At 45.6% G+C, this 144,179-nt stretch overlaps 1 protein-coding gene across 1 annotated transcript; it reads right to left on the bottom strand.

Moving 5' to 3' along the window:
* Positions 1-4,274: 4,274 nt before the first annotated feature.
* LOC144132361 (uncharacterized) lies at positions 4,275-70,774 on the bottom strand. The gene is made up of 4 exons (XM_077664702.1): positions 70,657-70,774; positions 39,977-41,480; positions 11,090-11,320; positions 4,275-4,466 (listed from the first exon to the last, which is right to left on the bottom strand). Exons 2-4 carry the CDS (start codon positions 40,853-40,855, stop codon positions 4,416-4,418), a joined length of 1,161 nt encoding a protein of 386 aa, XP_077520828.1. The 5' UTR covers positions 40,856-41,480; positions 70,657-70,774; the 3' UTR covers positions 4,275-4,415.
* Positions 70,775-144,179: the final 73,405 nt, after the last annotated feature.

Consider the following 144,179-nt stretch of genomic DNA (forward strand, 5'->3'; position numbering starts at 1 on the left):
GAACTGGATCCATCGCAACGACCATATATTATATTAGGAAGAGGAGGGGACCAAGAACGGAACCTTGTGGCGCACCGGAGGTGACTGGGGAAATAGGAGACGAGTGGTTCTTTGTGAAAACAAACTGAAGACGGCCAGTTAGGAAGTTACATAACCAAGCATAAACTAAGGCATGAAGACTCAAGCGTGAAAGTTTCAAGAAGAGTCTTTTGTGGGGGACCCTGTCAATTGCTTTTTCGAAATCTAAGAGCACAGTATGTTCAGATCTAATTGACTGCTTTTATCATTAATAAAAAGAGCAAGTTGTGTGTCGCATGATAAATTCTTAAGAAAACCGTGTTGGCTGGAATGCAAGAACTTATGCATCTTTCGGCGCCAGATAAGCAGCAACGAAGCCACGAAATGACGAACTATCGGACAGACTAGCCAAAAAAAACTTTATCAGTGCCCCTTTAAAGAGGAGTCATTTAAATCCAACTTGATCGAAACGCTTACGTTCAAAGCCAAACGGAGACAGGAGCTAATAGGTTGATAACTTGTTTGCCGCCTCGACGTTGGTACTAGTCGCTACAGGGGTATTGTCAAACTTTACTGCCGCTTGCCGATATGTGCCCATATAATGTAAAGCTCTACCAAACCTTCAATCTGCATTTACACTGCGGTTCCCGAGGTGATTGCAACGTAGCTGTTATAGTCATGGAGAAAGGTTAAGAGAGACGCGTAACAGTGAACAGCATCCCATCTGTGTTCGAGGAAAACATGTGTCGGCACGTCTTATTGTTGCTTTATCACTAGGCAAGGCATAATCAGCGCTGCATAAGCATTGCTGACTAGGAGATGGAGGTCATTTTTACGACAGTAAGCAGCAGTCAGCAATGTAATCCTTTGCAACATTTAGGTTCTTTTTGTTCTACTTACTAGATGTTCTTTTATCGAAATTCATGACACCTGAACTACCGTATTGAAGGCATGCCTAGGAATAGCGCGGATGTGAGGACCTTCTGTCACTCTGTTTCTTGAATGTAGTGTTTCTGACAGGAGTCGATAATGTGGGCTGGGTGGATTCTTTTTTAGAGGTACAAAACCAGCCTACGAGGGAAGTTCGGGGTTATCGAAATAAGCTGCAAGGACGGATACATCGCACTAAAAGCGAGTCACAGCTTACTTTGAGGTTGGTGCGGTCGTGCCGTCGTGAGTATTTTAGAACAACATCTGTTGCGGGACTTCTTTTTATTTAGTGGGGCCAGTCTCCAGAAGTCGCGTTCTTTCGCCACGTGCATAACGGTCTACGCGAAAAGTCTTTCACACGCGAACTCAACTCGTGGCTTTTTGCATTGAATAAACTAGGCAGCAGGCAGGCAGAGCCTGGCAATGATGATGATGATCCCACTTGATTATCCTGAATGCCAGTCTGCGCAAAGTGCACCATAGCGAAAGTGTTTGTAGGAGCTCCTAATTAAAAGAGAAATTCCGAGAGGACAGAAATTCAGCCTCCCGCCAGCCAACATAAGCATACAAGTGCAAGGAAAAGTAATTAGACAAGTGAGTTCCATCCGAATCCTTGGAATGATAATCCAAGAGAACCGCCAAAATACCGATATAATCGAAAAATTAAACGCCCCAGTTCACCAAACCGTTAGACTGATCCGACGCATAGCGAAAAGGAGAACAGGAGTTACGGAAAAAGATCTATGTCGGTTGGTGCAAGCCTTTGTCATCAGCAGTATGAATTACGCCCTCCCCTATCTACAGTTATACAACGCTGAAAAACTCAAAATTGAAGGACTCATCAGGCAGCCCTACAAGGCAGCCCTAGGTCTACCAGTCAACACCTCCACTGAGAAGTTACTGCTATTCGGCCTACACAGCACGCTAGACGAATAGACAGGCCCATCGCATAATGCAAGAGCTCCGGCTCACTAGAACCAACGCGGGTAGAGCAATCCTAGAAAGGCTCGGAATAAACGCGGAACAGCTCAACGCGGATACTCGAAAAGTCCCGTCCAACCTCCGAAGGACAATCCCGGTAAAACGATTACCGAAAAATATGCGCCCCGTTTATCACGAAGGAAGATGCAAGGCTAGAGCAAAAGCCCTAGCTAAGAATCTTGAGGGCCAACAGGACGTAGTCTACGTAGACGCGGCAGCTTACCCAACACCAGAGAAAGCATTCACGATAGCCGCGGTGACCAAAGAAGGCCAACTCATAGCAAACGCGACAGTACGCACCAACTCTTCAGAAATAGCCGAAGAAGCGGCAATCGCCTTGGCGTTGACAAACCCGTGAGCAGAAGTGATTGTCAGCGATTCAAAAGCAGCCATTGGCAATTTCACCATGGGCAGAATATCTGCTATCTTTTTGGGAATTCTCAGGAATTACCCGAAAGACAGGACAGACGTGGAATTGGCTTGGGTACTGGCTCACTCGTCAAACCCGGGGAACGAGGCAGCCCACGATAAAGCTCGAGGATCTATCGGCCGAGCTGTGGACGCTGACTCGGACGTCGAAATGACAAGAGACGGCCTTAATACCTACCATGAGATTACTAAGCATTACAGGCTAGAAAGGCTAACCTTCCCTGCTCTGCATAAAAACCTAAACAAAGAACAGGAGGTACTGTGGAGACAACTTCAAACAAAAACTCTAATCCAGCTGTCCTAAGCCATGTGTACCCGGATAGATTTAAGCCGGATTACAGCAAATGCGGCGGCAAAGCCACCGTAGACCACATCTTCTGGGACTGTCCGAGAGATCCCCCACCAATACCGCTCAAGAGGCTCGCGCTCCCGGGCCCGTGGGAGACCTTGTTGCTCAGTTCCGACCTGGAAACCCAAGTACAGGTGGTCACGAGAGCCGAAGAGGTCGCCGCCAGTCTCCACTGACGGCCACCTAACAAGATCAACAAACCCATTTATAACTCAAGCCGATAATAAACGTTTTACAATAAAAAAATGTAGCTTAACACGAGAGAGGATCAGAGATCCATTTCGCCTCAGTGAATTTCGTTATACTATATGCCGGATATTTAAGGGAACATTTTCAAAAATCTTCAAAACTAGGCTTTCTGGGGCCAAAAATATAGCTTTTGCGGAACAGTATTACCGGTGTTGGCGGACACAAGAAAACCGATGATTAGTGTTAAGTAGTACGCTGGTTAATTTTGTTTAATTATTGACATTTTTTACCAGTACAGTTAGACACCTAGTTGCAATCAGAGATTTGTAGGCGGCTGTTAGTAATAGCCATGTCAGTATTTAGAAGTTAGAAAACGCGATTACCCTTGGCGCTGTGGTTCAACAAAAGTTGGCTTTTTCTACTAATTACGAGCACTGGAGAGGTTGCGTTGCTTGGCTGCTTTTTGAAAGCGAATGTATTTTTGAACGAAGCAGCGAAATTTTGTCGAGCCACCGCAGTGAGAGTAATCACGTTCTCGAAATTTTGAAAAACTGATTTGGCTATTACTAACGTGCGGCTACATTTGCCTGTCAACGGTAGCTTAAAATTTAGTTATGATAAATGAGTTCCCCAGCTTACTACTGAAGGTTATTCACCCGCTTTCCGGTGTCCGCCAACACTGGCGGCAATAGCCGCCTGATTTGGCGGAATTTTGGAAAACCCTCTTTTTGAAAATTTTTGAAACGGTTCGCTGAAGCACCCAGTATACTGATATTACTACGGATGAAGTAAAACTCAACGTTTTACTTTGAGCATTAACTGCTAGGGCTCGTTGCAAAATGTGGCTGGTAGCACACGCAACAAAGAATGAGGTGACATTAAACGTTCTCGTACAGGTGGATGTCCACTTTAACACCATTCAGCTAGCCCGTTTGTTTCACAACTATATGAGAATAAATCAGCCCGTTGCCATTGGCCGAAAATTCCAAGTACGACACCAAGGTGTCAAAGCAACTGATGCGCCATCCTGTCCCTCTTTCACTCCCTCCTTTATCCCTTCCTTACGGCGCGGTTTGGGTGTCCACCGATATATGTGATATTTATTGCGCCATTTCCTTTCTTCAATACAATTTTCAATTCACAATTTTTTTCAGGACCGGCTGGCGATTCACCGGATTCTGCGTTGCTCTCTTATGTACCAATCTAATTACGCAACATGAAGAACGTCAGCGTGGACGTATCTCCCACTCCCCTCAAGGTTTTCCTCGCTTACATGCAAAATTCGCTAAGCGTTCATGGCATCCGAAGCCCATCCCAGGTGACGAGCCCTTGAAGTTAGCTCCTGCCTACGACGTGCAGCGGGCCACTAGGCGTCGGCGCAGTGGTCGCGTTCGGTGAAGAGACGCAAGTGGCTGACCAGCAGGTAAGGAACCAGGCTGCCGACCAGAGCACCCAGCTGCGTGCAGGCGCCCAACCAGAAGAGCGCCTTCTCCCCGTGGCTGGCGAGCACCAGCGTGACCTATGTCTTGGCGTAGCTCAGCACCAGGAACGTGGCCACCCAGAACAACACCTGCAGTAACCACCCGCAAGTCCAGCGCATTTAGTTCGGTGATCACTGACGCTCGGGTCTGAAAACAAAATTGGCCAATGTACAAATCGTCGTAGGTATTTTTATTTCTCATCAAAATGGAGCATTCCTTGACGATGGCAGCAGTCGCAATACTGCCTTGTGAATTTAAAGGGAGACGACTATATTTTATAAGTAAAATTCTTGTAGAACGCTTCCTATGATGACAATAACAATGGCAGAGCTGCGCTTTTATCAGGTAAGTCTAATTGATCCGAATGTTTCGGGCTTCATCCCGGTCGCTGAGTCAGTATTTCAATGCCGATTACAAAAAAAAAACGTTGTGCGATGTCTCCAATTAACAAAACCCAGGATGGTCTGAATAATCCGGAGCCCCCTATTCGAGCGTCCTTCAAAACCCGTGTGCCGCTTCGGTAGGAGAAATACCACAAATCGCAATTCATATTTCAAATTTATAAAAAAAAAATATTGGGGGACACATAAGCTTACCTTTAAGGGTGTGATGCGACAGCTGTTCCTCTTGCTCACGCGGACACTGTTTCTTCTTTGACAATCATTGCGTGACAGACAAAACGATATACATATAAACCCCACTTTAACCAAGCCGTACGAACGCGCCTGCGTGGCCTATCGTTAGCGTCACCGACTCGCAACCCGACGGGCCGAGGGTCAGGAATTTCCGATGAGCCGCTGGTGTGGTTGGCGCCATCTACGGCAGCCTCTTGTAATCGACTAGTCCTAAGTTTTCGGCCAAGCCTACAGTGGCTTTTTTATTCGCCACAGGGCCTTTACACTTTCGCTAAAAGTAGTGCTAGGGTCAGTGAAAGCGCCACACTCTGCAAAAGTGCCTGGTGCGGAAGGAAAGAGCCGAGTTGCTCATTAGAAAGGCCTCGTCTCCTGTCCAGGGGACACTGTTTACAAGGTGCCTCTATGGCATAGAAAATTCTACAATGACCAAGTCGGCTGAGATGTAAATGTAATAGGATGTAAATGTTCACTTGAAATAAGATAACAGCCAAGTGCGTGCGATGCAGATGGTCATCAGGCAGTGCACTGATAGGCGTGTGATTGCGAGCCACTTTCAAGAGCACCGTCATTCCTTACAACCACATGGATCAGCTGATCAGAAAGCTGGCCGAAGTTTCCGAGATCGCCCGTGCGGGCACTAAGCGCGTGATGTCGCAGTCAGTAGTTTTATCGGCAAAAGAAATTCGGTGCTGCTTGAAGGTGGCCCGTGGTTGCATTGATAGACGTGTTCCTGTACCTTTCTTCAGTTCTTTTTTTCTTATGCAAAGGTCTCATGTATGTATACTATAAAGCTTCTGTCCATAGCAATAAAGGATTATTTGAAAGCGCTTGTCCTGCGTCATTTCAAGTGCTATGATTTCTTTCGGGAAACGGAAGCTTGTGGTTGTGGGTATCGGATCGATTGCGGTCCTTCGCGAAGACCATGTTCTAGCAACTTCTGCTGCAGAAATTGCCCACTTGTCAATCTTTTACAGGCACTTACGCAAATGTAGGTGTTTTAGCAACGACGGACGCCATTTACAAGAGAGACACGAGAGAACCCACATAGAAGAGAATCACTTGCCTGTGTCGCAACACGAATCATCACCAGCCTGACTGACGTCCACTGCAGGACAAGCGTCTCTCCCATACCTCTTTAAATAACCCTATCCTGTGCCAGCTGCGGCCATCCTATCCCCGCAAACTTTCTGTCGTCCCCTGCTACAACTTTTCTGCACGCTAGTAATGCTTTCGTGAACCGAGGAGAACCCACGAGACAGCTCTGACGTAACTCAGCCGCTGTCGAAACCGAGCCCTCTGCTCTGTTTCTATGGGCCGTCGGCGTTCATTGTGTTCATTGCCGTTGGCGTTTCCAACGTTCTAGACCCGATGATTTTTAGGAAAGGAAAAGCGCATAACTCGCTTCCTGGATCAGTGGACAGCTCTGTCGCACTTCGAGGTACGTGGCGGTGGTGACAGAGAGATGTGGGCTGCACGCATTAGCGCTGACAACGTTGTGGCATTCACGCGGTACTGCAGCAATAGGCTGCAGCGTTCATTGGGTGACCAACCTCTCGCGATCAACAATTAAACTGCCACCTGGAAGGGTGGTCCCATTGCCTATCCAGTGTGCGGAACACACTCAACGTTGCAGACGCCAAGCCGCGTCGACATGCCCCTTACATCACATCGGCCAGAAACCTCTGGTTGAGAGGGGCGGGAATGTGATTGCGAACAATGGGTTCTCCTACTGAACACAACCAGTATTTATGCTCTTAATAAATGATTTTCTCCTGCTCCTTCCTTACACCACAGCTTTCTCTCTCTAACCAGTTTAAGCAGTAGTTAAACCCCAGAATATTGCTTTATGTCGTGCACTCTGAGGTCTTCAAGAGAGCTCTGGAATTCACATCGCATGGCGCTCGTGGCGGCGGCAGAAAAAAGACCGTCTGGATTGTCAGTGGGATAATTGAGCTCCTGTGGGCATTGAATAAACCGCATGAGCAACCAATATAGCACCATTACGAGTGCCGTCGTCAATTACGTGACCACCACCAAGGCGGCTGAGTGGTTATGCTGCTCAGCTGCTGACCCGAAATGCGGGCGTTCGATCCTTCCGCGGCGATGGAATTTCGATGGAGGCGAAATGCTAGAGGTCCGTGTACTGAGCGATGTCAGCGCACGTTAAAGGCCCCAGGTAGTCAGAATTTCCGGAGCCCTTCAGTACGCCATTCCTCATAGCCTGAGTCGCTTTGAGATCTTAAACGCCCGTAAACCGTTACTTATGCGATCAACGCACCGATTTGTCAGTGTAAAAATTGGAGGAAGCTGCAGCTTCGCCTTTCGAGTGGAACACGACAGCGTGTTGCAGCGCTGCCAGGGAGTCCACGGAACGCCATCGCCTTGTCCGTTGGACACTTTGCTTGGAGACTCTAGGAGTTCTCTTAAAACACAGACGCTGCTCCATACTATAGCGCTCATAGATGGCTGCGGTTCCATCACACCAGTTCAGAAACGAACGGCTCGACTCGAACTCGGATGGACGGACGGACGGACGGACGGACGGACGGACGCACGGACGGATGTATGGATAAAGCTGAATCCTTTAAATCGAGCGGTGCCTCAAGCCTCCTAGATATGACTTGTGAAATTTTACTCTTCTCTTGATTTTAGCCACCACTAAGGAAACTTTTGCTTCGTTAGTTCTACCCACTTAAAATGTACTTTTCGTTCACAGTCCTTAAACCCCAATGCTTTGAATAGATCATTCCCGCTGCTTTCCACTGCAGGGTGAAGGCCTTTACAGAAAAGTATCAAGTGTTCAGCAGTTTCCTCCCCCTCTCCACATGCACCGCACAACCAGTCCATCTAGTGGTACCTGACTCTATGTGTCTTGGAAAGGTCGTCTACGTGCGCGCCATCCGCCGGGCTATCGACTTTGTACCCTTATACGGGAGGTTATTACACCAACGTCCTAGCCAACTTTGAGACGCTACGGCGGAGTCTGTCCCTCCGTGTCGTCACCATCAGCTAACGCTTGGGCCTATTTCAATTTTCGACGCGGTGCTTTGTTGTTTCGACCGCCGTGGCCATGGGAATGGCTTCTTGTTCGTTCAGCTAGCTGTCGGCCGGCCTGCTCTTTGTCGCTTGACATTAGTCAAAACCCTGCGCTTGCGGAAGGGTACATCCACTAGGTTGGCAGGGGTGGAGTGGTCGACATAACAGAACAACATGTTCGATCGTATCCTCTTCCTGCCCACATATTGTTCACATGATGACCGCACTGTCCTTGCCGGCAATCTGTGCTTGCCACTTCTTCGTGCACAGCAGCCCCGCCCGAGCCTCGAAGAGTAGGGCACTGCCAAAGGAGTTGTCGTAGAAGGGCTCCTGCAGAATCTCCCTCCTCAGCGCGGTGTACAGTCCGAGAGCTAGCTTGGCCACGACGCTGGTCTTCCACAGATCTGTCTCCGTCGCCACATTCCCTCTTCTGCCACACATTCTCTTTCCTCCAGCAGGTCCCTTCGGTGCTCGTGATCGTGGCATTGGCACACCGTATTTGCTCCCCAAAGCTCGTACCCTTCTCTTGGAACCGTACAGATACCAGAGTGTAGCAGACAACGCTCTACTTTATGAACTCAGCGTTCGTCCCCAACCGTCCATGAGCGCGTCTCGAAAACTAACTTCGCCGTAGTCCCCGTGCCTGGAAGGAGGACCACCCAACGTCTCTCTGCACAGCCTCGTTCGGGGACGTACTATATACCTCGGTGGAAAGAAACGCGAACAACCCGGCGCCAACACGCCCCGCTGTTGGAATCTATTTTCATCGCACTTTTTTGCCTAGGTAGCACGAAAAAGACGTTACAGAAGTCCTAGAATGTATCATGGATGAGTCTAGGGTCTTTTTCTTATCACGGAAGTAAAAGAAATTCAAACAGCGGAGCGTGTTGGCGCCGGGTTCGCGTTTCTTTCCATCGAGGTAGTACGATGGGCACCCAGAGCCGGCCATCCCACCTCTCTCTGTCGCAGCTCCAGAAATTCACGGGTCACAGACGAGATACACAGCACAGCATACGCATAGGTCAGTCCCGGCCCCATCGCCACCTTCCCAATGGTGCGCAGATCTTCCAAATGGTGCGCACTGGGTGCCACACGATGGCGCTACTACTGCACGCCAAGCACTGAAGAAATTTACCGGAAACGCATGGTATTCACCTAATTCTGACATCTGTAATTTACATGCTCATAATCAGTCATGTAAATTTTAATACATATCTCGAAGAAACGTTTATAAGCAACCTGTTGATTCACTAGACGCGCCTTTATTCATGTTGAAATGTCGAGATAAAAAAATAATGGCAGACAAAAAAAAAACAGCCGTCGCGGCAGCGTGGAAGCATCCCATCTCGAACGTCAAATACCCTGGTTCGATTCTCTACATATACCCCGTTTTTCTTTTATTCATTGAGTATGCGTGGATTTTCACGCAGCCCCCCAATATTTCCCACACGCGGTGCACGCAGCTACTACAACGCCCACAGCTTTTCGACCGAATGAGCTGTATACGCGGTCGCGTAATAAATTACCGAACGAGCTGTATATGCTGCTGCGTAATGTATTTGTCGTGAAGCATCAGCACACATTACAAAGGAGTTATAAGGCGGTCATAAATTTGAGCGTGCTGTGCTCCTCCAACCGTTCAGGCGCGATAACGCTTCTCTGCCAGCTGCCGACTTTGTGGCTACTTCGTGTCTAGCACCGTCCATGTCTTATATACCGGATGTTTTAGCGAACACACTCGAAAATATCTAAGGGGGGGGGGGGGGTGATAAGAAAAAGACATCGTTGCAGGAAGGAGCTGTCGGCCGCGGCGGACATGATAAAATTTTAAAACCACGGTAATTATAGATCCTTTAAGTTATTTTTCTTGTTTTAATAATTGATGCAACAGCCGGAGGATTTAACTGACTGTCATGTTCTGTAAGCAAATGAACGCAACATACAAAAATACTTAAGGCGGCTTACGCGCAGTGAACGCGAAAAGCATGCCCGCGCGGTGTTCAGCTGCGGCCACGGCGTATTATACCCCAAAGCACTGGTCAGCGAAGCTGATCTCTACCTGCCGCCCCCATGGAGGTTGATGAAGTCGATGATATCCAAACCCAGCGCGAGAGGCTAGCAGTTTAGCGCATGTGGAGTTGTGCGGAATGATTGTTCATTTGAACAAAGTCTATGCCAAGACAGAGTTCGAACCGGTGCTGGCACTCGCTCTTAACGATATGCTCTTCATTGTTTTTGTTTTCTAGTGCTCGGTTACCTGGAGGGTCGTATTATGCATCGTGCCGATTTTCCACTCTTTTCCTCAATGTTTGTACATAGTTGATACACATAGACCATTGCATCACAGAAATTAATACCACGTTCAAAAAATGTGTTGATGTTTGGGCTCGAATGCAGAGGCCAGCGAAGCTGACCTGTTCGCGCCTGCCTGTGTTCGAAACCCACTTCGGAAGAAGTTTTATTTTTCTTTCTTTCCTGATGATGTAGGCACTGCTGATGACGCCATGAGGTCACGTGGTAGGTTCGGTTCGTTTCTCGCGTACGACCTGTTCCCAATTTTAGGCGCTGGACCTTTGCTCGGATCTCGAAGGTTGCTAGGCCGGCGCGCGGAAGAAGTTCGGTTGATGAATCCGTGTGCTTGCATCAGTTATAGATAAAGCCTACAGCTTTCCTTTGCACTCTTTCACGCGTGTGATTATGGTTTTTGGTACGTGGGAGCCATACGATTTTGGCATATTCCAGCGCCGGTCTGATAAAGCCGACGCAAGCAAGCTGTCTTGTTTGGCTCTTGGAATGCGATAAGGCGCGTTTGATATAAGACAGTTTGTTCCGGGCTTTTTAGGTACGTGTTCTACGTGCGCATTCCATCCGAGATGAAATGATCACGCCTAAGTATTTGTACTCTCTGGCTTACGGAACAACTACTTTCCTAGCGCAGTGAAGCTTTTCGCTTCAATAACGACCGAAAATCGAGTGAGCCTAGCAATTCACTCGCTGCCACACAGCTCCATTGCGCTGACCGTACACTAGGAGGCACTTACCACCAGAAACGCCCCAGCATCTGTGTCCACAAGGGGTGGCGTCGGACTGGTGGCCGCGGTGAGCGTAATGTAGGCGGCGCCCAGCGTCCCCAGCAGCGTCTGCGCGCACAGATGTGGCATCCGGCGCAGCACCACGAACATGGCCAGTGCGCAGGCAGCGGGGTAGGCGATTCTGCACAGCGTCACGGCCAGGTGCAGAGCCCGGGGCCCGTACGGGAGGCATGAATACGACTGAGAAAGACAACGCACACTCATAAAATAGATATTTTGAGGAAAGTACAGACGGAATTACTGCCTTACAATCGAGAACTGAACAAAGCATTGAGGGCAGAAATAAGCCGCTTTGAAGTCGTAATTGGAAAATGAAAATTGTTTTTACGGCAAACCCGCCACGGTGGCTCAGTGGTTAGGGCGCTCGGCTACTGATACGGAGTTCCTCCGCCGCCAACAAGTGTTCTGCTGTGCGGCTACCGCGCCGCCCTCAGCCGCCTGCAATCTAACTGCCACGGTACCCCACTGGTGCGGGAAATTCGCTCGCGCATCGAGCGCCTCGCGCAGAGAGGATGTGCCGTGCGTGCACAGTGGTTGCCCGGTCACTGCGACATCACCGGCAACGAAGAAGTTGACGACCTCGCGACCGCTGCACACCAACTACCTGCCAGCGATCTGCCCCTTGCGCTGGAGGACGTGCGTGCGGCCATCCACGACCATCTCCGAAAGCAGCACCCCGACCCACGCATCGCAGGAGGTGAGCGCATCGACAGTATCACCGGCTGTTGCGCACTTACACGGTCGCAACGTGTAATGATCCCCCGCGCGCGCATTGGCTGCGTGTGGCCCGGGGAACGACGGATGCGTCACGGAATCGCGACGAGTGATGTGTGTGACGGATGCGGTGCAGTGGAAACACTAGAACACCTGCTCCTTCACTGTGCCGCGTTCGCCGATGATCGACGTTTCGGCTCCCATACGGGAACCTTGCTCACAGTCTGGAACATCTTTTGTGTATTATTTTCTATGTTGTGGTCCGTGTAGGGGAGCCTAACTCAGTCTGAAACGTCTTTTGTTTATTGTTTTCTATGCTGCAATGTCACGTTTATGATTCACCCAGACCAGACGAGTTTTCGTCCAACGCTTGATTTCATTAGTTGGTATTAATGGGTGGACTAAGGTAGACGAGAGGGTCGGGTTGATATAATTCCTTAAGGTGATACAATCGAAGGTACTCAATTGTTGTTATCCTCATATTTTCCAATTTCACGGTGCTGATGAAGTCACAAACCTCTCGAGAAGTCAGGGAATTCTGTTATGAAGGAACCTGCTTATATCTGACGGACAACGACCTAAATGCAATCGCACTCAAAGGTCCCCGTTTACTGTGCGATGTCAGTGCCCGTTTAAGATCCCCCAGGTGGTGTACATTATTCCAGAGCACTTAAATGGGCGTCTATTTCTCCCTGCCACGTTTCACTGCCTCCTCCATCCCTTGCCTCAAGGCGCGCTTGAGGCGTCCACACAGAAATGATGCAGTTAGAGCGTCTTTCCCTTCCTAAGAAACAACATTTGAACCTAGGAGCAACTCGCCGCGGTGGCTCACTGGTTAGGGCGCTCGGCTAATGATCCGGAGTTACCTGATTGGAACCCGACCGCGGCCCGCGGCCACGTTTCGATGGAGGCGAAACGTAAAAAGGCACCCGTCTGCTTTGCGATGTCCATGCACGTTAGATTCCCAGGTGAACGAAATTATTCCACAGCCCTCCACTACGGCACCACTTTCTCCTTTCGCTCCGTCATTTATCCCTTCTTTTACGGCAGGTTAGTGTGTTCACCGAGATATGTGAGGCAGTTACTGCATCACTTGCTTTCCTAAAAAACTTCTTTTTGTTTTTTTAATGCAAAAAAAGTTGACGTAGACGTAGTGGATGAGGGTAGAACTCCCAGAGTACCAGGGTCCCCCGATGGAGCTTTTAGACGGCCCAATAACAGAAGCGGAGGTAAGGGCGGAAATAATTAAGCTAAAGTCAAAATCGGCCCCGGGCCCGGACGGCATCACCAACAAAACCCTGAGGAACCTAGATGATGGCTCGATAACAGCAATCACTGCATATATGCAGAAGGTGTGGGAAACCGGAAAGCTTCCCGCGCAATGGAAAGAGGCGAACATCATACTTATTCCAAAGCCGGGAAAAGCGCCGAAGCTCGAAAACTTAAGACCCATATCCCTCACATCTTGCGTAGGGAAGCTAATGGAACACGTAATTCAGACAAGGCTAACCAGATACATGGAAGACAACGAGCTCTGGCCAAGCGAGATGATTGGCTTCCGCCCGGGGCTGAGTACGCAAGACGTGATGCTGAGGCTGCAGCACGACATAATCGAATCAAAATCCAAAGATGCAAAAGTAATCCTAGGTCTCGACCTCAAAAAGGCGTTCGATAACGTCAAACACGAGGCTATACTAGAGGAACTACATAGTCTAGAGGTAGGTCCGAGAACATATAACTATGTCAAGGACTTCCTAACTGGGAGAACAGCGAGGATCAAATATCAGGACATAGAATCAGGGAACATAGAACTGGGCAGCAGGGGCACCCCCCAAGGGTCGGTACTATCCCCACTCCTCTTCAACATAGCAATGAGAGGGTTACCTAAATTACTTCAAGGAATAGAGGGTCTAAAGTTCAGTATGTATGCAGACGACATCAATGTCTGGATGAACAAAGGAGACGACGGGCAAATAGAAAGGAAACTCCAGAAGGCAGCAGACACTGTGGTAGAGTATGCAGCACAAAGAGGACTGGCATGTTCACCAGAGAAATCTGAGCTTCTGGTATACAACCCAAAAAGAAACAGGCTCAAGCAGGGTGAGGACTTTAAAATCACTGTGGAAGGAAAACTGGTGCCTAAGGTAGATATGATCAGGATTCTGGGCCTATTCATACAAAGTAACGGCTACAATGATGAAACCCTAAAAAGATTGGACAAGTTTGCGACGCAAGTCACGGGCATTTTCAGAAGGATATCGCTTAGAGGTAGAGGCCTCAAAGAGAAGAGCCTAATGAAACTAGTACAGGCATATATAATAAGTAGGATCAGCTACGCGACCTCCTTCCTCAAGATAGGGGCAACAGAAAAAAGGCAGCTTGATGCCATAATCAAGAAAAGCTATAAGAAGGCGCTGGGCTTGCCAATAAGCACCTCAAACGAAAGGCTACTAAATATGGGGCTTCACAACAACTGGAGTGAGATAGCTGAAGCGGTAAGATCAGCGCAGCTAGATAGGCTCAGCAGGACGAGCACCGGCAGAGCTATACTAGAAGCGGTCGACAGGCAAACCGACAGGGGGATGCAAAAGAAACAAGACATTCCAAAATGTGCTAGGGAAAAGATCAGAGTAGACCCATTGCCCAAAAATATGCACCGAGAATTCAACAAGGAAAGAAGGGAAAAGAGGGCAGAAGCCATGGCCAGAGGACTGGACAGTCTAGATAAGAAAGCAGTGGCATACACAGATGCAGCAAGTGGGAAGCTAGGAGCAGCCGTGGCCTCAGTGGTCAACGGAAAGGGGGAACCTGAGATAGCAGCATCCATTCGAAGCCGCAACCCGGAAACGGCGGAAGAAGTCGCAATAGCGCTCGCATGCGTAGGAACGCAGGCCAAAATTATAGCTAGTGACAGCAAAACTACAGTCTACAATTATGGCAGAGGGAGGATTGCCTTAGAAGCAGCACAAATTCTAAAAAAGAGGGAAATTGGGAGGGACGTACGCATCGTGTGGGTACCAGCTCACGCATCCATCCCTGGAAACGAGGCGGCAAACACCCTGGCTCGAGACCTCTACTTCCGAGCCAGGGGAGAGCCGCCCGACTGCAAGGACCTGGATGAGAGACTGATCAGCTATGCAGAAATAATAGAGAGCTATAGAAGTCAAAGGAGGATTTTCCCTCCGCCGGACAAAACACTAGGGAATAAAGAAGCTACAACTTGGCGTAGACTACAAGCTGGGAACTTCATAAACCCGGTGTGGGCATCACACGTATTTAGAGAAAAGGAAATAGATGAAAAATGCAAAAAATGTGAGAATAGGGGGACCCTAGATCACATCATTTGGGAATGTACACAATCCCCAGGGATTAAACAAGGAATAAATAGCAAGGAAGCCTGGGAAACCCTTCTGCAAAGCGCGGACCCCGCCGTGCAGAAAAAAGTCATTCACCTGGCACTGGAGGCCGCAAGAGACCAAGAGCTCTATGCCTGCCTTTAGATGCGAGGCTCCCGGCCCCCACCCCTAGGCCTGCGTGCCAGAGATGGGGAGTAGGGGAGCCTCTTCTCTGGTGGAAATAAAGGTTTTTGGAATGGAATGGACTCTATTTTCAACCACTATGGGTTTCGGCGTATTTTGCGTGTCTTCCGTGCGCGACGCGAAGATCTCGCTGTTTTGAACCAGTCAGAGAATAGTCACAGGCCTCCATGTTTACCCACATTGATCAACCTGCAAACGCAATGGGACGCGTAAAGGGAACTGCGAAGTTGTCGGGAGAAATTATTGAAATCTGGAGACCTCACACAAAAATGAGGCACGTGCACACATGTCACTAGAGATCTAAAGGCTAGAAAATTTTTGAGGGCCGAAAAAAAAATTTCCCGATAATATTGGAAACATATTTAGAGCGTTCAAGCACCTACCGTTTGCAGGCATGAAGTATCGGTGGGGGTACGTCTGTCTGCACCCAAAGCCGTACTGAAATAAGGGAAGCTCATGCAGGGAAACGGTTTAAGGTTCGAGAAATGCACACCGGATAGCAGGTCATCTTCACAGTTTGTATGGACCTCCTTCACCCCGCGACGTCACGAAGATGCGGTGGCGCTGATGTTAGCAGCGACTTTCGCATGGTAGGCAAAACAGGTTCCGCTTGCCCGTGCCTACCGCAGCTGCCGCAGTTACCGGCGGCTGCTTCAAGCCTATGCACTGCAGAAGCAGCATGTATTGACCAGCTGCGTCACTGCTGGATCCGCGAAGTAGCATAAAAAATATTAAATTAGCCTCGATAGGTTTCTCGCGCATAAATGCCGCATTCGGAAACTGGCTAACAGGCATTGGCTGTCTGACGCGAAGTCTGGGAGTCGTTAGGCACTGCCACTCAATGCACTTAATAGCATGCAAGTTACTGCGTTCATTCACCTGAACTTCAGGATAGTAGGCTGACAATTGCCCAAGGAAAAAAAAGACATATGCAGCTGCACACGTACTACCTACTTATCACCTTGAGCCGGAGTGCACGCGTGGCGCCGACAGGTTCACTCGCCCCCAAGAAATGCGTTTTTTTGTTAATAGCACACTATGTTTTAATGGCGCGTTTTATGCCATTTAATAATTACTTGAAACTGTTTCTTGATAAGACGACGTAATTATTTCATTCGAGTAGAAAGAAGTCTGGTAAGTTGTGTCAATCTTGCGCGGTCGCGTTGGTGTGCTTAGAATAGCGTACCTTAAGTGTGCTAAACGCCATATGCTTTTTCATTGCATCATTAATGTGTCATGTTTCATGAGGTAGTACATGATCGCGAAGCTTGTTTGGAAAGAAGCAGCCGCAGGAGTGCTACTAACAGACACGTGGCGAGATTGAGAGGGGACGCGGCAATGAAAAGTGTTTTCGTTATTCATGCATGCAATATGTAACTAAACTTGGTGCAAATATGAAATTTCTACGCTAGTTTCAGTAATTCCTTTTATTTTTAGCTATACCTGGTGCAGTTCTGGGTAATTATAATTAACACCGTCAAGTCCCCCCAAGGTCTCAAATAATTGAGTAGATAGTGCGCGGTTTTTTTATGCCAGCATGTACATAAAGCCCTGTTCTGTACGATGACGCGATTAGTTCTTTTTCTATATGATCTGTACTCATGCATGCATAGTTACATGAAAGCGTTTCTTACTAGAAATAACTAACACAGTACTGCACGTGTAGGGAAAAAATCGAGAGATTTATTACGCTCCTCAACGTCTCAGGAATAGTTTGCGACAAATGGAATCACTTGATTTCCATGCGAATTACGAAGGTGAGTGATCCAGTCGCAGAAAATGTGAGAGGTCACAAAACGAACCTTAAAGTTTATTCCCTCGTTTATGGCATCTTCGCTTTCGCTTTGGTCAAAGAAATGAGGCACTGAAATCAAAGAAATTACCTCACAATTTTTGACGACCACACTTCTAAAAAGCGTAATTTATAAATTTCTACTCAATATTTTTGCTATAATTTTTCGTCACGAAACTAGACTTGAGGGCTAGCAAAGAAAATAATTCTAGAAATCAAAAATTTTCACCAAATCGACCAGCTTAACAAGAGGACAAGTCGGCCTGGCTGGTGCGTAGTCATGCGGCTAAAAACAGCGCTAAGCGAGACAGGAGATCAGGGACACGACGCTGTCCCCACTTTCGCACAGCGCGACACGTATACGTATGTCAGCAGAGGATGAGCGCATGTCTGCTTCGACGAAACAAGGCCAGCGCTTCCCCTCACTATTGTCCTAGTGCAGAGTGCAGAGTGCAAAACTAGTGCAGTGACACTAGTGCAGAGTGTCAAAACTTGTTTTATTCAATGCCTAGCGCATAAATAAACGGCAGGAACGCTTTCTACATGTTTACTACTAACCATATATACAATACAGTGGCAAACTATTTCTCTTTATAGGCCGCACGCGGCCAACGCGAGCTCGTGTACTTCAACAAATTACTAAGTTGGAAGTATAGACCATTGCTATGATTCGCAGAAACTGGAAACGCGCCTACAAGCCTTGAAAACCCGCGCTCAACACCTATCCGCGACGCCACTCCCCGACCTTTTGCCTACCACGAGCTCGCTAGCGACTGCAGCGCCACCTCGTTTGTTTACAAACATGCAGGAGGTCTATAAAACGGTGATTCAGAGATTTCTTCTGGTTGCGGTTGCTCTAGGAGCCAAGCGTTTAAAGTTCTGAGATGCACAACTACGGTGACAAAACTGACGGAGCAAAAGTTTAGAAAAAAGCTGACCGAGAAACAGACCACTAAACCTCGAGAGACATGTAGGTTCAGTGAACTGCACCGCAGTGTCAAAACAGTTTGAAGTGGCGCTGCCACAAATTATATACATAAGTGAGGCAGCGTTGTTGCTAATAACAGACACCAGATGGAAGCACACATTCAAGCACCGGGAGGCTTCTATTCGTGCCGTCGACAAGGTACACGCTTCGAAGGCGACTGCTGAAGGCTCAGTATGGCAGGGTGATGAGGCAAGAAGAAAAAAAAAAAGCTTCGGTTTACGCCAGAAACTCACGTGATAACATTTGCCATAAAGGAAGCACCTTTACTCACAGATAATGAGACCGTTAACAGGCAAGAGCTAAACATCAATGGTAAGAGCTAAAGGATTGTCGAAGAAATGATATATTAAATTTTTTTTCATAGCATCATTACTCTAAAACAGGCATCAACCGCGAAAAGTACATCCTGGCTCAAAATTATATATCGAAGTGACTGGACTACGATTTGAATGTTAAGGAATTTTCTTGTAGGTGTGGCGTCTTACGTTAGTCTTTTTTTTTGTTACAACTGTGCATGAATCTGAGCGTGTAAATGTCGAAGGGACAAAAGTGCGTCATTGCTATACTAATCCCGTTTGTAAATAACATTAGTATGAAAAGCTTTATAGAGTACCCAGAGCACAGGCAGTCAAAGCGGGCTGCCCACGCAAGAGACCCGATTCTACTTACTTCGCTGCTACTGTACTACAATGACACAAGCGGCGGAATGTTCTCCGAACCTATGGGAAACATGGCTACACTACGATGGCTGTCTAGGGTTACTTCGCCGAAAAAAATAGCGCTGCTGTCACGCTTGCTCTTCTCTTAACTCGGTTCCTCTGAAGGTGAGGCATGCCTTATGCCGCCATTGTCGCATACGGATGCCAGTGCGCAGTGCAGCACGCACTGCGATGAGCTTTAATTCGCAAATCGCCCTTGCGTGTGCCGTGTTGTGAAAATCTTTGCGCTTTTTCGTAAGCACGCCTATTTCGCAAACATAGTGCGATTGCAGTAATACTGCTTTCATTCGCCTGTTTTCTGCGAGAAGTTTTCGTTTTCGTCCTGCATGAACACTTCGACATCTTTCATGAAAGTCGAGGTGCAGCGTGACTATAATATATGAACTAAAGGCAGGATGTTCAGAAAATTTTAGTATGTCTTTCTAGTAAATTTTGAATTGCGCACAAGCCATCTCTTTCTAGATTTTACGCAGGCGTACGCGCCAACGGTGTTTACTAACTCATTGCTATTTGAGTCATTTGATCACTATTTAAATGTTATAAACCATGATCATGAAGAAGCTATAACAAATCAAATAATTCACCTTTTAATCCCTGTAAGCCTTGTTCAAATAATTTTTTGCGCGCTATAGAAATCTGGAATTCCCTTTCTCGGCCTGTTCCCTCTCTTCCTTTTAAATAATATTCCAAATTTGGTGGTGGTGGTGGTGGAAACTTAGACACAGAAGAGTTTAGGATGCGCAGGTCCGAGGGCCCCCGCACGGCCCCACTGCATCAAACGTTCATGTCCCGCAGGCTCATGACGCTGGCAGCCCGGCCTGTGGCGATGGCTTGCTTGGCCGGGTCCTCAGAGCGCAGTAGGGTCTCCCAAGCCTGCCAAGTGATAAGGTGCTCCAGGCCCTGCGGGGGAGGTTCCGCCGGGCAGAGGAAAAGTATATGATCGAGAGTGGCTTTGGGGTGGTGGCAGAGGGTACAGGAGGGGTTTGTGTGGACTTCGTGAGAGCGCGAGCGCATAAGGGGAGGGTAAGTTGCGTGTTTGGAGCCGCCTCCAAAGTGTCTAGTGATCATTGTAGAGGGAGGGATGGGGTGGGGGTACAGCCGACGCTCGGCTTTGAAGGCCTGCGTCAGTTCACTGAATGAATACTTGCGTTCCCGTGAGAACCCCAGATCGGAGGCCGCCGGTGCAAGGTTGAGAGAACCTCGGTCTAATGCGTTGGCAGCCTCGTTTCCGGGATTCCCGGAGTGGGCAGGCTCCCACATGAGCTCCATTTGGCGGGCATTATGCGAAATGCAGGGACTTGAACTCTCCCGCAGGCGAAGTTTAGTATGGCCGTTTTAGAGTCCGATAGTATATACCGGGCCTCCATGCGCGTGATGGCTAGGGCAATAGCGGCCTCTTCAGCCTCCTCCGAAGTGTCAGTGGGGGATATGTGAAGGGTGGCAATTGGTTGTAGGGAGGGGTTCCTGATGGCTAAAACCGCTTCCTCGCCTGTGCATGTGGCACCCACACACACGACACCCGGTTCCATGCCATAGTGTTTGTGGAGCACCCGTGCGCGACCTCTGCGGCGGGGTTCGTGGTAGGTGGAGGTGCATGTTTTTGGGGAGAGTAGTTCGCGCTGAATGTGGTGAGGGACCTTGAGCTCTGTGGGGTCCGTGGCTGGGATCCTGATACCGAAGGTTTGTAGGATGTGTCTGGGATGTGAAGAATGCTTGAATATAGGTGTAAATACGTTAGCATATGTTCAAGGGGGAGAGTGCCGCCATGATCGCTCGATAGTCTAGGCGATCAAAGGCTTTGGAGAGATCCAAGGCGAGGACAGATTTTGTGTGGCCCGGTATGAGTAGGTCGAAAATATCCTGTGTGAGCTGGAGCAAGGGGTTCTGTGCCGACAGGTGGGGACGGAAGCCTACCATGCTGTGCGGGTAGAGGTCATGCTCCGTCATGTGTAGAGTTAGTCGGGCGAGTGCGCATGATCCAAAAGCTTGCCCAGGCATGATGTTAATGAGATGGGACGAAGATTTGCAGGTGCAAGGGGCTTGTGGGGGTTGGGTATGAATAAGAGTTTGGCGTGACGCCAGGAATGCGGAAGTTTGCCCTCCGGCCAGCATGTGTTGAAATACCCCGTGAGCTGGGCAATCAACTGATCGTCCAAGTGGCGGAGCATGCTATTGGAGATACGTTCAACTCCTGGAATGGAGTTAGAGCGAAGAGTCAGGGGGGCCGCTCTGACTTCTGCTTCCGTAATCTCCGCATCGAGATTGACATTCGGGGTGCCTAAATAGGGGGGCAGGGGGTTTGAGGCACTGGGAGTTGTATGTGTGTTCCTAAGTATGTCGAAGAGTGAGTCGGGAGAAATGTCGGTCCTGTGTATAAGGCGCGTGACGTGGTGTTGTGTGGCTGTTTTGGATTGCGTGATGTCAATTAAGTGACAGAGGAGTTCCCAACTGCGTTTGGAGGACAGATTCCCAGCCATACTGTAGCAAATCTGACCCAACTTGGATCGGCAGAGCTCCTCAGAGTGCTCAGTAATTTGTGTTTGCAGTGCAGCAAGCTGCTTTTTAAGGGTCCGATTGAGCTTTTGCTCTTTCCAGCGCTCTAGGATGCTATGGTGGGCCTCCCATAGGTGGGCAAGGCGAGTGTCGAGGGTGGGCGTATCTGGTGTGGTGTCACGGGTTCGAGTGTGTGCGGAGACATCGTTCATGAGTGACGCCACCCACTGGTCGATATCTGTAATGGAAGCGTCAGAAAGTGCCGCCCGTGCGGCGCGGACCGCGTCCCGGTTGCTGAGTTTGTGTTTTAGGTGAAGGATCGTTATTTGTTTGTACGGTACTGTAACGGAGAGGATGTAATGAACGCTCCCTAATGTCTGATGTGTTCCACGTAATGCCCGCAAGGTTGCGGCTCAGTGTCAAGTCAGGGCTGGTGTCCGCGCTGACACTGTTGCCAATTCTCGTGGGAGAGTTAAAGTTGTTGCGTATTGTGAGGCAGAGCTCTTGTAACAAGGACCAGAGTCGCCTTCCTCGTCCATGATGGTTCGGTAGCCCCAGGCAGTATGCTGACTGTTGAGGGCCCCTCCGATAATCAATGGATGCTTGCCTGCAATACAATGGAGATCGCGCAGTAGCGTTTCCAATGAAGTCATCGGATGAGACGGTGGGTGGTATATATTTGCAATAAAAATAGATGTCGTGGAGTGTGCATCTGGTATGATTTCTGTGATCACGCAGGGCGTCTCGGAGGTGCTCTGGTGCGTTTGGTGTGCAATGGAGCGATGTATGAGTGTGGAGGCCCTGGGTGTATTCGTTGCGTCCGAGTGGGCGGATGTGTTGCTGGGAAGTGTGGCAGGGGCATGTGTGTCCTGAAGGACGAGGATGTGGAGCGTGGGAAGTGTTGGGAGGAGGAGTTGAAGGGGTGCGCACTTGCCCCGGAAGCGGCGGCAGTTCCATTGCAGAATTGATAAGGAATTAGGTGGTCGCCCCGCCATACCGTAGCTTGGGTGGGGTGAGGGTAAGTGGGTTGGGTAGGGGGTTCTGTGGGGCAGGTGGGCGGAATTGATGGGGGGGGGGGAGCTTGGAGGCGGGTGTCGTAACGTGCAGGGCTCATGGTGTGCACAATGCGCGTGAATGCCGCTTCAATTTGTTGCTCGAAGCGTTGGGACAGGTGGTCGATGAGGTGACTGAATTTTGCCCCTAGACACGCGTCCATTTCGGCGAGATTAGCGTTCATGCGGGCCTCAAGGAATTGAAGGCCGGTCTGGGTGACGGGTGGTTGCTCTGTTGAGCGTTTTTTCTTGGGTGGGGGTGAGGTGGGGGTTTGGGAGTCCGATTGTTTCATGTTTTCAGTTGGTGTTTGAGGTAGCAGCGTGGGTTGCGTGCGAGGGAGGATTGGCGGAAGGGGTAGAGGGGTGGAGGGGCTTGATGAGAGAGCTAAGACGACTCACCTCATCTCGCAGGGCCTGGAGAACCCGGTCACGGGGGTTCACCTGTGCGGGCGGGGGGTTGAGGGCTTGCTGGTAGCTTTAAGTCTTTTGCCTGATACTCTCTCCGCCCAGGAAAGTTGTGGAGGTGGTTGGTCCTGGCGGCGACGAGACGATGAGCGAGACTTGCTGGAGCGACCAACGCTGGCACGGTCCGTGTCTCGCTCCGGTGTGCGGGAGATGTGCTTTTGCCGTGAAGCGGGCGGTGAGCGGCGTCCCCTCGCTTTGCAGCCTTTAGTACCCGTCATGTGGGCGCTTCTACCGAGTATGCAGGCTGGGGTGCATGTCGCGGTGCGCTCTCAGGGGTGCGGCATACCCCATCTTGAACAGTTGTGCGTACGCTGAAGGGTACACACATCCGCGCGATGCCCTGCTTTTCTACAGTTGGTGCAAGCATCCAGGTGTCCTCTATATAAAGTGCAGCTGTGGAGTCCGCCTCCGTAGGAGATGGTTCGGAGCACCGGACCCGCCCGGAAGGTGATGAGGATTGAACGGGTCTGTCCCATACGGCGTGCATCAATGATGCGGACGCCAGGGTTGCTCGTCATGAGGTCTTCCAGAATCTGTGCTGGGGTGTCTTGCCAGTCGGCGTTAGTGATTACTCCTCTTACTGCACAATTCGGGGGGGAGGGGGGACTTAGGCGTTGACGGCATAGGCTTGGGTTCGAATGGAGATTTCTTTGATGGCGACCAGGCGTAGCACGTCGGCTTGATGCGGGGTACTCATCGTGCAGGTGTTGTTTAGGGAGTGGATACGCAAGTTTGTGGCGTCTGGGGCTTGAAGGCTCTTAGCTGCAGTTATTAGGGCCAGACAAAGCTGTCGCGGTTAAATGTCGTGCAAGGTAAACCCCTCGTTTGAACGAAACAAATTTGGGACTGAATGCAAATTTGGGATTTGAAGCTATCATGTTTTATGGGAGAGCGGATATACGGTGCACCTTGTGCCATCGCATGGATGAAGGCCATCCAAGGTCATCCAAAATAGCGGACAGGAGCGAGATATAAGGAATGGAGGGGCGGCGTCGGGGAAGAAAGTAAAGAAGTAGGGGATGAAATGAAGGGACACAAAATATTTTGAGATAGCATTATGCTGCCCAGGAGAGAAATGAGAGAGCAACAAGAAAGGCGCCCCAAGGAGAAAGAATACAAGAAGGGTGAAAATGAAAGGTTGCAGGAAGGGAAATGAAATTTTTTTTTGAGCGGGGGGGGGGGGGGATGGCGCAGTATTTGTCTCACATATCGGTGGACACCTGAACCGCGCCGTAAAGGAAGGAATAAATGAGGAAAAAAGAAGAAAGGGACAGGTGCCGTAGTGGAGGGCTCTGGGATATTGTCAACCACCTGGGGATATTTTACGTGCCATGACATCGCACAGCACACAGGCGCCTTCGCATTTTACTGCCATCAAAACGAATACGCTGCCGTCGGGTTCGAACCCAGGAACTCCGGATAAGTAGCCAACGCCCTAACCGCTGAGCCAAGATCCGAATCTCCTGCGCGCACATGGATACCGTCCGCAGCTCCACCTCTAGCAGCCGCGAAGGCCATCGGCCTTATGAGTCGCTATAATGAGTTCTGTGTTTCTCTCTCACCCCTAGCGGCTGCAACTTCGAAGCGAGCTGCCGGTAAGAGGGAGCTCAGTTAAGATTCCCTCTTTGGGCGGCCGGTCAACAAATCAACAAACCGAAAAACCAGCACGCGCGGATGGAGCAGCAGCTACCCTGGCGCATTGCAATTGTTATGAACAGGATACTCACCTGCTGATGAGGATTAAAGCGAAGATTCCATCGGCCGGGATGACCATGTGGTAGCGGCATTTTCGACTGGTCATTTGACCTCACGAAAAAAAAGATGTGCTGGGATCCTGCTTGCGGAATCTATCCCACGCTCCTCAGGAGGGGAGGAGATGACCTTCCCTTTGTCTGGTTCGCCGCGAGATGCGACCGACGAAGGACAAGAAGACGGAGGGGAGGGGGGACGGCGCCTTCCTTTAATTAACCGTGTCTGGCGAGAACGTCCCGTCCGAAAAGAGCCCGCCGAGGTTGTAGCCACGGCGCCGCATTTGTGTTTGAATGGAAACGTGCAGCTTGGGGCGAAGTAGCAGCTAACCTCCGAATCCTCCTCGCCGATTTCGCGGTGCTCCGCGTGATATGTGCTGTGTCACTCTTCCGATCAGTGCCTCGTGTGGTGATAGCGCGGAGCCTAATTGTATTTAACAGGCGGCCTGAGTGAGAACGATGGCTCTGGGCCCTCACAACAAGGCTCATCCAGTCGCTCGACGCTATGAACATTTAATTTGTGACTGTTTTTTCTCCTTTTTAAATTATGTAAATCAGTTTCTTCAAAGTGCCAGTCCACCCGTGTGTCCATCGGTCCCAAATTTCAGCTTCCATCCTTCCTCATTCCTTCTCCGGCCAAATAACGCCTCCCTGCATAGAAAAAAACAACTGGTCACGCTACCCGAGCTGTAACACTATGGATGATGAGGAGGACGAGCGGCGTCATGCTCGCGAGGCTCGCCGTCGACAAGAGCCAGCCGATTGGCAAGTTTAACGGAGAGCGGAACGGAGGGCGACGAAGACCTCGCTGGAGCGAGATCAGGGATGGCGACTACGTGTTGAGGGCGAAACTTGAACCTCCGGAAGGGCCGTCTCGGACTAGGTGCGTGCTGGGAGGACCGCGCTATAGCGAGGGTGCAACAAGCGCTGCGCCAAGCAGCCACCGGCTCACGTAGATAGTTTAACTGGATAGTTTTCTAGGTTAGCCAGTTTTTTACCCTGTTTCCTTGTGCATTCGTAGTATCTCATGCATGTATGCCGCTGGCCGTTATGATTTCTTTCTGCAATTCTTACCCTCTCATGTAATAGCTCGACATGAGGCTGCAGGATGTGAAAATAGGTACATCAAATGAAGGAATACAGCGGCTACTCCCGTCTATCGCCGCATAATGACTGAACTGGCTGCTGAGCAGGTAAATATTTATGCCTCATTTTGTACGGTCACATAGGGTCAAGCACCTGCAAAGCTTGAGTAGTGCGAACAATGGAGTCGCAAATTTTTGTAGTGCGCGCAAAAACTTTAAAGCGTTAAATGCACATTCCACACAGGAATCATTTCCTTAATGTTCCAGGTGCAATGTCTCGGCATTTCGATGGCGCGGCATTTACTAACTCGCGGCATTTCGATGTAGCAATTTTCATCATTTATCACACTGTTCGCAATTTTGCACATCCTTGCAACAAATCAACCTCTGGTATGCTGAGCTCGATAACTAACATTTTATCTTTCTGAAGGGGTGAATATAATAGTTGGGCGAAAAATATTTACGCTGCGTGGAAACACAAAATGACGTATGCAAGGGTAATGCTGTCCTGGCTTCCTTGACAATAAACCATTGGTAGTCAACGCCTGTCGTGCATTTGGCGCTCGTTTGCCGGTATCTTTTTTGCGCTGGTCACTTATGTTTGAATTATTTCTTGTTTAGCCTAACTCAGATCTATTTTTTCACTTCAATGCTACTGATTTTAATCACTGGATGCTTAAACTGACGATCTCTTACCATGGCAGGTATGTTCATTTTCCTTTATTTTCTTAGCGCAGTTTTGGAAATGTTATGAAATGCTCCGCGTGCAGAATTGGAAAAAGATATTTGTTTTGGTTTGGTGTTAAAGGGTTTAACGTCCCAAAACGGCCCAGGCTATGAGAGACTCCGTAATGGGAGAATCCGGATAATTTGGGCCACAGGAGGTCCTTCCGCAGGCGTTGACATCACACTGTACACTGGCCTCTAGCATTTAGCCTCCACTGAACTGCGATCGTTGTGGCGAAATCGCATCTTTCGGATCAGCAGCCAAGCACCAATACCTTTTTGCCACCACGGGGGGTTTGCGAAAGTGGCCAAATTTATTGCCTCCCTTTCAGGACGTCGAACTACACAAAGATAGCAAATTGAGCTAGTTGATGAAACATCATGCTCGACAATCATACAGCCCAATACGGACGCAACACAAAGCAGAAGTCTGACAGAAGCGCGTACACTCAAGCTGCGCGTAACTTGGGCTAACGGGGCGCACAGAAGCCGAAACGTAGCTGTAAATCCTCAGCGTAATGGTGACATTCCACATGTAATTTTATTTAATATACCTCTGCAGAGTGACAAAAATGACAGATAAGATGTCGATTATACAGCCGCACAGAGCTGTTCAAGCAATGAAACTGTGTAAAGCATAAAAGACGAAAATAGTGTTGGTGGTTACACTTTCCAAAGCGACTAAAGCTAGGAGGGACGCTGTAGTGGAGAGAGAGAGAAAGAGGAAGAGTGAAGGAAGAGATGTTAACCAGAACAGTGTTCTGGTTGGGAGGAGGGGGGAATGGAGCACAATCTACGTCTACTGGTGGTGGTGGAAACTTTATTCCCAACGATGATATAAATGGTGGAGGCGAAGCTCCCTACATGGCACTTGGATGCTCCCTCACTGTGAGTAGGCACCCTACAAAGCGAAGGATAGCCCTTGGAAAGGAATCCTCAGAGCACTGGTCATGAGAAGTTGCGGTCATAAGTCTCCCCGTAAGACTCCGCTACGGTCGGTGATGGGGGATGAGGGAAGGTGGGGCATGTGAGCAGTGTGTGTAAAAAGTCCCCTTGTTTCGCCGCAACGTTTGCATGACGAGGGGAATTGGTCTAGGTATCGGGCATGTAGTAGTATGGGGTATGGAGCAGTCCGAGTTTGTAGTCGTCGCCAGTCTGCGGCCTGCGCTATGGTGAGGGATGGGGCTGGGGGTGCGAACTCCCTTCGTTTTTCCCGGTAGTACGAGAGAATATCGCGGAAGGAAAGCAAGCGCTCCTGGGCCCGTACAAGGGGCTCGACTCTCGCCTGGAATATGAGCCCTCGGGCAAAGGAACGAGCCTCCTCGTTGCCAATGAGGCCGGCATGTGCTGGCGTCCAGATGAGGGTTATAGGGCGTCAGGTCTGCCAGAGGCGTAGTAAATCTTGTGCCCAACACAAAACTGGTGGGTACACGTTGGCGCTGGGGATTACACCCAGCGCCTCCCGAACGCAAGGCGGTTGGTCTGCCACAAAGCTGCCGCTTCGTTTAAAAAACAGCCACTCGTTTCTATCGCATGAGGCTGATTTATAGTTGCTTTACGTCGCAACCAATCACTGGCGCGTCAACGCAACGGTTTGGGCAAGGACCCTATTTACAAGTATTTCACCCGGGAAAAGGCCAGCACCAGGCCGGGGTAAATCCTTTACCCACTAGAACTGCTGGGCACCCGGCGGCTCTGGATATTGAACTCAGCACCTGCCGATTGCAAGGCTGATGGTCTGCCACAAAGCTGCCGCTTCGTTTAAAAAACAGCCACTCGTTTCTATCGCATGAGGCTGATTTATGGTTGCTTTACGTCGCAACCAATCACTGGCGCGTCAACGCAATGGTTTGGGCAAGGACCCTATTCCCAAGTATTGCACCCGAGAAACGGCCAGCACCAGGCCGGGGTAAATCCTTTACCCACTAGAACTGCTGGGCACCCAGCGGCTCTGGGGATTGAACTCAGCACCTGCCGATTGCAAGGCGGATGGTCTGCCACAAAGCTGCCGCTTCGTTTAAAAAACAGCCACTGGTTTCTATCGCATGAGGCTGATTTATGGTTGCTTTACTTCGCAACCAATCACTGGCGCGTCAACGCAACGGTTTGGGCAAGGACCCTATTCCCAAGTATTGCACCCGAGAAAAGGCCAGCACCAGGCCGGGGTAAATCCTTTACCCACTAAAACTGCTGGGCACCCGGCGGCTCTGGGGATGGAACTCAGCACCTGCTGATTGCAAGGCGGATGGTCTGCCACAAAGCTGCCGCTTCGTTTAAAAAACAGCCACTCGTTTCTATCGCATGAGGCTGATTTATGGTTGCTTTACGTCGCAACCAATCACTGGCGCGTCAAAGCAACGGTTTGGGCAAGGACCCTATTCCCAAGTATTGCATCCGAGAAAAGGCCAGCACCAGGCCGGGGTAAATCCTTTACCCACTAGAACTGCTGGGCACCCGGCGGCTCTGGGGATTGAACTCAGCACCTGCCGATTGCAAGGCGGATGGTCTGCCACAAAGCTACCGCTTCGGTTAAAAAACGACCACTCGTTTGTACCGCATGAGGCGTATTTAGGATTGTTTGACGGCGGAACGAATATCTGGCCTGTCAACGCAACGGTTTGATCTAAGACCCTTTTCCCAAACATTCCACCCCAGAAAGGGTTAGCACCAGGCCGAGGGAAATCTACCCACTAGAAGACTATTGGGCACCCGGCGGCATTACTGTTGGAATCCAGCACCTCCCGAATGAGAGACGGATGGTACGTCTATCACAAGGCCGCCGCTCCGGTTAAAAAAGGGCCACGAGTGGACCTTCACCGCATGTTCGGGTTTAGGATTCCTTGACGGCGTAACGAATCATTGGCCCGTCAACTCAACATTTTGGTCGACCCTTTTCCCAAGCATTTCATCCCGGTGGGTTCCCGGTATCACTGGGGATCGGACCCAGCACCTTCCGAACGCGAGGTACAGTTATTCTCAAGCGTAGAGCAAAGTTTGGTTTGGTTTAGGGGATTTCAACGTCCCAAAGGGATTCCGACTATTAGGGACGCCGTTGTGAATGGCTCTGGAAATTTGGATCAGCTATTATTGTTTAACGTGCACTGACATCGCCCAGTACACGGGCCTCGAAAATTTCGCCACCATAGAAATTCAAATGCCGCGGCCCGGATAGAACCTGCGTCATTAGGGTTAGCAGCCGAGCGCAAGCATTGGTTAGACTAGATTGAACATGGGATCTTTTTATTCCTTTGGCGAGGAATCAATCAAATGGCAAGGTAGGTTTCCGCACTCTTGGTTGGCACCCACCGCAAACGAAGCACGAAGTGAATTTCTGAGCCTAAAATATCTTAAAACAACTTCTACCGGAAGTTCATGCGTTAAGTCTAATGGATTGAAGGCCTTATAGACAGCAGTGATGTACATTAGTTAGACAATTCATGTTGGTCACAATCTAAAAGCAGCCGAAAAACAAGCCGGAATATGCGTATATGAAACACGTGCGCTGATTATCGCTTGATCCGCCGCTCCGCCCAGTTATGCGACTGACAAGCTGGCAAGCCTCGATGTGTCGAGCGGTACTCTTAAAGAAATGACCGGCCTTTATTGGAACTCTCTTGTGTTTGGTAATCCTTCTATTTTTGCATCAAATGCGGTGGTTCTTCATAAACTTGCGCTCCCTCCTCGCAGTAATACAGACCAGAATCCAGAGCCGTTCTCCGGCGCAGCCATATTCCGGCGCCGCGGTGCAGGCGTTTCCTAGGAACTGAAGGGCTGCGGACACCCCACGACCGCGCGTCATATAGCCGCGATTTACTGCCCTTCGGGCGCTTAATAACCACTACCGAGCATACTTCCGCAGGGGGGTTGTGTTGCAGGAATTCTTTGCGTTATGAAAGAATAAAATTGATGCGCTGGTCATGACATTTAGTTTGAGATTCACGTTAATTGTTCAGGCGCCTAGCACGCGCTAATGCCATCACTACTGTCTCGGTGCTCTGCCAGAAAAGAAACTTTTTAGTGAATATCGAGCAATAGATGTATGGCCAGCATGCAGTTCCAATTGCAATGCGCTTTTAATTCTTTTCTGCTGGCTATAAAGCACTTCCCGGAAATAAGCATTTGTTGTCGCTTGCGTGGTGATACGCCATTACATAAACAAATTATCATTGTGAACTGAACTGAGTCTCCGAGTCCCTGGGCTAACAGAAAAGAAATTTTGTCATGATTTATGCGATCTGCACAGAGAAGCGTATTTTAGCATAATTTATCGAACCTTGAATAAGCATTAGCACAGCATATTCACATATTCTGAGGCCTGAAGTCGCCTTTATGTTATTTGGAAGCTCTTGGCGCGTACGACATCGTCGCGTAGCCGTTTGGCCAAGTGTCATAGAATGTAGTAAAATCGTTCAGGCAGTTATCAAGATTAGAAGGATACTACGCTCAGCTCTTTACACCGCCGATCCCTCTGTCATAAGTGTGAAAAAAGCAATTTTGTAGCGTTTGTGCTTACATTTCCTTACATGAAATGTGTTTAATGGGAACAATGGCAAGCTCAGCGCATAGATGCACAAGACGTATTGGTCATATAGAACGGGCGCTTCGCATGGACAGCCTTCAGTTCGCTTGCAAATCACTACACCATCGAGTCAAATCAGTAAATCTACATCCTGGTGCATAAAAAAAAAATTCAGGGGGCACTTTGTTGAGCTAAATTGTGGTGAGGCGAACCCCATTAGCGCGGTGTTGCGGCTTGTTTCCCTGATGTGTGGTTAAGATGTGATGAAGTACACAAATGTTTGTAAATCTGAAATGCTGGAGACACGGGAAGCATCCGTCTGATTCGACGCCTTTCCGCAAATACTCTCCAGCGTCCTTACGCTGCACATACATTAGTGGGGGCAGAGAAAAAGAAAGAAAAATAATGTTGCCCAGCACCAGGAGAACGTCATAAGCGTTAGCAGGAAGTAGCGCAGTCGTTAGCACTCTCGGCTGCGGAACGGAAGGATGGTGGTTCGAATCGCACTGTGAACAATGATTTTTTTATTATAGAGTACACCTCTTTCGATTGACAGCTAGAGTGTGACAGACTTCGCGGACGGATAGACAACTATAAGCCATCAAAGGCATTCCCCTTAAAATACCATACATGGAAAATATAGCAACATTATACGGAAAATATAGCAATATACGGAAAATATAGCAACAAACGACGCACCACCGCATAAATCTCCTTATGAGTGCCGGCTTCCAATCCGCACCTTACCTGGTCGACTACCCTCGGATGTCACCTTAACGAGCAACAATGACGTCAAGTAACCGCAGCACGGTCTACTCGAAGAAAAATCTGAGTAGTGGTGCACAGCGTACACCCAAATACGGTAGGTGATGGAGTGCATCAACGGCAGAAGCAAATACGCCTTCGACGCGTGGTACTGACGCGACCCGCAGTCCATGGAGCCGCGAGCGCTAACAGATGGCGACTAGTGGAGAACCAGCGCACGTCCTAATGGAGCTTCAGAATGGGTTTCTTCCGGGCAGACGATTAGAAGACGACCTCTCACGAACTGCATAGACATCGCCAGGAAGGACGGCAGGCGACTCATCTGTTGCTTTCTGGATGTTGAAAAGGCATATGATAACGTTCCGCACGAATCTCTCTTCCACCGCCTTGGTACTTTGGGGATGGCACCACCACTCCTTGATGCGATAGAGAGATTCTACCGGGAAAAGGCAGTCACGGCCTTATTTGGCAAGGTGCAATCAGAACGGGTCTATTTCCACAACAGTCTTCGGCAGGGATGCCCACTGTCTTCCCTCTTCTATATGCTGTATGTGTACGGGATGGAAAAGGCACTCCTGCAGGCAAAGCTGGGATTCGGCATTAGGTACAGCACCAGAGGAACTCAGAACTCCCGGCGACTGCCGGGTCTTTCCGTTGCTGACGGCCTGGTAATTATTGAAGAAACCCCACAGGACGTACAAAAAAATGATCGACGTTAGTGCCGCGGTGCTGGGAAGCCTTGGCCTCAAGTTCAAGCAACGAAAATGCATGGTTGTTCAGATGGCAGGCGAGGCGACTCAACAGCTGTCGCTAACGTTCAATGAAGAGCCCCTGCAAGTCGATACATCGTACGAATACCTGTGCATAAATTTCTGCGCTGAGACCGATATGTTCAAGCTGCACGAGGCCAAACTCCGTCAATCTGCACTCCGAGCGCAATGTATCCTCCGATATCTGTGCCTGCGGGTGTGCCACCAGTACATTATGGTCCGCAACCTATGCAAGCTCGCTGACGTCCCAGGGCTCACGTTCGCCAACGCGGTGGTGTGCCTCCCATCAGCCACCAGGAATTGGCTAGAGCGCTAACAGAGGGCGGCCGCACTGTGGTCGGATGTCACGGACGTGTGGCCAATGCAGCCATCCAAGGCGATATTGTAGGGTTTAGCTTGGTTGCAAAAGAGGCATGCAGCAAGCTAGAGTACCGTGGTCGACTCCAGTTCATGAGCCGCGACCTATGGGCAAGACGCGTATTTGAATACCTCGCTGCGAAATGCCTAAGCACTACATGGGTGAAGCGCCTCCACATAATAGAAGGAAACTATGGCCCTTTCTAGGCACCCATAAATACGAAATCAGCAGCGGCGTGGAAACATGAGGCAAGGAGACGGTTCCTGGAACAAGGAAACAAGCAATGCTACAGGCTCTCGCCGAAAAACCGACAATAGTTGTGTACCGCGAGTGCAAGAGCAGCGTCAGATCCGAAAAGATATTTGGAAACGGCATGGGTAGCACATTATTGTGTGAGGCCCGTACCGGAGCGCTGCAAACATTGGTGTACCGCCGTCGCTTCGATACAACACCAAAAGCACGGGGAGCACCATGCCGAGCATGTGGCAATGCGGATACCATCTAGCACCTGGTGATGTGGCAGAGACCTCACCCGATGCCGACAGAGGGCACCACATTCCCACACATGCTCGGGTTTCATGGCCCTGCAGTGTGCGACAATGGAGACAGCTCCAAGGACAAGAGCAAGGGGTGCTGCGAACCAAGCGTCGACTACCTCTTTGGTGGTCCTACCGCGAGAAACCGCAGAGTAGGACGTGAACGAGGTCGATGAGCGACCCCCCCCCCCCCACCCCACACCACCCTCCTTGCTTTAGCCTTTACGTGTTTTTTCTCTTCCGCGCTTTCGTCTTCTCGTTGTTACCCCATTTTTTTGTTTTTGTATCTCCTTTTGATCCAGGCGCCCAAGCTAGTGGTGCCCGACCGTTACAAAGGGTAAGGCCTCATACCTACCTGCCTACCCACCTACCTACCTACATAAAGCTATCATCTATCTACTATCTATCTGCCTGCCTACCTACCCGCCTACCTGTATACCTGTCAGCTATCATCTATCTAGATATCTACCTACCTACCCACCGTCCGTCCGTCCGTCCCCGTCCGTCCGTCTGTCTGTCTACTGCGTGCCCGCAGCCTGTGTTCGCGAGTAAAATGAACCTGTTTTGCCACACTTGTTTGAGCTCATTAGGCATCAGTTCACAAATATGCATCCAAGAAAACAGTTTCTCAACGGAACGAAAAGATTTTACAGCACGTCCATCAATAATAAATTCTCAGTTTTGTGACCGAACCTCTTCAAAACACATTAAGCATGTATATAATTAAAAATCTGACTTTTGCAAGTTCTTCGCATTCAATAACACGACAGAACAGAACAAAGAAATGCAAAGAAAATTGTAGAAACCGCGCAGCTTAAAGGGGCTCTGAAACGCCTTCCGAGGAGAACACATTAACTCACTTAATCACTGCACTGTGTTGCCATGAAAGCCCGAGCCTAACACTCTTCTGCACGCAGCAGACGACCCACAATTGCGCGTCAAAGTTGACGAGCCCTTCCCGACGAGTTTTTCATGCTCGCACCCTCCTCCGTTCCCCGCATTTGCGTAGACAAGGTGAGAGGTGGCCACTGGTTAGATTTTTTCAGATGTCAGGCTGCTATCGTGGCCGCGGCCAATAAGCCGCTTAGCTCCGGCGGTTCAGGAAGCTCCGCTCCCAGAGGGGGGTCGGCAAAGGAGCGCCTACCTTCCAGCATGCAAAAAGGGACGAGAGGAGAGGGAAAGGCGCGAAGACGCTGAAATTCAAATTTTAACTACACATAACTCAGCTTCTACAAAGCGCATTTAAAAAGTCCTTGCTAGACACTATTCGTGAAGCGGCGTGCTTTAATATCACAGATATGCCGCAACTTTATTAGAGCTCCTTTCCCAAGAGCAGCCATTCACCGGCAGTGTGACGGGCCAAAGGCATCTGGGACACAAATTTGGGTACGAGCTAATTGAAGCAACTTACAGCGTGCTCGTCCAGTGAAACAACAGCATTGCGTTACCAAGCACAGAAGTAGTTAGTTTGAAATAATGCAATAATGTGGTGCTGAAGCGGACGTATTTTTAAAGCGAGTTTTTAATGTTGCTTATATTATGACTTCCCAAAGATGCCTCTCATTACAAACTCTAATTCGTTCACTGATGCTTCACTACAATCTTTATGGGCTTTTGCTTCGACTCTGCGCTTCGCTACGAACCTACTGCATCCGAAAACAGGCAGTGGCAGAACTTTTAACATGGCAGCAGTTGCTTCAATGCTGGACTGAATTTAAATTAATGATAACTAGCAGCTCATACGCAGAAGTTGTTTAACTCACATCCGGCATCTGCAGCGCAGCTTTGAACTGCTCGGAAGCAGAACCAAACCAACCAATTTCGCTACATGTTAAACTGCACCAACATTGCCGCGGAGGGTAACCTGAAAATACGCTGCTTTAAACTTATTACAGTACAGAGCACGCGATTACAGGGCGAATAACCCGTTTTTGTTTGCAATAATGAATTCGTTCCTACCGAAAGTTGCAACGCGAATAAAAAATATGAATCAGACGTGTTTGTGAATAGAATCATCCGTTTTCAATATTTTCTCGAGCGAGTTGGACTACGGGGTGGAAGAGGAAAGGGCCTTGCTGGGAGGAAGATATCAGCTGAAAATAAAGTTTCGCTGGACTCCGAATCTCTGCAACGGTTTCCAGCAACTTGCTGTTAGTGGGTAGTAAAAATTGCCTGAAAAAATTGGTGCAGTGATAGCTTTCAAAAGCGTTAACTGCTTTCAATGGATAGAAAGTGGCAGACGTAGCAGTGCAAGCAACGCTTTCTCGAAATGTAACACCACGCTTGCAGTTCTGGCATCGCAGTAATCATTGTACTCACCCACTCGGTCTGGAAAGACCTGCAGTTGTCGAGCAGAACGAAGGCGGCGTAGCTTAAGACCACTAGCACCAGAAGTACACCAAACAAAACTTCTGGCTCAAAGTTGGTGGCCCCAACCTGCAGCGCCATGCTTGTCCTATTGATTGCCAAGGAAGAGTTTAGCGTATCTCCGACGCCAAGGGTGCCTGTCCGGTTTATACATTCTGGTTTATTTTTATTTATTTATACACAGTACCTACAGTGCCCTCATTGGGCCATTATTGTAGGGGGGAAACATCATAAATAAGAACAAACATCTAGTACATAATAAATTAGGCAAATAATGCGGTCTACACAGAAAATACAATAAACCCATGCACACGGAAGCAAAAACAAACAAACAAACAAACAAAATAAAACCATTGTAGAAAGGCAAACATACCCTAAACACACACATACACACACACACACAAAAAAAGATACATTTTAAAATACAGCACTGCTTAAAACATAATACACTCGGACAAGAATTATTGCACTTATATTGACAGGTGGCTTTGCAAATCGGTCAGAAACGATGTAGGAGGAGCGGTAGCGACCCGCGAAGGGAGGCAGTTCCAATCATGCACTGTTCGTGGGAAAAAACTATATTTGAATACGTTTATACGGCAATTGTACTCGCGCACCTTAAGTGGGTGGTCAGTGCAGGCGGAAATGCAGCTGGGTTCACTAATGTATTTCTCATTTGGAATTCCAGTTTTGTTATTAAGCACATTATAAAAGAGAGTCTCAAATATTTGCGCCTGTTTTCAAGTAATGGCCATCCCAACTTCTCGCGCAAACCAGAAGAACTTTTTTGGAAATTGTAATCGGCGGACACAAACCTAGCAGCCCGTTTCTGGACGCGCTCCAGCTCCTCAATATTCAGTTTTGTATGCGGGTCCCAAACCGCGGAAGCATACTCAAGTATCGGACGTACAGTAGACATGTATAATGTCTCCTTCAGCGTAAGGGGAGCGTCCTTAAAGTTACGTCTGAGAAAGTTTAATGTGCGACTGGCTTTAGCAGATATGTAATTTACGTGTGTATTCCATGATAGGTCAGTAGAAAAAAAGACTCCCAAGTACTTATAAGTTGAAACTGCGGATAATTCAGTGCTACCAAGGAAATAGTCTGTTTGGAGGAATTGTTTCTTTTTTGTAAACCGGACCAGATTACATTTGGAGATGTTTAGCGCCATATTCCAGTTGTTGCACCAAGAGAATACAGAGTTGAGGTCATGCTGTAGTGAAATTGCATCCGCTTCAGAAGAAATATTGCGGTAGATACAACAGTCATCAGCATAAAGTCTGACTATACTTGAAATGTTACTAGTGAGGTCATTTATAAAAATGAGAAATAGAAGAGGGCCCAAAACTGACCCCTGCGGAACACCTGAAGTTACACCCACACTTTCCGAGCTGACACCGTCGATAACCATGCACTGTCTCCTTTCCGCAAGATACGCCTCAATCCAGGATAAGAGTGAGGTAGGAATATTTAATTTTGAAAGCTTCTGTAACAATTGGTTCTGAGCAACTAAATCGAACGCTTTTCGAAAATCTAAAATATACAATCTACCTGACCGGCGGAGTTTAAGGAAACAGAAATGTCATGTGTGAATTCCACGAGCTGTGTTTCACATGAGAAGCCGGACCTAAATCCATGTTGTGTCGAACAGAAAAAACTATTGTTTTGTAGATGGCTAATTAACTGAGTATAAATGACATGTTCCAGTGTTTTGCACGACACGCTCGTCAGCGATATGGGCCTATAGTTACATGTTTTAGTTTTATCACCACTCTTATGAATCGGAACGACATTGGCACTTCTCCAGTCAAGGGGCAAAGAAGAATTCTCTAACGATTTCTGAAATAATGCAACGAGATACGGGGCAACTGAAGCTGCACAATTTTTCAAAACGTATTTGGAAATGTTGTCAGGCCCTGGTGCTGATGTAACTTTAATTTTCTGTAATAAAAGCATGATCCCCCGTTCAGAAATTTCTACGTCATTCATTCTGGTCAGGGTGCTGGAAGATTGAAAGTCAGTATGTGTATTAATGGGATCGGAAAACACCGATTGGAAATAAAGATTGAAACTTCTCGCTTTACCTTTTGAATCCCATCCAAAATCAGTTGAGTCTAGTATATCAGGCGCAGAGACCCGGCTGTTTCTCTTATTTTTAACATATTTCCAGACTGCCTTTGGGTTTGTATTTAGTTGTTGGCCTAGTGTGCTGAAGTATGCCCTTTTCGCTTTACGGATTTCTTTCGATAAGTTCTTAGTTTGCTTTTTCATCTCGGAGTACAAAGTTAGTGCGGGCGTATCACAATATCTGCGAAAGAGCCGTTTCCGCCGGTTGATCATTGCCCGCAACTGTCTATTCATCCAATGCATATCGTCACGACGCTTGGCTGAAATCAAGCGGGATGGGATGAAAGTCTGCGTCAGTGACAAAATTTTAGTTTTAAACAAGTTCCAGAAGGAGTCAATATTCAGGGATGGCTGATGTGAAAGAAACTCAGGAAAAAATGCGTCGAGTTCCTGTGATAGCGAAGCATAATCCCCTTTTTCATAAAAAGACACTTTGCGTGGTTGGGTGTGGTGGGTCTTCATAGCATTACAGGATAATTTTGCTAAAACTACATCATGGTCGCTTATGCCTGGCAGCGTTATGACAGACGAGACTAGGCTAGGGTCATTGCAGAAAAACAAGTCTAGCACATTAGCACTGGTAAGGCCGAGTCTGGTAGGGGTTTGAACAAACTGAAATAATGAGTGAGCACCAATTACTTCACGGAAAGCGGCATACAAGAGGGATGCAGTGCGAATTACTGGTTTAAAACAAGACCATTCTACGCTGGGCATATTAAAATCACCGGCAAGGATAATATGTGTTGCGTCTAAGGCTAATAATGTGTTGCTAAATTCAAAAAATGGCTGTGCGCAGGTTGAACCGGGCGTCCTATAAAAAGAGCCATTTGCCAAAGAAGAACCATCGCCCAGCCGTACCCTGCACCAGACAGCTTCAGAGGAATCGTTGTCTAAGTTAACAGACACGCTTCTCAAACTGCTATGAACGAGGATGAACACACCACCACCGCGTACATTGCGATCCTTCCTATACGTGGTATAGGATGGAGGAAATATTTCACCATCACTTATGTTGCTGTCCAGCCATGACTCGGTTCCAATTACCACATGTGCGCTCGTCATTTGTAAGAGTGAGAGGAATTGGTCAGTTTTGTTTTTTAGCCTGCGGCAATTAACAACAATACAGACAGGTTCATTTTTAATAGCAGTTTGTGGGCTAGCTAAAAGCCTCGGTGATGGCTATTGGTTTACACAAGTGATATCGTCTGCTTCAATGTTGTACATATAGGTTTTGTTGTCCAGGTTTAGCTTATTAAACCGCAGTTTCAACTTTGCGCCGCGTGCCTTAGCAAACTGCATGAGCTTTTTTCTTTGTTGCCGTACTTTGGCCGAATAGTCCTCGCTTATCGCCCAGTCAGTATCTTTTAGTTTGGCAGCATTTGAAAGAACACGATTCTTTTCTTCAAAGGACAAAAATTTAACGATCAGGGGTCTGTGCTTGTCGGGCGCATATCTTCCTAGTCTGTGCGCTCTTTCAATGGCAGCGGCGTCAACGGAAAGTTTTAACTTTTCAGCGCAAAAAGAGATAATTTTAGTCTCAGACTGTTCCCACGATTCGGTTTCTTTGTCATGGATGCCGTAGAATATTAAGTTGTTTCTTCGTGATTGGTTCTCCAGGTCATCATGCGATGACTCGAGGGCCGTGCACGCGACAGCAAGTTTCTGGGAACTTTGAGATAATCTTTCTACTTCAGGCTTTAGCGGGAGCACCAGTGACACATTATCTTCAACGCTCTTGACCTTTTCTGCGAGTTTTGTTAGTTTTACTTCGAGATTCTTTTGCTCAAGCCGAATGGAACGTAGTTCGTCCAATATTTCGGTCTGTTGCTGTTGTATCACAGGTATTGTCATGATAGTATCGAACATCTGCTTTTCCTGCTCAGCAGACAGAGGCCCAGGGTTTTGCTCTACGTCTCCCGCAAGCAAAAGCTTTCTTTGAAACAAACCTATGTATCCTGAACAGCTCGCGCACACGTCGTACAGAAGGCGTAAAAACATGCACACAGCAAAGTTGGGATCTGGCATCGACTTCCTAAACGGTTTGCCATTAACAGAAAGGTAAGAGTAACAAACCTGAAGAAGAACAAGATGTAAGCGTCTGGCTGCCATGTCGGCGCCAGATCCCGGAGTGGCTGGGTACAACAGCTGCTTATGTAGGTCATCCTTGTGCGGAAGGTTCCAGGGTTGCCAGTCGATGAAGCGTTCGAGCGCCGGTAGCGCTGTGAGGTCCAACGGCGAAGCGTCACCCAAAAAAGCCAGGTCAGCAGAACAGACTTGCTCGGTAGAAGCGGCTCCGTTCATTGGTAGGCACGTCGACATCGCGGCAGCATCGAAAATCGCCATCATTTGCAGCACGTGAAGAAGAACAAGATGTAAGCGTCTGGCTGCCATGTCGGCGCCAGATCCCGGAGTGGCTGGGTACAACAGCTGCTTATGTAGGTCATGCTTGTGCGGAAGGTTCCAGGGTTGCCAGTCGATGAAGCGTTCGAGCGCCGGTAGCGCTGTGAAGTCCAACGGCGAAGCGTCACCCAAAAAAGCCAGGTCAGCAGAACAGACTTGCTCGGTAGAAGCGGCTCCGTTCATTGGCAGGCACGTCGACATCGCGGCAGCATCGAAAATTGCCATCATTTGCAGCACGTGAAGAACAAGATGTAAGCGTCTGGCTGCCATGTCGGCGCCAGATCCCGGAGTGGCTGGGTACAACAGCTGCTTATGTAGGTCATGCTTGTGCGGAAGGTTCCAGGGTTGCCAGTCGATGAAGCGTTCGAGCGCCGGTAGCGCTGTGAAGTCCAACGGCGAAGCGTCACCCAAAAAAGCCAGGTCAGCAGAACAGACTTGCTCGGTAGAAGCGGCTCCGTTCATTGGCAGGCACGTCGACATCGCGGCAGCATCGAAAATCGCCATCATTTGCAGCACGTGAAGAAGAACAAGATGTAAGCGTCTGGCTGCCATGTCGGCGCCAGATCCCGCCACTCAGTCCCTGCGCAAGAGCTACGAGGCTAGGCACAATGCTCCCCACGCCCTCGCCCACCAGGTACGATGTCATGTACACCTCCCGGAAACGACCCATGAAAGGCAGGTACACGACTGACGAAGTGCAGTCCACGATGGAGAGCGCGAATGAGGCGACCAAGAGCACCAGGCTGGTCTCGTGGCCGAGCACGACGGCGGTCACCTTTTAGGAGCAGATGAGCACCACACAAGCAGCCAGGCCGACACAGAGTTGCAAGTGGTTCGCAGCACTGAGGGCCCGGGGTCCCGTGCAGTAGCGGGCACAGAAGAACCGGCCGAGGCCGTACAAGAGCGGGCCCACGTTGCCGAGTTGGATGGCCAGGCTGAGCGAGGCTGACAGTACCCATCCCTCAGGGAGCGCATGCACTAGCAGGGGCAGCTCCATCCAGAGGCCAGTGATGGCCAGCCACGAGCTCAGGCCGTACAGCAGGCACAGGAGGTCTACCACCGGCCGCCGGTTCCGGGTGAACGACCACCACTCGAATGACATCGCCACACCGCCCGCACTCTACCGAAGCGGAAGACAGCTGCAGCGTAGGTCGTTGCTAGTGCGTGCCACGGCAGCCTGAAAAAGCACAGGAAGTCAATGCAGAGGAAAGCTTTACAGTCCGTTCCCCCCGCAATTTCAGCAACAGGTGCTTCCTTTTGATGAGAAAGAATATTTGCACAATCGTAAAACAATATCAAGTCCACCACTTGTTGTTCACATAATGGCTATGTAATAACATTAACTTGGAAAGTACGCTTAGGGCAAATGGCGTAAATCTATTCGCATACTATAATACATGCGTCTATGTTCGAATATCACTCCAGAACGAAATGGCAAATGGCCCTCAGAGGCGGTGCTAATGCCAGTGGTGTCGACCAACTGTCATGACGTCGTGGCAAACACCCTTGCACCTGCTAGCGTGACATCTAGGAGACCGGTGGCTGCAAGGAAGTTAGACATTGATTAACCGAGATGGCATGATAATAAGTTTGCGCCATTGGCGGGAGGGTTTCGTTTGAGGGGTATTTGCGGCTTCGTTCTTGAATAGTATCCGAATTTCATGAAGCCTCCGGTACCATTCACAGCGCTATATTCCTTAAAAATGGTGTTTCCGGCAAAAAGAGTTAGGAAATATACTTTTCATGCCATTTTCTGGAACGCTCTTTGCACCCACATTTACTGCACAGTGCCGGTGAGTACCGTCCTTCGGCACTGAGCCTTTTTTACAAAGAAGAATTAAATGCCTTACTACTAATACAATGAAAAAGAAGAGCAGGCCGCCAAGAAGCATCAGGTTTATCACGTGCATATGTGGAGTCAGATTTTCAGAGACTGAGAAAAAGATTGTGTTTAGTTAGCACAAAAAGTATTCTTTTTCTATTGTGTTGTGGTGTGTACAGAATCCTTGTTTTATTTATTTTTATTCTCTATTTGTACCAAAAAATTCTCATTAAAAGGGTATTGCTGAGCGGCGCGGTTTTCAGCAAATGATTCGTTTTGATCAATAAGTTGAATAATGATGGGCTGGACTGAACCAGGAAGGAGTCAAACATGTGACTCCAGTTCCTTGCAATGTGAACAAAAAATGAGGACAGATGCGCAGATGTGCAGCAGCGGGAGGGCAGACAGCTATCGCGCGCGACTAGAGATATGGTGGAGATGAGGTGGGCGGGGCTGATAACATATCCATTAAGGACATGATAGTCGAACTTAGGAAAAAGACAGCAGTGATTTTTACGGCGGCTTACTAAGTATGTGAGGTTAGCATTTCCTCTTAGTTCAGTGACACATTAAAGGCAGGTCGAGTAGATGAATTGTGCAGAGATAATTTTATTACTTTTAGTTAAATATAAAAATTTCATTTATGGTGACTCCGGGTGCGTGTGGACATTCTAATTTGGGTGAAATAAATACTAAACAAGCTAGCGACTTCACAAATGGAGGTGCTAGACGCAGGGTTCATAGTCAATAACCTAGAACCCACATAGCTGCACTAGTAAACCAAACTTCGGTGCGTGAAACGACCCATGCACATCTGTCGTTAAATGAATGCCTAAGCATTTAAATGGTGCCTCAGCAGTAATTTTCGAACTGGAGGAAATGCACTTTAAAGTACAGCCGTGAGCAAAAGTGGAGAGACCACGGCTCCGGGCGCGAGATCGGCTGCGGGGCCATACAGCGGCGCTGCTATCTCGCGCCGCACGCTCGCTGCGAGAGTGCCCCGAGTGACGTCAAACTTCACCCTCGCTCTCGCGCGGGTGCTTATCGCGCTTGATAAATTTCTAGTGCGGCGTTCAGCTACTCTGCAGCTGACGGTCGCGACGAAGGAGAGTAAGCATCCCAAAGCTTGGTGTGATAGAACTCCGTGTTCTACAGATGCTCTACCTCCGTTTCCTACGAGCTGCTGATGTAATTAATTGCCGTTAATGGCAACTTTACCAAGTATTAGATGAATGTTACGTACAAATCCTTTATTTCTTACTGCAATAAAGAGCACCTGAGGATATTTAATGCTTATTTAAGGGCGGTGTTCGAAGCGAGGGTCCACAGCGCCTTGCATTTTACGCCTAGTGATTCGGGAGTCGAGGGGAAGCCGCCCGTACCTTCCAACAGCATGCTGATACAGGCACGGCATCGACGCGTAGCCGTCAAGGCGCGCCGAAAACGGAACTGAGGAGCTTTGCGATTCTTGATCTCCTTCGTCGCGACGGTCAGCTGCAGAGTAGCCGAACGCCGCACTAGAAATTTATCTAGCGGGATAAGCACCAGCGAGAGCGAGGGTGAAGTATGTCGTCACTCGGGGCACTCTCGCCACGAACGTGCAGCGCGAGATAGCAGCGCTGCGGTGCGTCCCCGCAGCTGCTCCCGCGCCCGGAGCCGTGGTCTCTCCACTTTTGCTCACGGCTGTACGTTGCGCGTAACCTCGATGGATAAATACTAGAAACGTTTCTTGTTTAAACGCAACAAGCATTTTTTTGCACTAAGTTAATACGATCTGAATGACAAGCTAAAGAAGTAGAAGGTAATTAGTGGTTATTAATATGTGATAACTAACCCAAAGATCGGAAAATATGCAGACGTTAAACATACGTCCGTCGGTAAACATTTGTATAATGAAAGAAAGAAGAGAAGGCCTCACGACGATGTCTCTGCGTACCCCTCTTATTGCAGAGAAACTAGAAGAACATTCATTACCCGGGAGATGTCGGCAAGTTACAAACTTTCGGACTCAGTCAAAAATACACGAACTGAAAGTTTTAGAAAAACTGATTTGTAAAAAACTTTTTCAAAGATCTTTCTGAAATTTAGAAAGAGCGCCACTTCTTAAGTTGAAGTCAAAAATGACCAGCGGTAATTGAATTCGCAAGGTAAACCTTTTTGGAAACCACTGAGATTAGGTTCAAAAACGGAACGAATACTACAACTTTCATCACATGTCATGTTGGAAGATTACGCACTCCAATAACTTCGAAGGAAAACTTGCGTTCGATATTAGTTGGCTTTATGACAAGAAGATGACACTTTTTTGGGGGTACTGGAATGGCTTTGCCACATTTCACTCATGCTGCACACCTCCTGAAAGAGGACATATCAGAGAATACGACGCTAGTATGGACGCTTTCTGTTGTTAGCATATTTGCGTTATTGTCGTTCATATATGCTGATTATGATAGGTTATCACCCGTAGGTTCAAAAGTCATACCAGGCAAAGCAGGAAATTAAAGGGAAATCAGGAAGTTCTCCATCGTGTTCTCGTGCGAAAACCGAAATGGTAGTCTAGTTGAAAATTTCAATGCATGCGTCATGTTCTGCCACTGGATAAGTATATTCGTCGAAAAGTTTTAGCTTTGTGTTCGGATTGGTGCATTTTTAAAACTGACATGGCTTTGTGCGTAGCATATCGGATGCTGTAAGAAAGAAAAGAATGAGGTTCGGAAAATTTGGAATAATAGATCTTTCAGCTTCGTAATATTTCTGCCCAATGGTAGTGTTGTTAGTTCGTGTGGGTGATCAGAAAAACCTTTTCTTCCTCCTATTAAGATGGATAAGTATGTTACTGAACCGCGGTCAGGATAATAGTGTGAATATAGTTTAAATTAGGGCGTGTATTTTGTTTTTGGAATGTGACCAGTTAGTATCAGGAGTGGATTGTTTCAATTTTATAATGCCATGTACAGAATATAATGCAGTAACAGAAGACATGTGACACAGAATAGAAACCAATTACAGGGTATAGTTCAGTTGATTGTCTTGTAATCCCTTTAATGAAGAAGTGCGGTTGTTTAGTTCGCTTTTTACTTTGGATAGGTGACAGAGAAACGTGAGTATGCTATGTGATTGGAGATTGCCTTGTTAGAGAGGGAATACCTTGGGTTAAAGAAAAAGTTCGGCACGTGTTCAAAAATGCACTTCCATGAATTTGGAGACGTGTCTGACTGGTTAGACCAACATATTGCGAGAAGTAAAGATCACCTTGGATAAAGACAAAAGCGTGAGGATATTTCGAGCTGACGTTGCTAAAGGCACTGTGAAATAGGAGGATGCACGAAACCTCGCTATCGGAAGCAGCGTAGCCAATTTTGGGGGAACCGTGGGTGGAAATGTGGCCTTAAAGCAGATAAATAATATTTCAAGAGGACCGTAAATGGCTACGCTACCGCATTTAAGGCTACGGGAAGTGGCGATCAAGGTGCTACCGCCTAGTTCGGCTACTTGACCGCTCCAGAAAATATCGCAGTTGCAAAATATGTCTTGTACTTCGTTATTTTATATAAATTCATTCAAAACAAGTTTCTCTTTGTGCGACTACGTTGCATTCACTGTAGCTATTAGATTAGGGTAATGATACGCCAAATGTCCCAGACGTTGCACTCGACCATCTCTAATTTGTTCACAAAAATTCATGGAAACCTATCCTAATGTGCGTAATCAAAGCCTGAAATATTTTTTCCGAAAAAAAAAATTATTTGTAAGGTGACGGCAGTTTGAATAATTAGAAAAGGCAAGAAACCAGGCACAGCTCATTATTTAATAAAAAATTGAGATTAATAAAAACACTTCACAATTTCTTCATTGACGTTTTCACGGATTTTGGCTTTCGATATAATTCGCAGCACGCAGCTTTATAGATATATTTTTAACGATCGAAAAAGTATGAAACTACCGTTTTTGTCCTTTTCTGTTTTATATATCTACTTGCTCTCGGAAATTCAGAAATAGCCGTTATTTTTTCCTCTAAAAGTCTAGTACCTATAACAAACGTCACAGGTACGTGATGAAACTACGTACATTAAAGTAACAAGAAATACTAAAGTTGCAAAAGCGCGTGTTAAGCCAAGCACGCGTTAATTTCACCCTGAGATGGTCGAAGTAAAAATAAAAACAATAAAAGGTTACGTAGAGCAGTTTCATTTCTGAAATCTTTGTCGAGGTAACTTTTGTTTAAAGCGAGAAAAGAATTTTTGCATTTGGGCTCTCGCGCCGCAAGTTGTGTCGTCTCTTAACGCCTCTTAACCGCAGAACATCGCACCTGGCATGGTAGGACCCTTATGGCCAGATAACAGCTTCGGTTTGCCGTCGTTCGCTGTCGTGCAATTTTAGGGCTGGAGCTAAAGAAGATATCGCGTGACATTCGGCGGATCGTATGCAATAAACGAGATCGTTTTACATTCAAACAGACCCGCTTTGGTGCGAGGCAGCCAAGAGAAGAGAAACGAGGGCATTCAGCGTGCTGTCTAGCATGGACCACGAGGATTGATGACCAGCCGGCATGGCAGGCGTACCAGAAGGGCTTTATTTATGTCTGAATAAGATCGTGGAGAGCGCGGGCCTCGGAGCGCCCGTGAAGGTGCCAAGTTTGGTTTGATTGGTTTATGAGGGTTTAACGTCCCAAAGCGACTCAGGCTATGAGAGACGCCGTAGTGAAGGGCTCCGGAAATTTATACCACCTGGGGTTCTTTAACGTGCACTGACATCGCACAGCCAACAGGCCTCTAGAATTTCGCCTCCATCGAAATTCGAGCGGCGCGGCCGGGATCGAACCCGCGTCTTTCGGGCCAGCGGCCGAGCGCCGTAACCACTCAGCCACAGCGACGGTCGAAGGTGCGAAGTGCAGACCGGCTGGCGGTGAACGCGGCCCGCTGGCGCATAGGTGTGTCTCTCGCATTAAGGTGCACCGGCCCCGGTGGATCGGTGGTTAGGGCGCTTGGCTACTGACCCGGAGTACCCGTGTTCGAACCCGACCGTGGCGGCCGCGTTTCGATGGAGGCGAAACGCAAAGATCGCCAGGTGGTGGAAATTATTCCGGAGCCTTCCACTACGGCACCTTCTTTCTTTCTTTTCTCATTCCCTCCTTGATCCCTTCCCTTACAGCCCATTCAGGTGTCCGCCGAGATGCGAGACAGATACTGCACCATTTCCTTTCCCCAAAAACCAATGCTCATTTTTAATGAAGGTGCTTCGCCAGCACAATGGCTCGTCTACAGTTGTCGCTGGAGTATTAATGCAGAAATTGCATTGATTAAATAAAATACAACCAAGACATCACATCGAAAACAACCGGGCATGAGCCTCTGCCTACCAGACGGGTCTGGTATCACGTGGTGCCCTTGCGTCCCGGATTGTTTCAACACCATATGGTTCTGGTCATTTCCAGATCGGCGTCTCACAAGCTCTTATGCTGGTGCTTACGCCTGTCATGGCGCTGACAAGAATGACGAACTGCGACAGAATAACACAGAACAACTAGCTCACTTGGGCATGTGCCACCCCGGCAGCGTTAATAAAACCTCTTACCACGAATACGTGTTCGACTACTCAATGTTCCTAGGCTTGACTAAAGCGCATGCTTTACTTAAAATTATGAACTCTACATTTCGTCCGGCCACAGTGTCGGCAGTGTCCTGCTGTGCGGCAAAGAGGCATTAAGAGACGACGCAACTTGCGGTGCGAGAGCCCAACTTCAAAAATTCTTTTCTCGCTTTAATCAAAAATTACCTCGACAAAAATTTCAGAAAGGAAACGAAATAAACTGCTCTATGTAACCCTTTATTGTTTGTGTTTTTACTTGGACCAGCTCAGGGTGAAATCAACGCGTATTTCTGGCTCAAAACGCGCTTTTTGCAATTGTAGTATTCTTTTTATTTTTATGAACTCAGTTTCATCACCTGTAACATTCGTTATAGGTACTAGACATCTAGAGAAACAAAACAGCTATTTCAGAATTTTGGCAGCAAGTTGATGTTTAAAACCAGAAATGACAAAAACGGTACATTTTCATACTTTTTACGTTTAAAAAAATATTTACACCTATAATGCTGCATGTTGCGAATTATATCGAAAGCCAAATTCTGAGAAAAATTCAATGAAAAAAATTTTGAAGCGTATTCTAAAAATTTTACATTTTTATTAATTATTCAGGTGTGCCTGGTTTCTCGCCTCTTCTAAATGTTCAAACTGCCCTCATCTCACGAATAGATACTTTTCAGCAAAAACATTTCAGGCTTTTATTACGCACATTAAGAAAGGTTTCCATGAATTTTTTGAACAACTTGGAGATGGTCGAGTGCAACGTCTGGGACGCCTGGCGTGGAATGGCCCATAGGAAGTGAATCGCGTTTGGCAGAGGACTTCTGATGTTACTGTTATTGGTGCGCCCGGTTTAACGTCCCGAAGCGGCACGGGAGCTATGAGAGACGCCAAAGTGGAGGGCTCCGGATTAGTTAGGACTACCTGGGATTCTTTAACGTGCGCTGACATACGCGGCTAGAGGGCCGGCACTCGCTACCCTGATTTTGGGCTCAGTAGTCGAACGCGAAAGCAATTAGGCCACCGCGGAGTATGTTTCTCATGTTATGATGTAATGAAATTATTTGCGTTGTTCTTGACCATTTTAATGATAAACTGTCACGGTAATAAAATACCACACAACTGTGGAGGAACAACAGGCTCTTTGCCGCATCCCTCTTGCGCTAATTACGACCCTCCACAGAGATCACGCAGTCAGACTGCCCGAACATAGGCTTTTGTAGCATTGAAAGTTCTATGGGTGTCGCTGTGCCTGGACAACTGGTTTTGTACACTGATACATTACAAGCATTAGGCCCAACACTGTGCGATTGAATGCGGTTGTTTCGTGTCAACATCATTCTGCACTCTGTCCGCTGGTTTGCCACTATGCCCGTCAGGCTTGTTCCTGGCACTCATACCATTCGGCAGTTGCCCCTCTCAGAATGCTCGTTAGTTAGCTGCGCGCACTAGTTTGCCACTTCTCGTCGATTTACCCGGCTCGCAAAAGAAACCTTGGTTAAGCTAGCTTGCGGTTGTGGCAACTCCGTGCAAGCCAGCTAACTCTCGCTCATTAGGCGGTTGGATACCTAATAAGGTGCATACTCAACCTTATCGCACACACAGGCGTATATGCTACGCGAGATGCAGCGGGAGGCCGCCCTGCCACCTTCGCGTCCCACACAATTAAGCGAGACGTGTGTACCCTTCTTTCCGCCTCGTTGTGGTTTCGTATGGTTGCAGCCGGACTGCCTGGTGTTTATCTTTTCCTCTCATCATCATCATCATCAACCTGCCAAGGTCACTTCAGCACAAAAGCCTCTCCCATATTTCTCGAATCTATCGCTCTCGCTCCACGGCAAGCCCAGCCTTCTGTATGCCTGTTTTAAACCTACGCAGCATATTTTACTTCTGATGCTCTCTTTCTGCGGCCCTGGCGCCCTCCCCGCATTCGTCGCACGGCGTGCGCCTGTCTTCCTCTCACCTTCTCAAGTTGTGCATTCGAGTTACACGCGCACACAGTTGATACGGCCGTTTTCCTATGCAGTAACCGCTCTCGCCGTTAACAAAAAAAAAAGAATGTTCCATGCTCATAAGGAGTGGAGCACTCTTTCTCAGGGAGAAAGCGTCTGTTCAATTTAACCTAGTGACTAAGCGCTCTAAGACGTCCCTTCCTTCATATGTCACAGAGCTGACATTACAGTACGCGATAAGTGCCTCAGAGCAATAGATTCTCATATGTATACCCCTGTAAGTTTCCAACCGCAGTTTAATGTATAATGTGGGAACATCAAACTCTGAGAAGCGAAAGGTTACAGGAGGTCTAAAGTTGGAACTTTTTGTTCAAGGCAAATAAGTTGACCAAAATACAGCGAACTTTTAATAAGGCCAATGTTCTTTCTATAGTTAATAAAAACAAAAATAGAGAATACAGGTGTTAGTAATACGGCACAACGGAGCTGACTGAAGCAGTACAGTGCCCTGAAACCGGGTTTAGCAATTTTACCGAAACAACACACCCTTCGTTAAATATTTAGACCCGGGGTTCTCCCACCTTCTTGCCTCAAGGAACCCTAACAAGCGTTCAATATGTACCAAGTAAATGCCCTTCCCCCCTTGATATGCAAAATCGGTGATTGCGAATGGATCCTATATGTTTTTGTCGTTTTCGGTTGACTTTCTTAAGTATCTGTTTCTTTTCTTGCTTACATCAGGCAGTTTTTATTAAACGCCTATCTCTCTCTCGTGCTCCGACCTCTAACTCCAATGTGAGATGATGCGAAACATTGAAGTCTCTAAAAAAAATGTTCCACCACATTCGAGCGCTCGACAAGCTGTACTGTGGTAGAGAATCACGTTACGCCTAGGCCAGCTTTCATAGCCCGTCTATCGTTGCCGCTCCGGCGGCAGCGTGGCTTCGTTTTTTGCTGTTTCGGTGCACATAGCCGAGCGCCGCTGTTACGTTTTTCGTGAGAACAAAAAAAAAAAAAACGCACCAGCCGGGAAACGTAGCAAATGGGAAACGCGAACAAAACAAAATTTGCCTCGTTCTCGATGACGTTTTGCGTTTTAAATCTAGTATAACTATTTCCTGCAATTTGTGAGGCCTTGTGTCTCTCGCGATCGTTTACATGCGCAGAATGTTTTAAATTCCCTGCGATGGCTCTGCGCCTGACTGAGCAGCTGTTGGTGGAAGGGAGGCAGCCACTACGTGGGCGGTAAAGCGCGGAATGGGAAAAGTTTCGGCACGTGTGCGCGTTTCGGTGCTGTTTTCGCTGCGACCGCTTTTCTCCTATATTATCGTTTATTGGAACCTGGATATCGATTCTTAGAACCGCGCTAAACAGAGGGACGAAAACACAATGGGACACACAGCGTAGTGTGTGTTCGTGCTTGTCCTTTGTCCAAGTGTTTTGCGCTTTTTGGGTCGCCTGCAAAACCAGCAAGCCTGTACTTCAACCCTGGTAAGCTAGATAGTGCATTTTTAAGCTGCTAGTGGTGGTGGTGGTAGCGTTTGTTTTCTCAAAATAATAGTAAAAAGGAGGGAAAATTTTTTGCTAGCCTCGTCATCTGCTATTGATACTGAAGCATCTGGGTTGGGGCAGCGGAAATAAAGGATAGCAAGCAGAATGGAGAAATGAAATGAAAGAGGTGAGGGGACAGGAAGAGAGGGTAGGGGGAGAAGTAGTATATACATAAAAAAGCAAGAACGGATGACATAAACGTATCTTGAAACCAACCAGCGCGATCGCATCTTTTACACCCACAGGTGGGCAGATGCCCTCATTTTCGCCTGTCCTCCCTCCTCACCAATAAATCATCTGCCTTCCCTCGCCCTCACAATCGGCAGTTTCAGCATTCGAGCTGTATTTTATTATATATTATAAATGCTGATACTACTGAGTCACACTAGGTAAAAAAATTATTGTGCATTGCGTCCGGACTAAGCTGTGTCCAGCCGCATGGATATTTCAAGCTGAGTACTCCGAAGTTCTGAATAGCCTGGAATGGTAGTGTTGCAACTTCATGCGTGTTTTCGAAGTGCGTGCACCTTTTATCGCCTTATCTGGCGATCCGTCAGAGCTTCGGACTATCACGACTAACATGTGCTCCTTCCTATCTTCCTGCCACTAGGCTACTTATAAATACCCTCTACACCTGTGAATAAATGTTCATTTTTGGTCCTTCTGACTACGCCGCTGCTTCCCTGGTCTGGCGTTACGGCGAGCACGCAATAGTTATGCTACAGGTCGCAAGAGATAACAGAAGAAATAGCAAGTACTACACTCATACTACACCAATCCCTGGCAAGATGCAAGGGTGGTCAAACGTGCTAGTTGGTAGCTCATATTTGGAAAAAATTTCGCACCTTTAGACACGGACAGAGGCAGATATAACGACACAGCGCTGGCTTCTTTATTGCAGAGTGACACAGTATATATACGAAAAGTGGGCGGAAATACATGGGAAGCAGCTGCTATGTTTGCACGCGACAGAAAGATAACTGAGGTGAAAAGACACGAGGTGATAATGTGCAACTGAGAGTGTATAAAAGGGCTGGTAGAGGATGGCACCGAACGGCAGTAACAGAATGACAAATGACAATGCGATAACAACATGAAAAAATAAGAAAAATATAGTAAAAGCCAAAAGGGCATTACAACCAGAATGAAGATAAAATGCATTAAAATGTTCAAACCAGGCCGTTAAAAACAAAGACAATTAAAATCGACTAAAAGAGCCTAAAAAAGGGATAAAATAGGAGTAAAGTTCGATGCCGAAAGGGCCTATAAGATCAAACGGTTGAATTCAGAACCCATCCAATAAAAAATAACGTCGAGGATAGGATTCAGAACCCACCCAAAAAGACATCGAGTTTAGGAAAAGACTGCCTAATTAGTCCAAGGAAAACTAATTCAAATAATCTAATTCCCGTTTCGGTAGAGCTATCGATGGTGTGCTCACACAGTCTTCTCCTAGCTTTAAAATGTGGGCGGCTTCTATGATTTCACGTGTGAGTTGATGTGCATCCTTCGCGAGAACAGTGCATTCGTGAAAAAAGGGCTCAAAAGAACGGGAGCGGCATTTTAAGCAGTGGACTCCCAGGTTCCTCTTTGCAGTGTTGTAGACATTATTTGAATGCTCCATAAGACGGTCATTGAGGCAGCGCCCGGTTTAGTCTGGTACTTCCCCCGGCAGTGGCTAAGACAAACTGCGCCAAAGAATCGGGGCTGTGACAAGCGCAGAATACTTCCCACACCGCCCTAAGTAGCCAATCAGGAGTGAGTGCCGGGAGAACTGCAGCCTGAATATTCTCACAGCTGTCAGTAGAATGGACATTGTCGTAACTATTCTGGCCAGCCGGCGTATCCCTTACAAAAGTTATCTATAGACAGTATATACACTTCTTATAGACTGTGTGGCCTTCCTATAGGTATTTCTTTTTGTCTATTCATTGTCTATAGACAAAAGTCCACTAAAAGATTACTGTCATAAATCTATAGATTGTCTCTAGAGTGTCTATAGGATTTGTATTGCCTATAGACTGCTCTCAAGGGCTTGTCTGTAGAGAGTTTATAGACTTTATAGACAGAAGTCTTTATGGACAGAAGGAAATTTTTGTAAGGGATGACACTCCATAAGTTTGGAGTGTGCACTAAACAAGACAAACCAAAGAACAAAAGGTCGCGATTGAAGAGAGACTTAAGCGCTCTTGGTCGAAAGACCCTTAAGTCTACAAAATATTTTAGGTCCGTGCCCGATATGTGGACTGCAAAAGCGAGCACTTGTGGCATTGACGAGCATTCCTTGATGACAGAGGTATCGTTCTGAAGTACTAGCTTTGTAGAATTGAAGTGAATGCTAGAGCGCTTACATCTCTGTGTGTGAGTGCTTCAAGATCTTTGTTATTTGCTTTTGCTGAACGTAAAAGCGCAAAAAACAACGACGTAGAATAAGACACCCCCCGAGCGCTCACTTCCAACTGATCTTTATTACATGTAAGAAACAGACTTTTATACTCTCGACAATGCCTGCAAGGCATTACTACAGAGTAGTGAAATATAGATGAGTCATCGAGCATCACACTTGAATGATAAAAGATAGGACATCTCTTTTTGTGAGAGCAGAATTGACGGAGCACTTACACAGTCATCCCCAGCTCGCGCTATCTCCAACGCCTCAATAATTTCGCGCGTAATTTGACATTTGTTCCCGTAAAGGATTTTGCACTTGTGAAAAAGAGGACGACAACCCTCCTTTCCTTCTTTTTCTTTGCTTTTGCATTTTAGGCAATGAATGCTCATGTGCGCCGATTTTTTATTATTCACAACATAGTCATGCTCACCCAATCGCTCATTTATGCATCTTCCCGTTTGCCCTTATAATATTTACCACAGGATAATGGCACTTTGTAGACAACACCTTTCGTGCATGTCGCGAACGGCTTTTGATGCCTGATCGTGCAACCAGTTTTTACTGGGCTTTCTGATGTGCTAAGCTTGCATAGTGAACTCAACTTATTTGGGGCAGAGAACAACATGCTAACGTTTACCGTGTTGCCAGTTTTTTTAAGACTGTGCGAAAGCTTATGATTATAAGGAATGACTGCAAATTTCTTATCGACTTTTGTCTTTTCCGGCTCTTCCTGAGACTGGGCCTCGCATTTTTTCTTTACGGGAACAAATGTCAAATTACGCGCGAAATTATTGAGGCGTTGGAGATAGCGCAAGCTGGGAATGACTGTGTAAGTGCTCCGTCAATTCTGCTCTCACAAAAAGAGATGTCCTATCTTTTATCATTCAAGTGTGACACTCGATGACTCATCTATCTTTCACTGCTCTGTAGTAATGCCTTGCAGGCATTATCGAGAGTATAAAAATCTGTTTCTTGCATGTAATAAAGATCAGCTGGAAGTGAGTGCTCGTGTTATGTGTCTTATTCTACGTCCTTGTTTTTCGCGCTTTTACGTTCAGCATGGTAAACCAACTCGCCCAAACTCGGCCTTTATTTATTTGCTTTTCCTGCGTTTGCTGCAAACAAACTATTTGTTTTTTTCTGTTTACGGTCGTGAGTGCTTTAATAGCGTTGTTATTTACTTTTGCTATGTATACTACAAGTCAGCTTATTTCATGTTTTTTTTGCGCTTGTTTATTCATATCTCTTATGTATATTGTAATGTGCACTGTTTTCTTAACATCCAAGGGGTTTTTGTTCTGTTATTATTGTTACTGTTACTGACGCTTCTTCTTTGTTTTATATGTTGTGCACTGTTTGTGTTTGTTTTATGTTATGGGGAACTGTATATCGTCGGAACAAGTGGTTAGTGTGAATTGGTGAAAAGGAGTAGCCGGAGCCGCTATACAGCACCAAACTCACCTTTACTGTTCATGCAAATAAAAAAGCACCCGGAGAAACTCCACACGAGTGGCACTTCTTCTCAAAGGTCAGCAGCGAAAAACCGTCTTGACGCAAGCACCCTTCGAGAAACATCGAAGGGTGTATGAGTGCAGTGGAGTGAGGCCGCAAACGAGCGCGCGCCACGCAGAGAGCAAACATAGTTGGGAAGCGGAGAAGAGACGGAAGTACAAAAGCCGGGAGAAAACGGGACTACAGCTGCAAATGCGCCTGTGAAGAAAGGTAGGGGGGAGGAGTGAGTTGATGAAGCGGGAAAAATAAAAATAGCTGTGGTTTAGTTCTGGTTAAACCTGGAGTGACACGATAGCTACCTCTGGCCGAGTGGAACTCGCTCAGTCGAATTGCAGTCAGTCTTTCGCCGCTGTGTTTCGCTGGGCGTTCCTTCATCTTCGTCCCTGGACGTGTATTCACTCTCTCTCCCCTCTCCACGCCCCCCTCCACTGGGTTTCGCCGACGCGCCGCGCCGCCTGCAGCTGCTCCGCACCACGTGACCAGCCACGGCGCCGCCACGGAGCTCAAAGGCGGCCACGCAGCTCAAGGTGTGCCACGCTGAAGGCTCGAAATACTAGCGTAGTGTAGCTATCGCTACAAAAAATAAAAATATTAGGAGGGGGAAGAACAACGCCTAAGGAACACAACCCTGGGAAGGCAGGACCTTCGACGTCTGAGATCATAAAACGAAAAAAAAAAAGTGTGCACGAATACGAGGAAACGAGACAGAAAAACCTATGTTCGATGACCACCCCGTTAACGAAAGGTACGGCTTTTCGGTTGCAAATACGTTTATCAAAGGCACGCTCACGCAGTGATCATTGGCGCTGTTTTAATTTTGAAGGCCTTTTATAATTTCCCTAACCAGTCGATTGCCGTTTTTTTTTTATTATGGGGCTCCTTTCGAAGAGCAGCAGGCAGTCGTAATCCATGCAGTGGACACTGAGGTTCCCAGAAATCACTTTCTCCACTTTACAGTGGTGTTGACGTAGACGATCATTGACGCACCTACCGGTTTGGGCAATGTACACCACAACGTAGCCTAAGAGAATGCAGTCAACGCTTGACAGCGCGACACGAACTGCAACACGGTGCACGGTACATGCGCTTTTCTATCTGTTAGGCATGTTGACTGAGTTGCAAAGCGTAGAAAGAATTCTTGGTGGCGGAGAACATCGCGTCCGCGTTGGCACGTTGCCAGATTATTTTTAGACGGCGGGAGGAAATGTGGCATTAAGGAACTGTGTCCACATTCTTTTTTCCTCTCCCTTTCTTCGGACGAGAGGCCTGCAACAAGTCATCTCAATAGACCAGCTTCCTCGATTGCTCTTCTAAGTTCCCTGCCACAGATATTAAGATAATGGGGAGGGATCCTGGCAGCGATGAGTCGCTCAACCTCCTGGATGAAGCTGGGCTGCATGGACTGGATGCAGGATCTGCTAACTAGATTCAGAAATCACACTTTAACAATTTCTCGTTTTCCTAGTTTCGAGTGAGCTATCCTAATAGTTCGAAGGGACAGGTTTCGCCTCTCTCCATCCGTAGGCCAAAAATTATGGCCGGAATCAAAGACCGGGCTCCGGTTAAGAAGTTTGGTAGTCTTTTAATGGGAATTCGTGGGTCAGCTCGAAGGCAATAAGAGTGCCACGGAAAATCCACTTCAACGTCAGATATGCGACTCCGGAAAGGTTCACGGGTATGATCGAAAAGAGCAACATAGTTATTGGCGTACCTGATAGACCTCACAACTGCTTGAGAAGGCTTGTATAGCAGAAAACACAACGACCCTTAGATGCAAGCAGGTCACTCAGAACAGCGTGAATGCCGAGCCCGATACGTATATCATTTTTCTGAACGAATATGCTCCCTTGCTAAACGCAGAATGTAGAACAGAGGTAAATGTTCAGCAACTCACGAAACCAGCTGACCGAAACACCGCAGTTGTTCTTAAAAGGCAGAACACCTTGGGCTTCAGTTCCCTCTTGAACTACAGAAGCTATCTCTGCTGATGGGAAGAGGAAAGCAAGTCTTTGATATCGACCAAAAAGGCAGCCGCTAAGTCTCACACTCAAGAAAATATTCCACCTCCAAAGAGCTCTTGATAAAAAATAGGTTAACCACTTCAACGATACGTAGGTAGTTTTTTGATATTCATCGAAAATGATTGCTGCCAAATTCAATTTTCAGGATCGGTTATGCGAAGCAGGCAATCAAATTAGATTTTGAGCTGTAAATAATATTTCCATCCCATGGAATGCACATTATTTCATGAACTGTGCAAGGCTCCTTTGCCTTTTGCTTGAATTACACGAAAAGAACGGGAAGCCCAAAGTCACAAAGCGCCTCTGCACTCTTGGCGAAGGAACGCGATAGCCCAGGCCATCTCTTATGCACAGCGAATCAGCAGGGTTCCGAGGGGTTGGACACAAAGCTCCCAAGCATCCCTTTGTTTGAAACAGTCGCCACCCCGCACCTCTATGAGTAGCCCTTGTCGACCGCGCGCGTAGAAACACTCGCGGCCGGGTGCCCGTGTGGGGACGGCGTGATTAGGATAGAGCGAGGAAGTTTAAGGGGGGGGGGACACCTCTTAGTAAGCATCGTGCGGCAAAACAAGGATCGTCCGCGGGGTGTGTAGTAGAGAATGGTCGTCCAAATAAGCTGCGGCCCAAACGGGAACCTTAAGCCCACCTCTACCGTTGTTTACCCTCACGCTCACAAATTCTTTCCGCTAATCCGTCCTCACTTTCACCTCGCTGATTGAAGCTCTTGTGAGGTGAGGGTGAGGACGCCCTCGTGGGAGCTCCCAGTCGTGAGGGTACCCGTGTCTGCTTACGGCTAACGTACAGCGCGGCTCCCACTGCATAGTTTCTTTTTCGCGGCTTCGGTCGTTCGCGCTCGCCCTCCAGAGGCCAAAGGAACCGCATCACATAAGCAGAAAGATTCGCACCGACTGTGAGCGCTCGGACGTCGACGTGAATGCGACAGGCTGGAAGACGCCGAACGCCGATGGAGTCAAGACCCGCGCCGGTGCGCCGTCGTCCTTCCGTGCGCGCTAGACATATGCTCTCGAAGTGCCTGCACCGGGTAACGCGCAGTCGAGACGTAACATGCGAGAACATCGTCACAGTTGCGATGTAACAGCCGAGATTTTGCTGCGTGAGAGTTTGCATAGGAGTGGCTCACGAAAACGTAGCAGCCGGGAAAATAAAAGAGCGGTTCTACCGTAGTGGCTTTTCGCCGCAAATAATCTAGCCGGCAGCAAAACTTTGCCTCGGTGCCGTCGATGCCACGCTTAGGGGTTCCAGGGAAGAAACGAGTCTTTTTTTTTATTTAATGCAGTAGAGTTATACAGCTCATAAATCAGAAATCCAGCAGTGACCGACGGTGTACGAGAAACGGACCGAAACCCCTACATTACCAGAGACGTCATTGGTAGTGACTACATCATAAGGAAAGAAAGAAAAATTACATTTCTTCCAAAGTGGGTTTCAAACCCCTGCCGCGAAAATTCAGAGTGACGTCACCATGATCCTGGACGTGCAAGTGACGTCACCAGACGGGAAATGAAACCAGAAGTGACGTCGTGGCTCGGTTAAAGCGACACTTTATATGCACGCGTTTGTCGTGAGGCCTTCTCTTGAACTAAAGGGTTTCACCGTAAAAGTCTTTCCGATCAATAATACATTTACAAACTAGTACTAGCTAGTTAAGAAATATAGTTAACTAGTAGCCTACGATGACACATTAATGGTTTCGCATTAACGGCAGATCAGTACTCTTAAGTGCACTGCAATTTTTTTTGGTCATGCTTTATTTGTGCGGTGTGGCGATGCCTTGTCGCCACGCATGCACTAAGGCCCCTTCGGGGAAAGCAGCGCCGACTTTTGTCCTCCTCTCCCGCCGCCCTCCTTTGTTCTTCAATGCTAGCACGCACGTTCATAAAACCAGCAAAAGAGAAAGACACACAAGCCACTGGGCAGTCCAAGAAGCGGGAAAAAGCGTCGAATAAGATTGTTGCACATAATACGATGACTGCTGGTAACACTAACTACATATTGTAGTTAACTTCCCTTGTGGCCCACTCCGTGGGCGTCGATTCGGTGCTCTTAATTTTTCTTTCTCTGTTCATTTTTTATTCAGTATATATCTTATTTTCTTCTGCTCGATTCATAGTATAGCAGCAGTTGTATATTATTACACAAATCCAGAAAGGAAGGAAAACCTGTTGCCATCACCGGTAATTGCTTTCTGACATCTTAGCACCCGGGCTACGGGAGGCAGAAATAAAGAGAGAGGATAACAAGGAGACGTACAGAGGGGCGCGGTAGCGAGAATGGACATGGGAGAACTTGTGTTACCATCGCATTGAGCCTTGTGCATGCAGTCACGCGAGCAGAGGCAAACAAGTTTCGTTTCCTTATATGCGCTCACCGTAGCATACCCTCCACCAGAACGTAAGCTAGCACACAGCGACGCCTTTGCGCACCGGAGTAGCTCCCACGTGACCTGGGACAAACGCCGTTATAAGAAAATGAAGAAAAATAACACGGACGTTATTCCAATTAAAGTTCACGCGTTCCACACAAACGAGGCGAAAAATCAGAGGTTGGTTTCTGACATAAAACAGGCTGAACGATCAATACGAGCGTGTAGATTGAAATAAAACCAGAGCAAAAAAAGGCTTCAGCTCGAGCTAACCTTGAATCTATCCAGCCTCTGTGGAACCGATATTAAGAGCGCACGAAACCCTTTAACAAGTTTAGAAGTTGGCAGGGCTGTGACGTCCATTATTCCTAAGCGTTTTCTTTCGTTTGGTTGTGGTTCATGGCATTTAATGTCCCAAAGCGTCTCAGGCCATGAGGGATGCCGAAGTGGAAGGCTGAGGAAAATTTCGACCACCTGGGATTCTTATAGGTGCACTGACATCGTACAGTCCACATGTCTCTAGCATTTTGCCTCTATCGAAATTCGACCGCTTCGGCCGGGATCGAATCCGCGTTTTTCGGTTCAGCAGCCGAGCACCGTAACCACCGCGGCGGCCGTTTGCTTTCAGGTGCAACTGAAGATTCCCTCGTCATACGGCTCATGATTTTGCCAGTGACGACGCTCATCTACCGTAGTTGTTTTGTCGTGTCCCTTTCGCCCTTGTTTCCGATGCGCTTCAAAATACAGGTGGGAAAACAGCTGCTTGACACAACCGCACCGCTGGGCAGCTAATTACCCTGCTCGAAACAGTACCGACCGTCGCAGTCCAAGCACCACCGCTGTCAGCGAGCTCTTCGACGGGAAGGTTTACTGCAGCTAGCTGCTATGCAAAGCGGTCGCTGTCTCTTCTGCGGTAGCGGTTTCTCCTCCTTCCGCGCGAGTGCAATAGATTAATGGATGGGCTTTCTCGCACGCTTTCCTGTTTCATTAAAGTGTCTCAGTCTCTCTCTCTCTCTCGCACGGTATGTCTCAGTAGCAATTATTTATCATCTCTGTGACGTTTTAGGGAGGATCTCAACGGGACATTATGCAAATGGACGCCACAAAATGTTGAGGGTTGAGCTCGCCTCTCTCTCTTTCTCTCCAGCTGCTTAGCGCTTCCCTTCTTTGTTTGGTAATTTACTAACGAATGAAATTTCATGAGCATAGATGCATAGTGCTCAGACAATGTACTATCGCACATGGCTCCACATCCAGGTATGTTTTTTCCTGTCACAGTTGACCGTCATAAATCTGGACTCCGTATTATTGTTTTTCACAGCAAGGCACAAATATGCTCGAACATGCAGTTTTACATAACTTTACATGATGCGGACAAAATATGTTTTAAGCCGTTTCGTGCTATGAAGATTTTATATGCATCCAGAGTAAAATCAGTTATTATAAATTTAGTACAATGAGCTTTCATTGCGCTTACAAGTGCAGGTACTCCTATTAAAAGGAAGTGGAACGACCAATTACCAAACAGATTTTCAATTTTGAATATAATACAAAGTGTAGTATAGATGCACGTGCCCTGCTTTTCCAAATATTCTCTCATTGCAATCTTCATTGAACATTATATCTTTTTGCGCAACCTGTTTTTGGCAACCTTTCTTTCTTTTTGTAGTCACCATTTTATAATCTGTTGTCTGAGCGAGCACTTTCTGACCAGAAATCGTGACGAGGAAGCCTGCAGAGAAGGCTTACATTTGTCGTCCGGCCATACCTGGTGCTGCTTTTCTAGCTACATAGAATGCAGAGCTATAAATGCTGCTCAAAGAGTACAAACTAGTATAATTGCGCCATTTCAAGCGATTCGTGCAGGAGTGCCACCAATTAGATACACAGCGTGGTCCTTACTACTCTCACAGCTACACAGTACGTGCGCCCTCCTGACAATTTTTCCCTTATAGCCCTGATGGCCACTGACGTCCAGTCGTTGAGCAAAAAAAAATAAATTCTATTACGAACCTCTGACGGCTCGAATGGTGAGTACAACTATGCGTACAAAGCTGCAGACATATTTTATCTAAAGAACCGTGCTCATTCACACTAAACTATGTGCATGATGTATGGAATGATGTATGTATTTGAGAAATCCTAAAACACTTACTGCAACACAACTCGGCCTTAGAAAACTTCACGCTTAAGGAAAAGAAACAACGCATACTCATGCCAAACCATGGGAGCTCTGTTTGTGAGCGTTAAATAAATATATTTCCGAAGGCTGTGTATTCCCATGAATGTGCACTAAACATTTGTCCAGTTATAATTTTCCCTCTGTCACCGTTCTCCATGCTAGGTATTTCGAATCTTTACCTAAGAAACAAGCAAGAACATCCTTTGACGCATATCTCGTTAAATATTTACGCTGCAGAATTTATACCTATAATAAGTTACAAATCTCCAAGAAGTGAAGCGCAAGAAACTCGCAAGCTATTTGATCGGTTGGAGCAGAATACAGTTATTCGCAAAAAACAAATAATTTAAGTCGCCGCTCAGAGCCCAGAGTTGTTACACAACCCTTGTAAAGTTCCCTGCGTTGTTGCACATTTTGTACTCTGTGACTTCCAAAGATGCTTAGGCTTTAGAACCGATACATTTATTAGAAACGCCGTAAAAGATAGATATGCATTATAATGTGCTCGGTGTCTGGGCAAGATATAGCATCAAAAACACCCTCAGCACTCTGGCTGAGCCTGAATTTGGAGGGTTTTTATTCTGAAACCGCATTTTGGTAACTGCCGGTGTTTTTGGGCCATTGCCTTTACATGTTTTGACACAATATATCGTAAAAGGTCCCGTTCACCAGAAAATCCGGTGCCGGCGTCGTAAGCGCGAAATCACGGGCGTAGCTCTGCCAGCTGGTCCCCAGAGGTAGGAGGGCCAGCTAGGTCACGTGACCTTGGGTGTCACCACAGCCAGCCTACCATGGCAGGTGGCACTTCAATTAATGATTGGTCGCTCGGGAAGGGCAGCCTGGGGTGCATAAGGCCCACCGCTTGGAGCGTATGCCATCACAGGGCGCTGGCGCATCGCTTAACCGCGGCAAACTGCGCCAGGAGGGGTAAGACGAACACAGGGATCTATGAGTGTAAGGTCGGATATGACCTTTTGCATATATAGGAATGAGCCCACTGCGCTATCGAGTCATAACCTTAATGCGGAGCTTAAACGTCCCCTCCAATGAACGTTCCTTACTTGAACGCCTTCGAGACGCTGGCGGCGTTTTCTTTTTTTTTTTTTTTGATGCCATAAGCAACAGCCAAAAAATTAGCAGATAAACGATGAAAGATGAAAAAAGCGGAAATCGATACCGAACGTCCACTGCGCAATGCAAGGTGACGCATCACACGACGCAGAAATACGTCAAGCACGCTACAAGCAAAACTGGAGCGCGGTTAAAGTGCGTGAACTTGCTGTAGTCAGCTGGTACCTCATTACTGAACTCAGAAATGTCTCGTAACAATATTTTCACGTTAAGGAAGTGGTGAGCAACTACACACGAGTGAGCAGCATCGTAACGTCACAAACACATAGTTACCTTTCGAAATCGCCTTAAACATAACCTACGCAAAGTACATTTCAAATCCGTTTCGACTGAAACAGGGCAGCCAAATTGAGCATATTCTGGTGGTACTTGGAACAGTAAACAGTGTTTTCTTCAAATGCGTCTATCTCGAAGGAAACAAAAATTATTTGCCCTATAAGGTTACCAGCTCGTTTGTAGCGCAAAATGTAATGTGCACGTAAAATCAATTATCCCCTATTCCAAGACACGAACAGTGCGCGTATTCTATAATCTTTCGTGTCTTTACGTGCAGCAGCAAGTCCCGACCTCCATGGTTCTATGTAACCTGACCTACCGCTGATGCAATTTTCAAACTGTGCGGATACTAAGAAGCATGGCGGAGGCAACATCAGAAAGACGGGTGGAGCGTTTCTGATACATTCGTTAATGCCCTTTCATTTTTCCGCTTTTGCACAGTTTCAGCTTCAAGCAGCAGTAAAACAAAGCATACGAAAAAGTCTACAGCAAAATCTCGGCTCGTTGTTAGCGCCTGCTGGGAAGACACCGGCGGAGAAACTGTGGAAGGTTTCTAGAGCGCAAAAATAAGTTGATGTTCATTGCGAGGCGATCATTCCTACTCAAGTGCGCCACTGTATGTTGTTCAGGAATAAGCTGAAATTCCCAATAAAATAAAAACTCGTCCTTTTAGTGATTTCTCCCCTGCCATGTTTACTTAAAACAAACAAGGACACAATGTAGAAGAAACCAAGAACTTTCAAAGAGATTGCAAGCTGACGCGGCCACCTACCTGATGCTGGTCCCATTTATTCCTTCTTGTCGCTTAGCAGACAGTGAGCCAGAGCTAGAAAAGCCGCAGCTGGCACGTTTCTGACTCCCACGTTCAAAAACAGCACTAGCCGCTCGCACATTCACCACTAGCGATAGAGTAGCGCACACATGCTCACAGGGACGCGTATGCTATATTGCGCCGGGAATCGACTGCTTTGCACACAGCTCGCGTTTGCGAATGTTCGCGCGTGGCCGTGGCTGCGGCACAAAGATAAAACAAGAGACGAGAAGGATGCTGCGCGTCACTGAAATAAATCGCCTCTATTGCACTCGTCGCATCGCCACTTGTCGCTTTGGGATACGAAGCGCCATTGACACGCCATCTTCGATTAAGTAATCACAGCAGCTTCGGCAGGCGATACTCGAGCTACGGAGGAAGTCCGAGAACCGAACGTAGAGTATGCGGTCTATGTTTCATTCCACCGAAACCACAGCTGATTTTAATCCCACTAGTACGACTGTTTATGCTATTGTGCAGTGTTTTTTTTTATTTCCTTGTAACAATGATGAACCATCATCTGCCTAATTACGCCCACTGCAGGACAAAGGCCTCTCCCATGTCTCTCCAATTACCCCGTCCTTAGTCAGCTGCTGCCACTCTATCCCCGCAAACTTCTTAATCTCATTCGTCCACTCAATTTGCTCCTGCACACTGCTACGCTTTTCTTCTCGTAGAATTGTTTGTTCCCTCATCCACTGTGACCTCTCTTTGTCTCTCAACGGCATACCTATCATTTATCTTCCCACAGCTCACTGCGTTGTTCTAAAGTTGAACTCGTTCCGCTCGTCTCTACGTTTCTGCCCCATAGGTGAGTACCGGTAAGATAGAGCTGTTATATGCTCCCCAGGTATATTGGATATTGTGAACTGCCATTCACGCCCTGAGATAATCTGTGAAATGCTGTCCACCCCAACGTTTTACTATTGCCTATTTCACTTTCGTGATCCAGATGTGCGGTCACTACTTGCCCTAAATACACGTATTCCCTTCCTAGTTCTAGCACTTGGCATCTAATTTTAAACTGCTGTTCTCTTCCGAGACGGTTGACTATTGAACATTACTTTGTTTTTCTGCATGTTCATTCTTAGACCCACCATTCTGCTCTGCGGTCCTAAGTAACTGATTATGCTTTCAGTCCTTTTCCTGGTTGACTCAGCAAGGCAATCTCATCAGAAAATCACAGATAATTGGTGTATTCTTATTAACACTTATCCCCAAATATTCCGAATTCTAGCCTCAGAAAACTTCCTGTAAACAGGCGGTGAATACCACTGGCGAGGTCGTACCTCCATGCCTGGTACCTTTCCTTATTAAAATTTTATTGCAGAAATGATGGAGTTGAGTTGAGGCGTTGAATGCTACACGTGAGGTTAGCCTTGATTATTCAGCCGGCAATTGCTCCACCGTAGAGTCCCTTCTATGTTAATAATGTCCTCAAGCCTGTCCCATCTACCCCGCTATGCGCACAGTCTCTTATAATAGTACACATTCCTCTCCCGCAGTCACCATCTATGCACGCAATCACTCCACACAGCCCACATCACAGTCCACTCCAGAAATCATCTATGCGCATATTCAGTCACAGTAGAACATAGGCCATTGTAGTGCCACTATCCATACACACATTCGCTCACAGTATAACGTAGTTCACTCCAGAAGACACCATCTACGCACATATTCAATCACAGTAGGTCATAGTCCGTTCCTCCTGTCACCATTTAGAAACAAGATCAGTGCCCTGCAGAAATGTTAAAAGAAAGCGTGCAGCCTCCCTTCTGCATGTCTGGTTTCCTCTCGGGTAGACAATGTCCTGAACTATACTGTGACGGGTTCCTGCCTTCTTGAAAGAAGCGAACATCACATACCTTTCCGGGTTGTACTCTGGGCAGTACATAATATAATGTTCGATATCCCCGCGCACACCGCATAAAGAACATAGCGGAGACGATGCTATGTCCGTCTTATGCATCCAGGCAGGAGTGCGAGCAGAAGTCGTGCGAATTCGATGTAGTAGAGTCGCCCGGGATCTTCTCAGTCCCTTGGTTACACATGGCTTGTGGGGCGCACTCCACAGGGTACTGAAATGATCGAGCACCGTTTTCGTGTAGAGATTTTTCCATCTTGGAGTACGTTTTCTGATGGATTCCTTGACAGAGCTTTATGGGCGAGATGGTCTTACACGGATTAGCGATTTCGCAATAATAAGCAGAACACGCTGTTTCGGATCAAGAAAACTCTCTTTTTAACTGAAAAAGGTCCGTGAGCTCCCGACACATCGTTGTCTGGTGCTGAATTATGCGTGAAGGAGTGGTCGGCCTGTTTCTGAGGACACAATCACTGCTGAGTCGTATCTACGCCTTCTGACAATTCCTTCCGGGGCTGGTGGTGTGCCATGCCCACCAACAGATAAGCATTTTTCAGCAAGATGGTGCCCCCGCCCACTAAGCAGCCGAAGTGCGTAAGTAGCTAGATAAAGAATTTTATGGTGGGTGCGTGGGTCCACCAAAACGCAGTGGTTACAACGCTCGCCAGGCTTGTCTCCTTGCAATTTTTTCGTGTGGTGTTTAGTCAATTCAACATATGCAGCGCTGCAAGCCTTCGAAACATTGAGCAACTGGAAGACTGCGGCAAAACCGTGTACCAGAATCAGCCACGCAACGAGAGTTGCCATGTTCGGTGAGTACAAAAGCGGCCAACAGCAGTTCATCAACGCTGCCGGCGGTCACTTCGAGGACTGAGCGTTTTCGATCATGCACAACTTACCGTTAATGGATCCATAAAGTGCGTATTTTTCTCCCTTGACAGTGGCGCATGCCGCCAGTGGCTTATTATTGTCTGTCTTAATTTTAAACAGCTCGTACGTTACCCTTGCGACGACGGAGCTTGCATGCCGAGAAAGGGCCGTCGGGGATACGTAACTGCTCCCGTCCTGACAAACGCCAATGCGTGTAAACTGCTTTGATTGAATGAATTATCTACATCAGCCTGGCCCAGCAGGGGAATCTGCTGCGTGCAGATGTTGGTGAGTGGCGACACCACAGGTTCCTGCGGATCCGCTGGGACATCCCCGCAGGGAGATGACGGTGACCAGTGCATCACCACGGACCCGAGCACCCGCGCTTCGCCGTGCGTGGCATCGCCATGTCCTGGGAAAAGGAGATCCTGGTGGCTGAGCCGATGCTGAGCGCTTGGACCTTTAAGGCCCCTCGGTGGAGGCAACACACAACTTTGGCTCCAGCTTCCTGTAGACGTAACCCCCGGCCTGACCCGACCAGGGGAAATCGGCAGTCGCCTATTCCTATCTTCCTGGCTATCTTTCACTTTCCTACCTTCTTTCTCGCGAGTCTCCTGCCTACTCCTCCTTTCTTTGTTTTTCTTCTTTTCCTGGTGGCGAGGGTAGACATCCTGTGGCCAACTATCCTGACGGCGTCGCATATGGTTATAGCTGTGGTGTACAGCTGGTGTGGACAGGACTTTTGTGTATCGCAGTAATGGCCCTAGGCGTCTTGCGTACGTAGGTGGGAGATTACCGTGGTTGAGATTTACGGTCTTATATGTAGTCTGGATCATCAAGGACTCCAGATATCGACGGGACAGCGAATTATCTTCTCTTCCGATAATCGCTGCTTGTTCCCAGGTGATCCTGCGTGTCGTTGCTTCCACGTGTTCCGTAAGTGCGTTCGAAGCAATCTTCCTTTTTGTCACGTCATTCCTGTGCTCCCTCAAACGTCTATCGAAGCGTCCGCTTTCGCCAATATAACACTAGTCGCAGTCAGTGCAGCAAATTTTGTAGTTTGTAGACTACGTCAGGGAGTGTTTCTTTCCTTAGTTGGTCCTTTGCGGCCACTAGCTTGCACCCTGGAGAGGGAGCGACGTGCATGCCGCAAGTTCGCAGAACATGAGCCAGAGACACGCTCACGCCTTCCACGTATAGGTTGCCAGCTCGGTCACAGCACGGGGGACCATCTGGTGGCGATGAGTGTGATGGCCGTTGTAAAGCGGAATCCATGAAATGTTTAGGGTAGGAAATTGAAAACTGGTTTTTGCGCAAAAGAAATGGTGCGGAGTTCCAAGGTTCGAACCCAACCGCGGCGGCTGCGTTTTTATGGAGGAAAAACGCTAAGGCGCCAGTGTGCTGTGCGATGTCAGTGCACGTTAAAGATCCCCGTTAAAGAGCCCTCCACTACGGCACCTCTTTCTTCCTTTCATCTTTCACTCCCTCCCTTATCCCTTCCCTTACGGCGCTGCTCAGGTGTTCAACGATATATGAGAGATACTGCGCCATTTCCTTTCCCCCAAAACTAAGTATTATTATTAAAGGAAATGGCGCTGTATCTGTCTCACATATCGGTGGACACATGAACCCTGCCGTAAGAGAAGGGATAAAGGAGGGACTGCGAGAAGAAAGGAAGAAACAGGTGCCGTGGAGGAGGGCTCCAGAATAATTTCGACCACCTGGGGATCTTGAACGTGCACTGACATCGCACAGCACAGAGGCGCCTTTGCGTTTCGCAGTCGCACTCGCTGACTTTTCGCTGCACTTGTCGTAGGTCAGAAGCTTGATCATAAGGCTTTGAGCAAATATTTTTGGCACGTCTAGCGAAAGAGGTCACAACAGAACGTTTGTGACACGCCGGATGAAGATAATTAAAATGTAGATATCGGCCTGTGTGCGTATGTTTTCTGTAAACCTTGAACGAAAGGCGGTCGCAGTGTCGCTCAACTAACGTGTCCAGAAAGGGAGACGGCCAGCAACCTCCTGCTGCACAGTGAATTGGATGGGTTCTTCCTTGCTATTTATGTGTTCCGTGAAAGCTGCCAAGGCGTCCTTCTTGATTATGCAGAAGCAGTCGTCGATGTAATGGAGAAAGACCTTTGGGCGTGGTTCGAAAGAAGACTGCGTGTCCTTTTAATGCTTCCATGGTAAGTTTGGCGGTTGTCACAGAGATAGATGTACCCATGGCAGAGCCACGAACCTGTTTTCAGCCTTATTCATCCATACATCCGTCCTCCTCGCAATGTACAGCACTGGCCCAACAGATAGCGCGCGACGGCAGCGCCTCCCGCTCGCCTCGTTCGGGCACAGTGGGGCCGTGCGGGGACGCAGGCATCACGCGTTGAGCGGCGAACAATGCAGCGCACATTCAAGGCGCGTTCACCACGAAGCTTGCGGCTTGCTGCCCGTTCGTTCGGCGCAGAAGCTATGCTGGCGTTAGTGGCATCGGGTTTGTCGAGAACGGTGTGCTGATGAACTACGACTGCAACTTGACTCGCGCGCGTTTCACCAAGGCGCCTGACAGCGCTATACGTTGTCTGCCGCTCCGCGCGTCCGTTACACCGCACGTAGCATCAGCAGCATCAGGTTCACGCGGCGTCGAAGTCATTGCCCATGTTCGCGTTCAATTCGTAAAGGCGAAGTTAAGCGCGCTCCACCATTGCGCCACTGCGCCAGGAGCGGCATGAGGACTCCCAGTGATCTATGAATGTAGAGAATGACCTTCTGCATATATGGAAATTATCCCATTGTGCTATCGCGTCATACCCTAAAGCTGGGCATGAGTGTCCCCTCCATTTTTTCCCTCATGTAATATTCCTATTAGGGCGTTTCAGGTGTACAGGAAATAAATATTGAAATAATTAATCTATAAATAAATTGGAAACTTTGTCAAAATCAGTGAAGCTGTGCAGCCAAAATATCTCATGGAAATCAAAATTTTAGGAAGATTATGCACGACGTTGCACGGTAGAGAACCTTGTTTTTACACGAGGTATTACATCCTACCCGGAACTGCTTCATGGGACAGCATTGAAGAGGAAAAGAAGGTTCTTTTTCGGGATTCCCTCGCACACAACCAAAAGATTGTGATTTTTGAAATAAATTAGCGCTTTTGAATGGGATCATTTTTGTGCTGTGTAAGTCTCCTGATTCTGATTTTAAAAATTTCAGGATGATCATGAAAACACCCTACGCTATTTTCAGGGACATAATTATATTGAACTAAGCAATACAGAAGCATGCGCTGCCCCTCAGACTCTAATTCTGCTGACCGTACTATGAGGAATACCTGTATTTACTGCGGAAAGAACGTATCGATAAAAAATGCGGAGCCCCAAGTAGAGTCTGTTATCAAAGTTCTTATCGCATTTTGCGAATGCGTCACGAGGGCTGGTTATGTCTTCGTTCTCAAATTATTATTGTGTTCGCGAAGTCTTAGCGAACACAATAATAATCTGAGAACATTTACTGGCAGCAATCTGGCTTTACACTGTAAGGAACGTGGGTGTGTGCCATATCTGGACAAGTGCTCGATCGTCGCCAGACACCGGGATCAGTTAACTCGCGAGATTATAGAAGCAGCACGCTTCGCTGCCTTGCAAGACAAATGTGTCAGCAAGCCGTCTATCTACCTGTCGAAAATAGAGCTGGCCTTCTTAAAGATTAACTGAGTCGTGCATGTCCGTTGTTCCTCCTTCACCTGGTTTTCTTTATCTTTCCGAGCGCATGCGCCTGGTTCCCCTCACGGTCCACGTTCGTTTTGGTCGCCTAGGTTTCTTTCAGTCGGAAGTTAGCGCCTGTGTTGTCCGTCTTTCTTAGTCCCTTGTGCCGTTTTTGCGCTCCCCATATACCATGAATCACCGATATCCTATACTGGTAAGCTAACTCTCTCGGCGGAATGCCGGGGAAAAATGCGTACCAACCCTAAGGAAAGTAGAATGAAGCCTGCACTCACGTTGCGGAGACAAGAATTGTCCATTGCACACAGGCATAAAGGCAGCACGAAACTGGGAGAAACTGCAACAGCGTCACATGGCGAAGAAGCTCATTTCGTTTCACCTACCCTTCCGAAGACCGCATTCACGTTTCTGAAGAGAAAGACCAGCATAACCTGCCTTACAGAAGCTCATATGGTATTCGAAGATAAGGCGATAAGGGCACAGCCTTCAGACGATAGAAAAACTCTATCAGCTCCCGATAATAAGAAGGGTACTCAAGGTGCAGTTATCAGCAGGCTATGTTTGCACGGATGTGAGGAGCACAATGATCACCGATCGTCGAAGAGTGCTTCAAAGCTCTTGCCAATTGCAGTCGTCGCTTAGCCTACGACAACACATATGCTAAAGTGAAGTACTCTCCAGCGGGTCAGTGTTGTGTGTTACGGCACACAAGCAGCTAAGGCTATTATGCGGAAAACACGAGATTATAAAAGTCAGTTTTTTCATAATTTATGACATCGATTGTTTTAAAGACACTATCATTCTTTATAAACCTGGAAACACGCGAAATATTATGTGCATTTTCAACAGCACCTTTGCATAAAAAGGGATGTGCTCATTGTCAGATAGAATTTAATACTTTTCTCCAATTTTTTTAGTTTTAGGTGTGAGAATATGCCATGGTTTACTCTGAGCACATATCCAACCTTTTTTGCATCAAGATTTGTTTTTCTTACTCAGTAAGTTTTTGTGAAACGTGTGGATGTCCAGTGTTATGACAGCATAAATTTACTTCGAAAAAACGTCCTTCGAACTTTCATGAATACCATTTTTCCTAGATGGACTTCACCAATAGCGGTTTGTTGTTGACTTCATTATCTCCCGCATTCTCCCATTTGTCGATCAATTTTCTGCGTATTAATTTCATGCAGTCCTTATGAGTCAGGTTGGCAGCTCAAAGACGCTTTATAGATTGCCATCTATCGTGACATGGCTCGGGAACCAGCAGAATCTTATCACGTGTCCAACTGTTGCGACTTTTCCTTTATGATGCGCGATGCTTCCGGAAAAAAGTTAGAGTCATTTTTCGAATCGAGTGCCGTGATTAGGCTGAACCAGTATAGATTAAGCTGTTTTCACTATTTTAATTTATTATCGTGCCTACAGGTTCATATTCGGCATAAAATTCAGCAGTGAAAATTGAGGCACGGTTCGCCAGTTTTATCATTTTCCCCATTTGCCTTTCACTGCATTTCCGACGTGCACTGCTATCTATGGGGCATCTGTGTAAATTTGTGTATAACGCATATTTTTCTCTTAGAACGAAGCATGTGTAAAATACCTTCCTGTGCTGTTTCTTTTTACAAGGGTTTGTTAGTGTGAAGTCACAGAAGAAAGGCTGTACCATGTCGCGTGTGGATCATGTCAATGGGCAGTAGAGGCAACATGATCGAATAGGGATTCTTGAAAAGTTTTATGAAAGTGTGCTTAGCTGCTCGGTATAAACGGGATGTTTCGATGAGGATCTTATTTTTAGTATGCATACACACGCAAGCACTCTTATCCTCCCTGCGAAGGTCAGATGGTTTCTTTTTGTTGAATCGACCGTTGTGTCATAGTGCGGGCTACACACTGCGCGAGCGGGAAGTTTTCTGTCTACCTCGCCATGTCTCCTTTCCATTTCCTCCCTCTTTTGGTTTACTATATAACCACCCTCAGTTGACAATAAAGGCTGGTTTTTACCTGTATAGTTGCCAGGCGTGTACGCTCGTTCCGTTCCTGCCGTGCCCCATCGGCCGCGGCTATGTTACAGTGGCGACGAGACAAAACGACCACCACGCCTTCAAGGCAGACACTGCCGTGCCATGTCGGCCGCGGCTATGTTACAGTGGCGACGAGACAAAACGACACCCACGCCGTCAAGGCAGACAGACACTCCGGCACTGAAAACAGCCCTTCTAGCGACTTCCATGGCCTTCCAGATGCTCCCGAGCCGAGCTTCGACGAAAGCACAGATAAGTGTAAGCCGAACTTGATAAAAGTAGAGGCGTATTTCGAAGCAAATGACATCGCCGAGTCAATTAAAGAGAGAGGACTTCTTGTGGTTGGATTGGGCACGCAGACTATAAAAATCCTTGCCGGAAGGATGGCTCCCCGTGCGCCAAACGCTTATAGTTATGACGAAGTTATCATAGCCATGAATGAATACTATGACCCTAAGCGGAACGAGATTTTGGAGCGCTACAAATTCTTCAGTCGTTGCCAACTGGAAGGAGAATCTATTCAAGCTTTCCTCGTGGAGATCCGCCGTATCGGAGACAACTGCAACTCCGGCAGTTGCCTTGACGGGATAATCCGAGATAGGATTGTCTGCTGTGTATGTTCAAGTGTAGTAAAGAAACAACTCTTGACAAAGAAAGACATGACGCTAGAAAAAGCAGAAGCTATAGCAATAGCTGCTGAAGCCGCGAAAAAAGATGCGCAATATATTTCGTCAAAAGTAACACCACCATTTTAAATGCAAGCGCGACGCCGGCCAACACCGAAAGTTCCGAAAATGCAGCGTGTCGGCAATGCGGCAGATGTGGAAGCTTGAAACATGACGCTAACAGCTGCAGCTGGGCCAAATCACGCTGTTATCACTGTGGTCAACGTGGACATTTCTCAAAAAATGTGTCCCAATCGCCGCGACAAGTAACTCGGGGCTGCTGCACGTGCGCCTCATGGCCAAACTTTAACAGTGCAAGAAACCACATCGGAAGATTGCTATGAAAATTACTCATATCTGGACTTTGCTGACGGCGCGAACAAAGTGTCTCGAGCCGCCAATTGGCCGCACGTTCAATTGGGGTGGTGTATAACTGGCAATGGAAGTAGACACAGTATCACCAGTATGCGTCATAGCGCGACAGGTTTTCGATAAGCATTGCAAACACTGGCAGAATTGAAGCCTTTACATCTGAACTTTCATGCTGCGCTGGAAGGCTGCCTGTGTTAGGCGAGCTTCAGCTAGATGTTGCACACCAAGTGTATCACTTGAATGCGAGCTCACAGTACTAGACTGCACCGGACCAAGCCTGTGCGGTTGAGACTTGTTAACCCTGCTGGATAGAGCTGGACTTCCAGTACTGCAAGTCAGTAAAATAGAAGTGCCGATGGTGGGAGAAGCCATCAGCCACATCACCGCCTTCCGCAGTAACTACGAGGATGCCTTCTCGGAGGAATTGGGCCTAATGAAGGGACCCCCAGCCAGCTTGGTGCTGAGGGACGGTGCGGTTAGCAAGTTATGCAAAGCGAGACCGCTTCCGTACGCGCTCTGCGACAAGGTAAGAAAAGAATTCGACCCGTCAGTGTCGCTAGGCATAATATCGCCCATAAAATATTGACTGGGTGACCCCCATAGTACTAGTGCTTAAAAAGATGGCACAGTCCGGCTGGATGGATGGATGGATGGATGGATACGGCTGAACCCTTTACATCGGGCGGTGGCTCAAGCCACCTAGCCATGTCTTGTGAAATTTTACTCCTGTCTTGCTTTTAGCCACCAATCAGATAACCTTCGCTTGGTTACTTCTAACCTCTTAAAATCCACTTTCCCTTCACTATCCCTAAACCCCAATGCCTTGGGTAAGTCAGCCCCGCTGCCTTCCACTGTAGGGTGAAGCCCTTTACAGAAAAGTATCAAGTGTTCAGCCGTTTCCTCCTCCTCTCCGCACGCAATGCACAAAGTGTCTATCTCCTGGTACCTGACTCTATACGTCTTAGTCCGCAAAACTCCAGTCCTGGCCTCAAACAACAAAGAACTTCCCCTACAATTATCATAGATATTTTCTTTGACAATTTCCTGTTTAAAGGTCCGGTATGTTTCTAGTGCCGATTTCGTCAGCATCCCTGTTTTCCACAAAGCTCTCTCTGTTCCTTTAACCTTTTTCTTAACCGATAATTGCTGATTTGCCCCCTTACTGCTGTCCAGATATTTGCTTGTCAATTTTCTAGTTCACTTTCTCCATTTCGTGTCAACATTCTTTATATACAGGTATCTGAAAACTTTCCTAGCCCACCGCTTTTCCTCCATCCTTCTCAATCGTTCCTCAAATGCTATCTTACTGCTAGCCTCTCTGCTCTCGAAAGACGCCCATCCCATATCACCCTGTACCCCCTGATTTGGTGTATTGCCATGTGCTCCCAAAGCTAACCTCCCTACTCCCCGTTGCCTAATTTCCAGCCTTGCTTGAACATTTGGCCTCATACACAGGACCGCATTCCCGAAGGTCAGGCTAGGGACCATCACCCCTTTCCAGATCCCTCTTACCACCTCATACCTATTGTAATTCCACAGTGCCCTATTTTTCATGACAGCTGCATTCCTACTAGCTTTATTCATTACATATTTTTCATGCTCTGTCAGATACTCAACACTGTTATTTATCCACACCCCAAGATACTTGTACTCATTCACTACCTTTAGCACGAACTCCTGTATTCTATGCTCGCCGCCCTCTTCATTAAATGTCATGACTGCAGATTTTTCCTTACTATACTTGAAGCCTAATCTATCTCCCTCTGTACTGCATATGTCTAACAACTTCTGCAGGTCTTCCTTGTTGTCAGCCATTATCACTTATTTAAGGCCACCTTGTGTCATGCTTGTGCACTTGAGCACTATACCCTTCGGGTTATTGAAGACATGTTCGCGTCATTAAGCGGTGGTGAAGTTTTTAGTACACTCGACCTGAAAGATGCCTACAACCAGGTGCCACTGGACGAAACTTCACGGAAGCTATGCGTGATTAATACACACCACTGGCTCCTTTGTTACAAAAGGCTTCCGTTCGGCATTCCCTCTGCTCCTGATATAGTTCAAAGGTAGATGGTTACCATTCTAGTGGGCCTACCTGGAGTTCAGGCATACTTAGATGACGTGCTTGTGTCTGAAAAGGCGGCAGACAGCGGAGCTCGGCTGGAAACTGTGTTGCGGCGATATCGAGAGCACGGCGTAAAGCTCCGCTAAGACAAATGCAATTTCAGCCAGCTATCTGTTACTTATCCGGGACACCGCATCAATCGTCTCGGTCTTCACCCGACGGAAAAGAACGTGTAAGCTATCATGAAGGCACAGAGCCTTCGTATCGTGAGCGAGCTGCGTTCGTTTGTTTGAATTGTAACTTTTTATTCAAGGTTTCTGCCGAATATGTCAACCGTGTTGTCCCCGTTATACCAGTTACTAGAAAAGAATGCACGATGACAGTAGAACCACCCCCAGGAAACTGTGTTCGTCAAGGCCAAACAGTGTCTCAAGGATGACAAAATGCTTGCCCATTTTGACTAGTTAAAGGAGCTGAAACTAGAATGCGACGCTTCCCCACACGGCATTGGCGCAGTACTGTTTCACACAGTAGGCAGCTTCCAGAGACCGATCGGATTCCGTTCAAGGACTCCAACGAAAGCCAATCGGAATTACTCTCCACTGGAGCGTGCGGCGCTCGCACTAGTTGTTGGGCTCACGAGATTCCGAGACCATCTGTTTGGCCGTAAATTCACCTTGGTTATAGACCACCAGCCACTTCTCGGACTGCTAAAGACCCGACCGCCCGACACCCTCTAATGGCTGCAGCCCGCATTCAGCGTTGGGCACTCTATCTCGGAGGATATCGTTACAAACTTCAGTACACTCAAGGAAGGCAAGTGCTGAGCTCGGACGCCCTCGCCAGGCTTCCCCTGCAATCACCGGGTCGTGGTAGGGAGCCCCAAGAGCCTCAAGAGTACGTGTTTTCTTTGGAAAGCCTGGAGGTAGGCACAGTCCCGACACGAGAGCTGAAGGACCTTACAGCCATCGACTCGACACTAGATCGCGTCAAGCATTACGTACTACATGGTTGGCCTACAAGCTCGAAAGGACTTGATCCGTGCCTGGCGGTATTTTTCGACCATTGACTTGAGTTGTCCCGGACATGTGGGCCAATTTATTGGGGCCATCGAGTCGTTATAACTGCCGGCGCGTGAAAACGGTTGCTGCAGCTGCTGCATGAGACCTACCAAGGGTCTTCGCCGATGAAATCAATTGCGCGATCGTTGGTTTGGTGGCAGGCCTAGACCGAGAGATGGAGATGTCGGGTCAGTGCAAGAGTCGCACTGACAATTTGCCCATATCGCCAGCTGCTGCACCAGCAAGCTGGCCCCAAACGTTTGAGAAGTGGTCGCGCATCCATGTGGATTTTGCCGGACCGATAGAAGGCGAGATGGTGCTTGTGCCAATCGATTCGCGCACCAAGTGACTAGAAGCGCTTCGTCTGAAGCAATCTACCAAGAGAGCTACAATCCACTGTATGCGGGACATATTCAGCCGATTTGGCATGCCCAGAACCATAGGTGCTGTAAGTACGTGACGACAGCCCAATTCTCTTACAAAAAGCTTGAACTCTTCGGAAGTGAACTATGGGCCGTTAGCAGTAACAATGGTTTCTGGGAACCCAAACTGCGCAAACAGCTCTCTCAATTTGTCAACTGTAGCATCCTGCGTAGTCGAGCATATAAACACTTACGGCCACTTGGAGTGCGCGTCCACGACTACAAGAAACACTGCGTGCAAAAGGGGCCAGCAAAATCTATATGTACGCGCTGCCATGGTGCTGTCGGTAATGACGTAAGATGCAGCGGCGCTTCGCACGGCTCACAACGTTGTTCTTGACAACTTACGAAAGCCTTGACACGATGCTCGAAGACCACCTAGATGGACGGCCACCACACGTAACTGCGCGCCAGTTGCTTGCTGCGCACGATGCCTGGCTGCCCTTCGTGGAGTTCGTCCAGCAGCAAGTTCCGCAGCTTTGCCGGCACGATTACTCGCACCCCGAACATGATGCAACCTTGATGAACTGTGAGCTCGTTGTGTCTCTTAAAAAAAGGTTTCAAATCTTTTTCAGTCACAGGCGCCAGCCACCCCACATTTATGAAATCTATCATTTTACAAAGCAAGGGGTGTCGAGCTGTTTTGTTCCAGAAATGTCCTGGCTTGAAACTGGCATTGATTGCAACCACAATGAATAAAAAGTTCTCTCTTTCTTGTGTTTAGTCTTTCACCATTGATAGCGGCAGGCGCGAACAGAATCGGATTCAGCATTCTCGCTTGATTTTCTGAAGAAAAGCGAATAGTGGTAAGTTGACAATGAGACAGCCCAGCGCTGCAAACGCGCTGCTGCGATAGTCGGAATGCCGGTTGTTGGGCCCAAGAATGTTTGAAGCGGTTTATGGTTGGTGACTAATGCGAAAGAACGACCGTAAACGTAGAAATGAGACCTCTTAACACCAAATATTATCTCAAGGGCCTCATTCTCTAGCTCGCTGTATTTCTTTTCGACATCGGTCAAGGTGCGCAATGCGAAAGCGATTGGCCGTGTGCTGCCATCATCCAAAACATGAGAAAGAACCGCGCCTAAACCATAGTGCGATGCGTCGCATGATAGCTGCAACGGTTTGCACGGGTCGTAGTGCGCCAGAGTCGGCAGAGAGGCTAGCAAGCTCTTTATCTTGGTGAACGCTGCCTGGCAACGTTCATCCCAGCACCACGGAACGTTTTTACGTAGCAACCTGCAAATGGTTTGAGCCGCCGTTGCTAGGTTAGGAGGAAACTTGCCGTAGAAATTGATGACTCCCAGGAACGACTGCAGCTGCTGCTTGTCTTTAGGACCTGGAGCCTTGAGGAGTGCATCAAACTTCTCGGTCGTTGCCGAGATGCCTTGCGCTCTGATTCTGTGTCCGTGGTAGCGAAGGTCCTCTTGGAAAAACGAATACTTCTCTTCCTTGACACGAATGCCTCTTTCAAGAAGTCGTTTTAACAAAGCCTCCAGATTGATGAAATGCTCTTCGTCATTTTTACCAGTCACCAGAATGTCGTCCAGGTAGCAGCAAACCCCGTCTAAGCCATTCAGCGTGGTGTCCATTTTTCTTTGGAAAATCCCAGGTGCGAACGAAATTCCAAACGCGAGGCATTGGGGTTTGAGGACAGTGAAGGGAAAGTAGATTTTAAGCGGGTAGAAGTAATCAAGTGACGGTTATCTGATTGGAGGTGGAGGCTAAAATCAAGACGAAAATATAATTTCATAAGGCATGGCTAGGTGGCTTAAGCAACCGCCTGATTTAAAGGGTTCAGCCGTATCCATCCATCCGTTCGTCCAGTCGATTAACAGCAAACAATCCTTTCTGCTTATTCAACTTGAGGTGTTGTTTTGACGAGTCAGACATCACCAATTGCTGATAGGCCTGATTGTGATCAATCTTCGAGAAATGCTTACTTTCCGACAAGGTTGTGAACAGGTCGTCCACCTTCGCTAATGGGTGACGGTCGACATCAAGGCATGGGTTAACGGTCGTGTTGTAGTCGCCGCAAGTCCGTATGCTACCATATTGCTTTATTACGGGCACCGCAGGCGGAGCGTATTTTGACGTCGTAACCGGCGATATAATTCCCAGTTGTTCCATTTTAGCCAATTCAGCGTCGAAAGCTTTTTGCAACGAGAACGGAACATTTCTGACTTTTAGGAATCTCGGCTTCATATCACTTTAAAGAAACCTTTTGGCGAGCTCTTCCGTTATCGTGCCTCACTCGTCTTTGAAAAGGGGTTGGTACTTCGCCAGCAATGCGTCGAGTCTCTCTTTTACGCTTATATGAGTAGGAGTGTCTCACCTTGTAATGTTGTTCAGGTTCCAAATTTTCGCCCACTCCAGCCGAACGGCGTGAAGCCACTCCCGGCCCAGTAGATGTGGTCCCTTGTGGTCTACGACGTAGAGTGGAAGAATTGCAGAATGGTCGCCGTGCTGCACGTTGACCGAAGAGACCCACTGGGGTCGTACCTGTGCTCCTGTGTAGGCACGAAGTTTATTTATTTATTTATTGTACCCTCAGATCCAAAGGCATTACACAGGGGAGTGGGTTTAGGATAAACAACAATGAAATAGAATACAGTGAAAATAGGTATTACAAAATAAATTTCCTCCAGAATAAAACAAATAACATCCAGAAAACGTAAATAGTATAGAAACAATGTATACAATACAGTGGAAGCAGATAAAACACACAATCAACTTTCTTCAGAATAATCAATATTAGCTATAGCGTCATGAAAGATTTTATTATCAGGAATGGCTGCAATACCAGGGGGAAGGCGGTTCCATTCCACAGATGCGCGGGGAAGATAAGACTGTAAAAAAGATTTGGTGTGGCATGTTGGGATGCCAACCTTGTGGCGGTGATCGATGCGACGTGAAATCTATTCAGGGGGTGACATGAAATAGTTGTGAAGCGCAACATGATGATATAGCTTGTGAAATAGCGTTAGGCGACGAATTTTGCGGCGAGATTTTAACGGTGGGAGTCAGACGTTAGATTTCATGGATGTGATGCTTGCCGTACGGTCGTAATTTGAAAGAATGAAGCGAACGGAATTATTTTGGACTAATTCTAAGGAATATGTGAGGTTTTCATGCGTAGGGTCCCATATAAGTGTAGTAGGCGCCAGTACAGCCGAAGGAACGAGCTGACGGAACTGCGTCTTTGACATTACGGAAACAGCCGCTCCCGTGTCTAGCTCCATGTTCACCAAGACGCAATCGATGGTCATCTGTGCGGTGTCAGGGTCGCGCTGAGCTGCCGACACGCCGTTTAGACTGAGGGTTGAAGTTTTCCGCGACACAACCGTCAGCATCTTCACATTCTTTCTCACCTGCTTTTTCTTGAAAAAAATCTTACCACTGCTTCGGCAGGCTCTTTGGATATGCCCTTTTTTGTTGCAACTGAAACAGGCTGCGTCCAAGCGAGGGCGTGCTTCACTCGTGTGTTTTGGCGAACCACAGCGAAAGCAGCTTTTGCATAATTTCTGCGCCTCAGCTTGCACCTTATACAGATCGCCGACTGCGGCATCGGTGCCGCGTGCCTCAGCAGCACACTTCTCAGCCGCATCCATTACAAGAACCCGCTCCACAGCTCTCTGCAACGTAAGCTTGCTATCTTCGGTGAAAAGCACTCGCTGAATGTGTTCTCGTAGTAGGCCGCACACGACGCGGTCCCGAAGGGACTCGTCGAGGGCGCTTCCAAACTCGCACGTTTGCGACAGTTTACGAAGCTCGGCAACTAGATAAGGACTTGCGTTCTCGTTGACACCTCCGGTGAAACTTGGCCCTTTCTCTAATGACGGACGGCTTCGGAGACAGGTGGTTGCTCAAATGTTTCTTGATGTCTTTGAAACTCTTCGTAGAAGGCAGTTCTGGAGCAGTTAGTGACTTCAACATGCCGTAGGTCTTCGGACCGATAATGCTCAAGAAGGCGTGTACCTTGTCGCCGTCGTGTACTCGGTTGACAATCAGGGACGACGTAAGCCGATCTTCGTACGAAGCCCAATCGCTGGCGGACCCGTCAAAAGGTTCCAGCTGGCCCAGTCGTCCAGCGAAGTGCGTCGCTGCTGCCTCGACCCCAGTCATGAGGACAGTCACAGGTTCCCCACACCGCAAAAAGACAGTCTTCTTCACCGAGTGAATTTCGGAAACACTTGACTTCCAAACTGAAGAACGACGTCTTCAATTCCCATCCTCGTCGCCAGTTGTTGTGTTGCGTGGTTCATGCGAAGTAGCAGACAAGCTTCAGGGGCGAAGCGACCTTTATTGCCACATGGTCGTGGGTGTGTGACTGGTCGAGATAAGCCGGCGCGCCGGTTGCGGCGCACGCCTTTGATTCGTTTTGCGCGCCTACGCATTAAAGACTACGGCGATAAGCCGCACACCACAGGGTGTGGCACTATTAATTTTTTCTCAGGTTTGTCCTGACATTCCCAAGATGCATACTAGAGCGTGACTCTTGCTCCGCACCAAGGGCAGTAATTTCGGTATTGTGTAAGTCTGATCTTGTGTAAAACGTGAAGACTTGGATTTGTGTTTGTAATCTGATCCAGTCAATGAAAACTGAGGACAGTTGATGTGGCTGTGCGAAATGTCTTTCTAGCCTTAGATGTTCTAGCCTGTCACTGTAAAGTTTTTAGAGGTGCAGGGTAGAGGTGGGGATCAGCCTGGTTTGTGAGAGCTTGGGCTAAATTAAAGGAGTGTACGATGGGGGCTAGTTGGTAATCCATGAACTAAGAACGAAAACCACGCAAAGGACGATACACAGGGAAGAAGTAGACAGGACGAGTGCGGACTTGCAACTGTTTATTGAAACACATCTTCCTTCCATCACCAACCCTAGGCATGCGCAACAAGCAAACTCTATCTTATCGAGTTCAAGAACTTCAGCTCCTTCTTGTGCAGATAGACCGAAGCCTCGCTTACACACTTCTCGGGCCCATATCTATCAATCTTCCAGGCTTCGATGACCTCACGTGTTTTCTGGTCTTTGGCCCTTCCGATTATCTTAGTCCGATTATCTTAATCGGAAGCCCCAAAACGCTGATCTTCTCTGTTTCCTATATTTTTTGGCTTCCTAGGTAGAGTTCAATCTTTACCGGGGACTTGTAATTTTTCCTGTGTGACCTGATAAGTTCGGATTTCTGCGGGTAGTAATGAAGACCGCTCTCTTCGGCAAATTCTTCAATCATACCTATAGGTGCTTGCAGAACTTCTTCCCTCTGCGCCAAGGATCCCTGTGTAGCCCATAAGGTGATGTCCGCGTAGAAGGTGAAGTCGATATCTTCGCGGGTTAAGTGCTTTTTGGCTGTGTTCAGTAGTCCTATGTTTAACAGCATTATAGAGACTACAGAGCCCTGCAGCGTACCTTTGTTGGGCAGGAGTACCGTGGGTGACCGGATCTCCCCAAATCCTATGGTGGCTGCGCGATTCAAGAGGAATGCCTTCAGATAGGTGAAGATTTTCTTTTCATGGTTAATATTGTTTAATTCTTGTGACATGCTGTGGTGGCCAATATTGTGGAATGCTCCTTTCAAGTCTAGTGTAAGAAGAAGGTTTTCGCCGTGTTTGGGGATGGTATTTATGACTTCTATAATACAGAGGAATGCATCTTCGGTGCAGAGTTTCTTGCTGAAGCCCAGCATGCAGGAAGGAAATAGGTTGTTTTCGTCTAAGTAATTTTGAAGCCTCAGGTGGATTACTCGTTCATAGAGCTTTCCCTGACAAGAAGTGAGGAAGATTGGACGGAGACTTTCTATACCCGGGGGCTTTTCTGCCTTATTTATAGTGATGATGTCCGCGTGTTTGCAAGCCGACGGCAGCTGGCCCTTCTCCCAAAGTTCTTCGTTGATGTACTTGGTTAGGTCTGTGAGGTGGTCGGTGCTCAGGTACCTGACTATATCATTTGTAACCTTGTCACCTCACGGGGCAGCGTTTCTTGCGGACATACAGGCTGCCGCGTAGACTTCTGCCAGTTTTATGGGGGAGTAGACGGTGGAGTTCGGCTGGCCCTCAAATGGCGTTTGGCTTGCAGGGGACGGATACCATATGTATTTTTTGTGGACGGCTTTTATTAACTCTGCCCGGGTATTCATGGACTCTGGAGAGGAGTGTCCTGTTTGAGATTAATTTTATTTTGGACGGTTCTACCAGGCATTGTAAGATCGACCATGTTTTGGCCGTACTTAGGGTACCTTTCAGCGAGTCGCAAAACTATACTCAGTTTTGCTTCCTGAACTTTATACCATACTCCTGGGCTTCTTCCATAACATTCGCCATCTTGAATTGTAGTTTTCTATTTTACCATTGCTTTTTCCACCGTTTTACTTGACCTTTTCAGGCTTCCCATAAATGGAGATGTCTGCCTAGAGGTGTCTCTGTTGTCGTTTGGATAATTTGGGTCGCCTTTCCTTGAGCATCTTTTAATCTTTTAACCCAATCTTAAATTGTTGTGGTGCCGCCTTCTGTCGGTTTAATATTCCTGAATTTATCCCAATCCGTTATTTTCGTAGAGCCAATAGTTCGCCTCGTGCGGGCTGTCGTTAAGGATAAGCTATGAATTTTTTGATCGCTGCCCAGGGTTTCTTCCAAATTGGACCATGTGCAGTGGCTTATGTTTTTCGTGAAAGTAAGGTCAGGGCAGGTGTCTCTGCTAACACCCCAAGCAGCGCATGGAATTGGCCCATTATTAGAAATGTATTGAAAAATGCGGTTCCTACAATGGATCAGAGTAAAACCATCCTGTTCCAATATTGGGCCGATCACCTGTGGTGCTTGGGACTGCTCTCTGATCTAGTGTGGGACATGATGTCGGTAATTAGGCGAAGGTCCAGGTGCTCAGCCGCCTCCAACAGGTTGGTTCCCTTTGGGGTGTCCTTTTGGTAGCCTCATGCCGTGTGTACAACGTTTAAGTCCCCCATAATAATTAGGGGGTTCTTTCTGCCATACGTGTGCATTCGAGTAAATTTGGCTTGAAATCTTCTTGCGTATTGCTTGGAGGACTGTAGAGGTTTAGGATGAACACGCTCTGCTTTTTTCTTTTTTGAGAGACAATCTCGATGAGGACTGGCATACTTACTGGTTAGCATCCTAGTTCTTGTCCGCCATTGTGAGTGAACGCTCTTTCTGTGCAGGCATTTACATACCTCAGCTGCCCGCCTGTTATCGTCCAACCTGTTATCATCCATTTTGCTCAGGCGTTCTTCGTATAGTATTTTACTCTGATCTTCCCGTGCTTCGAATGATGCCCAGAACATATCCCCCTGTACGGTCTCGGTTGTGGTTTTCCCGTCGCCACCTACTTCTAATCTTCCAACAACTCTCTGATTTACTTCTAATCTCGACTGAACTTCTGCCCTTAAGCTCAGAACCGCGTTTCCAAAAGTAAGCCCCGGCACCATTATTCCTTTCCAAATACCTCTGTACGTCATACCTGTTGTACCCACACAGTGCCCTATGTTTCATTATCCTGGCATCTCTTCGCCCTTTTGCTATGAGAGACTGCTCGTGCTTTTCCGTGTACATCTTCCCTTCGTTTACCCATACCCCGAGATAATTGTATTCGGCCACTCGGAGTACTTCGTGTCCTTTTATTGTAAGCTCCTGATCGGTTGTATTGTTGAAAATTATCACATCGGACTTAGCTGCGCTAAAACTGAGACCTAGACTGTCGCCTCCATCTCCACAGAAATTCACCAGAAAATTAACCAGGACTCTTTAAAAAAATACTTCGTCATCTGGTATTGATAATATTAACGCGAAAGTGCTCAAAAATACTAAAGGTGTATGCAGCGCTATTTTCTCACTAATCTTTCAGCAATTGCTTTCATCAGTATCTCTACCACGTGTCTGGCGGAGCGGTAAGGTCATTCCAGTGTTCATGAAAGGTAACCGCTCATCTTCATACAATTACTGCCCGATTTCCCTTACCTGCATGTATATTTATTATATACTGCAATACCTGCAGCGCCCGAAGGCTATATTTCAGGTGGGAACACAACTCCTTCTCGTTTGGCCGAAAGTATACAGGATAGGAAAATTACAATGACACAACAAATAATAGATGAGGAAAAGCATGCACTGAAGGGGGACAACCGCGCTTCAAAAAAACAATGACGCTAATGAAATGAAAACACACGCACAAGAGAACTGCGCGCCACGTCACACATCAGATAAGAATGCGCGGAATTGAACTTCCGTGCAGCACTCAGTGACGCCGGCTGGCAGCCTGTTCCACTCATTGATCGTCCATGGAAAGAAAGAGGTTTTGCGAATATCTGTCCTCTATTTAAACTCTTGGATCTTCCGCTGATGATCAAGTCGTCGAGAAAAACAGTGAGGTTAAAGTTAGGTACCGGTCTTTGTCAGTGCTCAGCTTTCCAAAATAGATGTAATGTCTGATCTGCAACCTCAGATGTTTCCTACAGTTAGGTAAAGATCAAAAACCAAATTGTTTTTTTAGAGACGTGACACTAGTTGACCAGGTGTAATTATTGGACACAAATATCGCAGCATTATTCTGGACGCGCTTGAGCACACCACATAAGTAAGCAAACTGGGGATCCCATACAGGGCAGGCATATTGAAGAATTCGTCGTATGTAAGTGAAATACAGGACTTTTTTGACATAAGACTGTGCTTTATTAAAATTTCACTTTAAAAAATTAAACATTCTGCAGGCTTTGGATGTAACATATTCCACTTGCCTCGTCCACGTTAGCTTAAGTGTAAAATTAACGCCGAAATACTTATATCCAAGTACTTTTTGCAAAAGAATATTATGCAATGAGTAACTTGTTTGTAATGGAAAACGCTTTCGAGTGAAAGAGATAAATTGGCATTTTGTAGCGTTCAAACACATTTGCCATTTTGAGCACCAGCACTGGATGGAATCCAAGTTTCATTGAAGTTTTAACGCAATATCATGGAATACATTTTGTACTTTCATGTAGCGGCCCTTGTAACCTAAGTAATGTTTTTCCATCCTAACCAGCATGGTTTCAGCAAAGGTCGGTCATATGAAACTCAGCTTGTCCTTTTTTAGACGATTCACACACTTATACTGCAATCATCTTTGTGATGCTGTTCCTTGATTTCGAAAAGGCATTCGATAAAGTTCCCAATGGCGGCTTAATGCACAAACTATCATTTCTAAAGCTTCACCCAGCTATCATTAAATGAATCCGTCCGTTTTTAACTGATCGTTAGCAGTTTGTATTTGCTAATGGCCACTCATCCCTTTTAAGCGTGAAGTCCGGAGTCCCTCAAGGTACGGTACCAGGTCCCCTTCTTTCCTTATTTTATATCAATAGACTTCCACGCAATATTTCTTCTAACATTCGGCTCTTTGTTAATGACTGTGTCATATATCGCCCCACAACAAACCCACTAGACGTTACTACCCTCCAAAATTACGTTGCCCAAGTGAAAGAATGGTGTAAAACTTGGCTTATGTTTCGTAATATATCGAAAGCCTCACTTATTTCCTTTTATCTTCGTCCTAATTTTACCGCGCCTATAAACAATAATTTTTAAACATGCAATTTCTTTCGTCGATTTGTACAAGTACTTCGGCGTCTACATTTCTCGGGACCTAACTTGGACCGACCACATTCCCAACATAACCTGGCAAACAGTGTCCTTGACTACATGCGGCGCCACCTCGCTCTAGCACCCAGTACTGTTATATCATTTTATTACATAACCTTCGTCTGACCAAAACTGAAATACGCCAGCTCTGTTTGGGATCCTACCACACTAGCCTGTTCAAAACCATTGAATCGGTTCAGAATCGTGCAGTCATATTCATCTCACCTGACTACTGCTATCATACAAGCATCTCAGGACTAAAATCTCATGAATAACACCATCTGCCGGGCTAGTTGGTTGCGATCCATATGTATCAGCAGCGCGAACATAAAAAAGGAAGAAGGAAAAGATAGTACAGAGCGCTGACTCATCTAGGTTTTCCTGCACTGGTCTCACGTCGTAGAACTGCTCATGTTTATTTCATAAGATTTTCATAGTATTCAGGAAGCAAACGAAATGATACTACGCGAACACCGCGTTTCCAGCCATCACCACCCGAATGCGGTTTACCCTGAATGTGCCCATACCACTACATTGAAGCAATCATTCTTCATGAAAATATCCTGTGACTGGAATGACCTTGCGACCGAAGTGGTGACCATTGTCAACGCTGATCTCCAATTCTGCCATCGAAGAAACACATTCATCGTCTAAAACCATTGTGCATCATTTATCCATGTACAGTGTTGTGCGTTTTTATCGTGAACGCTTAAAAAAATTTCCCCGCCTCAACCGCTAGCTCATTTACCGTGAAACTGCACACAGAGCTTGCGTATTATGGTAACTTTTGTATCGTAGCAAGTTTGACAACGGTATTTACTTAGTTGAGCCGTGCATGATGCGAAAACGCAATCGTCTACGTAGAGATTGGCAACCAAAACCCGCAGACGACGCTTTTTCGCTGAAGGGCGGCAGTGGCACCATCTTTTTTCGGCAGTGGAAAACATCGCGCCAAGGCCGCCGAGGCGAGCGTTGCAAACAATATTCTTTGAAAGGTAAAGCCTCTTTAAATCTGTTGTTCTGATATTTTTTCCGCTCACTTAGCCGAAACTGTTGCAAGCGCTTCAGTTGAAGCAGTCGAAACGGCCGGAACGGCATATTCAAAGGGCCGCGCTTCTAGAAACGCTCGCCTCGGCGGCCTTGTCGGGACGCTTTCGACTGCCAAAAACAGATGGCGCAACTGCCGCAGCTCAGCGAAAAAACGTCGTCTGCGGGGTTTGGTTCGTTGATCTCTACGTAGACGATTGCGTTTTCGCATCATGCACGGCTCGACTAAGTAAGTACCGTTGTCAAACTTCATACGATACAAAAGTAACCATAATACGTAAGCTCTGTGTGCAGTTTCACGGCAAATGAGCCAGCGGTTGAGGCGGGGAAACTTTTTAAATTCTTCACGATAAAGGCGCACAACACTGTATAATGTTTATTGCCATCTTGTACCCCACCCCTCATGTAACGTCACGTGAAGAGACCGTTTATGTATAATAAATAAATAAATAAATACATGCTAGACTCCCGAAGGTGCGTGAATCTGAGCCCATAGATTGCGCCAGCACCGGACGCTTCCCTCATCTGCAGCGACTTTAACTTCGACACTAAGTAATCAGAGTGGTTGCTTTTAGTGGAAGTAGCCGGGCCAATTGTTCATGACACATAAATAAGAGTGCGACAGACGGGACAATAAGGAAGACACAAACACGAGCGCTGACTATCAAGTGAAATAAATTTTTATTGTAGCAACCCAGTTTATGCCCCAAGGTCACGCCCACAGCATAAAAACATAAAAACTTTAAAACCAAGCAGCAAGATTCTCCGCGTTCTTAGAAATCAAGAAAACTATTGTCTTTTCTTTTCAACCTGATAGAAAGTGCGCTCACTAACTTCACTCTTCTTTCATGAAAGACATGCGCTTCAAATAATTTGCGCACAAGCTGTTGCTTGTATCTCCTCAGAACTTCGCTCTTGTCAAGATCTGCAGTGCCCTTGCAGGCGGCCACGTGTTCAGGCAGATTCTTCCTCGTGCTCCCTTCGATATCTCTGCTATGTTCTCGGAACCTATCATTTAAACAACGTGCACTCTTTTCTCTGTAAGATGATACACAGGACAAAGGTAACTACATCTTTGCCCACTTATATTTTACATTCGGGAAGAGGCCTCTCGTGTTTCTTTTCGCACTGTTTTGGCGGCTTTTCTTCTCGATTGATCATTTTGCAAACTTTTTACAGTTTGTTAGGTGCAGTAAAAACCACCCTTACGTCGGACTGCCCGAAATGTTCTTCAAATGACAACTCAAGCCATGCACATACAGGATCACAACAGTTTTTTCACGTTCCTCTTGTTCCTGTATCGTCGTGGCTACAAGGCGGAAATCGTTCCAAATTTTATAACCGACATTATAAAGCACATCATTCTGGAAACCGGTGACGCGTAACCTATGCAGTTGGTTCTTAAAACTTTCTGCGGTACGATGCAGACATAACCTACTGAGGGTTTTCTTCAAGGCGCTTGTTGCTACTGCTCTTCCTAGTTTTGACTGAGCCGAACTGTAAGACATGAGACTTTTCTTTGACCACGGGGAGCAGTGCAACAGATGTGCTCTGGGAGTGCATTAATTGCGTCTCTGCAATAAAAAAAATTTGTTCCAGTTGATAGACAGCGCTCGTGTTTGCGTTTCTTCCCTATTGTCCCATCTGTCGCCCTGTTATTTATGTAGTTGCCAGTTTTGAAGCACAAACTATTCGGGATCACAATTCTTAACCACCCACTTCAGGCCACTACCAGATGTGCACCTTGCATTGATTGCATCTTTGCAAACGTCGATGTAACCAGTTATGTGTCTTATTTCAATTACCGCACACCGTTACTCACTGTCCTAGCAGCGCGACAGCACATAGCACACGCGTGATTAAAGCGTTTCCTCAAAAACTGTACTTTGTTTATGGCAACATAACGCGGGTCAGCACGCGTGTATTCCTTCGGTGGAATAATGCAGGCGAAGCATGGATTAGACCGCTAATGTTTTACGTAAAAGCTAATACAGGGATGTTCTCGATGTGCCTGTTGAGAGACGTAAACACAGGTTTTGTACTGGATACATTCGCTTTATGTGTGATAGTTTCGTTGACACATGCACTACGCACTTATAACGTATAGTGTTAGCAAAAAAATACCTAAAAGGGAGTATAAATGGCACAGGCCACCCTTTAAACTCCATTCATGAAAACATTTACTCCATGAACATGGAGTAAAAACGTGGACAGTCCTCTTTACTGTCATGAGTGAGTACTGGAGTAAAATCAAGTATTGACCTCCGTTTACTCTAGTCTAGAAATGGCGATAATTAATCCAAATACTCCATCAGTCCCGAAATGGAGTAAAAAAGTTGTTTTTTATTTAGCCAGTACAATGTATGGCAAAATTTTCTTTCAGAAGTGATACATTCACACTAACAGGTACTGTGCTACAATTCGCGGATACGTAATGAAATGGCATTCGAAAGTAAAGGGCACAAAAAGAAATTTCATTAATTCCCAATGAGTTCACAAAAGCACGGCATTTTCAAAAATTTCCTCTTAGTTTGACACACATACAATGATATGCACTGAAACATAGCTGCATAATCACCGCTGCGAACAGGATCTCTCGCGGCTCCCAGCTGTCAATGTTTGTGTCAGTTAAAAAAGTATGAGGTCGTTTCATTCACCTTAAGAATGGAGTGCGATAGCATTAGATTTCACATTTGTAGCTGCTTCTGTTGCAACTTCTGTATGTGTTTCGACAGTTTCTCCGCAACTGTCGATCTATCAACTGTCATGTTCGTACCAGCGGCATCAGAAGGTTTTCTTTTGGTGTGAGGGCGCCGATATTTGAATATATTTTGTTTATTTACTTTTAAATTTCGTTTATGTTGCAATTTTTGTTGAACTGAATTACCTAACTGATCTATACCTATTTATTTCGAGTAGTCTTCTTTTGCATCTTCATTCATGCCATCAATTTATTTTCCACCTGCCACGGCGAGTCGGCTGTGAAGACGTCACAAGGCCACATGATTTCGCTCGCTAAATCACTGCGTCTCATCAGGGTACGTTAGGATGACGACACAAGGGCACGTGGCCTCTCTCGACCAATGAGTGAATTTTTTACATCGGACGGCGGATTTGGCTCCTGACGTGACCTGCAATTTTATTACTACAATGTTATTGCCCTTTTAAGTGTATAGACACCAAAGTTTAGGTTGCTCGTGTTCTTGCAGTCATACTTAAGATGCTAGCATGCATGAATCGCCCTGTGATGCTCGCCCACGGCCGCTAAAAAATTTATAGAATATCGTCTCTCACTTGTTTCAGTTTCAACAACCTAGTGATTTCTTTGGCCCCAAAGGTCATCATAGGTCACGCGAGGCATAAAAAAAGTGTGGTGTACTCCTTGCTTCGTTGTTTTAAATATGTGCCGCGTCAAAGGGAGCCTGCATCAAGAACGGGAATCACACCGGGTGAAAATTGGTTTCTTGGAGAGGAGCGCAGTAAATGTCTAATTTCAAAGTGGACACATCAACCTCGCCGGGAGGGAAGGAAGGAAGGTCGGAGTGCAATGTGGAAAGAGAGAAATGGGTGGTGTAGTGTAAGGCTGCGGAATAATTTAGCCCACCTGTCTTTCTAGGAATAATGTAGAAAGAGCAACGGCAATTATGCTGCCGTTGTCCTCATGCCTTACGTGGCCTGCACTAACCTTTAACGCTGTAGCCATTTCTTGGCGGTTGAAACCGAAACAAAAAAGAGGAGAAATTCAATTATAGATTATTCAGCGGTCTACCCTTGAGATTTCGTGCTAGCATACCCAAGGGGATCAGTCAATTAAAGGGGAGATCGGGAGAATCTGTTTACGCCATTGCCTCTAGAAGCTCCTATATGGAGCATTGCCTGGCCTCTAACTTAAACACTGAAAAGCAACGTTTCTAAGTCCTACAGTTGTCAAGGTGGTGCAATAAATACTTTTGCTTCCAATGGCCAATTATAAAACACTTACGTAATGCTCAAACGGTGAGTACCCTTGACATATTGTAATAAAAAACTATTGGGCTAAACCTTGTCGGCATCTCCGTACGGGCAGGTCGTACACATAGAATGGGAACACTGAAGGCCAGGGCTGTCACTGTTTTCACTGCACAGAACATCGGTATTTATTATGGAACGAAATGTTCGAAAACGTCAAGCAGTGACAGAACACATCCAGACTTGCCAGCAACGAGGTGGCGACGCACCCAAAAACATAATGGCACAAAGAATGAAACATTCCCGCAAGAGCAATGAACAGTATCAGACATAGTATCAGTGAACTTATGTCCCAGTAAACACAATCAGTTATTATGCTTTTGCAGAACTATTGCCTTACGTTGCGCTACAAGCATACCCAGACGGTCATTTGTCTGACAGGCTTCTTTAATGAAAGTCAGCTTGCGCTGTCGGAAAAGGTGAAAAGCGGAGCCGTAAAATATGCTTAGGGGAGCATGTTAAATGTAACAAAACATTTATTTTTCTGTCCCGAGTCAGTCTGGTGCTGAATAAATGCAGTCAGCGTTTCAACCCAGGTTATCTGGAGCAATAAATAAGCTAAACAGTAAAATGAATCCACATTTAAACCGTTGTGCTATTGCACATAAGCCCCTTTTTGTACACTAGAGCACATTCAGGTGCAGGAGATAAAACGTGCTTTATAGCGACACATGTAACATTTTGCAACATATTATATAGAACCGCATACGTGTGACAATAAACGGTGCAGTCAAACACTCATGCAGCAAACGCAAAGTACAAAAAAGATGTGAACAGAATGGGAGGTAAGGTTTCAAACAATTGTGTACAAATTGAAAGACGGTGTGCTATGAGCAGCACAAGCTGTTTCACCAGATGCTGATCAACGAATGGATAACACGACGTGACACTAAGGTTTATACGCATGAAGAAACAAAGCAAACAGACTGCTTACAACTGTATTTTGTTCATTGCATGGTACACTCACATACACGTAAAACACGATGAGGTGCATCTCTTACAAACTGCAGAGGATTATTTCTGAAGAGATGTCGCAGACCACCAAAGAAGGAAATAACTTGTCACTGTTGCTGCAAAGGAAGTGCTGCACCAATCGTACCAACCGGTTTCTTTCCTCTATGAATGACCGCGTGAAAATGAGCAAGTAAGCTGTCATGTGGGCTGGCTTACAATTTGCACAGAAAGGGCAATGTGTAGACCCTTGCTTCAAAGCATACGCCTACTTACAATGGGTTGCATGGCACAGAGACTCAGGCACTGAAATGTGCGATTGTGAGTACAATTACCACTTGAAAATGTTTTTGAAGTATCGACAGAAATGTAAATGCAAGAAAACACCCATTTCCATCAACAAAATCTGAAAATTAGTGTACTTATGTACTTTTGGCGCTGAACAAAAGGGCCTACTTTACTACATTTACAAGTAGGAACACAAAGCAGTGTGAACATGGTGCAATTAGGTAAGTAAAGCACTGAACACTCTAATTAAATGCGCTCTGTTCTGCAGTACCAACGGCTCCAAGTGGCCCAGGCATACCCTTAGCGTAAGGTTCATGGAATGAAAGCGAATACCGAAAAATACACCCCACATGCACACATCCAAATCTAATTGGATAATTGGCAGCACGACCTTATTGTAGGCATATTGCTATAAGATATCAGTGATCGCACTTCTGTCATTTACTCACGTTGCCTTTGCTGGATGACTGTTTAAGGAAAACACAACAGTGACAAATTGCAAAAAAAGTATTAGTCTTAGACAATGTCCATGAGGTCCGGCTCCAATTCCTCACAGATAAAAGCATACCGAGGACTAATGTAGTAGCATTCTCCCTGTTTGTGAAAATGCAAGGGCTCAAAGAACGCTCCATTGTGACTGGTATCTTCAATTATAAAATTATGGTCAATGTGGGTTACAACAAATACATGCAAATATTAATCAAAATATTCGGTCTTAAGCAGAGCAGAAAAAATGAATGTGTCCATACCACAGATTGTAATTAACGTTATGGCTGCAAATTGAGGCAAATCATCTTCCAAAACAGTCAAATGAATCACGGAGCCTACAGAGAGCTTCCTTTCCGCTGCTGTTAAAGATGAGACCAAATTAACATACATGCCTACAAGGCCAAGGTCCTGAAGCCTATCTTTCAAAAGGTCAGGTAGAGAGTTGGCATCTGCTTTCCTGCTGCTCACCCTGATGCCGCTAGTTTGGCAGTTCTCGACTGCCAGCTGTGTGTGTGTGCGCGTGGTGTAGCGTGGTGGCACCGGAAAGGCTTCCATTTCGTATGGCGTGGTTTCGGAATCGCCGACGCGCGTTTCGCACAGCGTAAACTACGTTCAGCGCGTGTACTGAAAACGTTTCTTAACGAAATCGCCGCGACATCTTGCAAAGTGGACCTGCACGTACACTTTCGATTTCTGTACGCTCTTGAATGGAGACCAGAGAGATAAAAAATTGGAGGGCGCTAATGCTTCGGCTTAAAGAGTTGGACGCGACAGTGCTTTGCAGCGTTGCCAAGGGGTCCGACGCTCTGTGCCGACAACTGCCACTACTACGTTGCCGACGGCTTTTCACCCGAACGAGCGGCATACGCTGTCGCGTAAACTCAGCTAACCAGCTAATATCCAGTAGACATTTAATAAATATCTGCCACAAGATATTTATTGTCCATGTGATGTCTTTAAAAGTCAATGTTCTGTTGACGTAAGGTCCAAACAGTGTACATTTTGATAAAAGTGGACATCAATAGAAAACTCACAGCATGTCCACAAATAATATTGATGCAATATTCAACAACATTGTATAAGCATTTTGGCAATATTGTTTTTAGATGCTGGGAGTCGCACAGTAGCACGTTTCTTCCACGGGAAAATATTTTTTAGCGCGACACATAAACGGGACACAACAGGCGCTACCGCCTACGGCACAAAGCGAATGCGATCTGGTTGACGACGTGTGAAGATTGAGGGGTCGAAGAAGGATTACATAGAGTAGGGCCCACAGCAGAAGAAAGGTATTTCAACAGCGTTTGCTTGGGGGCTAGTTGGTTCATGTTTCTTCCAAGTGAAATTCATTTTTTAGCGCGACACATAAACGGGACACGACAGGTGATATTTTTTTTAGCGTGTCGTGTCCTGTTTATGTGTCGCGATAAAAATGGAAATTATTTGCCTTGTAAGAAGCATAACCCAACATGCCACCAAGAAAACGCTGCTGAAATACCTTTCTTCTACAGTGGGCTCCATTCCATGTAATCCTTCTTCGACCCCTCAATCCTCACACGTCGTCAACCAGATCGCATACGCTTTGTGCCGTGCGCGATAGCGCCTGTCGTGTCCCGTTTATGTGTCGCACTAAAAAGGAATTTCCCTTGGAAGAAACACGAACCAACTAGCCCCCAAGCAAACTCTGCTGTAGTAGCACGGGCAAGCACATGTCTATAAAGGAAAGCTATGTAGCCTTAACAAAAACTTTGGTTTTGTTCAGCTAGGATGCTGCTGTGAAACCTGTGTACCTCTCCTTTCTATACTCGTGGACAGCTTTTCGTGGCTATGCAGCGGAAGCTATGGACACGCGCCGCCAGCTTAAACGCCTCTCTCTCTCGTGAGAGCGTGATAACAGCGCGCTTGTGAAAGCCTTGTGCCTTGCCCTCGTAGCTTCCACTGCATAGCCACAAAAAGCTGTCCACGACTACAGTCTGCACTTGGGTGGATATTGTAACGAGAAACTGCTTCCTTATTGCAGATACATTTATTTTCGAGGATCTCGACTAAATCCTTTTGGAGAGTACTCTCCGTTTTATATAGCTGCAATACTTTGTAGCGGCCGTGAAAAAAAAACGGTTTTTTCTTGTGTATAGTAAGATTTATTTACAATTTACTTGCTTTCAAAAGGTGTCTTGGGCAAGTGGATACACCGTAGTTAAGAAGGAAAAAAGAGCGCAGAACACAGGACGAGAACGAACACGACAACGAGCTTACTCTTAACTCGATTTTATTCTGCCAGGAGCGAAAGATATACAGCCGGAAAAAGGTATGAGAGACAACAAAACGTTTTATGCAACCCTGATACAAGAAGTGAAATCACTGTAGGTGCTTGCTGTCTGAACACCCGACAAAATAAGCCCGCCGGATTGCACAAAACAGGTACAGGCAGCAATCCAGCAGTATACTACAAGAACTGCTACTAAAAAAACTGTGTATCCTTCTAGAACCGCACAATCGTCATTAAGAAATACGAGGAAAACAATGGAAATCTTTGAAGCACAGAGACGCATTCAGCACAGAGACCACAGCTGCGTCAGCAAGCCATATGTAAAACTGCTTGAAAAAGAGATATGATATTTCCCATTTTGACCTGCGCAATTCACCTACAATGATTGAACTTTCTGTATCATGGTTGTCTAAAATGTTTTGTTGTTTCTCACACCTTTTCCATCTGCTTATATTTCGCATCTGGTGGAATAAAATTTAGTTGTTGGTCAGCGCGTTCTGTCGTCATGTTCTTTCTCGTCCTGAGTTCTGTGCTGCTTTTCCTTCTTAAATTCTTCAAAAGGTGCTTAAACTTCGTCCAGCCGCGCCTATGCACTGGTGGCCTGTGAACACAGGAATGCATATACATGTACATGGTGTTAAACAGTAGTGATGTCACATTTAACACAAATGTCACAAATACAAAGAAAATTAAGGTGGATGCCTATGAAGGAAATCATGTTCAATAAGCTAATCTGGGCTTCGAAAAATTCGCTCAGCAGCAGCAATGCAAGTAAACACCTTGTAGTCGAAATAATGAGTGTCAGTATAGCACGAGATATTCATATCCAAACTTGGCAACTTGTGGACACTGATAGCCATTAGCTTCTTCACATATCATTCTGTATGAGCCATTGCAAAAACTAACAGTATGCATACACTGCAAAAAGTGGCCATTTCCCAAACAAAAAGTGGCCAGCACAATTACAGGGATATAAGTTTTGCCAATACCAGGTCAAATGCAAACATGTGTCCTGTTGACCTTTACAGCACACATAAGACTCATCCTTGAAATAAGCAGCTTACCTCCTGCTTCTTTACAGGTCTCTCCTCCCTAAGCTTCGACCGAGACGAAGCGTGTTGAAGCCATTTCTTAATAATACCTTCAATTTCGCTCTCTGTTGATGTGAAGGGCTTGTTGAACTTGAATTCATTTCATTTCATTTTATTACCTTAAAGGCCCCAAAAGAGGGGTGTTACATAAGGGGTGGCAACAATTAAAAGCACAGATTCACGGTAAAAGGAAAGTTTTTACATTTTCAGCGAAAAGACTTGGGCAAGAGATGTTGGCAACGTCGTTTGGAAGGCCGTTCCAGTCTGCGGCTGTACGAGGAAAGAAGGAATTAGAAAAACTGACGGTGCGTGAGCGTGGACGGGCAATTGCAGGTGATGGCTGGTGCGATGATATATGCGTGCTGGGGGAACAATATAAGATCCGACGTGCATAGGGCTGTGGAAGAATTTGTGAAATAAAGACAGGCTGGCAATGCGATTGCGGAGCAATAAGGGTGATAATCCGGATGCTGCTTTTAAGGAGGAAACGCTGATGTCATAAGAGTACGATGAATGAATGAAGCGTGCAGCGCGATTTTGAACAGATTCGAGGGCATTGATGAGGTAAGCTTGATGAGGATTCCAAATGGGCGATGCAAATTCTAGTTTGGACCTGACGAATGATTTGTAAGCTAACAACTTGACATGTTTTGCAGCATGGTGAAGATGGAGCTTGAGGAAACCTAGCGTCTTGTTTGCTGACGAAATTATGTTAGTAACGTGCAAGCTCCAAGAAAGATCGCTGAAATTGTTATGCCTAGGTACTTGTATGACTGAACTAGTTGTACGGGAACTTCTGATATTTCGTAAGAGTAAATTAGAGGATTACGGCGGCAGCTGATGGACAAAAGATTACATTTACGTGGGTTAAGTTCCATTAGCCACTTATTACACCACTCCTGAACAGCATTGAGATCATTTTTAAGAGAAGATTGGTCAGCAGTGGGGAGAATGTTCAAAATATTGCTGTCAGTGAGTGAGTGACAAGACGCATGAGACTATCGCTTCTCTGAACATGTCCTGAAAAGGAACAGGAGAGAAGAATGGTCCCACCCAGCAGCATTAATTGAATTAAGAGAAAAGCTAGCGCCAAACGATGCACACCAAAAGACATGAACGAATACGAGACACAAGCGCTCTAATTCAAGCTATCTGATTCAAGTATGCACCAACTAGCCCAAAAAGAGGTGTTAATGCAGCTGCATGAAAGGAGGGTTACAACCAACAGCTCTCATTTTATACATGAGATGTAAACCTTTGCTGGGGCACACAAACAGTACCAAGAATTTTCACAGCACAACTTCCATTGTACACAATGCAATAAAATATCGAAATATCGAGAAAAGGTTGTAAAAACCACAAGCTGAAAGAAAGAATTGTTCAGGAACCAGATATCCTGAAATGTGCAACAATTGAAATAAAAAAGTAAATTACAAGTGAGAACAGACCAAGTTAACACAAAAACTTAAAAGCACAAAGACGAAAAAAAAACAATGCTGGGCCCAAAAAACAAATTTAAGCACAAGACACAAGAGCTTGACTAAAAACAAAGCAGCCAAATTAGTTTTGAAGAGGAGAGCGAATTTTGAACTGTTAGCAAATTTTTACACCAACACAACATCTGCAAAAACTGTCTTCTTGAGCCGCCAGAGACTGGAAACTGTCCACCATTGTAGTAAGGGTCACAGCATAACAGGCGGCCGGAATGTGCAGTGGAATGTGAGCCATCAAAGTGCAGGCTATTTTAAAAATTGTTAGAAGGGACAGCCAACTGCCACCAACTTTTTTCGCCTTACAATTCAGCATTGAAGTGCCATGCGTGGAGGCTGCTATTTAGAATCCGAGAAGTAGCACAGAACACAGCCATTCCCACGCCAGTATTGTAACATGTCTATGCTGCGGGGACAAATCGAACCACAATAACTAAACACCACGCATTTCAAAGAGTGCAGAACTGACAAACAGGCTGATGATATCGCCAGCATGAAAACTGCACGCTGCCGCAAACGAACACTTACACTTTGTTTGAAAGAATAGTGTCATATAAACTCACCATTATTGAGCGCAATCCGCCAGAACTTCCAGCAGTGAGGGCTCAGGACTGCATACAACAAGCAAAAGCTTGCTGCCACAATGAAGAGAATGTGTATACGCGAAAAAAAAATAAAAACGCGTGAAAAAAGCGCTGCATCGTAACATCGTGTCCGACGCACCAGCGCTGGTGGTGGCACTTGGATTAGATCAATGCCTCCTGAAGAACATGCCTGAAGCTTCAGCTCGATTTCAATGGGTGCCGAGATCGCCACGACATTGCGCAGACTGGCCGCGAGGCGGCGCTTAAAGATGACCCTCGTTTGGGCGGACCCTGAGCTCTGAGGGAACCAGTGTAGAGAAGGAAGAAGCAAGATCAAAGGAACGATGAAACCATAGAAGAAGAAATGAACAAAAACTCCAGGGCCAACTTAATTCAGATATATGTTTTATTAACATGCAAGACGGCAGGAATAGAGTGAAATGGGAGGAAATAGAAGAGCAGTTATGGCAGGAGGAATTAATAGTATATGGTTTAGTGGAAACAGAGGGCAGCAGAAAGGGGGCTGGAATTGGGACATTCATAAATAAAAGCAAGAATTTCCGAAGAGCTAAACTGGGGTGCAAGGAACATTTATGGCTAAAAGGAAAAGTGGCAAGGCAGCAAACACTCCTTGGCTTTGTATGCATATGGACAGGAGCTAATGCCAAAGAGGAAAACAGGAAAATGTTATAATGTATTGCAAGCGACATTGATGAGCTAGGAAGACAGGGCGAGATAATTATATTAGGCGACATAAACGCACATATAGAAGACCTGGATGGGTACGCAGATTCGGCAGGAAGCATGCTGTAATATATTTGTGACAGGCATGATTTACTTTTATGCAACAGTACCGAGAAGTGTGAAGGGCTTATAACATGGGAGGCAGAGAGTCTGCACTCGACGATAGATTATGCACTAATGTCAAAGAGGATGTATAATAGATTAGGGGTAATGAGCATAGATGAACATGGTTCCAGAAGTCTAGGTAGTGACCACAAGCATATCAAGTTGAGTTTCAGAAGAGAAACCAAAGTAGGACTGAAGCTCAGAAAAGCAATTGGAATCAGCAGCCAAACAAATTAAAGTAATTTTTGAGGATAGTGAAACAGAATGGACTTATACAAAATTAACTTGATTACTGGAGCTAAAGCTAGCTAAGGTGCAAGTAAAGCTAAAAGGGAAAATACACAAACCCAAAAGTTGGTGGGATGAGGAGGTCAAGAGGGCGATAGAGAAACGTCAGGAAGCGTCCAGGCAACACAGATATTCAAAGAAGAGGGGGAACCAGAAGTTGAAATACTATGCAAAAGCACCGAAGTTTGGGCCAGTTGGTAATAATCCATTGGTAATGATCCAGCATTCGTCCTGTCATATGTGTGTCTTTTTCGTCCCCGTTTTTTCGTGCTGCTTCGTTTTCTCAAGACAGAAGTTGAAGTAGACAGAAAATGGGATACCTTCATAAAGTGTCGAAGAGATGCATCCTATTTGATTAATGAAAAAATTAGAAGAAATGGTGCCCAATGGATGTCAAAAGCAAATAAAAAGGATAGAAAAGCAGCTCAAAAATTCTGAAGCATCTAAATGCAATTAGTAATAAGACTAGGCAAGATCAAAGGTTTATTGTTACAGATCAGGGTATTCGGCTAGAAGGGGATGAAGCGATAAAACACGTAGGAACAAGGATGACAGAAAAATTTAAAGAAAGAAATGTTGCACATAATTTATCGAAGGAGGATAGGCCGGTAACTGCAATAGCTTCACTTGAACAAAGCGAGTGGAAAAGGGCAGAGAACGTTCCTAGTGGCACGTCAACAGGACCAGATGGTATTCCGATTACGTTAATAAAGAAGTTAGGACCAAAATCCAAGCAAACATGAATACAGGTAGTGAATAAATTGATAGTGGATGGGAAAGTCCACGATGAATGGTGATTAAGTAGAATGAACATGATATATAAGGGAAAGGGGGACAAAGCTGACGTAAGTAACTACCGTCCCATTACAGTGACATCTGTGGCTTACAGGGTGGTGATGCAGATTATAAAGGACAGATTGCAGGCTTGGGTGGAGAACGAGGGGGTGCTAGGGGAGCTACAAAATGGGTTTCGGAAACAAAGGAGGTTGAAGGACAATCTCCATTGACGCAGTGTATAGATTTTTCTGAAAAGGAACACAGGCCCCTTGGCTAGCATTTCTGGATATTAAGGGAGCCTACGACAACGTTAATCAAGAGTACCTGTGGGGCATACTGAGCACATTAAATATGAAAGAGAGAGTAATTAATCTTTTAAAAAATATATATTAAGGTACCAGAGTGCTCATAAAATTGGAGAAAAACGTATCAGAGCTTCTAGAGATAAGCGGGGACTTAGGCAAAGATGTCCTCTGTCTCCTTTGTTGTTCATGTTGTATCTGCAAGGGTTGGAGGCCAAGCTAGAGAGGAGCGGACTAGGCTTCAACCTTTCTTTTTTCAAGTAAGGAGAATTGATTAAACAGTCATTACCAGGACTAATATACGCCGATGATATGGTGCTAATGGCTGACAACAAGGAAGATTTACAGAAGTTGATAAACATATGTGGTACCGAGGGAGATAGATTAGGTTTCAGTTTTAGTCAGGAAAAATCTGCAGTCAATATTTAACGATGAGGTCGGCGAGCATAGAATACAGGAGTTCACACTATAAGTAGTGGATGAGTACCAGTATCTTGGGGTGTGGATAAATAACGGTGTTGAGTATCTGAGAGAGCATGAAAAATATGTAATGAATGAAGCTAGTAGGAATGCAGCTGTCATGAAAACTTAGGTGAAATGAAATTACAATAGGTATGAAGTGGTAAGAGGGATCTGGAAAGGGGTGATGGTTCCTAGCCTGACTTTCGGTAATGCGGTCCTGTGCATTAGACCAGATGTTCAAGCAAGGTTAAAAAATAAACAAAGTGGCGTAGGGAGGCTAGCTTTAGGAGCACAAGGCAATACACCAAATCGGGGGTACAGGGTGATATGGGATGGGCGTAGTTCGAGAGCAGAGAAGCTAGCAGTAAGATAGCATTTGAGGAGCGATTGAGAAAAATGGGGGAAAATCAATGGGCTAGGAAAGTTTTCAGATACCTGTATATAAGCAATGTTGATACGAATTGGAGAAAGCGAACAAGAAAATTGACAAGCAAATATCTGGACAGCAGTAGAGGGGGGAGAAATCAGCAGTTATCGGTTATGAAAAAGGTTAAAGAAAAAGAGAGAGCTCCGTGGAAAACAGGGATGCTGACGAAATCAGCATTGGGAACATACAGAATTTTTAAGCAGGAAATTGCCAAAGAAATTATCTATGATAATTGTAGGGGAAGCTCTTTGTTGTTTGAGGCCAGGACGGGAGTTTTGCGGACTAAGAAATATAGTCAGGTACCACGAGATAGACATGCTGTGCGTTGCGTGCGGAGAGGAGGAGGAAACGTCTGAACACTTTATACTTTTCTGTAAAGGGCTTCACCCTACAGTAGAAAGAAGTGAGGCTGATTTATCGAAGGCATTGGGGTTTAAGAGCAGTGAAGGGAAAGTATATTTTAAACGGGTAGAAATAACCAAGCGAAGGTTATCCGATTGGTGGCTAAAATCAAGAGAAGAGTAAAATTTCATAAGTCACGGCTAGGTGGCTTGAGCCACCGCCCGATTTAAAGAGTTCAGCCGTATCCATCCATCCATCCATTCATCCATCCATCCATCCATCCATCCATCCATCCATCCATCCATCCATCCATCCATCCATCCATCCATCCATCCATCCATCCATCCATCCATCCATCCATCCATCCATCCATCCATCCGTCCGTCCATCCATCCGTCCATCCATCCGTCCGTCCGTCCGTCCGACCGTCCGTCCGTCCGACCGTCCGTCCGTCCGTCCGTCCGTCCATCCGTCCGTCCGTCCGTCCGTCCGTCCATCCATCCATCCATCCATCCATCCATCCATCCATCCATCCATCCATCCATCCATCCATCCATCCATCCATCCATCCATCCATCCATCCATCCATCCATCCATCCATCCATCCATCCATCCATCCATCCATCCATCCATCCATCCATCCATCCATCCGGCGGACGCGTGCTCTACGTCGGGCAGAAAAACCCCTGACGCTTCAGGCATGTTCTTCAGAAGGCATTGATTGGATTGGCTAGCGGCGCAGCTAGTGACGATGCCCATGGTCGTTAGGCTGTTCAACATCAAGAGAGTTTTAATTATGGTTCTGGTTTTGAATCGTGGCGTTTGCGTCTGTCGGTCTAACTTGAGGAGTTTCTTCAAATATTCTTTCTGTACAAGCATTTGCGCGCATGAAATAAACGAAAAGCAGGTATTAGCCGACCGCTTGAAATAATTCGGTTGTGAAAATATGACTGCAGTAGCAGGAATCAAGAAAATCCTAAGGCAACACAATTTCCGTTTGTATATATATATATATATATATATATATATATATATATATATATATATATATATATATATATATATATATATTTAAGAGAAGTGGGCACTTCTACAAAGACACTTTTATTTATCAACGTTTCGACCGCGGTGCGGTCTTCTTCAAGACTAGTGGTCTCGCGTCAGATGGACATTTTAAGTTTGTGAGCTCAAGAGGAGGGAGAAAGGAGTGTAGTTTTAAGTTTGTGAGCTCAAGAGAGTGAGAGAGAAAGGAGTGTAACACTCCAGTCTCCCTACTCTTGAGCTCACAAACTTAAAACGTCCATCTGACGCGAGACCACTACAGTCCTGAAGAAGACCGCACGGCGGTCGAAACATTGATAAATAAAAGTGTCTTTGTAGAAGTGCCCACTTCTCTTAAATCTTTATTCTGCGGAGCCAACGCAACCTACGTTCGTATATATATATATATATATATATATATATATATATATTTATATATATATATATATATATATATATATATATATATATATATATATATATATATATATATATATATATATATATATATATTGGTATATGTATATACCAAAAGTGATTTCTGGCAGCTGATTTGGTCAATACAATATAAAATCACCAAAAATTGAAGAAACATAACAGGATATATTTCACGACGTTTCGGCTGGAGGACCAGCCTTTATATATATATATATATATATATATATATATATCTTAAAAAACTAGTTCTGGTAAGTTGTTAGCACATTTCCAAAACTTCCAATGTGCTGAAAGAAAAACATCCATGTATGTATATCCTCCGAATACCCACTAACTGATATCTGAATCCAATAGTCTACTCAACATGCAGAGGATATCCATACATGGACATTGAACGTTATGACCATTTGTGGACATAGTCTGCATATTCATGGTTTACTGGGAAATAACCGAGCTCAATTTCAAGAGCATAACACGACCTCTCGTGAACAGAGCATGAACCCTTGTACTGCGTGCACGATCCTGTTGGATAATGAAGCTGTAATGACATAGATTGTTAAATGTGATTTCCTTCGGTATAATGATGTGAAATTGGAAAAGCAACGTCGTTATGTTGAAACACATTAAAATAAGTTCAGGAAAAGTTGGAACACTTAATTTTGCCCAACTGTGGCAGAGCTTTTTTGCATGTCCCCCCACAACTACAAACCTCTGGGCGATATCTCTTTGTCCCCACATGAATAATATTACAATACTGATTCTTCATTGCAAACAATTGCAAACACTTAAACAACACGTCAACGTTCTTGCAGCATGCTAAGGAATATAGCTTTATTTTTACTCCTTACTATTACCGGAGTGACATGTATACACATAGCTCCCCTGCATAGACCTCTATGCTTTGGAATTCATACAGCAGTCATCCCCACAGTAAACATTGATAATTTTGCACTGTCATAGGATTTTATTTTTCTTTCTTAGAAACCGCGGTCACCAAGCATGGATATTCCGCCACCCGATGACTAAACTGAAGCCACCTCAGTGTCAGATTCCAAGTGAGTATCTCTCACCTCACACATCACACACTGTTCTACTAGCTTTTGTATTGCATAATAGCACAGGTACCCACAATCATGTGCATGACAGTGTGTAGACAAAGTTGACTGCATTTTTACAGTAATGCTATGCAGCAAGTCCAGCCGATCAGTCTTGAGAACAAGCACAACTATTTGCAGTTTGAACTGCCTTCATTTCAACCTTGTGAGGACATCTTCATCGTCAACAAACTCTTTCAAGAAATTTTCAAGATTGTGTGGTATGTAATTCAGTAATGGTGTGTATTTATCTCTGGTGCTCATGTGATTTTTTACCGGAAAGAGTGCAGGAGTCTGCATGGCAAGCTGTGAAGTTCACCAGCTTGATTCGTGCAGATACATTGGCCTGACATGATGTACAGGTCACACTTTGCAATGTTATTAGCAGTGTGTGAAACAGCTTTTTGTTTTCAGTCTCAGGTGCAACAATGCACAGGTAATCCTAGCGCAGCATAGCAGTGTGCCAGTATAACCTCAGTGGCTGCAGTTGTGGCTGCCACTTCAGTGATCGACACTGATTCATTCCACTGAATTTTTGTATCGGTTGCCTGATGCATAACGTTACATGCCAGTCCTATTGCCACTCATATTAATCCAGTTTTTTGGACTTGACCCCTGCAAATACATCGCTTTGAAGACATTGCAGAAAATTGAACCACTTCACTTATCCCATTTCACGTATGCTGTAAACCTACTCCTGAGCATAACACACTAAGAGCACATTGACATCGAAATGCAACGGCAATGGTGGAAAAAATAACAATCACTTACGAAAACACCGTGAGAAGTACATGCCTTGAAACCCCAACACAGAGGAACCTTTACCTTCATGTGCGGGTGCACAGTCACTTAGCGGAGCCAGTGCGACAGATGTGCATTGCGTACAGTGCAGACATGTGCCAGTGAATCATGCATACCGCTAAGAAAACACCATGAGAGAATCATGAAGATATATGCCAAAGGCAGCATGCTCCTACATGATCTTCTATTTCCTTTTGTTTATTGCACCATGGTACTTTTCCTTCTGTCAGCACGTAAATCTGATCAAGTTCTTGATAGGAAAACACATTTTAAGCTACCTTCAGGGGAAGGTAACACAATCTGCCTCCATGTCTTATGGTGCACCTCAAAGCCACTCTTGTGCACCATGCAGCTGCTGCTGCAAGGCTGACAGATATAAAGAAAGCTGTCACCATACACTCCAGGTTGTTTTTAGGAATAACATCCTGCCCATTCGCTTGATGCTATTAAAAAGGAGAACTGGCATGAATAATGTCCACGCACATTGAAACTTTATGTAGAGGATGGTATTTTTATTTTTCCTTCTTTCTCTAGAAATATTTTTTATTCTATTCAGCTCCTCTCGTAAGTGCAGTACTTGTACAACAGAAAAGCTCCCCTAGACATCACGAAAACATCTCAGTTGTTGGTGTTGAGGCTCATGGTGCTGTTTCCTTTGCATCTCCTTTCCTACGTGCAGCTTCTATTGTTTTCGTTTCGGTGAGGAATTCATACCCCATCAACGTGCGTTTGCTTTCCGGTAATGCTGCTACTGAAACGCTTATACTGATGGTGAATGTATGTACATATGTAACAGGTGTGGATAACGTGCATTGGCATTGATAATGACACCGGCAGCAGCAGTGGCACGAAGTTTCAACGCTCGAGGCTCGCGCTTCTCTACTGATGCAGGCGGCACGTTGGTGTGACGTGGAGTGATGTGGTGTGGTGGCACGTTCGTGCGACAGTTCTACGCCTAGTTCTTTCTGCGCCTGGCTTTGCAAGCCATTGGAGAGCCTGTTAGCTGCCCGTCTTTTGCCGGATGAGACCGCCACGTGCCCTGTTTTCCTGCATGCAGGCTATAAAAGAAATCATCGAGGACGCGCCCATCACACCGGCAGCGGCACGCAGTTTCAACGATCAAAGCCCGCGCTTCTGTAGTGTTGCAGGCTAGTAACTACATAATTTTGTAAATTTCTACCTTTGCTATTTCTTGCTCTTGCTGCTGGCACGGTGTGATATGTCTCCAGTAGAGCAGTGCAAAGTGTGTGAAAATGGATGTACCGATCCGGTGAAATCAATAACATGCAGTGAATGTGGTTGCAGGTGCCATACCGGAAGGTGTGCTGGCATTTCTGATGCCACAGTAAAATCGAAGGGTGAAGCGTATAAAAAAGCATGGCGATGTACGACATGCCGGCGTTCTAAGCCTCGCTCACAGTCAGAAAATGTGGTGAAAGTGCCTGAGGAACAGGACGACGTACGCGTGCGGTTGAAAGTCATTAACGATAAGCTGGACCTGTTGCTACCCCTGAAAGAAACAGTTGAGGGTCTATAGGGTGCAGTTAACTTCATCAGCGAACAATATAGTCATCTCCTGGTACGTACTGAAAAGAATGAGCGCGATGTCGCCGATATGAAGAGCAGACTGGAAATGCTTGAAGCATGGGATAAGGTCACGCAATTGAAAGCCGAGGTTGACAATTTGGAATGGCAAAGCAGTAAGCTAAACCTGGAATTCCACGGAATTCAGGACACAGAGAATGAAAATTTACCGGAAAAGAGAAACGTGCTAGCAGCTGAGGCCCAACTTCCACAACTCCTGCAAGATGACGTTGTGGCGATCCACTGACTGCTAGCAAGGAAAGACAAAACGCCAGGCATAATTTGCCGCTTTGCGGAAGATGCAAAGCGAAGTGAATGGTGGCAGAACAGAAAAAGCTGAGCAGTGTGGATGATCAGGTGTATTTGCAGGAAAATATAACAAAGCGAACACGTGCTCTTATTTTCGCAGCGAAAAATTGGGCTCAGGTAAATGGTTTCATGTTCGTGTGGCACCACAATGGGCGGGTCCCGTGCATAAAGCTGAGGGAGGGTCGGCGGTGGCCATTTCAAGTCTTTGTGACTAGGATAAGCTAAGATAAGAAGCACGGCATTTTTAACAGATGACTAATCTGATAGTCTTTGGGGGAGCCGATGGTGAACGTTACGTACTGCCACACGAACTTGAAAGTCACCTAGGTGAAGCATATATGAAATCTTTAAGGTGCTTTCACGTAGACATACGGTCAGTAAAGCATCAAGAATCCGAACTTGGCCTCTTTTTTGAACAATACGATAACATGTTGGATGTTATAATGTTCACAGAAACACGGTGCACCGATGATACAAACGTTTTTCGTTTACCTTCTTACCAGTCGTTTTACGTAAATAGGGCAACTGGTCGCGGTGGTGGAGTGTGCCTCTTGGTAAAAAAAGATTTCCCATGTGAACTACTCGAAATTTTCTGTACAAGTACAAGTGACTGTGCATTTATGACACTGGAATTCCAAAACACTGTACTTGCCGATGATTATCGACCTCCGGATGGAGTGGTGACTCCGTTTTTAGATTACTTAGAAAATTGTTTTGAATTTGTTAACAATTCTCCACTTTGACCTCATTTTTGGTGACGGCGTGAATATAAACATGTTAAGCAATGATTCCTGTAAACTGAAACTGGATGTCCTGTTGAGGGCGACTGGTCTTGCAAATGTCATAAATCTCCCAACAAGATTGACACTAAATACTTCAGCATTAGTAGATATTTTCGTTACAAATATAACTCCGGAGAGAATCACAGCGGGGGTGACTATGGTGGAGTTAAGTGATCATTTGCCTATTTTGTTGTGCTTTACCGAAAAGGTCCACACACAGAAAAAACCACCCGCAAGTTTAATACAGCGTATTTCACAAGAAAACCTTTCCACATTTCAGGAAAAAGTTCCACTCGCATCGTGGAATAGTGTGTACAAAAAAACATAAGCTAGCGCAGCTTACGAAAAACTGCTTAATATTCTTAAACCTCTATATGCAGATTCTTTTCCCTTTTCTGCGATTGAAAGTTAACACAAAAATCCGTAAACCATGGATAAGCCCCGACCTGGCAGCAAGAATACGTGAGAGAAATACGTTTAGCAGGTTTATCAAGAACAAGGATACAGACGCATTGAAGAAGTTTAAACCTTACCGCAATCGTTTAGATAAAGAGCTGAAAAGAGCGCGAAAACAGCATAATAACAGCAGTGAATAATAATCTAGACACTTCACGGATGCCCAATTTGTGCTGCTCAACCATCCTGGACAGCAACACGGCCAGTGCGTCAAACTCGCAGTGCTTGCTATGCTCCAGACTTGACCTGGTGGCCGGGTCCTGGTACTCCCTCCTGGCACATGGAGCCAGACTGCTGGGGAAGTGACCGTCACCCTATCATCATCGGTCTCCACACCTCACATTTCCGACCTTTTCGCTACAAATGTTCTGTGATCAACTGGGACAGTTTCCACTCCTGTATGGACAATCTCTCCTCAGATTCTTCGCCAGTGCTTGTTGAGCGCATACAAACAGCGCTCAACAGTGCTTCAACTACCACCTGGACTGATGTTGGTCGACCGGCACCAGACCTCGACCTTCTTAACATGTGGGCGGCACGCCGTCAAGCCGAGCTGGCTGCTACGAGAGACCCTACTTCGTCGCAGGCACGTATTCGATTGCACTATCTTAAGGCTAAGGCACGCAAATATGAACGCGACCTCTCTCGGCGGCAGTGGCATGCGTGGTGCCAACAATTTTCTGCAAAATCTTCCAATGTCTTTCGCTGGCGAACATTCCTAACAATGGAACGCGGTCGCCGTTCGACTGACACCGCGGCAACCGCATGGTTCGCGGCTAACTTGTCGACAGATGATTTCGCCAAAGAAGCAGCGCGAAAGTTTTTCCCGGAATACGATGCTGTGCCTTCTTCATCCGCTAGTTTAAATATGGCAAGCATCCCAGCGCAAGTGTATCAAATGCCGTCTGATGTCAACGCGTAGATGGAAATGCGTGTCCATTCTCTATGCCGGAATTCCTGGCTGCAATAGATGATGCGAAACGGAAAACAGCGCCCGGCCCGGACAATATTCAGTACGAGGTGTACAAGAACCTCAGTAGCGCTGCACTTCCTCAACTACTTCACACCATAAACAAAGTGTGGTTGGATGGCGTAGTGCCCGAGAGCTTTAAATCCGCTGTCGTGTTTCCTATCCCGAAACCAGGAAAGCCTCCGACGGACCTCGCCAACTTGTGACCTATCTCCTTAACTCCTCATCTGTGCAAGCTGGCGGAGAAAATGATAGCCACACGATTGTCATAGTAGCTAGAGCAACACGGTTTTTATCACCCAGCACAAATCGGCTTTCTTCCATATATTGGTACCGAGGACGGGCTGGCTGTCTTAGTATCTGCAGTTTTTTCAACTACCCGCAGTCGCAATGTGCGTACTGTTTTATGAAAATACGTTGCATAAGAACACGCAACCCGAGAATATTAATTTCAAGGAAATTCGTCGCTACTTGAGGAACTAAAAAATGATTAAAACAGCAAAATAGTTTCACAGCATTCTATTTCAAACCATCACTATCATTTGCTGTGTCGTCTTTTATATCTCCGGCGATGAGATTTGTTGAAATTGTGTGCCGTCTTGTTACAGTCAGGTTTTGTAGAAATTAACTTTTTCCAATGTAATAACTTCTGTTTGCTGTTTCACAGTTTGTTGTATATGTTTGTTCATGGCTGCTGACCGCTACGTGTAGTTGCCAGTGTGGGGGCCTGCAGCCTTGTCAAGCTGCCTTAATGACAGCTCTTTCTGCAGGCCTGCGGTATAATGTGCGTTTGATGCGAAAAAAATTAATATTATTACTATTATTATTATTATTATTATTATTATTATTATTATTATTATTATTATTATTATTATTATTATAGTTCACACATGTCTATGATGCATTCCATCCATTTCTGCATATTTTGATTAAACTATGTGCGCTGGGTTCATCCTCATGCACAATAACAGTGAAATATTCTATACGTTTCTCCTCTTTAGGTACCCATCACGCCTGCTGTATCGAGTGGCTGCAGAGCGGCTCGTTTCTAAATATCCTAACCTCAAGGATCGCTTTGGAAGTGGAAGTGATTTGGCGAGTAGAGTAGTTTTACCTGCTTCCTTTCTTTTCATAGCCTTGCACTTGTTAGCTCAACAAAAATGCTACTGCACAGATGAGCAGGTAATAACAGACAAAATGTGTGTTGTGTTGTGTTGGGTTTTATGGCACATAGGCAGCTAAGGCCATCATGCGCCAAGCTCATGGTATAGAATTGATTTTCTCTAGAATGTTTAGGAATGTGAAAAATCGTCGATGGTGTAGATGGCCTACAAACATTGAACTGCCAAGTAAAAAACAGAGAAGAAATCTGGAAATAGCTAATGGTAAGAGCCCCAGAGAAGTTAACGTAGCCTCAGCGGCTATCCTTGGCTGGGCAAGGAACCTGAGGCTCCCAACCAATCAAATAAAAAGCCTCAGCCTTCTTCTCAAGAATGAGAAACTGGCTGATGTACATCATGCAATAAAGCGAACCAGTGGTTCAAAATTTACTGTTTCTCAAGTACCCCTGCTTCTTTTAAAAAGCTATAAACGGAACGTATGTTAACAATGGCATTATCATTTAAAAGCAGTGCTGGATGAAAAGGAATGCATTCATTATAAAATTGAATAAAATACTTTTTTCTTAGTGTTTCTAGTTGCACACATGAAAATAAAATGTGATTAACCGTAAGATCACCTCCGCACTCGCAAATAGGTTTGTCTTGTTTTGTTAGCGGGAAGTTAAGCGTAAGGTGCGTGTGACCTATCCGGAGACGGCATAAAATCACTGCCTAAAAATGTTCCTGGTGCACACATGATTTAAATTCGCCTAATACTGGCTTTACCAAGTGTAGTTTATTAATCACTTCGTCGCTGCATTCCGACTGCCATTTTTCTGTTAATTTACGCTGTGCTAACTTTATGCAATTATTAAAAGGTATATTTAGTATTTTTATTTCCTTGCCACGAGCTTTAGCAGCGCAGAAACCTTCCCTCTCGTTGCCTCTTATTCCTACATGACTGGGAACCCCGCAGAATTTTATGTTTTGTCCTCGAGCTGTGGCTGTTACTATCTTGTGTACGATGACGCCAAGAATTGGAATGACTGAATTTCTAGGGTGCAAAGCTGTAAGTATACTGAGGGAGCTTGTGCAAATAATACTGTTGGTAAGGTTCTCGTTTTCTATTTTTTCTACGGCCACACAGACTGCGTAACATTCTGCAGTGAAGATGGATGAGCACTGTGGAAGTCGTACCGTTTTCTCCGACTTCCATCGGACCACTGCGCTCCCTACGTAAACGTCTGTTTTTGATCCATCTTATAACACTGCGTAAAAATACTGTATTTTTCTTCGAGTGCAAGGAATTCTTGGACTATATGTTTTTGCGGAGTTTGTTTTCTATGGAACTGTGCCAGAGTGAGATCACAGATTGCAGGAAAATTGTACCATGGAGGCAGTGGATCTCGTCTCCGAGCAACGTCAGGTAATGTATCTAGTACGCCGAGGTTTTGGCACATCTCTTCAAAACGCAGGAGAAGAGTGGCCTGATATCGAGCGGTTTGTTGTCAAACAGTGTTCTAGATGGGCACTTTGTGACTATTGGGTAACATAGGTGTTTGGGCAGTGAACGGATTTTTAAAATGTATGAGCATGTGAGCATGGTTCTTCTATCAGTAAGTGACGGTTCGTTGATTCCTACATAAAGACTATTTATGGGCGACGTTCTGTAAGCACCACAGGAAAGACGCAAACCTAAATTATGTATTAGATCTTGTCGTCTCAGGTACGAAGGCCTCGCTTACCCGTAAACTATACATCCGTAGTCTAAGGTGGAGCGTAGCACTGAGCACTGAGCGATAAATTTGTAAAAGACATGTCCTGTCAGCACCCCAACGTTTACGTGACAGTACTTTGAGTATGTTTAGGATTCGGTAGCTTTCTTTTTCACTGCGTCTATATGAGCCAGGAAATTGAGTTTCTTGTCAAAAGTGGTCCCTAGAAATTTGTGCTCATTTTTGACGGGTATTTGTGTTCCGTTTAGGTGCATAAATGGGTCAGCTTGTAAGCCTCTATTCAGCGAGAAAAGTATGGCTACTGTTTTCTGTGTGTAAAACAGGAAATCATTGTGATCTGCCTATATCACTAGTTTATTCATTGTCAACTGTATTTGTCTCTCGCATGTTGCTAAGTTTGATGATGTGCAGGCTATTTGAAGATCATCAACGTACGTACACTGAATACAGGGTGGACTTTGGGATTATTTTACTTATGGAATTAATTTTTATAATGAACAATGTCGTGCTTAAAATACACCCCTGAGGAACCCTGTTCTCTTGAATGAAGCTCCTGAACAGGGTTGATCTCAGGAGTACTTGAAATGAGCGGTCGGAAAGGAAGTCAATGAGTCAATTTAACATCCTACCGCGGATACCTAGGTCGCCCAGGTCGCGGAGGGTCCCCAACCTCCAGGTTTTATCATACGCTTTCTCTATATCGAAGAAACCGGCACGGCAGTGCTGTTTGTGTATAAAAGCTTCTCTGTAGTAACGCCCTGTTGTGAGACCTTCATGTTGGAGAAACCCTCTTCTGGAGAGACTACCTGTTAGAGAAAGTTTGTCATCGAAACCCTCTGTTTAAGAAAGTCCCTCTTGGAGAAACTCCCTGTTGTCATAGAAATTCCATGTTTAGTAAACTCCCTGTTTGAAAAACTCCATCGTGGAGAAACTCCCTGTTAGAAAAACTGCCTGTTGGATAAACCCCATGTTGGAAAACTCTATGTTGGAGAATCCCCATGTTGCAGAACCTCCATTTTGAAGAAACTCTCTGTTGGAGAAACTCCTTGCTGAAAAACTGCCTGTTGGATTAACCCCATGTTGGAAAACTCTTTGTTGGAGAATCCCCGTGTTGCAGAACCTCAATTTTGAAGAAACTCTCTGTTGGAGAAACTCCTTGCTGAAAAACTTCCTGTTGGAGAAATTCTATGTTAAATAAACTGCATGTTGTTGGAAGAAACATGTTGGAGAAACTCCCTTTTGGAGGAACTTCCCTTTGGATTAACCCATATTTGGAGAAATTTCCTGTTGGAGAAACTCCCTGCTTTATTAACTCGACATTGGCGAAACTTCCTGTTCGTTAAACTACATGTTGCAGAAACTCCATGTTGGAGAGTCTCGAAATAGGAAAAACTCTCTGTTAGAGAAATTCCCTGTTGGAAATACCTTCGTTGGAGAACCTCCATGTTGGAGAACCTCCATGTTAGAGAAACTATGTTGCAGGAACTTCCGCCTAAATTCCTCTTTGGAGAAACTAAATGTTGGACGACCTCCACGTTGGAGAAACTCCCTGTTTGAAAAATGCCCTGTCAGAGAAACTCCAAGGTGGAGTAACTCGCTGTCGTAGAAACTTCATGTATAGTAAACTCCCTGTTTGAAAAACTCCATCTTAGAGAAACTCAATGATAGAGAAACTCCATGTTGGAGAAACTTTTTGTTGGAGAAACTATATGTTAGAGAAACTCAATGTTGGAGAAACAGCCTGTTGGAGAAACTCCCTGTTGGAGAAACTATGTTGAAAAACTTCCAGTTGGAGAAATTTTATGTTAGATAAACTCCATGTTGTAGAAACAAAAATGTTGGAGAAACTTTCTTTTGGAGAAACTCCCTTTTGGAGAAACTCTATGTCAGAGAAACTACCTTTTGGAGAAATTCTGTGTTGGAAAACTCGAAGTTGGAGAAACTCCTTGCTGGAGAAAATCCATGTTGCAGAAACTCAATGTTGGAGAAACTCCATGGTGGAGAAACTCTCTGTTGGGAAAACTCCATGTTGTAGAAACTCCCTGTTGGAGAAAATTCTTTGTTGGAGATACTTCATATTGGAGAACCTTCAAGTTGGAGAAACTCTCTGTTGGAGAATGTCAATGTTGGAGAATTTGCATCTTGGAGAAACTCCCTGTTGGAGAAACTCTATGTTGGAGAAACTCCCTGCTGGAGAAGATATATGTTGCAGAAACTCCCTGTTAAAGAAACACCACGATGGAGAAACTCCCTGTTGGAGAAAATCTATGTTGGAGAAATTCCACGTTGGAGAAACTTCATGTTGGGGAAACTGTCTGTTAGATAAACTCCCTGTCAGAGAAAATTCCATGTTGGAGAAACAACCTGTTGGAGATACTCCCTGTTGGAGAAATTCACTGCTGAAGAAACTCCCTATTAGAGAAACTCCCTGTTGGATAAACTCCATGTTGGAAAACTCTATGTTGGGGAAACCCCGTGTTGAAGAACCTCCATTTTGAAGAAACTCTCTGTTGGAGAAACTCCTTGATGAAAAACTTCCTGTTGGAGAAATTCAATGTTGGAAAACTCCATGTTGGGGAAACCCCGTGTTGCAGAACCTCCATTTTGAAGAAACTCTCTTTTGGAGAGACTCCTTGCTGAAAAACTTCCTGTTGAAGAAATTCTATGTTAGATAGACTCTATGTTGTCGAAACAAACATGTTGGAGAAACTCCCTTTTGGAGAAACTTCCCTTTGAATAAACCCATATTTGGAGAAATGTCCTGTTGGAGAAACTCCCTGTTTTATAAACTCGACATTGGCAATACTTCCTGTTCGTTGAGAATCTCGAAATAGGAGAAAATCTCTGTTAGAGAAATTTTCTGTTGGAAATACCTTCGTTGGAATACCTCTATGTTGGAAAACCTCCATGTTAGAGAAGCTCTATTTTGAGGAACTTCCGCCTAAATTCTTCTTTGGAGAAACTAAATGTTGGAGGACCTCCATGTTGGAGAAACTCCCTGTTTGAAAAACGCCCTGTCAGAGAAACTCCAAGGTGGAGAAACTCGTTGTCATAGAAACTCCATGTTTAGTAAACTCCCTGTTTGAAAAACTCCATCTTGGAGAAACTCCCTGTTCGATAAACTCCCTGTTGGTGAAACTCCCTGATAGAGAAACTCCATGTTGGAGAAAATTTTTGTTGGAGAAACTCCATGTTGGAGAAACTTTTTGTTGGAGAAACTCCATGTTAGAGAAGCTCAATGTTGGAGAAACAGCCTGTTGGAGAAACTCCCTGTTGGAGAAACTCTATGTTGCAGAAACTCCCTTTTGTAGTAACGCCCTGTTGTAAACAATTCATGTTGGAGAAACCCTCTGCAGGAGAAACAACCTGTTAGAGAAACTTTATGTCATCGATACCCCCTGTTTAAGAAAGTCCCTCTTGGAGAAAATCCCTGTTGTAGTCATAGAAATTCCATGTTTAGTAAACTCCCTGTTTGAAAAACTCCATCTTGGAGAAACTCCCTGTTAGAAAAACTGCCTTTTGGATAGACCTAATGTTGGAAAACTTCATGTTGGAGAATCCCCGTGTTGCAGAAACTCCATTTTGGAGAAACTCTCTGTTGGAGAAACTCCATGCTGAAAAACTTCCTGTTGGAGAAATTCTATGTTAGATAAACTCCATGTTGTAGAAACAAACATGTTGGAGAAACTCCCTTTTGGACAAACTCCATTTTGGAGAAACTTTCTTTTGGAGAAACTATGTCCGAGAAACTACCTTTTGGAGAAATTCTATGTTGGAAAACTCCAATTTGGAGAAACTCGCTGCTGGAGAAAATTCATGTTGCAGAATCTCAATGTTGGAGAAACTCCATGGTGGAGAAACTCTCTGTTGGGAAAACTCCATGTTGTAGAAACTCCCTGTTGGAGAAAATTCTTTGTTGGAGATACTTCATATTGGAGAACCTTCAAGTTGGAGAAACTCTCTGTTGGAGAATGTCAATGTTGGAGAATTTGCATGTTGGAGAAACTCCCTGTTGGAGAAACTCTATGTTGGAGAAACTCCCTGCTGGAGAAAATCTATGTTGCAGAAACTCCCTGTGGGAGAAACACCACGTTGTAGAAACTCTGTTTTAGAAAATCTATGTTGGAGAAATTAATGTTGGAGAAACTTCATGTTGGAGAAACTACTTGTTTGAGAAACTCCACGTTGGGGAAACTATCTGTTAGATAAACTCACTGTCATAGAAAATTCCATGTTGGAGAAACAACCTGTTAGAGAAACTCCCTGTTGGATAAACCCCATGTTGGAAAACTCCATGTTGGGAAACCTCGTGTTGCAGAACCTCCATTTTGAAGAAACTCTGTTGGAGAAACTCCTTGCTGAAAAACTTCCTGTTGGAGAAATTCTATGTTAGATAAACTCCATGTTGTAGAAACAAACATGTTGGAGAAACTCCCTTTTGGAGAAACTTTCCTTTGGATAAACCCTTATTTGGAGAAATTTCCTGCTGGAGAAACTCCCTGTTTTAGAAACTCGTCATTGGCGAAACTTCCTGTTCGTTAAACTACGTGTTGCAGAAACTCCATGTTGGAGAATCTCGAAATAGGAGAAACTCTCTGTTAGAGAAAATCCTTTTTGGAAATACCTTCGCTTGAGAACCTCCATGTTGGTGGTTCTCCATGTTAGAGAAACTCTATGTTGGAGGAACTTCCGCCTAAATTCCTCTTTGGAGAAACTAAATGTTGGAGGACCTCCATGTTGGAGAAACTCCCTGTTTTAAAAACGCCCTGTCAGAGAAACTCCAACGTGGAGAAACTCGTTGTCATAGAAACTCCATGTTTAGTAAACTCCCTGTTTGAAAAACTCCATCTTGGAGAAACTCCCTGTTCGAGAAACAGCCTGTTGGAGAAACTCCCTGTTGGAGAAACTCTATGTTGCGGTAACTCTGTTTTAGAAACGCTCCGTTGGGGAAACTTCATGTTAGAGAAACTCTCTGTTGGAGAAACTCCCTGTTAGAGGAACTCTATGTCACGGAAACCCCCTGTTTAAGAAACTTCCTCTTGGAGAAACTCCCTGTCGTTGTCATAGAAACTCCATGTTTAGTAAACTCCCTGTTTGAAAAACTCCATCTTGGAGAAACTGCCTGTTCGAGCAAGTTCCTGCTGCAGAAACTACATTTTGGAGAATGTCCCTGTTGGAGAAACTCCCTGTTAGAGAAACTCTATGTTGCGGAAACTCCCTGTTGTAAAAACGCCCTGTTGGAGAAACTTCATGTTGGAGAAACTCTCTGCTGGAGAAACTGCCTGTTAGAGAAACTCCATGTCATCGAAACTCCTTGTATATTAAACTCCCTCTTGGAGAAACTCCTTGTTGTTGTCATAGAAATTCCATGTTTAGTAAACTCCCTGTTTGAAAAACTCTATCTAAGAGAAACTCCCTGTTAGAACTACTGCCTGTTGGATAAACGCCATGTTGAAAAACTATGTTGGAGAATACCCGTGTTGCAGAAACTCCATTTTGGAGAAACTCTCTGTTGGTGAAACTCCATGTTGAAACATTTCCTGTTGGAGAAATTCTATATTAGAGAAACTCTATGTTGTAGAAACAAACATGTTGGAGAAACTCCCTTTTGAAGAAACTCCATGTTGAAGAAACTCTCTTTTGGAAAAACTCCATGTTGTAGAAGCTCCCTGTTGGAGGACCTCCCTATTGGGAAACTTGGTTTTCGAGAAACTTCCTGTCGGAGAAACTTTTTGTTACAGAAATTCTACGTTGGACCAAATTCCTGTTGGAGAAACTATGCCTTGGAGAAGCGTCTTGTTGAAGAAACTTCATATTGAATAAACTCCATGTTAGAGAAACTCCCTTTTGAGAAACTATGTTGGAGAAATTCCAGGTTAGAGAAGCACCCTTCCTGAGAAGTTCCATGCTGAAGCAACTCCCTGTTGGAGAAACTCCATTTTGGAGAAACTTCCTTTTTGAGAAACTCCATGTAAGAGAAATTCCCTGTTGGAGAAACTTTCTGTTGTAGAAAATCTATGTACGAGAATCTCTTTGTTGGGGAAGCTCTCTGTTAGAGAAACATCATGTTGGGGAAACTCCATGTCATAGAAACTGTCAGTTCTAGAAACTTTATGTCGGAGAAACTCTCTGTTGGAGAAAATTCCTTGTTAGAGAAACTTCATGTTGCTGAACATCTATGTTGGAGAAACTCCCTGTTGGAGAAACTCCATGTTGGGGAAACGCCATATTGGAGAAACTCTCTCCTGGAGAAACTCCCTGTTTGAAGAAACTCCATGTTGGAGAAACTCTTTTGGAGAAAATACATCTTGGTGAATGTCCCTGTTGGATAAACTCTATTTTGGAAAGCTATGTTGGAGAAACTGCACGTTAGAGAAACTACCTGTTGGAGAAACCCGCTGTTGTAGAAACTTGATGTACGAGAATCTCCCTATAGGAGAATCTCCCTGTCAGAGAAACTCTATGTTAAAGATACTCGATGTCATAGAAACTCTCTTTTAAGAAACTCCCTGTTGGAGTAACTTCATGTCGGAGGAACTCCACGTTGGAAATCTATTTGTTGGAGAAACTCCCTGCTGAAGAAAAGTCCTTGTTAGAGAAGCTTCTATTGGTGAACACCGCCTTTGGAGATAGTCCCTGTTAGAGAAGCTACATGTTATCAAATCTCCCTGTTTATTAAACTCCCGATTGAAGAAACTCCCTGTTTTATATTCTCTGTTAGAATAAGTCTATGTAAGAAAAACTACATATTGGAGAAAATCCCTCTTGGAGAAACATATTGTTGGAGAAACTCCATGTTGGAGAAACTCCAGTTTGAAGAAACTTTTTTGGAGAAAGTTCCTGATGGAGAATGTCCCTGTTGAGAAACTCCGCATTGAAGAAACTGTGTTGGCGAAACTACCTGTAGGAAAAAATTTATGTTGTAGAAACTCCCTGTTGCAGGAACTACCTGTTTAAGAAACTCCCTGCTGGAGAAACTTCATGTTGGAGAAGCTCTCTGTTGGAAATCTCTTTGTAGGAGAAACTCCCTGTTGGAGAAAATTCTTTGTTAGAGAAGCTTCATGTTATCAAATCTTCCTGTTTAATAAACTCCCTGTTGGAGAAACTCCCAGTTTTAGAAACTCTACGTTAGAATAACTCCATGTTGAAAAGCTCCATGTTGGAGAAACTCCCTGTTGGAAAAACACAATGTTGGAGAAACCTCATGTTAGAAAAAATCCATTTTGGAGAAACTCCATGTTGGAGAAACTCTCAATTAGAGAAACTGCCTGTCAGAGAAAATTTCATGTTGGAGAAACTCCCTGTTGCAGAAACTCTATTTTGAAGAAACACCATGCTGGAGAAGCTTCATATGAGTGAAACTCCATGTTGGAGAAACACCACGTTAGAGAAACTCCCTGTTGTATAAACCCCCTGTTGTAGAAACTCTATGCACGAGAAACTCCCCAATGGAGAAACTCCTTTCAGAGAAACTCCCTGTTTAAGAAACTTCCTGTTGGAGAATTTTCATGTTGGAGAAACTGTCTTGGAAATCTCTGTTGGTGAAACTCCCTGTTCGAGAAAATTCCTTGTTACAGAAGCTTCAGTTGGTGAATATCCCCGTTGGAGATAGTCCCTGTGAGAGAAACTCCATGTCATCGAAACTCCCTATTTAACAAACTTCCTGTTGGAAAAAATCCCTGTTTTAGAAACTGTTAAAAAACTCTATCTTGAAAAAACTACATGTTGCAGAAACTCCCTGCTCCAGAAACTTCATATTGGAGAGAATCCATATTGGAGAAACTCAAGTTTGAAGAAACTATTTTTCGAAGAAAATCCCTGTTGGAGTACGTCCCTGTTGAGAAACTCTATGTTGGCGAAACTCCCTGTGGGAAAAAATCTATGTTGTAGAAACTCCATGTTGCAGGAATCTCTGTTGGAGAAAATTCATGTTGCAGAAACTCCATGCTGAAGAAACTCTCTTTTGCAAAAACTTCATGTTGGAGAAACTATCTATAGGAGAAACTTTATGTTAGAAAACTCCATGTTGGAGAAACTCTGTGTTGGAGAAATTTTATGTTAAAGAAACTTCATGTTGGAAAAATTGCGTCAGAAATTCCCTCTAAGAAACTTCCTGTTGGAGAAACTATATGTTGAATAAACTCGCGGTTGATCAATCTACATGTTGGAGAAACTTCATATAGGAGAAACTCCCGGTTAGAGAAATTTCCTGTTGGAAATCTCTTTCTTGGAGAAACTCTCTGTTGGAGAAACTCCCGGCTGGAGAAAATTCTTTGTTAGAGAAACTTCATGTTGAAGAACCTCCATGTTGAAGAAATTCTCTGTTGGAGAAACTCCCTGCTTTTTCCAACAGAAAATTTCCATGTTGGAGAAAATACATGTTGGAGAAACTCCCTCTTGGAGAAACTTCCTGTTTGAGAAACTCCTCGTTGAAGAAACTCCAGCTTGAAGAAACTCTCTTTTGGAGAAAATCCCTGCTGGAGAATGTCCCTAATCAGAAGCTCTACATTGAAGAAACTCCATGTTGGTGAAACTCCCTGTAGGAAAAACTCTATGTTGTAGAAACCACCTGGCCCCGCCGCGGTGGCTCAGTGGTTAGGGCGCTCGACTACTGATCCGGAGCTCCCGGGTTCGAACCCGACCGCGGCGGCTGCGTTTTTATGTAGGAAAAACGCTAAGGCGCCCGTGTGCTGTGCGATGTCAGTGCACGTTAAAGATCCCCAGGTGGTCGAAATTATTCCGGAGCCCTCCACTACGGCACCTCCTTCTTCCTTTCTTCTTTCACTCCCTTCCTTATCCCTTCCCTTACGGCGCGGTTCAGGTTTCCAACGATATATGAGACAGATACTGCGCCATTTCCTTTCCCCAAAAACCAATTATTATTATTATTAGAAACCACCTGTTGCAGGAACTCCGTGTTGGAGAAAATTCAGGTTGCAGATACTCCATGCCAGCGAAACTCTCTACTGGAGAAACTACCTGCTGGAGAACGTTCCTGTTGAGAAACTCCACGTTGAAGAAACTCCATGTTGGCGAAGCTCTCTTGCGAAAACTCCATATTGGAGAAACTACCTGTTGGAGAAACTTCATTTTGGCGAAACTCCATGTCGGAGAAACTTCCTGTAGGAGAAATTCAATATTAGAGAAACTCTATGTTGATGAAACTCGCGGTTGATCAATCTACATGTTGGAGAAACTTCATATAGGAGAAACTCCCTGTTAGAGAAATTTCCTGTTGGAAATCTTTGTTGGAGAAACTCTCGGTTGGAGAAAATTCTTTCTTGGAGAAACATCATGTTTGAGAACCTTCATGTTGGAGGAACACTCTGTTGGAAAATCTCCATGTTGGAGAAACTGCATGTTGGAGAAACTCCCTGTTTGAGAAACTCCCTGTTGGAGAAACTCCAAGTTGGAGAAACTCCATGTTGTAGAAACAATCATGTTGGAGAAACTCCCTTTCGGAGAAACTTCCCTTTGGAGAAACCCTCACTTGTTGAAATTCGCTGTTGGAGAAACTCTCTGTTTTAGAAACTCTACGTTGGCGAAACCTTCTGATCGTTTAACTACATGTTGCAGAAGCTCCATGTAGGAGAATCTTGAAATAGGAGAAAATCTCTGTTAGAGAAATTCTCTGTTGGAAATACCTTCGTTGGAGAACCTCCATATTGGCCAAACTCGCTGTTGAAGAAACTCCCTTCTGCTAAACTAAATGTTGGAAAAACTGTGTTGGAGAAACTCCCTGTTAGAGAAATTCCCTGCTGAAAATCTTTTTGCTGGAGAATCTTCACTTGAAAAACCTCCATGTTGGGGAAACTCTATGTTGGAAGAACTTCCTGTTGGAGAAAATCCTCTTTGAAGAAATTCAATGTTGGAGAACCTCCATGTTGGAGTAACTCCCTGTTGGAAAAACTATCTGTTAGAGAAACTCCAAGGTTGAGAAACTCGTCATACAAACTCCATGTTTAGTAAACTCTGTTTGAGAAAACTCTATTTTGGAGAAACCCCCTGTTCGAGAAACTCCCTGTTGGAGAAACTCCATGTTGGAGAAACTCCCTGTTGGAGGAACTCCATGTTAGAGAAACTCCATGTTGGAGAAACTTTTTGTTGTAGAAACTCCATGTTAGAGAAACTCAATGTTGGAGAAACACACTGTTGGAGAAACTCCCTGTTGGAGAAACGCTATTTTGTGGAAAAATTCCTGTTGTAGAAACGTCCTGTATGGGAAACTCCAAGTTAGAGAAACTCTCTGCTGTAGAAATTCCCTGTTAGAGAAATTCATTTTAAACCAGCCAGAAGACACGACACAAAGGAAGAAGCAAACAAGACGAGGCTGGACTAACAACTGAAGTTTTATTGAAAGGAAGAAAACAACGAAGACTCGCACTGAGATGCGCGCGCACATAAGCCGTATCAGTGAAAGGGCACACAAAAAATTTTTCAATGTCAGGGTCTTACTAACAAGTTATCTAAAAAGGCAAATTCTCTAGCGTGAAGGTTTACCGACGGCTTAGCCACACACGTGTCCTTAGCCTTAGCAATGTAGAAGGCTTCAACTATCTCGCGACAGATTTGTTTTTCATTTCTATAAACTACAGTAGTGTCGCTGAAGTCAGGCGTGCAAAGAGACAGATCATCGTCCGATTTGCATTCTCGAGATTGCACGTGCAACGCCAGATTAGAGTTCGCCTTCCCACCCAGAGAGTTAGAATGCTCCGTCAGGCGCACGTTTAGACATCTGCCTGTCTGCCCGTAGTAGCATCGACCACAAGGCAGCGGAACGCGATACACCACGTGCTCAGCAATGAGCATCGATGTGGAGGACCCTTACTATTCATTGCCACAGGACAGACTTCTAAGGCGTGTGCAAGATTGCATCACGGTGGATAATGATGAACAGGATTTCATTGATGCGTGCGGAGTATCGGTGGCTAGCTTCATGGAGCTGTTGTCTTTTTACCTCAACTCCACGTTTGTCTGTTGGCAAGACAGCATGTACGTATAGAGGTCAGGCGTTTGCATAGGGTCACAGGTCGCACCTTTGCTCAGCGACATTTTTCTTTCCAAAGTTGACACTACTTTACAGCCTGGTTTGGAAGCCTTCGGCATAGTAGGGTTTCGCTACGTTGATGACTACTTGATTTTCTTTGGCAAGAATGACTCTGATAGGTTGGCACAAGATGTTCTAGGAATGTTCAAGGAGGGCGGTCAGGGCCTGTCTTTTACGTCTGAATTTCCCAAAGATAACCATTTGCAGTTTCTTGATTTAGACCTGTGTTTTGGGGACGATCACGTATGTTGGGGCTACAGCCCCAGGTCAGGGAAGCCTCTGTTTGCTATCAGTCTGACCACTCGAGGTTGGTAAAGGATGGCTTGGCAGTCGCATGCATCAAGTCCGCTTTACGTAAGTCTTGCCATCACCGCGTTGAGGACTCATTCTCGCAGCAGGTTTTAAAGTTAATGGCAGCTTGGTTTCCAACTGCCCACCTTGCCCGCTTGTCTGAACGTGTTTTGACTCGCTTGAGAAAGAGCAACACGGGGCAGGAAGATGCTGACGTGGAGGTGCGGCGAAAAAAGGTGGCCGCCTTTTCCTACCTCCATGGTGTTTCACACCGACTCAAGAAACTTGCGGCGAAGTATGACGTTGGCGTTGTCTTCACAGCTAAAAACAAGATAGGAGGCTTGTGCGCCAGCGTAAAAAGGAGGCTTGATAAAACATCAAGTGATCGTTCCCGATGCACAGTGTCACATAAGACACGGCTCACCCCTTGCAGAAAGAATGTGGTGTATCGCGTTCCGCTGGCTTGTGGTCGATGCTACTACGGGCAGACGGGCAGATGTCTAAATGTGCGCCTGACGGAGCATTCTAACTCTCTGGGCGGGAAGGCGAACTCTAATCTAGCGTTGCACGTGCAATCTCGAGAATGCAAATCGGACGATGATCTGTCTCTTTGCACGCCTGACTTCAGCGACACTACTGTAGTTTATAGAAATGGAAAACAAATCTGTCGCGAGATAGTTGAAGCCTTCTACATTGCTAAGGCTAAGGACACGTGTGTGGCTAAGCCGTCGGTAAACCTTCACGCTAAGGAATTTGCCTTTTTAGATAACTTGTTAGTAAGACCCTGACATTGAAAAATTTTTTTGTGTGCCCATTCACTGATACGGCTTATGTGCGCGCGCATCTCAGTGCGAGTCTTCGTTGTTTTCTTCCTTTCAATAAAACTTCAGTTGTTAGTCCAGCCTCGTCTTGCTTGCTTCTTCCTTTGTGTCGTGTCTTCTGGCTGGTTTAAAATGAATACTTACCAACTCGCCCAGTCCTCAACCTTGTAGAGAAATTCCATGTCATCGAAACTTCCTTTTTAAGAAACTCCCTCTTGGAGAAACTCCGTGTCGTTGTCTTAGAAACGCCCTGTTTAGTAAATTCCCTGTTTGAAAAACTCGATCTTGGAGAAACTCCATGTTCGAGAAACTCCCTGTTGTAGAAACTTCCTGTTAGACAAACTCCAAGTTGGAGAAACTTTTTGTTGGAGAAACTTCATGTTAAAGAAACTCAACATTGGAGAAACACCCTGTTGGAGAACCTCTCTGTTGGAGAAACTGTATGTTGTGCAAACTCCCTGTTGTAGAAACGCCCTGTTGATGAAACTTCATGTTGGAGAAACTTTCTGCTGGAGAAACTCCCTGTTAGAGAAATTTCATGTCATCGAAACTCCCTGTTTAAGAAACTCCTGCTTGGAGAAACTCTCGGTTTTAGAAACTCTATGTTGAAAAGACCATGTTGGAAAAACTACGTGTTGGAGAAACTTCCTGTTGGAGAAAATTCATGTTGCAGAAACTCCATGCTGAAGTAACTCTCTGCTGGAGAAACTCCCTGTTTGAGAATGCTTCTGTTGAGAAACTCCACATTGAAGGAACTCTATGTTGACGAAACTCCCCGTTGCAAAAACTTTATGTCGGAGAAACTCCCTGTTGGAGGAATTTTATGCTAGAGAAACTCCATGTTATTGAAACTCCCTGTTCGACAAAATTCTGTTGGAGAAACTCTATGTTGGAGAAACTCTCTGTTGGATAAACTCCCTTTTAGAGAAACTCCATGTTGGAGAAACTCTGTTGTAGAAAAGCCCTGGTGGAGAAATTATATGTTAAAGAAACTCAAAGGGGGAGAAATTCGTTGTCATAGAGACTCCCTGTTTGAAAAACTCCATGTTGGAGAAACTCCATTTTTAAGACACTCCATGTTGGAGAAACTTCAAATTAGTTAAAATCCATGTTAGAGAAACACCACGTTGGAGAAACTCCCTGTTGGAGAAACCGCCTCTTGTAGAAACTCTATATACGAGAAACTCCATGTTAGAGAAACTTCTATTGGAGAGATATCATGTCTTCAAAATTCAATGTTTAAGAAACTCCCTGTTGTAGAAACTCCCTGTTGGAGAAAATTCCTTGTTAGACAAGCTTCATGTTGTTGAACATCCAGGTTGGAGAAACTGCTTGTTTGAGAAATTCCCTGTTGGAGAAACTTCATGTTGGAGAAACTCTGTTTTAGAAACTATGTTAGAATAACTCCATGTTGGAAAAACTACATATTGGAGAAAATCTCTGTTGGAGAAACCTACTGCTGGAGAAACTCCATGTTGGAGAAACTCCAGTTTGAAGAAACTCTCTTTTGGAGAAAATTCCTGTTGGAGAATGTCCCTGTTGAGAAACTACACATTAAAGAAACTCTGTGTAGGCGAAACTCCCTGTAGAAAATATCTATGTTGGAGAAACTCCCTGCTGCAGGAATTTCCTGTTTAAGAAACTCCCTGTTGGAGAAACTTCATGTTGGATAAACTCTCTGTTGGGAATCTCTTTGTTGGAGAAACTCCCTATTGGAGAAAATTCTTTGTTAGAGAAGCTTCATGTTATCAAATCTTCCAGTTTAATAAACTCCCTGTTGGAGAAACTCCCAGTTTTAGAAACTCTACGTTAGAATAACTCCATGTTGAAAAGCTCCATGTTGGAGAAACTCCCTGTTGGAAAAACACAATGTTGGAGAAACCTCATGTTAGAGAAAATCCATTTTGGAGAAACTCCATTTTGAAGAAACTCTCAATTAGAGAAACTGCCTGTCAGAGAAAATTTCTTGTTGGAGAAACTATCTGTTGCAGAAACTCTATTTTGAAGAAACACCATGCTGGAGAAGCTTCATATGAGTGAAACTCCATGTTGGAGAAACACCACGTTAGAGAAACTCCCTCTTGGATAAACCCCCTGTTGTGGAAACTCTATGCACGAGAAACTCCCCAATGGAGAAACTCCATTTCAGAGAAACTCCCTGTTTAAGAAACTTCCTGTTGGAGAATTTTCATGTTGGAGAAACTGTCTGTTGGAAATCTCTGTTGGTGAAACTCCCTGTTCGAGAAAATTCCTTGTTACAGAAACTTCAGTTGGTGAATATCCCCGTTGGAGATAGTCCCGGTGAGAGAAACTCCATGTCATCGAAACTCCCTATTTAACAATCTTCCTGTTGGAAAAAATCCCTGTTTTAGAAACTGTTAAAGAACTCTCTGTTGAAAAAACTACATGTTGCAGAAACTCCCTGCTCCAGAAACTTCATATTGGAGAGAATCCATATTGGAGAAACTCAAGTTTGAAGAAACTCTTTTTCGGAGAAAATCCCTGTTGGTGTACGTCTCTGTTGAGAAACTGTATGTTGGTGAAACTCCCTGTAGGAAAAAATCTATGTTGTAGAAACTCCATGTGGCAGGAATCCCTGTTAAAGAAAATTCATGTTGCAGAAACTTCATGTTAGAAACTATCTATTGGAGGAACTTTATGTAGAAAACTCCATGTTGGAGAAACTCTGTGTTGGAGAAATTTTATGTTAAAGAAACTTCATGTTGGAAAAATTGCATGTCAGAAATTCCCTCTAAGAAACGTCGTGTTGGAGAAACTATATGTTGAATAAACTCGCGGTTGATCAATCTACATGTTGGAGAAACTTCATATAGGAGAAACTCCCGGTTAGAGAAATTTCCTGTTGGAAATCTCTTTCTTGGAGAAAATCTCTGTTGGAGAAACTCCCGGCTGGAGAAAATTCTTCGCTGGAGAAACTTCATGTTGAAGAACCTCCATGTTGAAGAAATTCTCTGTTGGAGAAACTCCCTGCTTTTTGCAACAGAAAGTTTCCATGTTGGTGAAAATACATGTTGGAGAAACTCCCTCTTGGAGAAACTTCCTGTTGGAGAAACTCCTCGTTGGAGAAACTCCAGCTTGAAGAAACTCTCTTTTGGAGAAAATCCCTGCTGGAGAATGTCCCTAATCAGAAGCTCTACATTGAAGAAACTCCATGTTGGTGAAACTCCCTGTAGGAAAAAATCTATGTTGTAGAAACCACCTGTTCCATGAACTCCCTGTTGGAGAAAATTCAGGTTGCAGAAACTCCATGCTGGTGAAACTCTCAGCTGGAGAAACTACCTCTTAGAGAACGTTCCTGTTGAGAAACTCCACATTGAATAAGCTCCATGTCGGCGAAACTCTCTGTTGCGAAAAATCTATGTTGGAGAAACTCCCTGCCGAAAAAAAGTTTTGGAGAAACTTCATGATGGAGAACCTCCAATTTGGAGAAATTCTCTGTTGGATCATCTCCATGTTGGAAAAATGCATGTTGGAGAAACTCCCTGTTTAAGGAACTCCATGTTGGAGAAACTCTATGTTGCAGAAACTCTTTGCTGGAGAAATTCTATCTTGCAGAAACTCACTGTTGGAGAAACTCCATGTTGGAGAAACTCTATGTTGAAGAAACTCCATGTTGTGGAAATTCCATGTTGAAGAAATTTCATGTTGGAGAAACTACTTGTTTGAGAAACTCTATGTTGGAGAAACTCTCTGTTGGAGAAACTACCTGTCGGAGAAAATTCTATGTTTAGAAACAAACTGTTGGAGACACTCTGTTAGAGAAATTCCCTGCTGGAGAAATTGTTGTTGAAGAAACCCTATGTTGGAGAAACCCCATGTTGGAGTAAACCCGTGTTGCAGAAACTTCATTTTGGACGAACGCTCTGTTGGAGAAACTCCATGTTGAAAAACTCCATGTTGGAGAAACTCCTTGTTGGAGAAATTCTATGTTAGAGAAATTCTGTGTTGTAGAATCAAAAATGTTGTGGAAACTCCCTTTTGGAGAAACTCTATGTTGGAGAAACTTTATGTTGGAGAAACTCCATGTCATACAAAACACCGTTTAAGAAATTTCCTGTTGGAGGAACTTCCTGTTTTAGAAACTCTACGTTAGCGAAACTTATTGTTCGTTAAACTACATGTTTCAGAATCTCCATGTTGGAGAAACTCCATATATGAGAATTTCTCTAAAAATTCCCTGTTGGAAATACCTTTGTTGGAGAACCTCTATGTTCGAGAAACTTCCTGTTGGAGAAACTCTCCTTTGGTGAAATACATGTTGGAGAACCTCCATGTTGGAGAAACTCTCCTTACGAGAATCTCTGTTGCAGAAATTTCATGTTGGACAAACTTCCTGTTGGAGAAACTCCCTGCTGGAGAAAATCTGTTGCAGAAACACAATGGTGGAGAACTCCATGTTTGAGAAACTCCAGTTTGAATAAACTCTCTTTTGGAGAAAATCCCTGGCGGAGAATGTTCCTATTGAGAAACTGTACATTGAAGAAACTCCATGTTGGTGAAACTCCCTGTAGAAAAAAATCTATGTTGTAGAAACTACCTGTTGCAGGAACTCCGTGTTGGAGAAAATTCAGGTTGCAGATACTCCATGCCAGCGAAACTCTACTGGAGAAACTACCTGCTGGAGAACGTTCCTGTTGAGAAACTCCACGTTGAAGAAACTCCATGTTGGCGAAGCTCTCTTACGAAAACTCTATATTGGAGAAACTACCTGTTGGAGACACTCCATTTTGGCGAAACTCCATGTCGGAGAAACTTCCTGAAGGAGAAATTCAATATTAGAGAAACTCTATGTTGATGAAACTCGCGGTTGATCAATCTACATGTTGAAGAAACTCCATATAGGAGAAACTCCCTGTTAGAGAAATTTCCTGTTGGAAATCTTTGTTGGAGAAACTCTCGGTTGGAGAAAATTCTTTCTTGGAGAAACTTCATGTTTGAGAACCTTCATGTTGGAGGAACACTGTTGGAAAATCTCCATGTTAGAGAAACTGTATGTTGGAGAAACTCCCTGTTTGAGAAACTCCCTGTTGGAGAAACTCCAAGTTGGAGAAACTCCATGTTGTAGAAGCAAACATGTTGGAGAAACTCCCTTTCGCAGAAACTTCCCTTTGGAGAAACCCTCACTTGTTGAAATTCGCTGTTGGAGAAACTCCCTGTTTTAGAAACTCTACGTTGGCGAAACCTCCTGATCGTTTAACTACATGTTGCAGAAACACCATGTTGGAGAATCTCGAAATAGGAGAAAATCTCTGTTAGAGAAATTCCCTGTTGGAAATACCTTCGTTGGAGAACCTCCATATTGGCCAAACTCCCTGTTGGAGAAACTCCCTTTTGCTTAACTAAATGTTGGAAAAACTGTGTTGGAGAAACTCCCCGTTAGAAAAAATTCCCTGATGAAAATCTTTTTGCTGGAGAATCTTCACTTGAAAAACCTCCATGTTGGGGAAATTCTATGTTGGAAGAACTTCCTGTTGGAGAAAATCCTCTTTGAAGAAATTCAATGTTGGAGAACCTCCATGTTGGAGTAGCTCCCTGTTGGAAAAACTATCTGTTAGAGAAACTCCAAGGTTGAGAAACTCGTCATACAAACTCCATGTTTAGTAAACTCTATGTTTGAAAAAACTCTATTTTGGAGAAACTCCCTGTTCGAGAAACTCCCTGTTGGAGAAACTCCCTGTTGGAGGAACTCCATGTTAGAGAAACTCCATGTTGGAGAAACTTTTTGTTGTAGAAACTCCATGTTAGAGAAACTCAATGTTGGTGAAACACACTGTTGGAGAAACTCCCTGTTGGAGAAACGCTATTTTGTGGAAAAATCCCTGTTGTAGAAACGTCCTGTATGGGAAACTCCAATTTAGAGAAACTCTCTGCTGTAGAAATTCCCTGTTAGAGAAATCCATGTCATCGAAACTCCCTTTTTAAGAAACTCCCTCTTGGAGAAACTCCGTGTCGTTGTCATAGAAACGCCCTGTTTCGTAAATTCCCTGTTTGAAAAACTCGATCTTGGAGAAACTCCATGTTCGAGAAACTCCCTGTTGTAGAAACTTCCTGTTAGACAAACTCCAAGTTGGAGAAACTTTTTGTTGGAGAAACTTCATGTTAAAGAAACTCAACATTGGAGAAATACCCTGTTGGAGAACCTCTCTGTTGGAGAAACTGAATGTTGCGCAAACTCCTTGTTGTAGAAACTCCCTGTTGGAGGAACTCCATGTTAGAGAAACTCCACGTTGGAGAAACTTTTTGTTGTAGAAACTCCATGTTAGAGAAACTCAATGTTGGAGAAAAACACTGTTGGAGAAACTCCCTGTTGGAGAAAATTCATGTTGCAGAAACTCCATGCTGAAGTAACTCTCTGCTGGAGAAACTCCCTGTTTGAGAATGCTTCTGTTGAGAAACTCCACATTGAAGGAACTCTATGTTGACGAAACTCCCTGTTGCAAAAACTTTATGTCTGAGAAACTCTCTGTTGGAGGAATTTTATGCTAGAGAAACTCCATGTTATTGAAACTCCCTGTTCGACAAAAATCTGTTGGAGAAACTCTATGTTGGAGAAACTCTCTGTTGGATAAACTCCCTTTTAGAGAAACTCCACGTTGGAGAAACTCTGTTGTAGAAAAGCCCTGGTGGAGAAATTATATGTTAAAGAAACTCAAAGGGGGAGAAATTCGTTGTCATAGAAACTCCATGTTTGAAAAACTCCATGTTGGAGAAACTCCATTTTTAAGACACTCCATGTTGGAGAAACTTCAAATTAGTTAAACTCCATGTTAGAGAAACACCACGTTGGAGAAACTCCCTGTTGGAGAAACCGCCTCTTGTAGAAACTCTATATACGAGAAACTCCATGTTAGAGAAACTTCTATTGGAGAGATATCATGTCTTCAAAATTCAATGTTTAAGAAACTCCCTGTTGTAGAAACTCCCTGTTGGAGAAAGTTCCTTGTTAGACAAGCTTCATGTTGTTGAACATCCAGGTTGGAGAAACTGCTTGTTTGAGAAATTCCCTGTTGGAGAAACTTCATGTTGGAGAAACTCCGTTTTAGAAACTCTATGTTAGAATAACTCCATGTTGGAAAAACTACATATTGGAGAAAATCTCTGTTGGAGAAACCTATTGCTGGAGAAATTCCATGTTGGAGAAACTCCAGTTTGAAGAAACTCTCTTTTGGAGAAAATTCCTGTTGGAGAATGTCCCTGTTGAGAAACTCCACATTAAAGAAACTCTGTGTAGGCGAATCTCCATGTAGAAAAAATCTATGTTGGAGAAACTCCCTGCTGCAGGAATTTCCTGTTTAAGAAACTCCCTGTTGGAGAAACTTCATGTTGGATAAACTCTCTGTTGGGAATCTCTTTGTTGGAGAAAATTCTTTGTTAGAGAAGCTTCAGTTGGTGAATATCCCCATTGGAGATAGTCCCTGTTAGAGAAGCTTCATGTTATCAAATCTCTCTGTTTAATAAACTCCCTGTTGGAGAAACTCCCTGTTTTAGAAACTCTATGTTAGAATAACTCCGTGTTGAAAAACGACATGTTGAAGAAACTCCCTGTTGGAGAAACTCCATGTTGGGGAAACTCCATGTTGGCGAAACTCTCTGCTGGAGAAAATCTCTGTTTCGAGAAACTCCATGTTGGAGCAACTCTCTTTTGGAGAAACTACATGCACGTTAACGTCCCTGTTGGATGAAGTCTATTTTGGAGGAACTATGCTGGAGAAACTGCACGTAAGAGAAACTCCCTGTTGGAGAAAGCCCTTGTTGTAGAATCTCGATGTACGAGAATCTCCCTTTTGGAGAATCTCCCTGCTAGAGAAACTCTATGTTGAAGAAACTCGATGTCATATAAACTCAATGTTTAAGAAACTCCCTGTTGGAGTAACTTCATGTTGGAGAAATTATATGTTGGAAATATATTTGTTGGCGAAACTCCCTGTTGAAGAAAATTCCTTGTTAGAGAAGCTTCCTGTTGGTGAACACCCCGTTTGGAGATACTCCCTGTCAGAGAAGCTCCATGTTATCAAATCTCCCTGTTTAATAAACTCTATTCGAGAAACTGCCTGTTTTAGAAACTCTATGTTAGAACAACTCTATGTTGGAAAAACTACATATTGGAGAAAATTCCTGTTGTAGAAACTTATTGTTGGAGAAACTCCATGTTGGAGAAAATCCAGTTTGAAGAAACTTTTTTTGGAGAAAATTCCTGTTGGAGAATGTCTCTTTTGAGAAACTCCACATTGAAGTTACTCTGTGTTGGCGAAACTTCCTGTAGGAAAAAATCTATGTTGTAGAAACTCCCTGTTGCAGGAACTTCCTGTTTAAGAAACTCCGTCTTGGAGAAACTTTATGTTGGAGAAACTCTGTGTTGGAAATCTCTTTGTTAGAGAAACTCCCTGTTGGAGAAAATTCTTTGTTAGAGAAGCTTCAGTTGGTGAATTTCCCCGATGGAGATAGTCCCTGTTAAAGAAGCTTCATGTTATCAAATCTTCCTGTTTAATAAACTCCCTGTTGGAGAAACTCTGTTTTAGAAACTCTATGTTAGAATAACTCAATGTTGAAAACCTACATGTTGGAGAAACTCCCTGTTGGAGAAACTCCGTGTTGGAGAAACTCCAGTTTGAAAAAACTTTCTTTTGGAGAAAATCTCTGTTGAAGAACGTCCCTGTTGAGAAACTCCTTTTTGGCGAAACTCCCTGTAGCAAAACTCTATGTTGTAGAAGCACCCTGTTCCAGGAATCCCTATTGGAGAAAATTCATGTTGCAGAAATTCCATGCTGAAGAAACTCTCTGCTGGAGAAGATCCCTGTTTTGGAGCGTTCCTGTTGAGAAACTTCATATTGAAGAAACTCCATGTTGACGAAACTCCCTGTTGCGAAAACTTCATGTTGGAGAGACTTTCTGTTGGAGAAACCCCATGTTAGAAAACTCCATGTTGCAGAAACTCTGTTGGAGAAATTCTATGTTAGAGAAACTTCATGTCGGGAAAACTCTATGTCATAGAAATTCCCTCTAAGAGACTTCCTGTTATAGAAACTCCATGTTGAAGACACTCGCGGCTGATCAATCTACATGTTAGAGAAACTCCATATAAGAGAAACTCCCTGTTAGAAAAAATTCCTGTTGGAAATCTCTGTGTTGGAGAAACTCTCTGCTGGAGAAACACCTGGTTGGAGAAAATTCTTTGGGTGAGAAACTCCATGTTGAAGAAACTCGCGGCTGATCAATCTGCATGTTGGAGAAACTCCACATAGGAGAAACTCACTGTTAGAGAAATTTTCTAATGGAAATCTCTTTGCTCGAGAAACTCTGTTGGAATAACTCCCGGTTGGAGAAAAATTTTTGTTGGAGAAACTTGATGTTGGAGAACCTCCATGTTGGAGAACCTGTGTTGGAGAACCTCCATGTTGGAGAAACTGCATGTTGGAGAAACTCGATGTTTGAGAAACTATATGTTGGAGAAACTCTATGTTGGAGAAACTCTCTGCTGGAGAAAATTTGTTACAGAAGCTTCCTGTTGGAGAAACTCAATGTTGGAGAAACTGCATGTTGGAGAAACTCCATGTTGGAGAAACTTCATCTTGGAGAAACTACTTGTTTGAGAAACTCCATGTTGGAGGAACTCTCTCTTGGAGAAACTCGGGGAAAATTTCATGTTGGAGAAAAAACCTGCTGGAGATTCTTCCTGTTTTAGAAATTCCCTGCTGTAGAAATTCCTGTTAGACAAAGCCCCTGTTGGAGATACCCCATGATGAAAAACTCCATGTTGGAGAAACCCCGTGTTGCAGAAACTTCATTTTGGAGAAACTCTCTGTTCGAGAAAATTCCTTGTTACAGAAGCTTCAGTTGGTGAATATCACCGTTGGAGGCAGTCGCTGTTAGAGAAACTCCATGTCATTGAAACTCCCTATTTAAGAAACTTCCTGTTGGAGAAACTCCCTGTTTTAAAAACTGTTACAAAAATTATGTTGAAAAAACTACATATTGCAGAAACTCCCTGCTCCAGAAGCTTCATATTGGAGAGAATCTATATTGGAGAAACAAGTTTGAAAAAACTCTCTCTCGGAGAATATCCCTGTTGGAGTACGTCCCTGTTGAGAAACTCTATGTTGTAGAAACTCCCTGTTGCAGGAATCTCTGTTGGAGAAAATTCATGTTGCAGAAGCTCCATGCTGAAGAAACTGTTTTGCGAAAACTTCGAGTTGGAGAAACTTTCTATTACAGAAACTCCATGTTAGAAAACTTCATGTTGGAAAAACTGTATGCCAGAAATTCTCTCAGAAACTTCCTGTTGGAGAAACTATATGTTGAATAAACTCGCGGTTGATCACTCTACATGTTGGAGAAACTTCATAAAGAAGAAACTCCCAGTTAGAAAAATTTCCTGTTGGAAATCTCTTTCTTGGAGAAACTCTCTGTTGGAGAAACTCCCGGCTGGAGAAAATACTTTGTTGGAGAAACTTCATGTTGAAGAACCTCCATGTTGAAGAAACTCTCTGTTGGATAATCTCCATGTTGGAGAAAATGCCTGTTGGAGAAACACCCTGTTTAAGGAACTCCATGTTGGAGAAACTCTATGTTGCAGAAACTCTTTGCTGGAGAAAATCTATGTTGCAGAAACGCACTGTAGGAGAACCTCCGTGTTCGAGAAACTCTATGTTGAAGAAACTCCATGTTGGGGAAATTCCATGTTGGACAAATTTCATGTTGGACAAACTACTTGTTTGAGAAACTCTATGTTGGAGAAACTCCACGTTGAAGAAACTTCATGTTTGCGAAGCTCACTGTTGCGAAAACTCCATGTTGGAGAAACTTCCTGTTGGAAAAACTCCATTTTGGCGTAACTCCATGTGGGAGAAACTTCCTGTAGGAGAAATTCAATATTAGAGAAACAATGTTGATGAAACTCGCGGTTGATCAATCTACATGTTGGAGAAACTCCATATAGAAGAAACTCCCTGTTAGAGAAATTTCCTGTTGGAAATCTTTGTTGGAGAAACTCTCGGTTGGAGAAAATTCTTTCTTGGAGAAACTTCATGTTGGAGAACCTTCATGTTGGAGGAACACTCTGTTGGATAATCTCTATGTTGGAGAAACTGCATGTTGGAGAAACATCCTGTTTGAGAAACTCCCTTTTGGTAAACTACATGCTGGAAAAACTATGTTGGAGAAACTCCCTGTTAGTGAAATTCCCTGCTGGAAATCTCTTTGCTGGAGAAACTCTGTGTTGGAGGAACTTCCGGGAGAAGAAATTCCATGTTCGAGAAACTCAATGTTTGAGAATCTCCATGTTGGAGAAACTCCCTGTTGGAAACACTATATGTTGGAGAAAATTCCTGTTGAAGAAACTCCCTGTTAGAGAAGCTCCAAGGTGGAGAAACTCCTTGTCATAGAAACTCCCTGTTTATTAAACTATCTGTTTGAAAAACTCTATGCTGGAGAAATTCCCTGTTCGAGAAAGACGCGAGTGGACTATCTGCGCCGCACACATCGACAGGCACAAAATCCTGTATACGTCGACGCAGCCATGTACCCCGATTCAACAAACGCGGTGGCGGTCGTGTTGGACACCAATTTCAAGGAAATCGCCAGCGCCTCCCTACGAAACTGCACTCCCACAGTAGCAGAAACTGCTGCAATTGCCCTCGCAATCCAGCATGGCGATGCTACGGGAAATCAGTAAACTTATTACCGACTCCCAGTCCGCGTGTCGCCTCTTCCTCTCTGGCAGACTCCACACTCCGTCGCTCCCATTCTGACTACCCCACAAGTTCAAAAATCCAAGTGCAAGCACCAAATCACTTGGACTCCTGGGCACGAGGGACTCGAGGGAAACGAGGCCGCGGACAGTCTAGCTGGAGGATATACTAACCGAGCGACTAGCCTCCCCGACCTCACCCCTCTCCACTCTACGTACGGCGAGCGCCTCCTCCTTCTCCGAACACAGACAAGTCTATCCCCCACCACATAGTAAGCTAACAGCGGCAGAGGCGAGGGAATGGCGACAACTACAGACGAACACCTTTTCTAACATACACAAGTACCACATCATCTTCCCCGACAGATATGACAGCATCTGCTCCTGGTGTGGCGGAATTCCAACAACATATCATGTAACATGGGGCTGCTCCGGTCCCAAGCCCCCCGAACTAGACAAACATCACTCCGAGGAACAGTGGGAGTCTGCCCTGCTCAGCACTGACTTGTCGACGCAGCGAAAGCAGATATCCCAAGCAAGAGCAACTGCGGTGGACATTGGGGTCCTGAAATAAGGACTCCACCCAAAATCTGTTTTTTCGCCTCTCTATTCTACCTTTTTAGGATAAATGTTTTCTACTACAAGCCCATCGACGTGTTAGCCTTGCAACAGACATATGTCCATACGCACGAGAAAATTGCGAACTTCGACACGTCGTTCGGTACGAAGACGTACTTGAGTTTTTCAAGAGGGCTTCGAAGTGCCGCCCTAACTTTTCTTCGCGACTTCGGACTCAAGGTGTTGCGTCTTGACCGGAACACTTGAATGGGCCATTACATGGTCGCTCTTCATATTGCAGTTTTCTGCTTCAGTAACTAATTCAATACTCGAAATTTGGCTGCCCTGGACGCGTTGTATTTCCCCAAAAATGCGATCAAAATTGAGACTGGGAGACTCCTCCCACCAGCAGCGACCACCATATTGGAAGCTCTCGTGAAGTCACTAGCACATGCACGGAGCAACGTAGTCTGCTCTCGTTGCTGCAATATGCGCAGCGAGGTCTCATTCCCCCCTTTAATTTTGCGGGCGATCGAAGTAGCAGTCGCCCCTATATATGAATGAGTGGTACCGCAAAAGCGATAATAACAGTAACGCAGTTTTTCTTCGGTATAGGTAGGGTCCGGTCACACTATAGGCCGATGTGACGGCGATCGATGGTCGGCGGGCTAATCGATACGGAAATGCCGTCGCTGACGCACTGGTCTTTCACGCTAGACCGACAACGACGCCAGCACGATCAACGATCGCGTATCGTACTAATGTTAAATAGTCAGCTTTGTGGGAACGAGAAGAGAGTAGTAGGGGACTAGTCGGTATGACATTTCATAAACTTAAGAATTTAAAAACTTATTTTACCTCATGCTAGGCACGGCGACATGCGCAAATGTGCGTGTGCCAGCGAAGATGTGCTTTCATTCGCTGCCTGCGCATAGAAACGATCGGCGAGGCAAGCGACACGGGCAGAAAACGCCGCACGACGGTGCCGCTCGCCGCCGTCGCCTGGGCTTGTGCGGCCGAGCGAAAGCTTCACGCCCGGCGAGGCGACGGCGGGAAAAACTGCGCTTGTGTACCTTACCCGTATCGAAAAAACCGAACCGAGCGGCTACATATCATATCTTCACACTTTGTTACTAATCAGAGAGGAACTTTTGCCATATTCTTGAATTTCGGTTGACGGTGGACCGCCGGCACCTTTCGTGACGAGGCCTAACGAGTACGCATGATTCGTGTGTGCGATTGCGGTGACTGCTGAGAGCGAATTCGAAAGCTTTAGCGCCTTCAAATAGCATCGAGCGTAGTTTTCGCTACAGTGCCCCCAAAGCGACGACTGCCTACATCGCAGGACGCGAGTAAGTGCCATATATGTGACCCGCGGTCCGCATAGCATGTGCAGAAGGCAGCAGCCGTCGGCGTCGTCTGTGAACAGCAAATCTGGTTGTTTTCATTAATTCAAGTAATATCCGAACGTATATTAGCTAAACTGATCTAAAATTAAATTTTGATGACATAGGAGAAAGCAGATACAATTAGCGGAAAGCGCTGCTATCCCACGCGAAGCGTTTCCCAAGGAGGCGATATAGCATCATCGGCGCTTATTGCAGTGTTATCATGGTGTGTAAATGAGTAAAAGTGCAATTTGGAGCAAGAGTACGTAATATTTATAAGGATATCCCACCTGGCGTTTTATGCCACGCAAATGAGCAGTACTGTTTGCGCACAGCCATGTAAACAGCCTCAGCGCGGGGCTGCAGTTGTCGTAATCGTCGCTTTCCTGGGGCATAATGCCCAGGCGCTGCAAAATGCTGTACTATTATTTCGAAGCATTCATTTAGACGGCGCAGACTATTCATCGGTGCGGACAGTGAAAGCATTCGAGTCACGTAGGGTTTTGCAAGCGGCTTGGTTCCTGCAAAAAGGTTCTATGAGTCGAAGTAAATGTATGTTTGACTTACAAATGCGTACACGCAGCGCGGAAGTCGTCGCGCTCGGCACTTTTTTTTTGCTACTTTCGTGCCTCAGGGTTACTGTAGGGCACCTTTAGTTTATTTGAGTTTAATTATCGAGCGATGAATAGCGGACAAGAACTTGGTAGCTAGCTACAAAACGCCGCGGCTTTCACGGCGCACATCGGCGAAGGCATGCACGGCACGTGCCGCTTTTCAAGTACGGGAGCACTTCACTTAACTGCTCATAACATACGAACAGCATGTTTCTAAGCGTAACTAATAAATCGGGGGTCCATCGATTTCGTTTTCTGTTATCGCACAGTTACTAACGCCTCCGACCCAACATACCTTCAAGATGACCTAAACCGCATACAGGAATGGTGCGACCGTTGGCTAATGGAACTGAACCCTCATAAATGTAAACGTTTGTCCTTCCACCGCCGCCGTAACCCGCTTGATTTCCCATATGTAGTCGCTAACGTTCACCTGCAGTCCGTTTCATCATACAAATACCTAGGCGTCACACTGTGTAACAACTTATCATGGGCTACACACGTTACTAACGTCATTTCCTCGGCTAATAAAACTCTCGGATTCTTACGACGTCATCTTCGCCACGCCCCACAACAGGTAAAATTACTAGCATATAAAACTCTTGTCAGGTCAAAGTTAGATTACGCATCGCCAGTTTGGAACCCTCATCAAGTTTACCTTATCAATGCGCTCGAGTCACTTCAAAACAGAGCAGCCAGATTCATTCATTCCTCCTATTCGTACGATATCAGTGTAACATCTTTAAAAGCGGAATCCAGTTTAGCGCCCCTTTCACTTCGTCGTCGTATTTCTAGCCTCTGCCTATACCATAAATTTTTCCATAGTTCGCTGCGCTGCGCTCCCTACATTGCCCCGCCAGCCGGCATATCCCACCACATTCGTCATCCTTTCCAAGTGTTTCGCCCCCGTGCCCGTACTGTTACCTGTGCCGCTTCTTTTTTTCACCGTGTTTCTGTAGACTGGAACGACCTCTCCAATGACATCGCTACCATCTCATGCCCATCCACATTCGCCGAAGCTGTTACCAATCATTTTTCAACATAACACTTGTTCATTTGACTGTATGTACCCACCCCTTATGTAATACCCCCAGTGGGTCTTTAAGGTATTAAAATGAAATGAAATGAAATCGGAAAGTAGGCGCCACGAGCAAGTCTGCTATCCCAAGGATCACTCAGCTCGCGTACTAAGTTGAAGGCTTCCCAAAAGAGAACATGAAAAATGATTTTATTTCGCTAGACTAAAAGAAAAAAAATGGAGCTACCACTGTCTGCGGTGTGCATGCAAGCACCTCAGCAGCTCGCAGAAGAGACGACGCGTTGCGGGTATGTGCTCGTGACGTCAGTGAACAGAGGTTGCCAGACCAGCAAGCATTTCGGAAAAGAAGCAAAAAAGTTTGTTTTAAACATATTTACCGCACAGAATCAACCTAAAATTGGGGAAATTGTAATTTAATCTGTTGGGAATAAAAGGCGATAAACAGAAAACTGCTCTGAATTGCCAAGTGATTGGAAACACGCAAAAATCACCCCGATTCCCAAAGACCAGCACAAATCAGCACCTTCTTCCTACCGGCCAATTTCTCTTTTGTGCACTTCAGTAAAATTGCTTGAACACATCATCTGTAAACACTTGACTAACTTTCTCGAGGAGAACCACGTCCTTGATAATCGCCAGCACGGGTTCCGTCGCGCTCTCTCACAGTAACACAGCTTATTGCAACAGTCCACGATTTAGCGGCAGCACTAGATAGGCATAATCAAGTTGATATTGTTTTTTTTGATTTAGGGAAAGCATTCGATCGTGTGTCCCATCAATAATTACTGCAGAAGTTAAAAACTATATTGAAACACGAGTGCCTACTCTCATGGATCGAAGCCTATCTTTCGCATAGACGTCAAAGTGGGGTTGTTGATGGTGTCCTCTCTGATGCTGTCCCAGTAGAATCCGGTATTCCGCAGGGCTCAGTCTTGGGTCCCCTTTTCTTTCTAGTATTTATTAATGACATAGTTCACAACGTACTTGTTAAAATACGGCTTTTCGCAGACGATTGCATACTTTATCAAGAAATTTCTAGCCCTGAAGATAAACTCCTTATAAGCGATTCACTGTCTGCAGTAGAAAAATGGTGCTCCACGTGGCAAATGACTTTGAATTCCAACAAGACAGTAGCGATGACTGTGACACGTAAAAAGAATCCTTTTAGTTTTACATACCGCTTAGCCAATGAACCCCTCTTAGTTGTCAACGCTTTTAAATACTTAGGAATTCAGATAGCCTCAGACCTTCGATGGAACGAGCACATATCGTATATAGAAAAAAAAGCTCTAAGACAACTGCACTACTTGAGAAGAACGCTGGCACAATCCACACAAGAAATAAAGCTTTTAGATTACAAAACATTTGTTCGGCCAATGTTGGAATATGCTGCGGCAGTGTGGGATCCCTGGACCGAAAGTAACAAACTTAAAATAGAAAATGTCCAACGCAAAGCTGCTAGATTAATCTTTAATTGTTGCAGTTGGAATATTTCCCCAACAGCTCTACTGCAAACCGCAGGACTTGAACACCTGGCCATGCGTCGTCATCGAGAAAAATTAAAGTTATTCTACTTGTATTATCACAATAAACTAACAATAGAGGAAGGAATTTTAGTTGAGCACACATCTCGACACCCTACACGCTCTTACCATACTAAGAAAGTTGCCGCGATTTCATGCAAAACTAATGTAAGTATTCGTTCTTTCCCCATACTATCATTAAGTGGAATGGTTTACCTGCTGATGTTGTCAATTGCGAATCGGTGAATTTGTTTTTACAAGCTCTGAAGGATGTATAGGGCTCTTATGTATCCTTGTTTTGGGCCAAGTCCGATGCCTTCGTTTGCTACCAGGATCGATGTCATCATATGTTCTATGTCTTTGCAATCGATTTTTTGTTGTATGTACTGGCTTTTGCTCTGTTCGCTATCTGCTTCTTTTGCAATGTACTTGTCATTTTTATCAATATGTTTGTACCCCACTCCTGCCTAAGGCCTGTAACACAAGCCGGCAGTATTTGCTAAATAAATAAATAAAGAAATAAATAGGCTGTCAGAACCCCTTTAAGGCCGCTTCATCTCCGTGGATTTGAGCAATGGCATGAGCGTGCTAAACATTTACGCGCCTTGCTACCGCGACAAACAGCATTAGATCTTTGAGGCGTTAAAATATAAGCTGGTGGGCCCTGCACGAGTCATACACCTTGTCGATTTCTATTGTGTGTCGTATCCGGACGATTGCTGATGCCATCGCGTCACAGCACTGCGCGCGGGGCGCAATCCAAGGGGCACACGGGCATTGCGCGCCCTCTTGGACGAGTTGGACTTGACGGGCTGCTGGCGCGTACTAAACCCAGGACGTGCGGGCAGGACCTGGGCGGGCCGCGGTAGCGAGAGGGAAATCGACAGCGTGTATGTCTCGCCGAATCTCTCGAACAGCATTCAGTCGCGATAAAGAGACATAGGACCAGGAGAAGACAGACACAGACTGTCGCCGGACTTTCAGCTGATTTCTTATTGGTTCTACCACGTATATAAAGCCACTACTTGCGCAAGCACACATGCATGCCGCATTCATCAAAGTCCGGACGTCATTACAAACTAGATAAAAAAATCCCACTCTTTGTCAGTGGGAATAACCAGAAAAAAAGGTTACAAACCAGACAACAAATGCTACTCTTTGTCAGTGGGAATAGCATACAGGTCGCTGATGCAAAAACGTTCGTTCTTTTTGATTAGAAACGCTTCTAACAGTTCGCGCTCGTGCCTAGACTTCCCACGGCTGGTAATGGCTGTACTGTTCAGAAAAACCGGAGCAGTTTTGGCACTCCTTCACCTGTATGGCCAGGTTGCTCCCTGTACCAAAACGCCGCGTTCTACCGTGTTCCCAGAGTGGCTCGTTCAAGCACTGTCCCGTCTGCCCAATGAAATTTTTACACAAGAACCAGGGACAGAATATACTTCCCCCACAGCACACTTCGTAAACTTTGTTTGCTGCTTTAATTTGCGGGCAGGTTCTCGCTTGAGGCCGGAGATGCGTACACAACGGCTGTAAAGCTTTCGGGGCCAAAACCACCAAATTTACTCGAAATTGTTGGGAAAATTTTTTCACCCCTTAAGCCTATACTTCCACTCACTCGAAAATGTTGAAAAGTGGGATTGCGAACCTGTGCTTCTCGACTGCACTGAGAAAAAGTTGCCCGCATGCTGTGCAGCAGAGTCTTGTTAAGTAGGTGGTCCGACTAGAGGCCTCTGCTTTTGCTAACTCGTTGCTGTTGGCGGTAGCTAAATCCTTGGGGAAAGAAATGGAGAAGCCTGCTTCCAATACCGAGCATGCAACAGAGAGGACAAGAAAGTTTGAGGTGATTCCCTACTACCATGGGATTTCGCATGGGCGGAAAAAAGTTTCCCAAAAACTTCGAGTGAATTTGGTGTTTTCGGCCTCCTGAAAGCTTTCTAGTCTTTGCGTCCTCATCTCATACTTCAAGCGAGAACCTGCCAGCAAAACAAAGCACCAAATGAAGTTTTACGGTTTTTGTTTACGATTTATGGAGTTTTATCATCCAAAAGCGACTCGGGCTATCTCCGGAAATTTCGACCACCTGGAATTCTTTAACGTGCACTGACATCGCACAGTACACGGGCCTCTATAATTTCGCCTCCATGAAAATTTGACCGCCACGGCCGGAATCGACCAAACGAGGTTCACGAAGTGTGCTGTGGGGGTAGTATATTCCATCCCTATTTGTTCTGGAAAAATTTGCATTGCGTAGACAGGACAGTGCTTGAACGAGTGACTCAGGGAACACGGCAGAATGCTGCGTTTTGGTACAGGAAGCAACCTGGCCATACATGTGAAGGAGTGCGAAAACTGCTCCGCTTTGCTTAACAGGACTACATTATCGGCCGCGGGAAGTCTAGCCACGAGCGCGAACAGTTAGAAGCGTTTCTAATCATCAAGGAGGAACGTGTTTACATCAGCGATCCCCCTCTTATTCTCACTTACTGAGTGTGGCATTTTTTATTTGGTCTGTAATCTTTTTGTCTGGTCATTTTCACTGACAAAGAGTGGCAGTTTTTTATCTGGTTTGTAATGACGTCCGGACAATAATGATTGTGGCATA

This window comes from Amblyomma americanum, chromosome 5 (genome assembly GCF_052857255.1).
Source record: "Amblyomma americanum isolate KBUSLIRL-KWMA chromosome 5, ASM5285725v1, whole genome shotgun sequence".
NCBI classification, from domain to species: domain Eukaryota; kingdom Metazoa; phylum Arthropoda; class Arachnida; order Ixodida; family Ixodidae; genus Amblyomma; species Amblyomma americanum.

Excerpts from the sequence above, each read along its gene's own strand:
- LOC144132361 (XM_077664702.1), bottom strand. The coding sequence starts at position 40,855 with ATGGCAGCCAGACGCTTACATCTTGTTCTTCTTCACGTGCTGCAAATG. Across the intron at positions 11,321-39,976 it reads TACATCTTGTTCTTCTTCAG|TCGTATTCATGCCTCCCGTA; the intron begins GTTTGTTACTCT and ends TGTCTTTCTCAG. Across the intron at positions 4,467-11,089 it reads ATGCTGGGGCGTTTCTGGTG|GTGTTGTTCTGGGTGGCCAC; the intron begins GTAAGTGCCTCC and ends TGGTTACTGCAG.